Raw genomic sequence first — 142,720 nt, forward strand, 5'->3', positions numbered from 1 at the left:
GCCTTTGAACACATAAAAAGGGCACTGCTTTAGGCAAACTTTCACTGGAATCAAGCAGCCTCAGGTCGCCAGAAAATCCCTGGCTTCAGTGAATCGGGGTGGCAAAAGGAAGACGGTGGTATCTGGTCACCATACTGGACAACTCTCGAGGATACAAGTAAATCACTTAATTGGCCAAAACGCACTTCTATATCAAAACAAAGCTCAGATTTGGAATCCTTAAGGTAAAAAACCTATGAAAAGAGCCTTCGTTCATGGTCCTATGACTTTTGGTTATTTAGTTAGGACAAAATCCAATAGGGACTGGCGGCCATCTTGGATTTTGCCAATATTTCCCCAATGATTACCAGCTTTGGCGCCCTCCACAAATGAATTTAGTATGTTCTGGTCTACACCTGTGCCAAATTTGATGCTTGTAGACACATCTGCACGATATCCCTCTAAGGGCCTGGATTATCATACATATCTGCCCAAAAAACTAATCTATTATTTAATATACTTGTGAACATTTTAGACAAAATACTCAATAAACTAATAGTTCTATAATTATCTTTGATTAATCTTGAGCCTTTTTTATGTAATGGGATCATAACACATGTATCCCAATCTTTAGGTAAAACACCACTATCAAAGATACAATTGAAAATTATCTCAACATGAGGGGCGATGTTAGGTAGTGAAAATTTCAGGTATTCTGGGAGAATATTGTCCATACCAGGTGATTAAGAGTTTTTGAGAGAATTAATGCTGTCAATAATTTCATCTTTAGTGATTGGTCCATCTGAGATGTCGCAGGAGATTTCCTCGCTTTCTATTATTAGTGGGTCGGCTTCGTCGTTTAAGAAATCACTATCTTCTTCAATTGTAGACTGGTTAAATAATTGTTCAAAGTAAGGGATTCCAAATCAGATTTTATTTGCTTATTGTCTTCACGAACTTCTGTTAAAAAAATCAGTGATTCAGACACTTGACTATTTGTGTCTTTACACATCACCTCCAGTGAATAGTATTTCTTTTCGAAGTCTATCATCTGTGTTCGAACTTCTCGCACTGTTGCACGTATTTCTTTCTAAGGGGGTAAACATGTCAACACTGTCAAAAGGGGTGCACAGTGTGGCGATATGACAAAGATGTCTTCGTTTGTTAAGTGTGTTTATTCACTGGAAGTGTAGCTGTGTACAGGAGTGTGGCTGAAGCCATGTGCTTCCAGCCAGCAGCATACTCGTGAGAGTTATCTCCCCTCATGTCTTTGGTTGGGGCCCATTTAAGGATGGGGCCCACTTAGGGTTTAGCTAATACCACATCTCCCTTTGTTAAGCACAAAAGCAAGTTGAGAGTTCTCTAACATTAAAACTAGTAATAAAAGAATAACTGTTGATGCTGAACTATACATCACAAATAATAATGTCCTTTCCATTTTTTTTTGGAGTAAACATACATTTGAACCTCAGTGTCTTTTACTGAAATCAAACACAATGTAGATTTAAATCTACTGAACTGTTAACGACTAACATGAAACAATAATGTTTCTTAACTGACTACTATTCATTTTTCTACAAATCAAGTCTGTCAGGTTTAACTGAAACCCTTCCGGATCTGGTCAGAGTCACATCAGGTGGAATGTCACGCTGCACACTTGATGGTACACCAGACGAGACATTCAAGGGCTGTGACCTGGCGTCTGTGTTTGTTGGCTGCTTTCCTGGTACAGGAGTGAGGTGTCTACGATTCCTGCGCAGAATGCTATCACCTGCCTTGATGTAGAATGATCTTGGAGTTTCAGCCTCCTTGTGGATTTGACCTTCTCTGATGAATCCACTGTCATTAACAAGCACTGTATCTCCCTCCTTCACCTGGGGAAGAATGCGTGATCTGTGACGAGAGTCATAGTTCGATTTTTGACGCTGTTGGATTTTGGTAAACGACGACTTCACTTCCTGTGAAGATGGTTGATTAGCCTGAAGTTGAGATGTATGAACTGGGAGAGTTGTCCGCAAGTTGCGTCCCATCAAGAGCTGAGAAGGGCTGAATCCATTTTGTAACGGTGTACTCCTATAGGTGAGGAGTGCCATGTAAGGATCAGATGATTTCTTGAAAAACATAGGACGAGTACTGTGGACCGTTGTCCGAAATCACAATGTCCGGAATACCGTGTCTTGTGAAAATAGATTTCAGATGGTTTATCACACTTGCAGAGGTAGTACTGTCAAGTTTTGCAATCTCAATATACTTTGAGTAGTAGTCCACTACAAGTAAGTATGGTATGGAATCCAGTTCAAATAGGTCTGTCCCCACTTTACTCCATGGGCGAGATGGAATTTCTGAAGATCTCAGAGGTTCAGGTGGGTTTGGTCGGAATCGCGCACATGTATGACAACCCCTAACTACATGTTCTATCTGTGTGCTGATGCCTGGCCACCAAACTGACTCATTTGCTCGCGCCCTGCACTTAGTAATACCTTGGTGAGAAGAATGCAAAATGTCAAGAATTTCTATTCTCATGCAAGCTGGAATTACCAGTCTCACTCCCATCATGAGTAGCCCATCTACTACAGTGAGATCCCCTTGATATGGCCAGTAGTTTCGTGCACAGTCCGGCAGAGATGTGTATTTTGGCCATCCATCAGTACAGTATTTCATTATGAGTTCACATACCGGGTCTTCACGTAGTTTGAGACGTATCTCATCCAGTCGTTGATCTGTTGCAGGTAATGTAGCAAGAACAGAATCAACATAGATATTTGTGTCCCTCAGAAGACAAGACTCTTGGCTTGAGAGTGGAATATCCGTCGGCGCTCTAGAGAGTGCATCCGCTGAACAAAGCTGTTTCCCTGGTACATGTGATATAGTATAGGAATAGGCCATGAGGCGCATCTTGAATCGCTGTATGCGAGGTGGCAATTGGTCCAAGCTCTTGTTTCCCAACAGAGAAAGAAGTGGTTTGTGGTCAGTGTTTATGTGAAACTGTTTACCTAGCAGGTAGTCACGAAAACGTTCACAAGCCCAGGTAATTGCCAACGCCTCTTTTTCCACTTGTGCGTAGCGCCTTTCTGTGTCCGTCATTGATCTAGAGCAGTAGGCTACTGCTTTATATACTCCACTGCAGTCTTTCTGACAGATCACTGCCCCCAATCCAAATGAGGAAGCATCGGCTGAAACACAAGTCTCCGCATTTGGATCATAGTGTCCGAGTACTGGAGCAGATGTCAGTTGGTCCTTGATAGACTGAAACGCAGAACGCTGTGGTTCCTCCCAGACCCAAGCTCTGTCCTTGACAAGGAGTTCGCGAAGAGGTTGTGTTTTAGATGCAAGATTGGGTACAAACTTTGCCAGCTGATTAACCATACCGAGAAATGTCCTGATATCAGAGACTTTCTGTGGCTCGCTCATCCTGGTAATAGCATGAATTTTGTCTGGGTCTGCATAAATGCCAGTGCTGTCAATTATGTGTCCAAGGAACTTCACTTTATTCTTTGAAAACTGACACTTCTCCAGATTAAGTGTTATGCCTGCATCACGCAATCTGCTCAAGGCTGCCGCTACATGCTGATCATGTTCGCTTTCATCATGACCATGAATCAGGATATCGTCCATCTGGCACACAACTCCATCTAGACCTTCCAGAACCTGTTGCATTCTTTTCTGAAAATGTTCTGGTGCTGACGAGATGCCAAAAGGTAGGCGGTTAAAACAATACCGGCCAAAGGGTGTGATGAAACAGGTAAGTAGTGAGGAATCTGTGGATAATGGAATCTGGTGGAATCCAGAGTTTGCGTCTAGTTTTGTGAACACTTTAGCTCCACTCAACTGACTTAGTGTGTGATCCACAGCAGGAAGAGGGTGATATTCTCTCCTCACAGACTCGTTCAATTTAGTCAGATCAACACATGTTCTGACCTTCTCTGAAGATTTTGGGACGACCACCATACCAGCACACCAGTCGGTAGGACAGTCCACTTTAGATATGACACCACTGCTTTCCATTGATTGGAGCTCCTGTTTCACTTTCTTCATGAGAGGTAGAGGCACACGTCTGGGTGTTGAGATAGAGAAAGGCTTGGCATCCTCTTTGAGCTTGATAGTATATTCACCTTCCATCTTTCCTAGCCCAGTGAACAGTTCGGGAAACATGTCTTTCCATTTGTCCCCAACAACGCTATCAATGCGGCTGACAAGGTTGAGAGCTTGAATTGCGGGTCTACCCAGCAGAGAACGAGTAAGACCTCTGGCGACATATATGTCCTGCTCAGTCACAACATCACCGTACACAGTTTTAAGTTTTGCTCTGAATTTTCCAACAACATACAAACTAGAGTTAGCTGGACCATACAGTCTCTTGCCACTTTGCTGAAGTTTTGGAAAAGGCTTAGACACATAAAGGTCATAGGGAATGACGGTGACGTCAGCACCCGTGTCAATCTTAAAGTCACGAACTAGTAGTGAGTTAACCTCAAGATTTACAAGCCAAGGCCGTGATGGATCGGAGCTTTCACTATCAGCACTAATGGAACCAAGGAACGCATATTCCTTCTCGTTGGTACACTCATTGTTAGACCCTTGTTCGAGACGAATCTCAGATAGACCCCACCGTTGACTCCTGCATACTACATCCCAGTGTCCAACTTTACGACATTTCCGACAGGTTGACCTGGTTGCAGGACATTCTGCTCTTGGGTGTGAATCTCTACCACAGTATGAACATGTGGGTTTAGGCTTTGCATTGTTAAAAAATGGACGAGGTGAAGTCTTGGGCTTAGTTTTGCCACGAGGTTTCTTGCCTTTGCCTTTAGGAGTGACAAGTTCTTCAACTCTTGAATTTCCACTTGCTGTATTCAAAGACACATTGCCTCGAATCACAGGTTGCTGCTTGTGGATAATTTCAGATTGTCTGGCACTTGTGACAGCTTTCTGTAATGTTAATTCAGAGTCGTGCTGAAGTTTTTCTGATAATTTGAGGTCACGGATTCCAACGACAATTCTGTCTCGAATCATCTCATCATGAAGTGCACCATAATTACAGTTTTCTGCAAGAGAATAGAGATCTGTGATGAAACTATCAACTGGTTCACCATCTCTCTGTACACGCTGGTTAAATTTAGCTCTCTCAAATATGACATTTCGACGAACAGAAAAGTACTGATCAAACTTAGCTTTGACAATAGTATAGCTCGTCTGTTCCTCTTCAGAGAGAGTGAAAGTCGGCAAAATGTCATCAGCTTCTGCTCCCATCAGGTATATGAGCTGATTTACTTGGGTTTCTTGGTCTTTTGTAGCAAGCTTGGAGGTGATGCGATACCGCTCGAATCGACGGATCCATCTTGTCCATCCCTCTGTGTTAGAGAAATCAAATTGCTCAGGAGGAGTTATTTGAAAGCTTGCCATGACAAAATCCTTCTTCTGACACCATGTGGCGATATGACAAAGATGTCTTCGTTTGTTAAGTGTGTTTATTCACTGGAAGTGTAGCTGTGTACAGGAGTGTGGCTGAAGCCATGTGCTTCCAGCCAGCAGCATACTCGTGAGAGTTATCTCCCCTCATGTCTTTGGTTGGGGCCCATTTAAGGATGGGGCCCATTTAAGGATGGGGCCCACTTAGGGTTTAGCTAATACCACACACAGAACGAACATGTTGAGTTTGGGGGCACACAATAAAGTAACATTGCCATTTTCAATCTCATTACCAACTGCGTTTACACACAAAACACCAGCTGTAAAAGCAGTAAAGTCCCCATTCACGAAAATCGAAACATCAAGTCATTCATCCCTGACCAGCGCGACATGGGGTCGTATTCATCAACAACAATGCCTTTCAGTGAAGCAGGCTGTTTAAATGTCCCAATTCGTGGTCTCCATGTCGAAATACCCACAGCCATGCTGCCAGAAGATGTTCACACGGTGCTGATGACAAAATAGTCGTTGTTACCTTCTATTGTACGGTGCTAAGTTCAGTGAGAAACCATCTCATCAAAGAAGACACATAGAATGAAGAGACTGGCTCTTGTACATGGACTCTCGGCATGTAGTCGTAGTTATCACTTTATTACATTGTTGTATATACATTCTGGCTCGAACTCAATTACTTGAGCAAAACTACACATTTGTGGACACTTGAGATCAATTTGCCCAGATACGCTCGTTTCGCTTTAGTATTCTGCAATCCATTTTTAGTATTACCCGCTTGCCTGGCCCGGCCCGGCCCGACTTTTTGCAATCCCGGCAAATCACTATTCCAGGTTCATAAAAGAAAACATTGATGCAGAGCATCAAAGTTCCCCGCCATATGTGGTGCCTAACAAACGCATAATTATGATGTTACTGAAAGGCATGATGGAGCATAATTATATTAACCACAAATAACACAACGCTGTTGTGGATTTTTTAAATATTTATTTTGAGTAGGCCTATTGGGCAATACACTTGATACATTTGCATAGGGTAGGTCTATTTAAAAATAGTTTTTTGTTTAACGCCGCACTCCGCAGTATTCCAGCCATATGACGGCGGTCTGTAAATATTCCAGTCTGGACCAGATCATCCAGTGATTGACACCAAGAGCATCGAACTACGCAATTGGAATATGATGTTATGCATCGACCATATCGGCGAGCCTGACTACCCAATCCTGTTCGTCGCCTCTTACGGCAAGCATAGGTTGCTGAAGACCTATTCTTACCTGGGTCTTTATTCAAAAAGTAGATCGAAGGAAATGGAAGCAATTTCTGGCACAAATGTAAACACGTGGAAATAGTATCAAATCTTCCAACAACATTGGCAGATGCACATACTCAAATAATAGATCACATTCTTTTTACACTTAGCATTTGGTTATAATAATGTAAATGAAAATACTAAGGGCTCCATATGGCAAAAAAAAGTCATACTAGTTAAGGTCTTTTTGTCCCAACCACAGATGCACATACTCAAAATATTATCACGTAGTTGGAGAACATTTCAATACCGGGACTAATCAATAACGGAGATTCCTCGTCTCTTGTTTTACGTTTTTTGGTCATTTTTTATTTTCTTTCTTTCTTTCAAAGAATAGTAATTGTGATCATGATGAGTTGAGTTACTTGGTTTTTTTCTATGTACTGTTTTTCATCTAGTGTCAGTAACTGTTGTGGAATGTGGTTTACTTGTAACAATGACTGGTTTGAGTTCATATGATGATGATTGATTGGTTTGTCGTTTAACGCCGCGCTCAGCAATATCCCAGCTCTATGACGGCGTTCTGTAAATAATCGAGTCTGGACCAGACAATCCAGTGCCTAATATCATGAGCATCGATCCACGCAATTGGGAAGAACATGCATCAACGAAAGCCTGACCTTCCGATCCCGTTTGTCGCCTCTTACGACAAGCATAGTCGCCTGATATACTGTTAAGATGTAACATAACAATTCATCCATACTACTAAACAGAAGTAAAACCGCGTGTCCATTCGAAACAATGTGACCTATACCATTCCGCTGATGAGAGTCAAATAATGCATACGAATCGAAATCCGTAAAAATTGCAATGGAGACATCATTAAAAGTTAACAAAAGTGACGGGGATATCAATATTGCTTGTTGAAATGATTCTATGAAATTTGTTTTCCCTGCTTCAATATTTGGAGCACCTGTGACGGAGCCATAAAACTGATCTGTTATGTAGACAATATCGCTTGAGGCAGTGGCTGCTGGGAGCTGATTATGACCTAAATACCCCTTATAGCCTTCGGTGTTAACTATGTGACTGTAGAGAGCTGTGCCTTCATCCAACAGATTATCGAGGTCAGTGGGACACGGTACAGACGCAAATAGATTTGAGCCATGGGACACAAAATATATGAGTGACCAGGGGTACGGCTGTACATTGAATTCCATTAAACGGTTGAAAAATACTACAGCCTTGATGCAAATTCGCTGACACACTACTCCGATTTTGCTTTGACTTTGCTACCAAACGTTTCACATGTGGCTATGTGCGGTGCCCTGATTACAAAAAACACGGGGGACTGGGTTAAATCAAAATACGGAATATAACTATTCCAAATATTTCCAGTGAACATGAGCATCCACACAATCAAAAGTGTGGTATGTAGAATATGGAATTCAGCCATATTACATTTAAATTGAGATGTCGTCATTGTTCATGAATAAGCATATTCAGAACATAATTTTTATTATGCTGTTATTCACGATCTCCGGAGCACAGTTTTTCTTTTGTATACACCGTGAAAATCAGAAAATTAGTCCTTGAGGAAAAAAGGACTTCGGATTACACATGAATGGTTTAATAATGTCAGCTAATGACCAGAAACGGTCAGATGCATCAATTAACTACATAAAGACGATTTTGAAGTATATCTTATTGCTGGAAAAGAATAGCATCAACATTCCACTCACATGATTTGTATGTTTTGTTTCCGTAAATGCGTGGCTTGTAATTTTAAATAAACCGACATGTCGACATACATGCCACAAAATTAACGTTTCCCGTATAATCGACGGCAACCTTCAGACATATTTCAGAAATCTCTATAAATTAGAGTTCTAACTATTATAATGTAATGACACTATTTTTACCACAGATTCATTCAGAAACACATCCTTCATTTCAGAGTTTCCCTTTTAAAAACATTGGATTACAGTATGTATATAGTAATATAATTTCTGAAAAATATATACCCTAAAAACACAGTAATATTTGTACATGAATGGGACTTGTTGTCCAAACTGAATTACAAACACTCAAGATACAATTCAGCCTCCCTGATCACACCAACAATTTAAATTTAATCATATTTCGTATTTAAATTTCCATGTTTTTTTATTAACCGGATATTTTATCGCATTAAATGTTTTTCTAACGAAATTGTTGACTGTTTATCACACTATTGATCGCTACATACGTGTAAACAATGGAGTCATTGTGAATGTTTATACTGATAATAATTATCACAAATATTCCATTTGACAGCATAATAATGTTGCGTTCTTGTGTGACATAATTTCAACTTTTGGACATATCACCGGAAGTGTGTTCCTCAAAAACGCGGGAGAAAACGTACATGGTGTGTTGACATTTTATGTTGATGTTAACCATCCAAAATGTCTGTAAAACAATCAAATCTGTTCTCGTTTTTCTCGAAAACGCCAAACAAGGTTCCTTACAGCGAGACACCAAAGAAAGACGTGTTGTCACCACGTCGATCACCAAATTCGGGAAAAGTGAAAACCCCCACAACCAATGGGAACAGGAATGTCACTGACACTGACCCAGGTATTATTAAAATAACCATGTGAGAAAGAGGATGATGTATAATTTTAGGCCATATTTCAGTTTACCGGTTGCTGCTTATAGCGCTATATAATGGCTCAAAGGTGCAGGCTTAAGATCTGCGTGCCTCTTCGATCCTTCGGTTAGGTTACCCCTAACTCTATCCTTAGCTCATGGATCAGCAGTGGATCCCCTTTCCGATCATTAGGGTTAGGATAGTTAGGTACCTCTTTCCGAGAACTTATTACGCTACCGACTCACCTCAGTTGGTGGACGATTGAGTCGAACGTTTTGGGAGGCGTCTCCTTATCTGGGTAATCCCAGCGCTACACCTTTTCGAAGTCGCCTCCCTACAGTAGTGGGGAGCCCATCTACAGGACCAGGCTGTGGTCCGCCACACAACATACTAGGTACATGGACACCCTCGAGTTGGAGGCTCTCATTCTGGCAATATCACATTGGCAGGAGTGCCTACAGAATACTCAAATCGCAATTTCCACGGACAACAGCATGGTGGTTTGGTGCGCAACCAAGGGACAATGCAATCTCACTCCCTGCTTCAACAGACGTTTTGGTACTTTTATCTGTTGGATCGACAGGGGCTTCAATTTCATATTCCAGGATGCCGGGACATTCTGGCAGATGCCATATCCAAACCAGACAGGGCTATTTGGCTCGGGTATCTCAGGCCATTGCCATGGTGCATCGTAAGTTGACCAAAGTTCCGGTACTATGGCCCCCCTACACTCATAGCGAATCAGAAGGCCAAATTCCCCTGCTTCGTATTTGAATGTGGTACTTCATGGGTTATGTGGGCCTCCCTTCAAGCACCTCCACACAACATCCTTTTTCAACCTCACCAAGAAGACATTTTTTCTCTTGGTTTTGGCCATAGTGGCATGGTTTAGAGAGTTTACATGCACCCGATATTACATGTCCGTTTTGAGTGTGGTACGCACTCATCCTTCAGGCATACGAGATCGCTAACCTTAATTCGCAGAGAGCAAACAGCTTTGGAACATTGCACAGTGCTGTTTGTGTCAAAAGGTTAGCAGTAGAGGCATTAAGGAGTAATGGAGGATAAGTATACAACTGTAAAAAATATTTAGATTTTACTGTTATACATGCTTTCTGAAGCCTTATGTGTATGTTTTTTTCAAATTGTAAAGATTTTCACCTATTATTGTAATTATTTGTCTAGTATTCAGCTGCAGAGATGTATGGTTCTAATTTGCAAATGTTTTTTGTGTTGCCTAGAGTTTGAGCTTGGTGCTGTTGTATGGGCCAAGTTGGAGGGGTACCCATGGTGGCCAAGTCTTGTGTGTAATCATCCAACTCAGAAGAAACATTTCAAAGGAGGAAAACAAGTCCAGCTGCATGTGCAGTTCTTTGATGACCCTCCTTCTCGGGCCTGGATCAGGGCAAAGTAAGATGGCACTCTTTCACCCTAATCCACTTTTCTGAAATAACCTTTTTCGTGAAATACAGTGATCCCTCGATATACCGCTGTCATCGGGGTCCAAGATTCCAACCCCGCGTTCTAGGAAGAGCGTTGTACAGATATTCCTTGCTGAGGTTCACATTACGTAATGATGGTAGTGAATGGAACAGTGGCGCGGGACATGTAGATGTATGTAACACCGATCGTGGACGATGATTCAAACTGCATGCGTAAAAAAATATAAATACTATGTGTAAGTTAATCAAAGTAGTCTGTATTGTTTTACCACTGGATGTTATACATGTAGAATCTAAATAAGTCTTTTAAATATTTTAAGTTTTTCGGAAGAAAATTGGTCCGATCGCCGACCTACTCACATGATTGATTGATGACAGTACATTACAAAGCTGAACAAGCCTTGTAACAAAACTAATGTGCGACCAAGGCTGTGATTGGTTAATAAATAATGATGTGTCAAAGTTATGAAAAATCCGGACACAGCCGGCTCCCTGTATGCACTTTATGTACAATGATCATGGACATGACGTGCGTAACTAAATGGTTATTTGAGCGATTTATAAAAAACAAACACAATCTCAAACTTGTCTTTAATAGATTTACTTGCAGTGGTTGCCATGATTGAAATGGTAAAGACTAATGAACTAAGATTTATTTTATACCCTTCGTAATTACGCTATTTAAACAATGAAGTTCCAATGTTTTTTATAGGTCTCTCACGGTTACTCAAGTCCGGATTAAATACCAGAAGCCATTGTTTCGATTGTTGTTATTGCATTACACGCGTCCGGTTTGATGTTTGAAGACATCTCACATGTTGTCTTACCAATCACAACAAGCTGAGATGAGTATTAAATCAAACAATGCAGCTTATGTTTGTTGTTGCTGTGATTTGATTTTATGTGAGTTCAATACAAGATCTGTGTATGATATGTTTTTTCACAACCAGAACAGAATGGTTTCGATCACATGCAGCCGGATACAATGAACGTGTACTTCGACTTGGAATTAAATCTCATCAGTTTATTTGTAACTTTATTTGCTTTAACACGCTTTTGGGGGGAAATTCTTCATGCATTTTTGGGAGCCATGGTTTACCCCGCGGTGCATCCGGAGTAGCGGTACATCAAGGAGCGTTAAGTCGAGGGACCACTGTACTTGTAATACAAAGATACCTGAAATATTTTACTTACATATGATATTCCAATTGTACAATACATCCTCTACATATTACTGAAACACATGCAGTGGTGGTTTCTTTTCTATATGTGATTGCTAGCAATGGTTCTGTACCTGGACCTGTAAGAGTTCCACCTGTACTGGCAGGGTTGTCTGATACACCGACAGTTTTCTCACTGGACCTCTGAGCATATGTTTAAATCATGTCTAGGAATGTAAGAAATCATTTTCCCAAATATGGCAATGGTTTCTGAGACCATACATTCATAAATACAGGAAAGGTTTAGATGTGAATATGGCAATGGTCTGTTAAGATATGTCAAGGCCTACAAAGGCTCGGGTGACAAGGCGTTCCAGCGAGGGGGTCAGTTCCACTGCCACGACGCTGAGTGTTACGAGGGGGCACTGAAGGCTGATGCTGCTATGAAGATGAGTGTGGAGGAACGACTGTCCACTCTCATTGTGGACCTTCAGCCATCAGACAGTGAGGATAGCGCAGAGGAGGCAGCGGAACTCATCGACTTGGACCGTAAGTAGAACAATATCTTCAAGAGGGATGGCTAGCAGAAGGAATACGGGACAACGATGAATTTAGAGATCAGTACATTGTGGGTAAGAGGATGTTGGATTTCTATAGTAAAGTGATATATTTCAGCTGACATTTTTGATGCGGAGATGGAGGATGATGAAGCAGACAACAGCAAGGAAAATCATAATGACAGCATCAAGACTGATGACAGCAAGGTAACCTATGAGGATGTTTATATCAAGATGGATAACACATAAGATTTGTTTGTTTGTTGTTTAATGCCACGCTTAGCAAGATTCCCGATCCCGTAAGTCGCCTCTTACGACAAGCATGGGTTGCTGAAGACCAATTCTAACCATGCTAACCCAGATCTTCATAGGTTGATTACACTTGATTACCAGCATTGTCCCATTTAGTTTAAAGAAAGGACTTTGGACACATAGCTAACAATGCTATACTAAGCGGTACCGTATTCGACATAATAAGTGCCCGAAGGTGCTCTCAAAATTTGAAATAGGGGGTGCTTATAAGAAAATAATTTTGTGGTTTGGCGAAAACAGAAAACAATCGCTCTCGGTATTGTACCCCTTTAGATATATATGCTCGCACATATTAACTTACATATGTATGTATTAGCGAGAATGCAACTCCTCATTAAAGATGAGTCAAAATGATCGTTGATGCCCATCGTTCCAAAAGGGAAGTACCGGTAATCAGCAGGTAAAGTTGAAAATAAAATACGAACATCCACTTAGTATTTGTGATTTTCAAATATCACCTTACATTACTTAAACTTATTTTTTTGTGATAATGATGATATATTACTGCTTCTTTTATTGTCAGCTTTTTCATTTGTAAAATTAATTTGAATACTTTTTGTCAAAACATGTTTTTGGTGCTGGTCATGACCGGTCAACAATTTCACAATCGATATATCCAGTATGTGAATGAAAATACTACAGTCTACCTGAGATTAATTTATAAACATTTTCTGAATTAATTTCAAATATCCTTAAAGGTTCATCTAGTTTTGAATTAATCATCATTTTCAGAAGCAACATAACTTGTTACTCAGGTCATCGCTTCTACAGCGCTCTGAGGATACAGCTACACCTCTCCGGCTTTCTAATGGCGACAACCCTTCTGACTGAAAACACTACAATTGTTGGTGAGGAAGTGATAGCCACTCACAGGATCGTCATCCTAGGCTGGATCGTAACGACCGAGTGATCAAGGGATCATAGATGACCGAGGGATTGACAGATCACCTTACTTCACCATTATAGACATACTTCGCCAATCTTTACCATCGACGCCCTTTATTTCAAACTGATATTCCATAACAGGTTATGACGCTCGAGACAACATGCTCCCCCATACAGATTTAAATCTTCAGACAGATGACATCATCCCTAGGCTCGATATCATCGCAGCCGACCTTTATCAAATTCAACCTGATATTTCATATTAGTTGGCGCGTCTTTTCCGCCCTCGCCGTGGTCAACCTACACCATTCTAACAGATGATTCATCGGTACAAACCGCAAATGTTCAATGTCTGAAGATGGTTTCCAGCACATCGGTTTCGTCCCATATTCTACAAGCAACTGACTGCCTATACACAGTGTTTTTCAGTTGCGAAGCGTTACAGTTGTTGTCAATGACCTTCACATCTTCACAACTCCTTTTGTCGTCTCATCGATACTGGAATGCACAGCGCTTTTTCTGGCGTTAAGGTGATGGAATCAATCGTCTCTTCACCAGTTCTACACGTCACCAATCAACCTGGCAGGACAAGTCATCCATCACTTATTCAAGACGAGTGTGAATATCGACATTCTTTTTAATTTTTTTAGGGGGGGTATATGATCCTAATGTTAGCCCAGCCCATTCAAGGCAACGGTGTTTGCTACTACCGCTCTTCAACATACTCATGATTACCCTGCTTCATACGATCAGCCAACTGGTAAACTACATCTTCAGCATGTTTTTCTATGAGATCACATGCACGACCGTCAAGTTTTTACCATCGCTTTATAACACAATTTTTGTGTAATGTGTACTTAAACGTCGATCAGCAGGCAAACTCATCTCCACATCATCAACTCCATCTTCCCGAGGCAAGGGAGTTAACTGACTGTAAAAGACCTGTTTCCACCCTTGCTGAACTAAGCCGGAATTTCTGTGTTCGATCGTAACGCCACCAGTGGCTATTTTGAGTTATGTCCATTGTATGTCTCGCCTATTGACCAATGAGATTACACCTCTCATATCACTTGCATTTGCTTCATACAAAATGGCGGCGCCTAGTCAACACGATCTGATTGATAATCAGAATCATATTTGTAATATATAGGGTCTTACTTCGCGAAGTGAATCCAGTGACGTGAGCACCTTGATTTAAAACATGAAAACATTTGGAAAAAAACTGTTGATGCCGATTTGGCGGTACACATGCTTTGCAAATCCTGCAATCAGCCGAAATCTGCACGCAGTTTACGAACTGGATGTTGATTTCATAGCGCGATTTTGATTGGACTATTTATAGACTCGTTAGTCCATCCCAAATATAACTCCATAATACCAGCCTAGTTTGGCAAGGGTGGTAACTGGGCTTTTATAGTCAGTTCACTCACTTGCCTCGGGAAGATGTAACAACTTGGAAGTTTGACATTCTACATATGGTAATAGCCAAGTCAACTGACGACAGCTTGGATTAACACAACTGGAAGGAAACCACCCTTCTTGTCACTGGCGGTACACTACCCTTTGGAATTGCTTTCACCCATGACTGTGTACACGAGTGACTAAACCAGTTGCTGTTCGTCACACAGGATACCGTAATACAATTTTACCTGGACGAAGGGATTCAAGCCCGGATATCAACAATTACTCAGACTACATTTTTTACCCGGTAATAATTAATTCAACTACATTGGTTAATAAATTATCAGAAGTCTGACTTACAACCATTCCAGGATCTCCATTCCTTGGAATCAAGTCTAATCAGCCACACTAGCATCCTAGTACCAGAACACATTGAGGAACACCTCTTGTGATGAACAGTGGATTCGATTGTGTACACAGGAACTTGTTAACACAAGCCGGAACATCCACGTGTTCATGGAAGCCTCACTTCAAGGTCGGGGAGCTCACTTCAACATGGAAGTAATATCAGACCTATGGTCAGAAGCAGATAGCTCTACCACATCAATTATCTGGAATACGAGGCTGTAATCCGAGGCTGTAATCCGGGCAATATTCTTTGGACCCCACAGTCAAGAAACCAATGTCTGATCATCGGGACACTCATATCAACGGTGGCATACACTATACACCTTCAAGACACTATGAAATCAGAGACCCTCCTGCAGTTGACTTTTCACCATTGGTAGAAAAGCTCAACTTAGCAATAAAGGCAAGACATATAAAGGCAAGCTGCAAATGGATTAGCAGACACTTTGTCCAGACCAGCCAGTCTATCGCCAACAGAATGGAAGCTACGGCCGAAGCATTCCAACTGGCAATAAAAGAAAAGGTTGTCTACTAAAGTACTCACGGAAATGGAAAAAAAATGTTTTTCTCAATTTAAAAATCGACACAAAGTGTTACGTCGCTGTAAATACGAAATAACAAAACAACTCGAAAAGTACTAGTCTGGATTTGCTAGTTTGATCTCAGTGAACAATACAAAATGTACTTTACAGGAGGTAATTTGTCGTCACTTTCAACATTCAAAATTAAAACTAAGTCCAAATTGACATAGCAGAAACAGACTATAGGCATTATGCACCTGTTCTCACCTGTCGTCAAGGTGTCAGGTCATGGACATTCACCTTGATCTACTTACACCTGGTTATGCCCTGTTTCACAATAGTCTGTTTTATTCACATTTTTACACACTTTTACTTGTAAAAAGGCATAAAAACCTTTGATACGCTGTATTTGTGCCAAGGCCCAATTAGTACTAATTGAGTTGTTTGAATATTTACATATTTTGTATATTAACTGCATTTATTTAAGATCTGAGGTCGAAAAAACAGTTTTTTTTCATTTCCGTGAGTACTTTAGTAACCCTATTTGCATCAGATAACATTGTGCCACCAGCGACATGACAATATCTTGGGATTACATAAACGTGTATGCGTTTCCTCCACTAGCCTTGATACCACGGATACTACATAGATCCTACACACGAGCTACCAACAACTGCTGTTGGTAGGGCCTTCTGACTGACAAGAATATGGGTTCCAGAGCTCGTGAAACTGCCAGGATTCCAATACTAAGACTTCCAAACTGGTCACATCTACTGCTGCATCTTCCCTCAAAGCAGGTCCATCCAAGACCAGAATCATACGAACTTCACTTATGGAGTATATCAAGAGCAGTCTCGCTGAGGATTTTCCATTAGAGTAGCTAGACAGCCACCTTAGCACTCGCCGTTACAGTTGTTTATTTGCCTCTTTCAATAAAGGTAGATACTTGTTCACTATAAAATTTATGAACTTTGCAAAACTTATGTAATAGCTATTGGCAATTTCATCTGTGGATTATATATTATAGCTGTGGATTACATATATTGTTACATGTAAAGATTGTTGAGTTTATGAAGAACGATAAACATTCAATTGAAAACTTATCGGTAAGTAAGTAGTAACATGCATAAAATTTTTTAATAATGACAACATTATAATGTATAATAATAACTTTATTGATAATTTATTACAATAATGGCTCTAGTCGTGGCAACTTCCAAACTTTCGGGAAGTTGTAATCTATCGGACCGTCATTCAGGCGATGTTTCTACACAGATGTTTCAGACTGCGAGTAATTCAGGCGTTACCATGACCTCAGGCTCCAAAGTTTTCCGCTGTCACTGACTTTCAGACATTGATTCTCCCTGTATTCTGCTGTCACTTCTCCTGACTGACTATGAACCACTTGTGGATAAAACCTCAAACTTTTAGGTTCATGACGATCTTCCTGCTTGCGCTGGCTCCTGCAGCTCGTGTTAGAGGAACTCGTGCTTAGACGTCAGTTGAGTCCGGTTCCAGCGTCTTCAACAAGATAAGTTTTCTAGGACAACCGGATCGTTTTTTCAGCCTCCACCACTCTCATTGATTTGGAGCTGGTGTTGTGGAAGACGTCTCACTTTGCCCAGCCTGAGCCTACAAGATGTACTTGAAGGCATCTCAGACCATCTGTCGCTGTCGCAAGCATGTTTTTCATCCACTTGTCGACAGCTGCAACTTCTGATGTATCTTGAACCATCTCCACTGGCTGCGTTCTATCATCATAAGGGTCTACACCTTTGAGGGACTACCACCCAGCTGCTTCCAATCCTCATGGACCCATGAAGATCCAGGGTAGAATAGGTCTTCAGCAGTCAATATTTGCCGTAAAAGGCGACTAACGGGATCGGGTGGTCAGGCTCGCTGACTTGGTTGATGCATGTCATCGATCCCAATTGCGTGGATTGATGTTCATGATGTAAATCACTGGATTGGTCCAGACTCGATTATTTACAGACCGCCGTCATATAGCTGGAATATTGCTGGGTGCAGCGTTAAACAACAAACAAACAAAAACATCCAATCCTCATGAGACAAGGGCAGTGACTTCCACTATGGCGTTGCATAGTATTGCAGTCTCTAGGCCATCATGGAGGGATGTTATGGCGTTCTGATATGGTCTTTGCCTCCTATTCCTTTCGGAATCTCAGTCGCTGACGTCCAAGGTCACAGCAGCCACACAGCGCAGATAAAGAAGCCAAGTGAACTACAAGTCCCAAGTCTGGTTTCCTGTATATACTGCAATATTTTCATTAATTGCTAATGTTAATCGGGTTTCCCAGACAAGCTCCCAATAGGAGTATATATATGCTTGTCTGTTGGGACTTCGGTCTATGTCTATAGAAGTCACCATCTGGTGCGGCCATAAGTTTAAATGGTGTCCCGATCTTCTACCTGCTCACCTCTGTCTTTGTGCTTGTCATGTCTCAGTAGTTGATTGAAGACCGGTGTGATAAACGGGTATCGTCAATTGTTTCCTCTTCTCGTTCTTACCTTATTCAATCTCTACGTGAGTTCGATAGGTTGCTGAATCGAAAAAAGAGATGCCAAGCTGGTCTGCCTTACGTCCTATGTGCGTATATTTGAGGTCTGTCTTGTAGAACCTACGCTGGGGACAGGGTGTTTAAAACAAAACACTTCCTCCTATACAGGGTGAGGTTTAAATCGTGACCGAAAAGGTGTTGCCTGGCTCATGGTTACGCTGTCGTTCTTGGAACGGCGTCCTGTGTGAAACCTTGGAACACATGATTCCCCGATATCATGATGTATATCTCATCGTAGCACAAAGAGGGTTTAATTTTTGAAGCAACCCTTACACGAGTTATCACTAATCCCTGTAAAATCCTTTGAATTTTCCTGATTTGTTCCAGCTTCCTCATGTACGTCTCACGGCTGAGGTCCTTACAGGCTAGGGTATCTGCGCCCCACCATCCAGCCGTGGGATAAATGCATAGTGTGAGACAGGATAAGTTTAAAAATTTGTAAATTTTCTAATAAATTGTATATTTATATACTTATCCTATCTCACACGCTAAATGCCCACCCAACCATCCCCGCATCACAGTTACACCAGCCTGTACGCTCTAGATTGAGAATGAGGGTGCTGGATATGTCAGGGGATCAGGTCGCTGGGGTCGTGTCGCACAGGATTTTAGTGGTGAGTGAACCATGATCACAGTGGTGATTGGTGATGTGTGGGATGTGTTTGGGTGAGTGGTGTTTTTGAAGCGGGAAACTTTGTTCCAGGACGTTTCCACACCTAGATCGAAGAATTAGAGGAAATGGATAGTGTGAGATAGGATAAGTATATAAATATACAATTTATTAGAAAATTTACAAATATTTCTTCACGTTTTGAGATATTTTGAGTTGTTTATGTTGAAGTGTTAAAAGAGAAGAAAATATTTGATAATTGCATTGGTAAATATGAGTTAGCGCTGTTGCGGTATGTGGTAAATGGAGTGAATGGAAGTTGTAAGTATTGGGGGTCCTTGATTTCTCAGAAATTATAATGTAAACATTTTTAAATGATATTTTGAATAAAATAAATATTGGAGACTACAAATATAAGTCCAAATATACTATGTACACTAAAATAGCTTAACAAAAGGGTTCACTTTTGTATTCAATACATGTTTGTTGATATTGAATTTCTGATAACGGATCATGAATCGTATACTGTAAAACTTGAAATTAATGCGAGTGTGAATTAGATGCGAAAAATGTGAGTGCACACTTTGGATAGCGGAAATACCAAGTTGAACATGAACACAAACACGGTTTATTGAGCAGCTGTTGTAACAAGTATGTAACAATGTCATTCAATGAATAGGAATTACACAATGGGCAACCAGTGAGTTATCACTGCTGGGGTCAAAGAGTTCTACCAACTCGTGTCAAACTAGGCAGCATTGACCACTCCAATCAGTGTTATTTTATTGCCTTTGCACTTCCTTAATGCCAGTCAACAGAATAAACATATAAACTGTGTGTTGTTAGGAAATCACTGTTAATTGTTATTACATGAGTGCTTTACACAGTGCTAATAAGTGGCGCTATTTGGTGTTTGATTGGATTAAGGTAAGGATATCATTCCACTGGGGATGGGGTGGAGGGAGTCCTGTTGATTTTGAGTCACATTTTTGGCTATTAATTTCAAGATTTACAGCACACTGACAGCCTGAAATTATGAAAAGTCTGTGCCTATCATACACGAGAAATTTATTTTTGAGAATTTAATTGCCCATAATTAAGGCATTACTCCTCAATGCATATTACTGCTTGTTCTTGACAGAGAAAAGTGCTGTGTGAAGGACTTTGCTTGAGGAAGTTGCTCCAACTAGCTTAGAGGCCAAACCATCACGCAGCTCTCACGTGACCAAAGGAAGTGATGTCACTGATCATCACATTACTCTTGTCACTTGATGAGAGAAGACCTGTTTTTTCTATCTTTTAACATAAAACTGGTTCAAACCATCACGCGTTTGCTATCAGAATTAATGTTGTTTTGTCTTTGTGTTGTGCATACGGTTTGTATTTTGTACATTCTATGTTTGATAAACATGTGCATAATTTCATTAGACACTTACTGGCGTTTTCTCAAAAGAAAACATAAGGCCAGGTGTCTTGTTGCTCCAAGTAGCCATCTTGAATATTTTGCATAGCCAGCCGTTTGTGGACTGGTTTGCGTTCTATATTCTTTTGCTTGGTACCCCACGATTGGCGTATCCTCGCAAGTATTGTTTTGTTTTGTTGTATGTTGTCTTACATTTGTCGTAATATTTGTTTCATAAACCCACATAGTGGGATAAACAAATTATAGCATAAATAATCAGGCGGGGACGCATTGTGATTTTACACTGCTCCATTGCAGATATCATGCCCTCCTGCTCAAAGTGCCGGCGTAATATGTCGAGGTGGGATTCCCACCCCCTGTGCCTTAATTGTACATCTCAATGCCTCCAAGGTCACCGATGTTAAGACTATTTACTGCTTTCACGCACAGCTTTCAGACAGTACTTCTGTGTGTGTAATAAACGCCGAACACAGCAGGCTAGGAAACACCGTCGCACGATGTCAGACCTCTCCGAGGTTTCGCCTTCCAGATTGACCATTTCGGATGACCTCTTTAATGGACAAATATCCCAGACACACCCGGGTCTCGGCCTTCGCCCATGTTGAGACGGCTCTCAAGGCCCTGGCTAGAGTGTCTCGACCAGACTTTCCTAGGGCGTCCCAGGCTGGCTCCTACTCCCAGCCGTCCAAGTTGTCGACACCCCAGTAGATGGGAGACTGACTCACTTCTGGCAGAATTGGGGGATCCTGGGGGACCCATATGTCACCAATATCATCCAACACGGGTACAAGCTGACGTCGTCACCCATAGTGGACACATATCCCCCAACTCGACAGCAGCTTCTGGGCCAGAACGTCACGGCACTGCTATACAAGAAAGCCATAGAGGTTGTACACGCCCCAGCCATAACACCGGGCTTCTATTCACCTGTCTTTCTGGTCCCCAAGAAGGACTCGGACAAGCACAGGATGATACACAACCTCGCCGCCTTCAACAAATGCTATCTGGATACCTTATTTCAGGATGACCAAGCTCAGACTACTGCGATCCCGGATCCAGGCACAGGATGTGCCCATCAGCCTGGATATCGAGGATGCCAACCCACATGTCCCTATACATCCCGACGACCGGAAATTCCTCCGCTTCATCTTCATTGGAGTCCATTATCAATGGGCGGTCCTCCCATTTGGAATTTCTTCGGGCCCCATGGCTATTCACACAGCTTACCAAGCCAAAAGCCTCATACCTCCATCGCCGGGACATCCAGTTCGAGGCCTACATAGACGACTGCCTACTGGACCATCGGGACCCTGTCACTCTACTCCGCCACAGTGACTTCACCATTCGGCTCCTATACCAGCTGGGGTGGAAGATCAACCTCAGGAAGTCAGAGTTGACACCCTCCAAGCGCCTTCAGTTCATCAGGGACCTCTTCCAGACGGACCTCGACCTCATCTCTGTACCCAGAGACCGGTGGGAGCACATGCTGATACCAGCTCTCCACCTACCACACACTCTGCGCCAATGGCAAGTCCTCCTGGGCCTCCTAACCTCGGCACAGGACTTGACCTACAGAGGAAGGCTCCAACTGCACACTGTTCAGATGTTCCAGGTGCCCTTCGTAGACGCGTCCTTACAGGGATGGGGCGCACACCTGGAGTCACAGGTCGCCTCGGGGCTGTGGTCAACCGATCAGCGCTTATAGCACATCAACAACTGGAAGTGCTTATCCTGGCCTGTCTCCCTGGTGGCTGGCGAGGGATTGGTTCGTCGACCTCAGAGAGCTATCCGACGGCAACCCCCTGCCACTCCCAGATTGGCCAAATCTGCTGATCCACCCTCACAGCAGACAGCCACACCCAGGACCATGCAGGTTACGTCTTCACGTCTGGTCCATTTACAGAGAGCTTTGAACGCCATGGGCTACTCAGCCAGAGCGGCTAAGGCCATCACGATGGCACATCGCCCAACCACCAGGAGCCTTTATGACGACAAATGGCAAGCACCAAGACCCAAAATCTGCATGGCCTCAATTCCTGGCCGAGTTTATGCTCCATCTGTGACACAAGCGTAAGCTCAAGGGCAGTACCATCATGACCTACCTTGTGGCGCTCAACTCCGTTCTTGCAGTCCCGAAAGATAGACGCATGATGAAAATCCCGGAACTCCAGGCACTGCTCTGCTCCTTCAGACTGGAAGACCAAAAGGCGAAGTTCCGGCCCCCGGCCTGGGTCAGCGAGCTACACGCCCCCCACGGGTTCGCTTTGAGCAGGTAGCACACGGTGCCGTGCATCTTGGCCTGTGCTGCGACTTCATCGCAAAGAATCAGCTCCCAGGCCAGCCCGACAGATCGTTCCTCATCCCCCCCTGTCATCGATTGTGGGCGTGGAAGACAAACGAGAGCTCCGTCTATGTCAGGTTAGAGCGCTTCGCTGCTACATCCGATGATCCGAGGAACGCCGTAGCCGCCGCCGCCTCTTTGTGCCGGTATCTGTGACCTTTTGAGCGGAATTCAGCCGCAACAAGATCACCCTCAGGCTACGAGCCATCATCCGGCTACGAGTCCGCGGGACTGGACCCTCCATGCTCCAACAATCCGCATGAGATCCAGGCGGTCGCCTCCACTATGACGCTTCACAGCAACTGTTCTCTACGCGCCATCATGGAGGGATGTTTCTGGCATTCCAACACGGTCTTCGCCAGTCACTACCTGCGAGACGTCACTTTGGAGGATGCCTCATGCCTCATTTGCATACAGCTCGGTGCTCCAGTCTCAACCTAGCCAAGCGCTATTGTCAGGCTGCGCAGTACCAGGGCACAACGCATAGCTGACTCTTCCCGTCCATGTCAGGGTCAACCAGGCCGACTATAGCCGAAGACAGGCTGCTGGAAACTGAGTTTCCTATACATGGAGTGGTCACCGGATGCTGACCACACAGCCAAGGATGGGCTGAGGGAATGGGAGCTTCCCACACTTGGGGTGGTCACCGGATGCTGACCACACAGCCAAGGATGGGCTGAGGGAATGGGAGCTTCCCACACTTGGGGTGGTCACCGGATGCCGACCACACAGCCAAGGATGGGCTGAGGGAATGGGAGCTTCCCACACTTGGGGTGGTCACTGGATGCTGACCACACAGCCAAGGATGGGCTGAGGGAATGGGAGCTTCCCACACTTGGGGTGGTCACCTGATGCCGACCACACAGCCAAGGATGGGCTGAGGGAATGGGAGCTTCCCACACTTGGGGTGGTCACCCGATGCCGACCACACAGCTTAGGATTGGCTAAGTAACAGAGTCTGGAAATAACAGATGAAAGTCCACATCTGAAGGTATGCCCACCTCCGGTTCCGTCTGATAAAGATGCATTAAGGAGTAATGCAGGATAAGTAAAAAATCTGGTAAAATCCTAGATATTTTTTATATTTGTATACTTACCCTGCATTACTGTGTCTAAATGGACCCGCCCATCACAGATCTACCTCCCCACGGTACCATCCAATGTTTCGGACTACAGAGTAATGTGATGATCCGTGACGTCACTTACTTTGGTCACGTGAGAGCTGCGTGATGGGTTGGCCTCTCAGCTAGTTGAAACAACTTCTTCAAGCAAAGACCTTCACACAGCTCTTTTTCTCTGTCAAGAACAAGCAGTAATATGCATTAAGGAGTAATGCAGGATAAGTAGACAAATATAAAAAATATCTATGATTTTACTAGTATTCAGGGATGAGAATCTTCCGTGGATCCGCAAAATTCCACAATTTTTGTGACCCCAAGTTTGTTAAAATCTGATGGCTTCCCCCATAAACACACCCTCATTTTGGACCATGCTCCATTTCAAAGATGTTTCAGTTGTAAAGGAAAATATCCATTCTCATCCCTGAATATATATCTAGAGGCAGAGGTGTCCCAGTCATCTAATGCACCACAATTCACTGTGCTCTGATAGGTGATTAGCAATAGACAATAGAGCCCATCACTTGACAGTAATTAGCGCTGATAGTATAGTGTAGAAGCCAGTACATAAGTTATACTAGATGGGTAATAGGCATTCTACCATGACATTCATGAATGCTTGATTCTGATTGGTTAAAAAGAGGTTTCCTTTTTGCTACGGAAACCCCTTTCAAATATATTAAGCCTTTTCACAAAAAAACGTTCGTATGAATACATAGATAGCCTACATATCGATTCACAGAAAATGACTGCTGATCAATCACCCCCATATGAACTGTAAAACATATCTATATTTCCTCTAATACACACTGGGTCTCTAATACCAGACAGGTCTCTAATACACGCTGAGTCAAGGGCTCTCGCGAAATTAATTCCACTTTTCGGAATGTTTTAAGATCGCGGACCTGTGCACCTGTGTTATTACGCGTTGCAAGAGAGCACCGTTTTCAAAGCGTTATTGCCATCATGGTAGAATGGAGATAAACATACCGTGTTTTGAAATTTGATGTAGTCCCACTGTAGAATAGATACCTCTTTAATATAATTTGGAACCGAGCGCTTTATCGGTAGGTTTATCTCCTAAATGGACAGTGGGCAAACTCTTTAGACCTGCAACTCTCACATGAAGCTGAGACACCAGGATTCAACTTGAATGCTGTTACAAGCTGTGGGCCCAGCTCGCTCACTCAGTATATATCGGGTCATAACATGACATATAATAGGCTAAGCAACTGTCTTGTAGTCGACAAGTCGGTAGCAGAAGTTGACGGTAACAGCAGTCTATTCACCAGTAGCAGATGACGATTAGTTGGTAGAAGTCGATTAATTGGTAACAGCAGTCTTTTCACCAGTAACAGTTGACGATTAGTTGGTAGAAGTAGTCGATTAGTTGGTAGTAGCAGTCTATTCGTCAGTAGCAGATGACGATTAGTTGGTAGAAGTAGTTGATTAGTTGGAAGCAGCAGTCTATTCGCCAGTAGCAGTTGACGATTAGTTGGTAGAAGCAGTCGATTAGTTGGTAACAGCAGTCTTTTCACCAGTAACAGTTGACGATTAGTTGGAAGAAGTAGTCGATTAGTTGGTAGTAGCAGTCTATTCGTCAGTAGCAGATGACGATTAGTTGGTAGAAGTAGTCAATTAGTTGGAAGCAGCAGTCTATTCGCCAGTAGCAGTTGACGATTAGTTGGTAACAGCAGTCTATTCGTTAGTAGCAGTTGACGATTAGTTAGTAGAAGTCGATTAGTTGGAAACAGCAGTCTTTTCACCAGTAACAGTTGACGATTAGTTGGAAGAAGTAGTCGATTAGTTGGTAGTAGCAGTCTATTCGTCAGTAGCAGATGACGATTAGTTGGTAGAAGTAGTCAATTAGTTGGAAGCAGCAGTCTATTCGCCAGTAGCAGTTGACGATTAGTTGGTAGAAGAAGCCGATTATTTGGTAGTAGCAGTCTATTCGTCAGTAGCAGTTGACGATTAGTTGGTAGAAGTCGATTAGTTGCTAGTAGCATGACTGCCTTTCAGCATGGCCAGCAGACAATTATGTCCCATAATACATTGACGTGTTGCAATACTAACTAAGTGAGATGATATGGAAATAACTGAATGCTACTAACACACTAGTTTAACATAACAACAATCTCATTAAAATCAGATCTAAGTTCTTCCTGCTAAACAAAAAATCTGAGGACCTTCCATTACGGGCCACCTCAGAGCGACCTTTCGTGAACTTTGACTGACTACAGAAATGACAAATAAGAAACCAATTAGGAAGTAGCTTTCTCGAGCTTTACTGCACTTGTGGCAACCTGGCGACTACCATTTCAGACTACGCTTGAATAATATGTTGACACTGTTTTCGATTAAAATTATGAAAACTGAACACACTAACATTCCAGAATGTCTAACAGGGTTCCCCGTAGACTCCAATATCTGAGAGTCACCTTGACTTGGCCTATGAATTTTTGGGAGTCAAAAATATTTGTTTTGAGAGTCAAATGTTTTATTGTATGATTAATGAAATTTAAAGTGTTCACTGTTAATGTTACACTTAAAGTTAAGTATCTTTTAAATATAATATGTCTTTAGTTTAAGTTAACAAGTGCTAATTAATGTTCTCAGCTGATTGTACTACAGAGAAATAAACGATATATGAATGAAAAACAAAGTTTGTTGGTTTTATTTTTTCACAATCTTTAATTACTTCACAGCTCATGAAACAATTTACATTGACACTATTACAGGATGAATAAATAACTTCAGTTTCAACTGTGAGACATAATTTCATGGATGGATATTAAAATACATTTCATGTCTGATTATAATTTAATACCTCTAACTCATTTACATCTTTTATCTAGTTATCTTGTATTATCTATCAACAGTGAAGTTGAACTGAAGAATTGTGAACACTCGTAATATTTCCTGGTTGAATACAGTTTATTAGCAACAACAAACATGCCCAAAGCTTTACATTTCGTATATACCATATTTATTCGTGTATAATACACACTCGTGTATAAGACGCACCCCTAATTATGGGCAATTAAATCCTGAAAAAAATATCTCTCGTGTATAATACGCACATACTTTTCTTCAGTCTCATTTCAGGCTGTCATGATCCGTCATCGGAAATAGCATGACAAATCAAAATTGAATTACACAAGTTAATCCTGTTGTTACACTATCTGGTAATAAAAATGTGTTCTCTGTATATCTGACCTTATGTTTGTCATCTATTTTATTAATTTTATTTAAAATTTCATTCAATAATGTTTACCTAAATTTCGGCAAAAACATGTGTCCCTCCGATACTTACAACTTCCGTTTACCTGTTCCATAGGTTCCGCAGGATTCACCGCAACAATGATAATATTTTCTTCTGTTTCATTTTTTACGAGTCTACACATCTAGATAAACGTGTCATGGTTAACTTTTAGTGAGAAAATATGCCGAAACGTGAAAAACCTTGTCCATTTGCGTAGTTTTCCTTTGTTTACATCACGTGCTGACATCGAAGCCACACGGAGTGTGAGAGTTACGTTCACTTTGATGAATACATATATTTTGTCGTGTACCTCACAGTCGCACAGTTTTAGTAGCATATCTATAGAATTATGCAAAACAATATGTAAAGCCCCCGGCTGTCTGATTTTAGCGTTTTAAAAAAAACGAGAGAAAAGTCTGGTCATGTGAGAGGCTATGCAAATTAGCCCGTGGCAGTTGTGTAATGCGAAGTTATGTTACTTCTAAGACGACGATTAATTAAAAAAACTAGACGTTAATTTTAAGACGTTTGCATATATTGTCTTCAGAAAATGATTATAAATTAAGTTCAGGTGAGTAGTTGTAATATTTTCATTCCAAAGCTGTTAAACAACAACATAGATATTTTGAAATTGCGTCAGTCATGACGCAGTCATTTATTTCTGGACGTATTTTTTTACCTTAATTGAGAGTCATATACGCAAGAATTCTGAGTCGATGGAAACCCTGGTCTAATATATGATTGAGATTGTATGGCAGCGCTTCCCACGTACTGTGCAACGCCTCTTCCATTCAAATGTTGATCCCATGGAAACGAGAGATAGATGATAATTTTGACGGAATCAGTCGTACTTACCGTAATTGTCGTGCAGAATACCCCGTGTTAACGTTTTTGAGGTTGCATGATTAGAAAACACATTCCAACTGTCCATTTCATGATCTGGTAATCAACTTTTTGATTGGTCGGATGAAAGGTTGTTCTGACGTGACAAGTAATGGAATGTCCTCAGATCTTTGTTTAGCGATAGGGAGAACTGAGATCTGTCAGTTGGGGCCCCTCTTTCTAAAATTGTTAAAGATTTGTCAGTTGCATGGAACAAGATGATATGCTGTGTTTCTATTCTGCTGATTCAGTAGGAAGGCCATGAGTTGATGTGGAGATACTGCAACACTGTCTTGACACATTGCTTACTGCTTAGTAAGCAGTCAGATACACATTGTGTCTTGTTGTAGACTAGTCCAAGAAAAACGCCCAGTAAGAAGTGCCATCCTTCCCGGTCCAGGCAGAAGCACAAGAGGAGGCGGATTATGTTGTCCACCAGTGGGGATGAAGAGTCAGGTATGTCTCCGAGCTGCTGGCAGGACATATTGGAAGGCTGTAACCTACAAGGAATGGTGTCTTCAGTATCCATTACTTGTATAAGGCCACTAACATGGGAATCTGTTGTTTGTGGTGTGTGACCTGTCTGAATGTGTATCACACCTACAGGGGAAATCATTGATTGCCCTGACAGGGGAGATTGTTGATTGTCCCGACAGGGGAGATGGTTGATTGCCCCGACAGGGGAGATCATTGATTGTCCTGACAGGGGAGATCATTGATTGCCCTGACAGGGGAGATCATTGATTGCCCCGACCGGGGAGATTGTTGATTGTCCTGACAGGGGAGATAGTTGATTGTCCTGACAGGGGAGATAGTTGATTGTCCCGACAGGGGAGATGGTTGATTGCGCTATCAGGAGCTGGTGTAACTGAGATAACTGGAAATCATATAATGCTGACTGCAATGTAAACATTGAAAACACCATTCACAAACTCACTGTGTTACCTCCTAGGTCATGACTAGTCCTTTAATGCTTATATTACTTGCTACATGACTAGACCTGGAATATCTGACTGTGTTAATGGCTAGATGTCCAGACCTGGAATATCTGACTGTTAATGGCTAGATGACTAGCCCTGGAATGTCTGTCCTACTGGCTAAATGACCAGACCTGGAATATCTGACTGTGTTAATGGCTAGATGACCAGACCTGGAATATCTGACTGTGTTAATGGCTAGATGACCAGACCTGGAATATCTGACTGTGTTAATGGCTAGATGACCAGACCTAGAATATCTGACTGTGTTAATGGCTAGATGACTAGACCTGGAATTTCTGACTGTTTTGTCTGCTAGATGACTAGCCCTGGAATGCCTGACTGTGTTACCGGCTAGATGACCATATCTGGAATATTTGACTGTGTTAATGGCTAGATGACTAGACCTGGAATATCTGACTGTGTCACCGGCTAGATGACTAGCCCTGGAATGTCTGACTGTGTTACTTGCTAGAAGACTGGCCCATTTTTGACTACTTTGAAATCATTGTACTGCACATAATTGAAGTTTCTTAAGCTGTGTCCAACATGTTTAGGTGACGAGTTTAAACCGGACTCCGGCAGCAGTGATGAAGATGACAGCGGCAGTAGTGGTGAAGATGAGGACAATGTGTCCGGGCCAGAAACAGAATCTGATGCTGAGTCCCCAGTCAAGGTGAGACATTTATCATGATCTGCCCAGTCAGGTCGATGTTAATTTACATGAACAACGGAAACAGTTGTCTGTCCATTTACTCCCAAACTACAAAGCCTTTGAAACTGAAACATTGCATGGAGAATCCAGACAATGGCTTCTTTGGAATATGCTCACAGAGTTCTAGTTGAACAGTAGCCAGTGCAGTCTTTTTGAATTTGTCGTTTTTTTCCCATTGCACTGCCATTTCTGCATGTATCATAAATTAGATGTGTTATGTTAGATAACATTTAATAGTTTGGGGGGGGGGGTTGTGTGACATATTTTGATAATTTTTAAACTTATCCTTTCTCACACTATGCATTTCTTCTTATTCTTCGATCTTGGTGTGGAAACGTCCTAGAACAAAGTTTCCAGCTTCAAAAACACCACTCACCCAAACACATCCCTTACATCACCAATCACCACTGTGATCATGGTTCACACACTAAAATCCAGTGCGACATGACCCTAGCGACCTGATCACCTGACATATCCACCAGCCTCATTCTCAATTCTATCGCTATGGTGTTTGGACGTTATTCTTGAACAGAGAATTTTTGTTTGTTTGTTTTGTTTTGTGTTTTTTATTTTAAAAATATATATAAAATTTAAATACACGACATCACTACTAAAGTTTACCATTACCACTAAGAGAGAGTGGTATTAATAACGATGTCTACTGTGTACCACCGTGCCAGAATTGAATCTCAACTTACTTAGCTTATTGTTCGATAAAGGCGACTGTTCGTGGGTTCAAGGCGTTGTTTACGGTTTTCGTGCATGTTGTTTTTCCTCCACTTTGAAACCCAAATGATTGTGTTATCATCTGTGGCTGTACCTTCGTTTTCTTGCTTAACAAAATATTTCAGTCAATTGGGCTTGGTTACATCGCTGTCCGTAGAGGAGGATCACTTTCCGTCTCGTTTGACTGCTGCGATTCCCGCCTCTGTTGGGACCACGCCCCTGTGCACGTGCCCGCTCCCTGGCTTCTACAGTCGTCACACATTCATATGGCCAGTTCATCGTGTTGGACTACGGCCCTTTACTCAGCTTGGGAAGTCAAGCCGTCAAGTGAAGGCTGCCTCTTCCCCCAACTGCTTCTTTTACTGTCAGCTTTTTCATTTGTAAAGTTAATTTGAATACTTTTTGTCAAAACATGTTTTTGGTGCTGGTCATGACCGGTCAACAATTTCACAATCGATATATCCAGTATGTGAATGAAAATACTACAATCTACCTGAGATTAATTTATAAACATTTTCTGAATTAATTTCAAATATCCTAAAAGGTACATCTAGTTTTGAATTAATCATCATTTTCAGAAGCAACATAACTTGTTACTCGGGTCATCGCTTCTACAGCGCTCTGAGGATACAGCTACACCTCTCCGGCTTTCTAATGGCGACAACCCTTCTGACTGAAAACACTACAATTGTCGGCTAGGAAGTGATAGCCAACTGACGACGGATCTTTAGTCACAGGATCGTCATCCTTCACTGGATCGTAACAACTGAGGGATCGACAGATTGACAGATCGACATACTACACAAATCATCTACACATGGATAAATCGATATATACATCGATACGTCGTCACATGGTTAAATTGATACGTCGACACAAGGATAAATCGATACATCGACACATCGTCCGATCAAGAACTCCCCCGCTGGTACAACTTTACCTGCAGGAAGCCTCGCTGGCTGAGTGGGTTAGATCGCTGACTTTGTGTGCTGGCGATTAGGTCCCTTACTCTGGCAGTGTGGGTTCGAATCCTGGACGGGACTTGACCCCATAAAATACGAGCATGTACTTTACTGAGAAGATGTTATCCCAGATATAACTTGTTGTATATACGGACCAACGACGGATCGTCCTCAATCATGAGATCGTCATTCTTCCATGGAATCAAAAGACCTCTGTCTCATCAGACTTCTATACACGAATTTGGACATGGCATTCACTGCATTCCGTTCTCTAGATCAGACAATCCAGTGATTGTCATCACGAGCATCCGTCTACGTCTTGGGATATGATGACCTGCACCAACCATATCAGCGAACTTGACCAACCAGTCACAGGCATAGTGACCTCTTATGGCAAGCTTGAGATACTGACGTCTCTTCTATATGGGATCTTAATGGATCTGGTCCACGTGCCTACCAGTCATGAATCGTCTTACGATACTCTCCTATGAGAAATCACAATTACAAGGTTATGACGGAATTGAATCGTCACTCAATCAACATCATTATCATCAACGCCCTCGTTTCAGCCTGATATTCCATTACAGGTTATGACTCTTATGACAGCGCCCTCCACCTATTCAGATTTGAATTGTCAGACAGACGACATCATCCTGAGGCTCGATATCATCACAGCCGACCTTTATCATTGATGCCGTCGCTTTAAGCCTGATATTCCATTACAGATCATGCCACTCGAGACAACGCGCTCTCTCTATTCAGATTGGAATCGTCAAACAATATTTGAATTGTCCGACAGACGACAACATCCTGGGATTCGATATCCCCGCAGCCGACCTTTATCATTGACGCCCTCGAATTCAGCCTGATATTCAATAATAGTTGGCACGCCTTATCCATGGTCGACCTATACCATTCTTACAGACGAGTTTGTCGGTCTTTCATCGATACAAATGGCAGATGTTCGATGTCTGAAGATGGTCTCAAGCATCATAAGAGGCTCACCTAAATACTACATCGGTTCGTCCCATATTCTACAAGGAACTGACTGCCTATACACCGGTGTTTTTCGTTACTCGTGACACCGCTCGTTTGTTGGGAGCTTTGACCACGTTATCAAAAAGACTGCTGTATTTCATTTTTCTGCGCAAGGGTGAATTACACATCATGCCAAGATTGCTGTTTGTAAAGAAGACTACCATGCTGACTTTGGTACAGGCTGATCTCATGCGAGCCGTGCGAAGCATTTACAGTAGTTGCCAATGACTATACGTACAATCTGTCTCATCTTCACAACGCCTTTTGTCGTCGCATCGATACTGGAATGCACAGCACTTTTTCCTGTGCTTAGACGATGGAATCCATCGTCTCTTCAGCCGTTCTACACGTCACCGGTCAACCTGGCAGGACAAGTCATCCCTCACTTATTCAAGACGAGAGTTGGTGAATATCGACATTTTATTTCGGTATATGATCCTAATGTTCTCCACGTCCATTCAAGGCACGGTTTCTGCTACAACCGCTCTTCCACGTGGTTCCGATTACCCTGCTTCGTACAATCAACCAACCGGTAAACTACATCTTCAGCCTCGTTTTTCTACTAGATCACACACGGCTGTCAAGATTTTACCACCGCTTTTGAACACAAATTTCGGGCGACCATCACCTGTTGCTTGTTTTTTTGTTTTACGCCACACTCAGGAATATTCCAGCTAAATGACAGCAGTCTGGAAATAATCGAGTCTGGACTGGGCAGTCCAGTTGTTGATGTCGTGAGCACCCGATCCCGTTGGTCGCCTTTTAGGACAAACATAGTCGCCTTTTGAGACACGCATGGATTGCTGAAGACCTATTCTACCACCAGTCAACAGAAGACAGCTTGGATTAACACAACTGGAAGGAAACCACCCTTCTTGTCACTGGCGGTACACTACCCTTTGGAATTGCTTTCACCCATGACTGTGTACACGAGTGACTAAACCAGTTGCTGTTCGTCACACAGGATACCGTAATACAATTTTACCTGGACGAAGGGATTCAAGCCCGGATATCAACAATTACTCAGACTACATTTTTTTTACCCGGAAGTTATTAACTCAACTACGTTGGTTAATAAATAATCAGAAATCCGACTTACAACCATTCCAGGATCTCCATTCCTTGGAATCAAGTCTAATCAGCCACACTAGCATCCTAGTACCAGAACACATTGAGGAACACCTCTTGTGATGAACAGTGGATTCGATTGTGTACACAGGAACTTGTTTACACAAGCCGGAACATTCACGTGTTCATGGAAGCCTCACTTCAAGGTCGGGGAGCTCACTTCAACAGCTTCAACAGATAGCTCTACCACATCAATTATCTGGAATACGAGGCTGTAATCCGAGGCTGTAATCCGGGCAATATTCTTTGGACCCCACAGACAAGAAACCAATGTCTGATCATCGGGACACTCATATCTACGGTGGCATACACTATACCCCTTTAAGACACTATGAAATCAGAGACCCTCCTACAGTTGACTTTCACTTTTGGTAGACAAGCTCAACTTAGCGATAAAGGCAAGACATATACTGGGAGCGGAAAGTGGATTAGCAGACACCTTGTTCAGACCAGCCAGACTATCGCCAACAGAATGGAAGCTACGGCCGAAGCATTCCAACTGGCAATAAAAGATAAGATTGTCTACTAATAATCCTATTTGCATCAGATAACATTGTGCCACCAGCACCGGGCCCACTAGCCTGTTCAATCGATGCTCTGACAATATCATTGGAGGACCTAAACGCGTATGCGTTTCTCCTACCAGCCTTGATACCTCCACTGGCTGTGTTCTATCATCCTCAGGGTCTACACCTTTGAGGGACTACCACCCCAGCTGCTTCCAATCCTCACGAGACGAGGGCAGTGACTTCCACCTTGGCGTTTCATAGTATTGCACACTCTCAGCCATCATGGAGGGATGTTATGGTGTTCTGATATGGTCTTGCCTCCTACTCCTTTCGGAATCTCAGTCGCCCAGTGGACTACAAGTCCTAAGGCTGATTTCCTTTACCGTATATCGCTGTACATGCCTTCAAAATCAACCCAAAATCCTATACACCATGTATAAGGCGACCTGGAATGAAGCACATCACAAGGGCGCACACAAACCTTATATATGCAATAAAAATATGTTTATCTTGCTTTGTTTTTTCTACGATGATTGGTCGCGTGTGTAACTCCAGCACATGTTGCCATTTTGTACACGGTACGACACCAAATTGGTGCCCGTTAAATAAAATTCATTTATGAAGTAATAACATATACAGTCCGTTTGACTCCAAATGAGAACGATCAATTGCAAATAACTCGAAATCCAGAAAAGTGTATGAAACATCAATATTTTAAGACCGATGACGGATGAAGTTCTTTAAGAAACTATCATGTAATTTTGTATAGAAATGTGTACATGACACGTAGGGGGACAAACCATGGAAGGAACAGCGCAAGCACGGTCTGCACGTGCTACCCAGTGACTGTGTTCATTCAATGACAAGATGCCCTACTCAGCAGATGTTAAACAGTTAATGTTGAATGTGTATGATTTCTTTAGAAGTGAAGCAGAAAGAGCAAAGCCTTTTTATGCAATTAATAAATTCTTGAAACGAGCTTGAAAAGCTCTTGGTATGTCCCCTCAGAAACTTAAAAATGTTGTTAGTCGACAAGATACAAATACAGTAAACTACGGTTATAATGAACACGCTTATAAGGAAACTGACGGATATAACAAACTTACTTTTTTGGTCCCGACTATTTGCTGTAGATATGCTGTATGTATGTTTATAACGAACTACAGTTATAACGAACTAAAATTAGTAGTCCCCTTGAGTTCGTTATAACCGTACTTTACTGTAGTCAGGCCAAGGAGGTAGGGAACATGTCAAAACCACGCAAGGTTGATAAATTAGACAGTTTTCAGAGGGATCAAGTCAGACGTGCAATTGTTAAATTGCACTCAGAAAATAAGTACCTGTCCCTAAGAATTTTGAAGAAACACCTTGAAACTGACCATGATTTACGTGTTACAAAGTACAAACTATGGCAGCTGTTGCATACATTTGGTTACAAAAACAAAAAGATAACTGGAGAAAATAGGGCTGTGTTGTGTGAACGGTCTGACATTGTTCGTCTCCGAAATCATTACCTTGGTACCATCAAGCAGAAACGTGAAGAAGGATATGAGCCCGTCTTCTTAGATGAGACATGGGTAAATGCGTCACACACAGCCAGCAGTCAGTGGGTACCCAGTGGTGACTGTAAGGAGTCTGGTAGAAAGTTACCAATGGGAAAGGGTGAAAGACTCATAGTTCTCCATGCTGGTTCTGCTAGTCAGGGTTTTCTCCCAGACTGTGACCTCGTCTTTAGAACCAAGGCCAAAGACAACAGGGACTACCACACAGAAATGAACGGCAATATATTTCTGGAGTGGGTGAAAGATAAATTAGTCCCTGCTTTGCCTACCAAGTCTCTCATTGTCATGGACAAAGCACCGTATCATAGTGTGCAGGATCCAGAAAGCAAGACTCCAACCTCTAATAACCGTAAAGGAGACATGGTTACTTGGCTGCAAAGGAGGAACATTACCTTTCCTTCTCGAGCGACAAAACCACAGCTCTATGAAATCATCAAAACTATGAAACTTGACCCCGTGTATAAAGTTGACAGTTACATCAAGGGTCAGGGTCACGCTTGTCTTACGACTGCCACCTTATCACTGCGACCTGAATCCAATCGAGTTGGTATGGGGCATCGTCAAGGGTGACGTTGGACGATCGAACACAACATTCAAATTACGAGACGTTGAACAACTCGTCGTAACAGTAGAAACATGGAGGCGTTGTGTGGCCACAGTCGTTGACGAGATAGAGCCACGTTATTGGTCACGAGACGGCCATCAACAGTCCAACCTATATTAGTGGCAGTCGGTTCAGGCACCAGCAGTTCCGACGACGAGATCTATGGCATGAGTGAGTCAGATTGCGACTGAAATTATCATGAGATGGCCCCTCTAACGATCTGTCATTTCCCCTACCACAGAACGTGCAGTGCATGCGTGCTTGCGCTGTGCCTTCCACGGTTTGTCCCCCCTACGTGTCATGTACACATTTCTATACAAAATTACATGATAGTTTCATAATGAACTTCATCCCTTCTGGAGTCAAATGGACTGTAAGAGACAATGGTGAGTAATTTAATCGCCAATTAACTATGTTGTAGCTAACTAGGCTTATGTTTGCTTCACATTCAGCGTGTCTATTCCACAATCACTTATACACACTGTCTCCAACAGTTGTTAATACAACTGTAAAAACAGCGGGAATTGATTTCAGCTTCACCGGTTATCACATGTTAGGTCACATGTGCAATATGCAAATGCTTACCAGTACTTCCGGCTCTCTACTCACGGATGTTCATTGTTTTACCGTGTCAGTTGGTTTGACAATCTGCATCAAGGCGAGGGTCATTTTAACTTTATTTGCAGAAATTATTAAACTTTATTCAAGGAAAAGAGATACAAATCATGTTTATGTATGGAAATAGTTATTGGAACAGTTATTTAGGACGAAATGCGAAGTTTTATCGTCAAATGCTGGGCTGGCTATCGGACGCCGGTTGACATCGCCAGTGAAAAAAAAGTGAGATTTTTTATTCCGTGTATAAGACGACCCCCCTTCTTAACCCCCTCATTTTAGGTACGAAAAACTCGCCTTATACACAGCGATATACGGTATATACTGCAATATTAATTGCTTATCTTAATTGGGTTTCCCAGGCAAGCTCCCAATAGGAGTATATATATGCTTGTCTGTTGGGACTTCGGTCTATGTCTATAGAAGTCACCATCTGGTGCGGCCATAAGTTTAAATGGTGTCCCGATCTTCTACCTGCTCACCTCTGTCTTTGTGCTTGTCATGTCTCAGTAGTTGATTGAAGACCGGTGTGATAAACGGTTATCGTCAATTGTTTCCTCTTCTCGTTCTTACCTCATTCAATCTCTACGTGAGTTCGATAGGTTGCTGAATCGAAAAAAGAGATGCCAAGCTGGTCTGCCTTACGTCCTTGGGAGCGTATATTTGAGGTCTGTCTTGTAGAACCTACGCTGGGGACAGGGTGTTTAAAACGAAACACTTCCTCCTATACAGGGTGAGGTTTAAATCGTGACCGAAAAGGTGTTGCCTGGCTCATGGTTACGCTGTCGTTCTTGGAACGGCGTCCTGTGTGAAACCTTGGAACACATGATTCCCCGATATCATGATGTATATCTCATCGTAGCACAAAGAGGGTTTAATTTTTGAAGCAACCCTTACACGAGTTATCACTAATCCCTGTAAAATCCTTTGAATTTTCCTGATTTGTTCCAGCTTCCTCATGTACGTCTCACGGCTGAGGTCCTTACAGGCTAGGGTATCTGCGCCCCACCATCCAGCCGTGGGATCAATGCATAGTGTGAGATAGGATAAGTTTAAAAATTTGTAAATTTTCTAATAAATTGTATATTTATACACTTATCCTATCTCACACGCTATATGCCCACCCAACCATCCCCGCATCACAGTTACACCAGCCTGTACGCTCTAGATTGAGAATGAGGGTGCTGGATATGTCGGGTGATCAGGTCGCTGGGTTTATGAAGCTGACATTGTGGTCTGATCCTTCTGATTATGTATTGACAGCTTTCTTTTGGTTCCATATGCACTGGATCTACTATCTCTCCCAGGATCAGCATGCTGAAAAGCAAGTGTTATGATTTATTATGAATTTCTAGATTTGGCAGAACTTTTGCCTTCAAACTCTGTGACTTGGTGACTTCCAAGCCAATCATGCTGAAAATGGAGGCATGAACATTAGTGCATTTTTTCTTTACCTTTTTGCATTATTACCTTCATGACCAAATATTCATCCTTGTTTTTGTATTTCATACCACCTGTTGATGGCCAGGTGAATCTGATGGACACAGTTGATGTGATGCTGTTTCAGGATAGAAAGAGGAAGCGACCAAGCTCCACTCCTAAACCCAAGTCCTCCAGTCAGCCTAGTATAGCTGACAGGTTTGCAGGCTCCATGTTGTCGGCAGAGAGACGGCACAGCTTCAAGCCTGCAGTGTCCGATAAAACCAAGTCCAAACTTGCCTCTTTCAATGCACCAGAGCAAGTAGGTTGCTGTTATCATACCATCCATTAAGATAAAGCTGAAATTCGGTTTGCTTATAAATACACATGGCCTTACGCTTATGTCATCCTTCATACATCTGCTACAGGCAAAAGCTTTTTACATTTTTAATTTCTATGACATGTCTTGATGGATTCAGTGGAAGTCTGGTGTGAATGTTTTTTGCAATAACGAGGTTGAAGGTTCAAAATTGGAATTTCAATATGGCTGTCAGGTCACATTTGATTTACAAAGAAGAAAAAACCTTAGACCTAAAGGGCCCAAGGCACCTTGTGTATTTCCCAGTTCGCTCAACATGCTCAAGACATCTTGATTGGAAAACAAATGTTGCTTTGTGTAACAATATTGGAAATGCAACAAATTATGATTCATCCATCGTCAACATCTGCTCCTCAGTATCCCCTTGAAGCCAGTGAAGCTGAACTTCACATATGTTCCTGTCAATGATGACACCGAAATTTAAATTCAGGATGTTCAAATCAAATTATCAGATGCCATGGCAGCCCTACTTTAATATTACATATGGCCTGTAATCAGAATTTCATGAAATGTTATACATGTGTAGTTAGTAGTGAGGCACAACATATGTTCTGTGTTTTGAGATATTTTGACCTTGATTTGACCTTTTCACTTTGACCATGCTCCTAGATTCTTTCAAAATTCTTTTCCCTGCACTGAAAACATCTCCTCAGAAACCACTGAACCAATGAAGCTGCAACTTCACATTCTTGTTTCCACCATTGATTTTGTGCAAGAGGTTTGAATCTTATTTTCAACATAGCTCCTGCAGCAGCTGTAGTTACAACATGTTTATGGTCACTGCTCAACCATTTCGCTTCAAAAAGGTGTTTGGAACTGTAAACATCTCTGAAGTTGCCAGTCTGAGGAAGCTGGACTTTGGCATGCATGTGTTGTCCTTCTTGTGATGACATCATATTATGTTCCAATCTTTGTGATAGAATTATAAACATTGTATTGCATTATATTAACTATTCTCCTTGGATACCCGTCAAGATCCAGGGCTTCAGCAACCCATGCTTGTCAGAGGTTTGATGCATGCCATGGCATCCCATGGTAGATCGATGGGCATGATGTAAATCACTGGATTGTCCAGTTCAGATGCTAGTATTTACAGACCACCGTCATGTAGCTGGAATATTGCTAAGTGCGGAACCCGTGAAGATTCCGGGGTAGAATAGGTCTTCAGCAACCCATACTTGCTGTAAATGGCGACTATGCTTGTTGTAAAAGGCGACTAACGGGATCGGGTGGTCAGACTCGCTGACTTGGTTGATACATTTCATCGATTGTGTGGATCGATGCTCGTGCTGTCAATCACTGGATTGTCTGGTCCAGACTCGAATATTTTACAGACCGCTGTCATATAGCTGGAATATTGCTGAGTGTGGCATTAAACAAGAAACAAACAAACAAACAAACAAAGCTAAGTGGGGCGCTAAATGAGAAACAAACACTAATCCAAGTCAGTTGAAGCCAACTTCACCTTGTTTTCAGGTAGTGACAGACACCCCTGACATTCAGGGAGATTTCCCTCATGTGAAGCTGGACTTCCTACAACCAGACAAGATTAGGTGAGAGACTGGAATGTCTGTCTGTAAGACAAAAGTAGGTCGATTGTCTGATCATGTTTCTCAGTGTAATCAAGGTACGCTATATTATTGTGGTAGTTAATTTATAATGGATCGTAATGATGCTCGCTTCCTGACCTATGATATCTCATGTGCAAAATGTTTTTTGTTCTTGGTTCAACTTTAATGACACATCATTTAGGATTGATTGATGCTGATATTCTTTAGCAAGTTTGGTAAACAAAGTACCTGTCATAGCAACTCAAGGATGGACAGCTCTATATTACTGCGGTATTGCTTTTTTATGGTGTGATACATGTGGAATATGTGCTTTACAGGTGAAGGGGTAATTCCACTTTAAAAACATTTCAGAACTATTATATAAAAGCTAACGTGTTTACTTGCAAGTAGTCGTGACATACTGCAATGAGTCCCGTATTCAATCAAGTGTGAAATGTAGGATTTGCATAAGTAAACTGTGGGCAGGGGATGTGGATTTTGAGATGACTGTCATAGGAAGTCCGACTATAACAGCAAGAGAGTAAGATTGTTTGTATTGTTAGTCAAGGTTTGTTCATTCACAGAGATATAAAGGGGAGAAAACAGAATGCTGATGACTACGACCCAAGGACAATAATGGTACCAGACACGTTCATGAAGAAACAAACTCCTGTAAGTGTCAGACAAATTCCTTTTAGTCCTTATTTGAGCATGGTTAATTTGGTAGCTGATTGTGCTGACTGCCCTCATGTTCCTTGGTTGATCTCCTTCTGTGTGTTGCAGGCCATGCGACAGTGGTGGGAGTTGAAAGCGCATCATTATGACACCATTTTGTTTTTCAAGGTAGGTTGATATCATTCCACACAGGATCCTAGTTCAATATTCTCTTTCCTTGTTTGTGTACCTTCCACATGGCATCCTAGGTCAATATCTTCTCAGAATCCTAGGTCAATATGTTCTCAGAGACCTAGGTCAATATCCTCTCTCCTTGTTTGAGTACCTTCGGCACGGAATCCTAGGTCAATATCCCCACATGGAATCCTGGGTCAATATCCTCTCTCAGAATCCTAGGTCAATATCCCCACATGGAATCCTGGGTCAATATCCTCTCTCAGAATCCTAGGTCAATATCCCCACATGGAATCCTGGGTCAATATCCTCTCTCAGAATCCTAGGTCAATATCCCCACATGGAATCCTGGGTCAATATCCTCTCTCGGAATCCTAGGTCAATATCCCCACATGGAATCCTGGGTCAATATCCTGACTCGGAATCCTAGGTCAATATCCCCACTTGGAATCCTGGGTCTATATCCTCTCTCAGAATCCTAGGTCAATATCCCCACTTGGAATCCTGGGTCAGTGTCCTCTTTCCTTGTTTGGGTACCTTCCATGTTCTTTTGACAATTTGGAGCTTTGACATGAAAGAAGTCACTATGTGATGTTGTAAGGGCATGGTTAACAACATAGTGTTCTATTCCAGATGGGTAAATTCTATGAGCTGTTCCACATGGATGCAGTGATTGGTGTTTCTGAGCTAGGACTTATTTACATGAAGGTAACAGTTCATCCCAAATACTTCTTCGATTATTGTACATTTTTTTTCTGCTTAGTTGTAATAATATTGGTTGATCTTCGCCTGATAGAATGTGTACTGTAATCTGTGAGTGGAGTACAAACATGTTGAAAAGTGCTCTAGTTGCAATTTGACCATTGCATCACCAATGAAATGCAGTACTAAATGTGTAAAACACAGCAAAATGACTTTCAGTGTAATACAAGCAAGACCTTGTCATGGACCTGTCATGTTTCCCGAAAATAAAAATAAGTATGTGACTATCAATGTCACAATACACATCTTTTTTCACCCATGTGTAGATGACAGCACTCCTCTCTTTCACACGTGTGTAGATGACAGCACTCCTCTCTTTCACCCATGTGTAGATGACAGCACTCCTCTCTTTCACCCATGTGTAGATGACAGCACTCCCCCCTTTCACCCATGTGTAGATGACAGCACTCCTCTCTTTCACCCATGTGTAGATGACAGCACTCCTCTCTTTCACGCATGTGTAGATGACAGCACTCCTCTCTTTCACCCATGTGTAGATGACAGCACTCCTCTCTTTCACCCATGTGTAGATGACAGCACTCCTCTCTTTCACCCATGTGTAGATGACAGCACTCCTCTCTTTCACCCATGTGTAGATGACAGCACTCCTCTCTTTCACGCATGTGTAGATGACAGCACTCCTCTCTTTCACCCATGTGTAGATGACAGCACTCCTCTCTTTCACCCATGTGTAGATGACAGCACTCCTCTCTTTCACCCATGTGTAGATGACAGCACTCCTCTCTTTCACCCATGTGTAGATGACAGCACTCCTCTCTTTCACGCATGTGTAGATGACAGCACTCCCCCCTTTCACCCATGTGTAGATGACAGCACTCCTCTCTTTCACCCATGTGTAGATGACAGCACTCCCCCCTTTCACCCATGTGTAGATGACAGCACTCCTCTCTTTCACCCATGTGTAGATGACAGCACTCCTCTCTTTCACCCATGTGTAGATGACAGCACTCCTCTCTTTCACCCATGTGTAGATGACAGCACTCCTCTCTTTCACCCATGTGTAGATGACAGCACTCCTCTCTTTCACACGTGTGTAGATGACAGCACTCCTCTCTTTCACCCATGTGTAGATGACAGCACTCCCCCCTTTCACCCATGTGTAGATGACAGCACTCCTTCCTTTCACCCATGTGTAGATGACAGCACTCCTCTCTTTCACCCATGTGTAGATGACAGCACTCCTTCCTTTCACCCATGTGTAGATGACAGCACTCCTTCCTTTCACACGTGTGTAGATGACAGCACTCCTCTCTTTCACGCATGTGTAGATGACAGCACTCCTCTCTTTCACCCATGTGTAGATGACAGCACTCCTCTCTTTCACCCATGTGTAGATGACAGCACTCCTCTCTTTCACCCATGTGTAGATGACAGCACTCCTTCCTTTCACCCATGTGTAGATGACAGCACTCCTTCCTTTCATGCATGTGTAGGTGACAGCACTCCTCTCTTTCACACGTGTGTAGATGACAGCACTCCCCCCTTTCACCCATGTGTAGATGACAGCACTCCTCTCTTTCACGCATGTGTAGATGACAGCACTCCTTCCTTTCATGCATGTGTAGATGACAGCACTCCTCTCTTTCACGCATGTGTAGATGACAGCACTCCTCTCTTTCACCCATGTGTAGATGACAGCACTCCTCTCTTTCACCCATGTGTAGATGACAGCACTCCTCTCTTTCACACGTGTGTAGATGACAGCACTCCTCTCTTTCACGCATGTGTAGATGACAGCACTCCTCTCTTTCACACGTGTGTAGATGACAGCACTCCTCTCTTTCACACGTGTGTAGATGACAGCACTCCTCTCTTTCACCCATGTGTAGATGACAGCACTCCTTCCTTTCACCCATGTGTAGATGACAGCACTCCTTCCTTTCACGCATGTGTAGATGACAGCACTCCTCTCTTTCACCCATGTGTAGATGACAGCACTCCTCTCTTTCACGCATGTGTCGATGACAGCACTCCTCTCTTTCACACGTGTGTAGATGACAGCACTCCTCTCTTTCACGCATGTGTAGATGACAGCACTCCTCTCTTTCACCCATGTGTAGATGACAGCACTCCTTCCTTTCACCCATGTGTAGATGACAGCACTCCTCTCTTTCACGCATGTGTAGATGACAGCACTCCTCTCTTTCACCCATGTGTAGATGACAGCACTCCTTCCTTTCACCCATGTGTAGATGACAGCACTCCTTCCTTTCACCCATGTGTAGATGACAGCACTCCTCTCTTTCACCCATGTGTAGATGACAGCACTCCTCTCTTTCACCCATGTGTAGATGACAGCACTCCTTCCTTTCACCCATGTGTAGATGACAGCACTCCTCTCTTTCACCCATGTGTAGATGACAGCACTCCTTTTGACAGTATTCGCCCCTGTAACTCATGTTTGACAGTATTCATCTCTGTAACCCATGTTTGACAGTATTTGTCCCTGTACCCCATGTTTGACAGTATCATCCCTGTAACCCATGTTTGACAGTATTCATCTCTGTAACCCATGTTTGACAGTATTTGTCCCTGTACCCCATGTTTGACAGTATCATCCCTGTAACCCATGTTTGACAGTATTCTTCCCTGTAACCCATGTTTGATAGTATTCGTATCTGTAACCCATGTTTGACAGTATTCATCTCTGTAACCCATGTTTGACAGTATTCGTCCCTGTAACCCATGTTTGACAGTATTCATCTCTGTAACCCATGTTTGACAGTATTCGTCCTTGTAACCTATGTTTGAAAGTAATCGTCCCTGTAACCCATGTTTGACAGTATTCATCCCTGTAACCCATGTTTGACAGTATTCGTATCTGTAACACATGTTTGACAGTATTCGTCCCTGTACCCCATGTTTGACAGTATTGATCCCTGTAACCCATGTTTGACAGTATTCGTCCCTGTAACCCATGTTTGACAGTATTCGTCCCTGTAACCCATGTTTGACAGTATTCGTCCCTGTAACCCATGTTTGACAGTATTCGTATCTGTAACCCATGTTTGACAGTATTCATCCCTGTAACCCATGTTTGACAGTATTCGTATCTGTACCCCATATTTGACAGTATTCATCCCTGTAACCCATGTTTGACAGTATTCATCCCTGTAACCCATGTTTAATAGTATTCATCCCTGTAACCAATGTTTGACAGTATACATCCCTGTAACCCATGTTTGACAGTATTCATCCCTGTCACCCATGTTTGACAGTATTGATCCCTGTAACCCATGTTTGACAGTATTCATCCCTGTAACCCATGTTTGACAGTATTCATCTCTGTTACCCATGTTTGACAGAATTCCTCTCTGTAACCCATGTTTGACAGTATTCGTATATGTACCCCATGTTTGACAGTATTCGTATCTGTAACCCATGTTTGACAGTATTCGTATCTGTACCCCATGTTTGACAGTATTTGTCCCATATTTATCTGTCTTCAGGGAGAACATGCCCATTCAGGATTCCCAGAGATTGCATACACAAGGTATGCAGACTCCCTGATACAGAAGGGCTACAAGGTGGCCAGGGTGGAACAGACGGAGACCCCAGACATGATGTCTGAGAGATGTAAACACAGTAAGATGTGCTCTCCACATTTGGGAAGATGAAACAAATGCTTCATAAATTGCTGCAACCAGCATTGTAGGAAACTCCTCCTTTCTGCATTAACCCTTGCATGGCTTCACATTTAGTTCATCAGAAAACAAAGCAGTGTTGAGTTAACTCAGATAGCCTCGAGTAGGGCTGCACGGTATTACCGCTATACCGGTAAACCTTATTATGAAATTAAAACTATTACATATCGTGATACATTTGTGATGAACGTGTATATTGACAATGATTTTGTTTTTTTAAATTGAACTCCTTAGCTCTTTCAACAGCGTAGGCCAGTATAACCGGCCAAGAAGCATCAAGTCCCCAGACACCGTAGAATGGTAGACTGGGCATGCTGTAGTCACGTCAAAACAGTATATTATTTTATAAACCTACCTGTCAATCATTCATTTGTTTAATCTATCACATTTCACAATGTCTGAAATACGTATTCCATTTTAATTTATCATTTTTTTATCGATAGATTAAGAAATTATTCACTTTTCCCGCAATGTTATTGAAAATAAAATTCTCTGACACACAATTCGATAACGGATCCTCAAAGTGCAAAATATAGACGTTTCAGGCAAATCTTTAAATATAGTATAGAACTACAAAGTAATAGATAAAACAAAACAAAAATATCTCTAAAAGTTGTCAAACTTACACCTAAGTTATTATTGACTCGGACACAATGTTTAATGCCAAAATATATGCATGATAAATCTTTGTCACAACTCGTAACCTAGCACGATACATCCACGAAGCTCCATATTTTTAATATAGATTGCGATTTCCTTATAGATTGCGATTTCCTGCTTAAACTGTTCAGAGTTGCATGATTTAACAAAAATCTTTCGTCAAAATCTTAAATTCTTTATACATGAGGATGGTAGCTGTAATTTGATTGGCTGCCTTAGGTCATGTTCTCAAATTTGACCAATCACGAACCCTGAAGCAGATTTCATTAGAAACCAATTTTTATCCAATGAAATTGCTTGTTTTCCCCCGCCCAACAAAGTTGACAGGGGATATAGAAACGGGCTCCGTCCGTACGTTCCTCTGTCATGTGTCGTTTCCAGAGCATAACTCATAAACCGTTCAATATCTTTTCATGAAACTTTGCAGGTCTGTCATGTACATGCTGAACTGGTACCTTTAGCTATTTAGCAATTTTAGCAATTTTTATTTTTTACGTTTCCTTGGCAACAAGATGGACTTAGGTTCTGTGAGGGTAGGGTTTGTTTACGGAGGGTGACTCATAAACTGTTCAATATTTTTTCATCAAACTTTGCAGGTCTGTCAGGTACATGCTGAACTGGTGCCTTTTGCTATTTAGAAATTTTTATTTTTTTCCATAGCAACAAGATGGACTTAGGTTCCAAACTCTCCTTTTTTATCCCCCCCCCCGGCATATAATGCGGGGGGATATAGCGGTCAGCCAGTCTGTCTCTCCGACCGTCCGTCCGTCTGTCTGTCAGCCCGGCCGTCCGGCCGTCCATATACATTTCCTTTTCCGGGGCAGAATTCCAAAACCATCCAGTGTATTTGATCAAAACTTGGCAAATCTATGTCACATACTGAAGTCGTGCCTTTTGATATTTTGGGATTTTTCTAATTTTTATTTTTTAAAATATTTATGGAATGAAGTTGGACTTAGACTCCATTGGGGAACGGGTTCGTTTCCGGGGCAGAATTCGAAAACCATTCAGTGGGTAAACAATATATGCTTCTTAAAGAACATTCAACTCTTGACTCATTACATACAGAATTGCACATTTACTAGTGGTTACTTTACGCAATACAAAATTTACGTCAGTACCTTCTTCCAGTGCACTTAGAACCAGAAAGTGACTAGGTTGGATTATGTCACCTACAGTTTTAAAAAATACTTTCAAACAGAATTCTAATGGTTCTAGCTCTGTAAGTAAAAGTTTTGAGTAATTCCGGTTGTGAAATTCTCTCTTGTGTTTTCGGAAAATAGGTGCGGAATATATTAGGACAATAAAGTATTATGGCTGTAGCTTACTCTGTAAGTGAGCTATTAGTACGTCATGTCTGGATTATGTCAGTTCCGCTATCAAGGTAAAAGTGGCATGCCCTAATGGTCCTGTAACTGTAGCTCAGTTAATAGAGCAGGAAACGAGACCAGAAAGTGATGATCATTTTGCCCCAGGAAGAGGTATAGTCATATTATATATCAAATGAAAGCTTGAAACATATGGATTACAAAAATGCATGTCGTAATAAACACGATGTGGACAGTTTTTTATATCAGGCATTTGAATTTGACTGAAAGATCAATCCTTGGGTTCAAAATGATGGGTTACACAACCGTATATTCGACAAGTAACTAAATTATGACACATTGTTCAATACTCTAATAAGGCTATTCAAGATGTTTTTTGCATGACTTGCTTCAACAGTACGTTGACCAGTTCGACACGACTGAAGGAGTGATGACGAAGGGTACAAAACACAGGCTTGTCAACCAGTGTGTCGATTTGCAGTGGAAACGCTATACGAGTTGATAAGGAGTACATGATCCTTTTCTTGAAACAAACGAGGGAATTTAATCATATTTACACAATTCATTTTATTTTGACGAAGAATTCAAATACAACAAATGAGTTGACAGATCCTGTGCATACACAAATAACATCCGGTATCTTCGGATAACTCTTGTACAGTTTCAAAGAGTATAAGAAATATCATAAATTTCTTGCAATCAATTGCTGAAATATATCTGCTTGTATCCAAATAGAAAGGAATTGAAAATTTATAATGAAAATATGTTTGTCACTAAAGTAAATTTTCTCTTTGACCTTGAAACGTACTTGAAGATCATTAAACTCGACAATCGTTGGTGGATTGCGCCAAGAAACATTGATACGAAATATATATGTACAATAATCTCCTGAAAACAACCTCCTCTGAAAGATTAAGAGGATTAAAGTAATTTGGGCTAACATCAAGCACTGTAATAGCATACTCTCTTAAAATTCCAATGAAATGACTGGTGACTTACCAAAAAGTCAAATTATATTTTGCTCCGATTTTTTTAACCTAGTTCTAATTGCCTACCCTTATCACTTTTTTCTGAAATTGAGTTAAAACTTCTAAATTTGAGACTGCAATATATGTCTTCAGAGGGTATTTCATACACTATGTAACAACTGTTTTACCCCATTTCAAATTTGATTTCATGCTGAATCGCTCTTTTCAACTACTGCTAACACGCATATATGCAATGTTTGTGGCATGCTGTCATCTAAATAGAAGATACTACCATCTGCGTAGAAAATGCTATCATCTACGTAGAAGATACTTTCAACTACGTATATGATAGTATCTTCTACGTAGATGAAAGTATGCCATCTAGATACTATCGTCCACTTACATACTTTCATCTACGTACATGATACTGTCATCTAGAGTATGTACAACTGCAGTCATATATGTGATACCAATGACATAGAGCTCACATTTACTGTCATTACATACACACCTACATGCGCGCACACGCACACACACACACACGCACACACACACACACACACACACACATACATACATACATGCATAAACACACAAAAATACACACATACATACCTATGTGTTTGTATGTATGTGTGTGTGTGTGTGTGTGTGTGTGTGTGTGTGTGTGTGTGTGTGTGTGTGTGTGTGTGCTGATGAGGGCATAGTATCGGAGATAAATATAATTTGGTTTCTTAGTTAGTCACTGTTCTTTTCATTGGAATGTTAAGAAGGTATGGTATAATTTCAATATTTTATTACAGTGCTTGATGTTAGCTGGAATTATTTTAATCCTCTTAAACCCCCAGAGAAGATTATCCTCTGAGGTAATTTTTGTCCGTATATACGTCACAAATTAGTGATAACTTATGAAAAATGTAATTATCTGTTTCGAAAATTATGTACCGCATTATACGAGAGGTATCAAATTTGGTATCCAGGTTGCTTGGCGCAATCCAGCAAGGATTGCCGAGTTTAATGATCTTAGAATACTCTTCGTATAAGGTCAAAGAGAATATTTAAGTTAGTGACAAAACCCTTTTCATCATAGATTTTCCATCCTTTCAACTTGATCAAAACAGATATATTTCAGCAATAATTGATTGCAACAAATTTATTATACATTCTGATGCTCTTTGAAACTCAACAAGACATGCCCGAAGATACAGGATATTATTTGTTTATGCTTTGAATTATGATTTCGTGCCGTTATCATGATGGATTCTGGTTTTGTTGTTGGGGCAAGGAGTTATTAGACTCTCAACCTGTTTTGTAATAATTATTACACTTTGAAACAATTTCAATGTTAGGTCAATTTTTCATCGAAAGTAGATATGATGACGACCAATCTTAACGTAAATACCGTTTGTGTTCCTAATTGAACTTATAAGCAAGTTATGGGTGCCAATTGAACACTTTCAGCATCATTCACCAAGTTTATTACACTTTGCAACTTTAGTACAAAACGGGTTGCTATGTGCATTTCTACTTTGTAATAAGACTCTCAAGACGTTTTGTAATAATTATTACACTTTGCAACTTTATTACAAAACGGGTTGTAACAGTGCAGCGTATCTATTATGCTACGAGATCCTAATTCATGGTGCATTTGAATGGCTAGACACAAATGAAAAGGTTTTTTTGTGTTTGTTGAGGCATAAACTAAACACTCTGCAAGAGCAACTGCCTTTCGATGTATGTCATCTGACGGCGTGTATAAAGCTGCATTCAACTCGAAAGCTTTTCTGTCTATCAACCATAGTACAAACTGCAACAAACTGTCATGAACAACCTGTTTGGACGCCTCTTGAGAAACTCCACTGGAGGCTGGATAAGAATCCTTCTTTTTGACTTACATCATGTTGTGTCTCAAAATCGTGACTGCATTTCTAAGAGTTAACATTTTGTTTTCCTCATTGAAAGCCTCCCCATTTACATCATCATCATCATCACCATCAAACCTTGCCAAGTGTAGCTCCCCCTTGAGTATGTGCGCTGCGTGGATTACATCAGCCAGAGTTATGGAATTGCTGAGTAACATGTTTGGTGACCCCTTGCCAGCAATCCTCTGCACTGATATTCTGTCGCCGAAAAAGGAACAGAGTCTCGTTTTAAGTTTGTCAGTTTTGTAGTTGCTGTTGTTTGAGGACTGATTTGTTATGGGTTCATTTTATCTTGCTGTGATTTTTGCCATTGATAGAGCTTTTCCTTCTGTGAAAGGATCCATTTCTCCTCCACTAGTTTTGCAAATGCCTCATCATACACAGATTCCTCAGAAATCATGTCATCATTGTCATTGTCATTCATATGTTGTACTTGATTGGCTGCTCTCAGAAATCATTTCATACAAGTGTCATGATATAAACCTTCTTTGGCAATTAAATCTTCATCTTTTATCCTTCCAATTACATCCATGTCCCCCACTGCTATTGCTGCTGCATTTAGGTCACCAGCTCGTTTAAAAGACTGAATAGTGTGTATTTTGTTGTTAACACGATGCTTTTTGAAGCCACAGATTAAACAAGTCGACCACTTTATTGATTTGACAGAAATAGTGGACTGCGTGTTTGTACTTACAGTCACCTTAGAAACAGTTTTGGGGAGTATTGCCTGTGTTGCATATTTGACATTTTGCTTACTGGTGTAGGATTGAAACAAGATCTATGGTATGATAATGTCAGTGAATCATCATGCTTGACGTTTATGATGTGACGCAATACTTCATCTTGACGACTGTGTGCAGCTGAGACTACACTTTATGAACCATGGATTGTTCCTAATGTGATGTCCCCGTCCTGTCGCCCACAAATCAGACACTGTTCGTGTACATCATTAAAAGACAACTTGAGTTTTTTCGTACTGGTGCCAGCATTAGAGGGCTGGGATCGCTTGAATTGCAAGGTTCCATAATTAATCTGTAAATAAATCATAAGTCTGTGCTTGTGTTTTTCTTACAGAAAATATTCAACTTGCTTTCTTTGTGCTTTCTGTTATTAGAACGTGTAAACCGACAGAGGCCTTTGTAATCATTAATAGCGAGGAGGAAAGCAGTATTAACCTTTGGCAGCGAGGCACGGTGTACTCCGTGTCTAGGCCTAATTCATACACCTAGCACTTTTGTTTTTGGTCTCATTAAATCAGAAAAAAATATATATTACAGAACGTTTGTCGTCATTACGATCATTTAGCCAAAATATTCAATTTATCCTACTATTTAATACAGATACACATGGCAAGTGGCACGCTGCTATCAATGAAATGTATGGGTCGGCGTTTCCCGAAGCATATTCACTGTATATTTTAATAAATCTTTATAATTTGAATTTATATTCGCTACAATACCAACGTTAACTGTGTGATATGTCTTGCATGAGCAGTATTTACCTCATTATTTATTTCCTGGGGCCATTGTGCGTTTGTGTTTACATTTAGTGTCAACAAGGGAGATCACTCCCAGCTGAGGATGTATGGACCATTACTTTTATATATACAGACAAGTCGGCATTTTCCGATGCATATTTTGTTCCAAATTTCTAGATAAACGTCCATGTGAAATTCATTACGACAAATTTATTTTGATTCTACATACATTAAACTTTACCAAAATGCATACAAAAGGTATACCTCTTTCAGGGGCATAATAATATATGTTTCGATGGGAAATCCGGGAATGTTTGCTCGGCTATAAGGGAAAAGCCACTTCTGCCTATAAAAGCTTCTACTTCTGGCTATAAAAGCTTCTACTTCTGGCTATAAGTATATCATTTCCTTTTTCAAAAAATTATGAAACTCAAACCAAAAAAATATTATGCCTTAGCAGTCATCAATAAAAGGAAGGTGTACTCCAAACAGAGGATGAAGAAGAATAAAACGCAGAAAATCAACCAATGTTCCCATGGGGTTTATAGAACAGGTCAATGTTAATCACACATACAAGTGGAAACCACCATCTACTGTGAGATTCAAGCATCAGTATGAGTCAGGATAAGATAAAATATGTATTTTTAAGAGTAAAAATATCATTTATACTTATCCTGACACAAACACGAGCAAGCACCCTCCCAGCCTTTCCATCTTTTTCACTGATGTTTTTGGGACAATTAAGTAGGAAAATAGAGAGAGTGATGAGTTACTTGGTTTGATAAACTGACTGGTGGGGGCTTCACCAGTAGATATAAAGCTAAATGTAGCAATAGTGGTAGTGACTAGTTTCGCACGACTTGTGCTCATCAGACTAATTTGCTAGGGGCGTGTGCGTCCTTATATACCTGAATAAACAAGAAGTCGTTTGTTCCATGATGTGTAAGCCTGTCATTGGTTGTTTATATGACGGCTAAGTGGTGTGTTGTAGTGACATGTCGTTATTAGGTCGCCGGTGATGTGGCGTAAAGTGTAGTCGCCGGTATTTAGCGATTACGCGTGAGCTCCCGTGACTTATAGTGGTCGCCGGTGGTAGCTTCGAAACTGTGGAGGGTGTACATGGACCGGTGGATCGCCGGTTTGGGTATGCCCATGGTACAAAAAAAGAAGTTATTTTTGGTCGCCGGTGTTATTGCCAGGTGAGTGAAGGTGGCCTGAGTTGGTCGCGGTGGCGGTCAAAAAGTGGTCGCCGGTTTGAGAGGAGATGACCGGAGGTTCGCCGGTTTTCTCTAGACGCCTATTTGGTTGTGGGGGTCGTTACTAGAACATGATTTATTTCTAGGTTTATAGTTATATTTAAAGCAAAGCTCTCAGAAGGCAAGGGTACAGGATTGTGTCCTTAGTGAACATAATAAATGTAGAATGTACAAAATTGTATGTTAAGATGTAACATACTATGGAAAAAAACGAAACAATGGAATAAAAGGTGAAAATAAACACGTGTTGTGTTTAGTTTATTATTTTACAATGAAGAGGAGGAAGTTGTAAATAAAAAGTCCCAAAATGGAGGAGGAAGGACAACGTTGGGGCACACTAGGTGAGTTTTCAAACTGATTGTTGAGTGAGCTGGTCACTGGTGTAAAGAATGTCCTTATGGCAGCTCCGGGTTAGAGTTCCATAGATCTTCTAGAGTGGTATCAGGTGGGGCGACTGTATTACCGGCTTGGTTTTTTTAGATGTTCCCGATTTTGTTGAGGGAACACTTTCCACGGCTCAGTGTCGAGGTCGCCGCTTGCAATAACAAAATGGTCCCATTTGGTGAACGGTGGCACCGGTATCCATGGGAATGGAAATTGATAGGTGGTGGTGGGGAGACTTTCACTCACATTTTTGTTGTTGTGGCAGGGCTGCCCTTCGGATTTCTCGGTTAAGTAATCGCCCGTACTGTAGTTAGGCTCCAGGTAGGGGCCGTGTACTCGCTTGACATGCGCTTTGGCATCGTCGGGCCTTTTGAAGTTTTTAGTGCAGATTATGCACACGATACGTGTTGAAGAGTGGGTGGCGCTAAAGTGGCGACGCAAACTATCCCTATTACTTGGTTTGGTCAAGTGGTTCTGGAGCATGTGCATGGACTGAGAGTGTTTATGGATTGAGAGTGTTTCCTCTGTTCTCTCTGTTCTTTGGGAACACAGCACAGAATGTTTCCACTACCTATTCGGAAAAGAGTGACAAGCATAAGTATGAGTCAGGATAAGTATAAATGATTGTTTTACTCTACAAAATACATATTTTTTATTTATCCTGCATTACTCAGTGCATTCACTGCTTACCTTATGACAACACAAAGACAGCGTAAGGCAATGATGGTCTTGGGTGAAGAAGTTTCGTATTCTGTTCCCACTTTTATACGGACTATCGCTTCTGTCATGTGACCTTAATGACAAGACACCTTCTTCACATCACTGCCTGTCGAGGTACAGCAAGGACGTGTCTCAGCGGAGCTCTTCAAACTGAATAATTTTAGACCAGCTTTGGCTATAATTCTAAATTTTATCTGCATTGGGTGATGTATTCTTTTCATTTTACTTTCACCATTTTGTGTAGTTTTATGTATGTTATTTAGGAGTAAAAAGACTTTGTCTTTTTTCCCGCCACATGCTTTGAATTTGTGTTTCAATTGTTCGCCTGCAAACGTAGTCAAATTGTTTACAATTCTCAGCTATGTATTTATAACATATTCATGTGTTTTTAAATGCTAGTAGCTTTGGCGTTACGTTGAGTGTGCCTGTTTCAATAATTATATACACTTTCAACTGCATACACTCACCTATGCCATCTCTATATTCCTTCAAAATATTATTTACACCCAAATGTCCATAAGTTTAACATTCTTTTATCTACAACCAACAAAAAGCTGATTATTAATATTGCTAAATATCTGTATCACAGTAAAGAAGAAAGAACACAAATTTTATCATTGTGACTGTTGCCATAAAGATGCCATATATGTTGTACAAAGGGCCTGTGGCCTGTACTGTACTGAATAAAGATTTTGAACTGAATAAAATATTTGCCAATAGAATACTGTTTAATTCTATGGCAATCTTCCAACTCCGTTTCATCAACAATTCTTTATTTTGTGTAACTTATGCTTGGGTGTTGTACTAATTGTCGTGGAAAAACATCTTCAAAAGATCTTCATCCACGTTGTTTGGTATGCACGCAGATTTGCTCTCCAGACTCTTAATGTAATTTTTGTGTAACTCTCCAGCGAGTTTTGCAATCTATAGACAGGTTACTCACAAACATACTTTGCAGCAATCCTGTCGATTGGCGAGGAAGTGGTAAGCAATGGACATGCTTCTGACATTACTACGCAGCCGTTATTTTCTGTGGGTGATGTGGCTCCAGTCATAGAGCCTGCAGATGTGCATCCTCCGCCAAAATCAACTCAACAGGAGGCTAATGTGAGTATCATACCTGCTCCTAATTATTGTGCGCAGGCGCAAGCTGAACACTAATTGGATGCTAAACTTTATGCAGTCCATGTGGCAGCAGTCTGTGCCTACACCTACGCCTATGTACCAGACGCCTGCGTCAGCTACAACTACCGCACAAGGGTAAGTGCCTACACCAGCGCCTAACGTACACCATAACCTATTGTGCATTCGGGTACAGTGCATACATCGCTGGGCAGTGCGTACATGGACGTCTGCACTTGACTCCTTATCACCAGGTGGGTCATCTAAGCTCTCCATTAGAGGAAGTGCTGTGCACTAGAGCATAAGCTGATCGCCGTCTAAGCGAGTGTGTCAATATCATTTGGACTCTTCAAATGGCGAGGATGGCGATTCTTCTGTAGAATGGAATATGCATCTCGGCTTAGCGCAAGTAGCTGATTTAGTAGCAGACCATCTCATGTCAGTGGCATTCTCCCCTGGTATTGGAGGAATACTTCTCCAAGCTCTCACTTCCTCCGTCATTTCAAGACATCCAAATTTAGGAAGGGTGATTTTTCCTGTCCATGCTTTTGCGGTAGCAGACCAAGCTCATAGTTTGGATGAGGACATACAAAGAATGACAGGCTCGTCAAGGCCAACCTCCCTTAAGGTTCAGGATACCAGATTGGCGTTCATAGAAACATCCAGCCGTCCCAATTGTTGATTCCCCCATAGGCGGGAGACTGAATCTGTTTTGGAAGAACTGGACCATCCTCGAAGACGATTATGTTCTCAACGTACTACGTCATGGTTACTATCTAGATGTAGAGGTAATTCCTCTGTTGACCACAGCTCCCCCTCCCCCTCAAAATATACAAGAAAGGAACATCTGCTGTTAAAGGCCAACATAGACATACTGTTGGTAAGAGAGCTGTTGAAATTGTACACACCCCAGAGTTGTCACTGTTTATATTGCACCCAAGGTACCCAAGATAAAAATGATCCACAATCTCTCCGTGTTCAACGAACGTTACCTGAAGCGTCCACCTTACTTCCACCTCACCACCACCTCACCACATTGAACCAACATCCAGCCGTTTGATTCCTTGATCAGTCTCGACCTGCAGGATGCCTACCTGCATATACCTATCCATCCCTCCGACCACAGGTTCCTCAGATTCCTGTTCAATAGAGTTCCCCTGAAATGGTGTCCCCTGACGTGATAATGCTGGATTATTGCTAAAAGCAGTGTAAAACCATTCTCACTCACTGTAAGAAGGTTGAACGACCCTACAGTAATGGCGTTTTTCTGAATGTTTCCGCCTCACGGGTTATCAACAAATGTGTTGTTGTTATGGGGTGTGAATTATTGAGGTTTTTGGACTTTCTAAAGGTATAACCGCCTCCAAACTGTCTGATACAGATATGGACACTTTTATACGGACAATCGCAGCTGTCATGTAACCTTGATGACAAGTAACCTTATCAAGGCCTTCACTCAAGACCATCGCCGTATGCTGTGTTTTGGTTGTCATTAGGTAAGCAGTGAATAAATTCAGGAGCAATGCAGGATAAGTATATAAATGTAAAAAATATTAAGTATATAAATAGTTAAGTATTTTACTGGAACATTTGTGCAACCTTTAACTTGAAAACTACTGGATTCTTTTCAAATTTATGAAACAGTTTCCAAACATAGAGCAGAGATGCAGTGCAAAGTTTGATATTGATATGTGTATTTTTTTTAAACAAAATATGTTTTTCATTTCGTAAATTTTTTTTGTCAAGTTTGACATTGAGCGGCTGAGGAGCAACAGCTTTAAATATGTGCTTTTGAATGAATTATTTTTTAATTGTTTTTACTATGTCTTGAGATGTTTTAGTCTACAATTTCTGAGTGCTCCTTTCAACATAATCTACACACCAGTACACCTCTAATTTGGAAAAATATGGACAACTGGTTTCTGAGTTACCAGATAAACTTAGGCGTATTGGATTATCAAGTTTGACATACATGGTGGTCCAGTTGCATGGTGTATCATTTGGCTATTCAGAAAAAAAATGTATTCTTCATGACTTTAGCTCTGTTAGCATGTGACTTACGGATTGGGCAAAACACTTCTTACTGCAGTGGAACTTTGTACCAGAAAGTCCCATGGTACTAGCTCATCCTCACTGCAGTGGAACTTGGTACCAGAAAGTCCCATGGTACTAGCTCATCTGCACTGCAGTGGAACTTTGTACCAGAAAGTCCCATGGTACTAGCTCATTTGCACTGCAGTGGAACCTTGTACCAGAAAGTCCCATGGTACTAGCTCATTTGCACTGCAGTGGAACTTTGTACCAGAAAGTCCCATGGTACTAGCTCATTTGCACTGCAGTGGAACTTTGTACCAGAAAGTCCCATGGTACTAGCTCATTTGCACTGCAGTGGAACTTGGTACCAGAAAGCCCCATGGTACTAGCTCATTTGCACTGCAGTGGAACTTTGTACCAGAAAGTCCCATGGTACTAGCTCATTTGCACTGCAGTGGAACCTTGTACCAGAAAGTCCCATGGTACTAGCTCATCTGCACTGCAGTGGAACTTTGTACCAGAAAGTCCCATGGTACTAGCTCATTTGCACTGCAGTGGAACTTTGTACCAGAAAGCCCCATGGTACTAGCTCATTTGCACTGCAGTGGAACTTTGTACCAGAAAGTCCCATGGTACTAGCTCATTTGCACTGCAGAGGAACATTGTACCAGAAAGTCCCATGGTACTAGCTCATTTGCACTGCAGTGGAACCTTGTACCAGAAAGTCCCATGGTACTAGCTCATTTGCACTGCAGTGGAACTTTGTACCAGAAAGTCCCATGGTACTAGCTCATCTGCACTGCAGTGGAACCTTGTACCAGAAAGTCCCATGGTACTAGCTCATTTGCACTGCAGAGGAACATTGTACCAGAAAGTCCCATGGTACTAGCTCATTTGCACTGCAGTGGAACTTTGTACTAGAAAGTCCCATGGTACTAGCTCATTTGCACTGCAGTGGAACTTTGTACCAGAAAGTCCCATGGTACTAGCTCATCTGCACTGCAGTGGAACCTTGTACCAGAAAGTCCCATGGTACTAGCTCATTTGCACTGCAGTGGAACATTGTACCAGAAAGTCCCATGGTACTAGCTCATTTGCACTGCAGTGGAACATTGTACCAGAAAGTCCCATGGTACTAGCTCATTTGCACTGCAGTGGAACATTGTACCAGAAAGTCCCATGGTACTAGCTCATCTGCACTGCAGTGGAACATTGTACCAGAAAGTCCCATGGTACTAGCTCATTTGCACTGCAGTGAACCTTTGTACCAGAAAGTCCCATGGTACTAGCTCATCTGCACTGCAGTGGAACTTTGTACCAGAAAGTCCCATGGTACTAGCTCATTTGCACTGCAGTGAACCTTTGTACCAGAAAGTCCCATGGTACTAGCTCATTTGCACTGCAGTGGAACTTTGTACCAGAAAGTCCCATGGACTGTAACTCGACTAGTTCAACAAGGGTTAACGCCCTTCCCTCGGGAAGATGATAGTAGTGCTGCTATCGCTTGTGCTAGACATTTTTTTGTGTGTTTCAGGTGTCATTTGTTAAAGTCTTTCTACCATTAATTTCAAATCCAGGTTCAAACTACAGAAGAATGACCCTGAAGCATCTGTGCTGGATGAGCCTTATTTTGTAGCCCAGTTTCAGTAGACTTTTGAATTTTGCTTCTGCCTTCGGCACGAGATATATCTTGACAATCCTGCTGCTTCTGTTACTTAAGTGAGATAATGCCCTACATTGAGATTCCTTTCCCTTGTCCCTTAGTGTCGCGGACTGCAACCAAGTTTGATAAGGTTGTAAAGAGAGAGGTGTGTCAGGTGACGTCCAGGGGCACCAAGACGTATCGTCATGTGGAGGGAGACTGCAGCGATGTTGACAGCAACTACCTACTGGCCATATCTGAGAAGGTGAGCATGCTTCAATAGATTAAAGTGAGGTATTCTGCAACCAGCTCAAGAGAATCATATTGTCAACTCATGACAAATGTGTTTTCAAGTGTCATTGTGCTGATGGTGGCTTGTGTGTTGCAGGAGGCCGGATCTGATGGAGGCAGTATGTACGGTGTTTGTTTCATAGACACGTCTGTTGGAATATTCCATGTAAGTTGTGATCATGGCTGCCTGGAGACAGTTACCATCTTATATTTATTACCCACAAGGTGAAGATAATGGTGATGAGATGCCTAATCTGTAGGCCACATGACTGTCGAACAATCTTATTCATTTTATCAAGGAAACTTAACCATTTTGATTGCACAGCCGTGACTACGTCAATGCGAGTGAGTTGAAGAAATTCTTAAAAAAAAACCTTGAGCATTTGTGCTGTCATGTTTTCACACACAACAGCAGAAAAATGTTAAAGTGTATTCTTAAAAATGTAAACAATGCCCATATTTGGGCATATATCAATATTCATGCGCAACCATATTTGCAACCGGTTTCAGTTTGGTCTGTTAGTGAATGAAAGTTGTTTTGTATCTCCACTTCGAGACATAATTTACATAGGTAATAAATAAAATACCACACTCATGCTCATTCTCATTTTCACGAAACTCTTGAACTTCTTATGGTATCTAACGAGAATGAGTGTAGTATTCTCTATATATGACAATAGTTTCTGGTTGTTGGTGTGACGCTAAATGTACAACTGTTGTGAAGTGGCTGCATGAAGTGAACTATTGGCCTGTTACCAAAGCCTAGTAAAGCCTGTAAGCATGTCTTGCTCTGCCATTGACACACTTTGTGAGCAATGTTCGAGGTCTGGAAATAATTAATGATGTCGACTGTGTTTGGAGTGTTTATTTGTGTGTTGACTGTTTGTTGTGCGTTGAATGTTTATTATGTGTTGGCTAATTTCAATTAGCACTGATGGGTAAAGAATGGACATAGCAAAGGACAAATGGAAGCCAGCTAGGTGATTAGCTCCAACAAAGATCAAAGCAATAAGTCCCAGGCACAGGGCAGATACGTTCCCTGGTCGCGGTTCCTGGCTGGCCTGTGTCTCCTGATGTCAACAACTTCTTGTAGGTTTCTTTGTCACCAGTTGTTGTTGGTAGACAGGACTTTGGTGGCTTCCCACATGATGGTATGGTCTAGGTTCTTGAGGATGTGTTCGGAAATAGCGGATTTCAGGTCGAGTTTGTTAACAGAGGTCCACCTGTTGAAGGAGTAAGCATGTACTCCAAAACGTTGTGTTTCTCATAATAAAGAAGTTGACAGCCATATATTCTCTTTCTTATGTGTATCACTTCTAAATGCCTTTCAAAAACCTGATATGTTTATTGTGTGTTGACCAGGGGTCCGGAAAATTTAAAATCCCAATCGGACATTTACATTTATGCCACGCCCCCTTCAAACAGCGTGTTTTAGTACGACTTTTTACACACAAATTACAAGTTGTTACGTATTCATAATATGATGAATTATGAATTGTTTCAATTTAAATTGTTTAATTCACCGGACAATTAATAACAAATAATATCATTTTAGATATATATGGAAAACATTCGTTTGTTTCTGTTATAATAACGATCTGTCAACGTTGTGAACGGTCTAATTAATATTCATGAGTCTGCTAGAGTGTACGCGTTGTAACTGTCCTAACTGTTGATCATGTCCGGTCAAAATTTAAGAATGTCCAGACAATACTTTTTAAAATGTCCGGACAGAAAAAATTAAATGTCCGGTAAGCAATATTTTAGACCGGACATTTGAGATTCCCAATCGGACATGTCCGGCGCATATGACGGTTTCCGGACCCCTGGTGGTGACTGTCTATTGTGTGTTGGTGGTTAGGACTTTGTTCATTGTGTGTTGATTGTCTATTGTGTGTTGGTGGTTGTTTATTGTGTGTTGACTGTCTATTGTGTGTTGACTGTCTATTGTGTGTTGGTGGTTAGGACTTTGTTCATTGTGTGTTGATTGTCTATTGTGTGTTGGTGGTTGTTTATTGTGTGTTGACTGTCTATTGTGTGTTGACTGTCTATTGTGTGTTGGTGGTTAGGACTTTGTCTATTGTGTGTTGGTGGTTGTTTATTGTGTGTTGACTGTCTATTGTGTGTTGACTGTCTATTGTGTGTTGGTGGTTAGGACTTTGTTCATTGTGTGTTGATTGTCTATTGTGTGTTGGTGGTTGTTTATTGTGTGTTGACTGTTTATTGTGTGTTGACTGTCTATTGTGTGTTGCTGGTTAGGACTTTGTTCATTGTGTGTTGATTGTCTATTGTGTGTTGGTGGTTGTTTATTGTGTGTTGACTGTTGACTGTTTATTGTGTGTTGGTGGTTAGGACTTTGTTTATTGTGTGTTGATTGTCTATTGTGTGTTGGTGGTTAGGACTTTGTGTGTTGACTGTCTATTGTGTGTTGAGGGTTAGGATTTTGTTTATTGTGTGTTGACTGTTTATTGTAAGATGAGTGTTTATTGTAAGTTGAGTGTTAATTGTAAGTTGAGTGTATATCGTGTGTTGACTGTTTGGTTTTTGTTTATTATGTGTTGACTGTTTGGACTTTGTTTATTGTGTGTTGACTGTTTATTGTGTGTTGACTGTATTTATCATGTGTTGACTGTTTGGACTTTGCTAATTGCATAGTAACTTTGTTTATTCAGAGCTCCAGATAAGCTGCATATCTGTGTGAAGTATGCTTAAAAAATGCAGAAATATGCAGTAAAATAAAATCCAAGCGTATCAAATAAGCAACGAAATTACAGATATGCTACAAAATAGAAATTATAAACGGGCATTCCGTCAACCTTGCCAAACTCCACAATGACAGTTACATCATGATTATTTGCCATCACACTTTCTTGTGGAAGTATCATGGTATTTTTGAGTCCTATAAAGCTCTCAAACCCACACGACACAAGGTTTGCAGGGACTAGATGAATAGTGTTTTTAAATATTTAACTTAAATACCCACATGTGTAAAAACTAGTGGGTAACAGAAATTTGTATACCCAGATAGAATTACTGATACCCAATGATTTTAAAATGCATCAGTAAAATACCCACAACACCAAAAGCTTATCTGGAGCTTAGTTATTGCATGTTTACTGTTTGGACTGTTTATTGTGTCTTAGCTGTGTTTATTGTTAGTTGACTGTTTGGACTGTTTATTGTGTATTGGCTGTGTTTATTGTGTGTTGACTGTTTGGACTGTTTATTGTGTGTTGACTGGACTGTTTATTGTGTGTTGACTGTTTGGACTGTTTATTGTGTGTTGACTGTGTTTATTGTGTGTTGACTGTTTGGACAGTTTATTGTGTGTTGACTGGACCGTTTATTGTGTGTTGACTGTTTTTTTTTTGTTTTTTTTTATATTTTTATTGTGTGCTTATTGTGTGTTGGCTGTTTATTGTGTGCTTATTGTGTGTTAACTGTGTTTATTTTGTGTTGACTATGTGTCTGTTTATTGTGAGTTTATATAGTGAGTTGTCTGTGTGTACTGCGTGTCCTGTGGGTGTTCATATTACTTGTTGTTGCAGCTAGGCCAGTTCCCAGATGACCGGCACTGTTCCCGCCTCCGCACAGTCATGGCCCACCATACTCCCTCCCTGGTGAGTGAAACCTACTGTGTCTACTGCCACTTCCCAAGGGAAATGAGGGGGTAATGCCTTCACAGGAAATCAAACATGCCAGCATAATTATGTGGGGACATAACCCTTATTCATGTACCTTTTCAACAGTTGAATTTTCTTTCAGGTGTTATATGAGAGAGGGAAGATGTCAGACAAGACAATGCAGTTGATCAACACCAATCTGTCAAGTGCCCTGAAGGAATCATTAGCATCAGGGACCGAGTTCTGGGACAGCTCCAAGACTCTGAAGACACTAGCAGAGGAAGATTACTTCAAAATGGATGGAGAATTGCTTGAATGGCCTGGAGACTTGAAAGGAATGATGTCTGAAAGTAAGCAAAGGCACATTGTGACATTGGCAGCATAACCCCTTTGCCACTAGTTATATGTGCAAATCAAAAATACTGAATGTTGTAGATGTTCATGTTTGATGTAAAATACTCAGGTTTATCTCTATAAAAGATCCTGACTACTGATTAATGTAAGTAGTCCTCTGTTCCTTCAGTCTTTCACATTGTAGAATATACATGTATCATGTTCAGGTGACTCTCTTGGACTGACTGCAGCTGATGAGTTCGATCTGGCAGTGCATTCCCTGGGTGCCGTAACATGGTAGGCTTTAAAGTTATTTCTTTCTGTTTGACGTAGTGTGGCTGTCATGTACAGGGAGTAATGTGATGTAGTGTGGCTGTCATGTACAGGGAGTAATGTGATGTAGTGTGGCTGTCATGTACAGGGAGTAATGTGATGTAGTGTGGCTGTCATGTACAGGGAGTAATGTGATGTAGTGTGGCTGTCATGTACAGGGAGTAACGTGATATAGTGTGGCTGTCATGTACAGGGAGTAATGTGATGTAGTGTGGCTGTCATGTACAGGGAGTAATGTGATGTAGTGTGGCTGTCACATACAGGGAGTAATGTGATGTAGTGTGGCTGTCATGTACAGGGAGTAATGTGATGTAGTGTGGCTGTCATGTACAGGGAGTAATGTGATGTAGTGTGGCTGTCATGTACAGGGAGTAATGTGGTGTAGTGTGGCTGTCATGTACAGGGAGTCATATGGTGTAGTGTGGCTGTCATGTACAGGGAGTAATGTGGTGTAGTGTGGCTGTCATGTACTGGGAGTCATATGGTGTAGTGTGGCTGTCATGTACAGGGAGTAATGTGGTGTAGTGTGGCTGTCATGTACAGGGAGTAATGTGGTGTAGTGTGGCTGTCATGTACAGGGAGTAATGTGATGTAGTGTGGCTGTCATGTACAGGGAGTAATGTAATGTAGTGTGGCTGTCATGTACAGGGAGTAGTGTGGCTGTCATGTACAGGGAGTAATGTGATGTAGTGTGGCTGTCATGTACAGGGAGTAATGTGATGTAGTGTGGCTGTCATGTACAGGGAGTAATGTGATGTAGTGTGGCTGTCATGTACAGGGAGTAATGTGGTGTAGTGTGGCTGTCATGTACAGGGAGTAATGTGGTGTAGTGTGTCTGTCATGTACAGGGAGTAACGTGATGTAGTGTGGCTGTCATGTACAGGGAGTAATGTGGTGTAGTGTGGCTGTCATGTACTGGGAGTAATGTGATGTAGTGTGGCTGTCATGTACAGGGAGTCATATGATGTAGTGTGGCTGTCATGTACAGGGAGTAATGTGATGTAGTGTGGCTGTCATGTACAGGGAGTAATGTGGTGTAGTGTGGCTGTCACATACAGGGAGTAATGTGATGTAGTGTGGCTGTCATGTACAGGGAGTAATGTGATGTAGTGTGGCTGTCATGTACAGGGAGTAATGTGGTGTAGTGTGGCTGTCATGTACAGGGAGTAATGTGATGTAGTGTGGCTGTCATGTACAGGGAGTAATGTGATGTAGTGTGGCTGTCATGTACAGGGAGTCATATGATGTAGTGTGGCTGTCATGTACAGGGAGTAATGTGATGTAGTGTGGCTGTCATGTACTGGGAGTAATGTGGTTTAGTGTGGCTGTCATGTACAGGGAGTAATGTGATGTAGTGTGGCTGTCATGTACAGGGAGTAATGTGATGTAGTGTGGCTGTCATGTACAGGGAGTAATGTGGTTTAGTGTGGCTGTCATGTACTGGGAGTAATGTGATGTAGTGTGGCTGTCATGTACAGGGAGTAATGTGATGTAGTGTGGCTGTCATGTACAGGGAGTAATGTGATGTAGTGTGGCTGTCATGTACAGGGAGTAATGTGATGTAGTGTGGCTGTCATGTACAGGGAGTAATGTGATGTAGTGTGGCTGTCATGTACAGGGAGTAATGTGGTTTAGTGTGGCTGTCATGTACTGGGAGTAATGTGATGTAGTGTGGCTGTCATGTACAGGGAGTAATGTGATGTAGTGTGGCTGTCATGTACAGGGAGTAATGTGATGTAGTGTGGCTGTCATGTACAGGGAGTAATGTGATATCGTGTGTGCAGGTACCTCCAGTACTCTCTGTTGGACCAGGAGCTGCTGAGTATGAGAAAGTTTGTACAGTACCGGCCAGTAGACTCTGCTCCCACTGTAAAGAAGACTGCTGCACAGTTCTCACAGAAACACATGGTAACGAAATACCTTAATGTCTACTTTTATGTGGAGAAAATCTGTTCTGTTGAAGTGTAATGGGGAATATTCTTTTATAAAAATGATTGAGGCTGTTGGCATAAGCTGGTTGTGTGAAAGTGAGAGGCTTGTGATGGTGGAGTGCTGCTGATTCTGCTGCAGGTGCTGGATGGGGTGACCCTGTTGAACCTGGACCTGGTGGAGAACTGCATGACCGGGACCACAGAGGGCACTCTGCTGGAGAGACTGGACCAGTGCTGCACTCCGTTTGGTAAGAGGGACGTTATAGTGCTTTGATCCCTCTAGTGCCTGCACATTATGTAAATACCACTAGAGCTGGCCGTTTGGTGGCTGCAGATACATTAGTGCACTGTTGTGTGTGCTGGATACATTAGTGCACTGTTGTGTGTCCTTGATACATTAGTGCACTGTTGTGTGTGCTAGATACATTAGTGCACTGTTGTGTGGACTTGATACATTAGTTGACCGTTGTGTGTCCTAGATACATTAGTGCACCGTTGTGTGGACTGGATACATTAGTGCACTTTTGTGCGTGCTGGATACATTAGTGCACTGTTGTGTGTGCTAGATACATTAGTTCACCGTTTTGTGGACTAGATACATTAGTGCACTGTTGTGTGTGCTAGATACATCAGTGCACTGTTGTGTGTGCTGGATACATTAGTGCACTGTTGTGTGTGCTGGATACATTAGTGCACTGTTGTGTGTGCTGGATACATTAGTGCACTGTTGTGTGGACTGGATACATTAGTGCACTGTTGTGTGTGCTAGATACATTAGTGCACTGTTGTGTGTGCTGGATACATTAGTGCACTGTTGTGTGTGCTGGATACATTAGTGCACTGTTGTGTGGACTTGATAGATTAGTGCACTGTTGTGTGTGCTAGATACATTAGTGCACTGTTGTGTGTGCTAGATACATTAGTGCACTGTTGTGTGGACTGGATACATTAGTGCACTGTTGTGTGTGCTAGATACATTAGTGCACTGTTGTGTGGACTTGATAGATTAGTTGACTGTTGTGTGTGCTAGATACATTAGTGCAATGTTGTGTGGACCTGATACAGTAGTGCACTGTTGTGTGTGCTAGATACATTAGTGCACTGTTGTGTGTGCTAGATACATTAGTTCACCGTTGTGTGGACTAGATACATTAGTGCACTGTTGTGTGTGCTAGATACATCAGTGCACTGTTGTGTGTGCTGGATACATTAGTGCACTGTTGTGTGTGCTAGATACATTAGTGCACTGTTGTGTGTGCTGGATACATTAGTGCACTGTTGTGTGGACTGGATACATTAGTGCACTGTTGTGTGGACTAGATACATTAGTGCACTGTTGTGTGCGCTGGATACATTAGTGCACTGTTGTGTGTGCTAGATACATTAGTGCACTGTTGTGTGGACTTGATAGATTAGTTGACTGTTGTGTGTGCTAGATACATTAGTGCAATGTTGTGTGGACCTGATACATTAGTGCACTGTTGTGTGTGCTAGATACATTAGTGCACTGTTGTGTGGACTTGATAGATTAGTTGACTGTTGTGTGGACTGGATGGATTAGTTGACTGTTGTGTGGACTTGATAGATTAGTTGACTGTTGTGTGTGCTAGATGCATTAGTGCACTGTTGTGTGGACTGGATAGATTAGTTGACTGTTGTGTGGACTTGATAGATTAGTTGACTGTTGTGTGGACTGGATAGATTAGTTGACTGTTGTGTGGACTTGATAGATTAGTGCACTGTTGTGTGTGCTAGATACATTAGTTGACTGTTGTGGCCCGACATTTAGCAAACCGTTGTGTAGGCGAAATATGTAGTGGTTTTGCTTGGTGAGAAAGCTTCAGGTAAACATTTTGATGCCATAATTGGATGATATGATTATGCTATTTACTTCCCTGTGATATTGATAGAACATTTATAAACATAAAAAGCTGATGTGAAGTGTTTCTTATGTCTATCTGTACAGGCAAGAGATTGTTTCGCCAGTGGTTGTGTGCGCCTCTGTGTAGCCCGGCAGCCATCAATGATCGCCTAGATGCTGTGGAAGACCTGATGGCCTCACAGGACCTGCTTGTGGACATGGTGGAGGTCATGAAGAAACTACCTGACCTGGAGAGACTCCTCAGCAGGTACGTACCGGTAAGGTGGGAATGCCAGAACACACTGAAGGAACACTGTTTAAGATTGCATCACAGCTTGTGCAGCTATTTGTTTGTTTGTTGTTTAACGCTGCACTCAGCAAGATTCCAGCTATATGACGGCGGTCTGTAAAATAATCGAGTCTGGACCAGACAATCCAGTGAATGACATCATGAGCATCGATCCACGCAATTGGGATCGATGACATGTATCAACCAAGTCAGCGAGCCTAACCACCCGATCCCGTTAGTTGCCTTTTACGACAAGCATAGTCGCCTTTTACAGCAAGTATGGGTTGCTGAACATCTATTCTACCCCGGAATCTGCACGGGCCCCTTGTGTAGCTAGTGCTCATTAGCTTGCTTTACCAAATATTGCTCTGATTGATAGATTATTCATTCATACTGCTAAAGCATCGCCCCTATTTACAGAATCCACACATTAGGATCAGCTTGCAGAAGCAGGAACCACCCGGACAGCCGAGCCATCCTGTATGAAGAAGTCACCTACAGGTAGGTATGCTGACACACAATTACTCCCAAGCATAACACCATTCTGACACACAATAACTCCCAAGCATAATGCCATTCTGACACACAAATACTCCCAAGCATAACACCATTCTGATTCACAGTTACTTCCAAGCATAACACCATTCTGACAAACAGAAACTCCCAAGCATAACACCATTCTGACACACAATAACTCCTAAGCATAACACCATTCTGACACACAATAACTCCCAAGCATAACACCATTCTGACACAAAAACTCCCAAGCATAACGCCATTCTGACACACAATAACTCCTAAGCATAACGTCATTCTGACACAGAATAACTCCCAAGCATAACACCATTCTGACACACAATAACTCCTAAGCATAACGCCATTCTGACACACAATAACTCCTAAGCATAACGCCATTCTGACACACAATAACTCCCAAGCATAACACCATTCTGACACAAAAACTCCCAAGCATAACGCCATTCTGACACACAATAACTCCTAAGCATACCACCATTCTGACACACAAATACTCCCAAGCATAACTACATTCTGATTCACAATAACTCCCAAGCATAACACCATTCCAAGGCCGTAGTTAATTTTTTTTTTACGGGGGGGGGGGGGGGGGCAAATAAGATTATTCATTTCTTATTCAAGTTAACTTTCCCAAGGAAGAATGTTTTCTCCAAAAAATCCAGGGGGTGCAACTGCCCTCCCTGCCCCCCCCCGGCTGGCTACGGCACTGCATTCTGACACACAAATACTCCCAAGCATAACGCCATTCTCACACACAATAACTCCTAAGCATAACACCATTCTGACTCACAAATACTCCCAAGCATAACACCATTCTGACACACAAATACTCCCAAGCATAACGCCATTCTGACACACAATAACTCCTAAGCATAACACCATTCTGACACACAAATACTCCCAAGCATAACACCATTCTGACACAAAAACTCCCAAGCATAACGCCATTCTGACACACAATAACTCCTAAGCATAACACCATTCTGACACACAAATACTCCCAAGCATAACTACATTCTGATTCACAATAACTCCCAAGCATAACACAATTCCAAGGCCGTAGTTAACTTTTTTTTTACAGGGGGGGCAAATAAGATTATTAATTTCTTATTCAAGTTAACTTTCCCAAGGAAGAATGTTTTCTCCAAAAAATCCAGGGGGTGCAACTGCCCTCCCTGCCCCCCCGGCTGGCTACGGCACTGCATTCTGACACACAAATACTCCCAAGCATAACGCCATTCTGACTCACAAATACTCCCAAGCATAACACCATTCTGACACACAAATACTCCCAAGCATAACGCCATTCTGACACACAATAACTCCTAAGCATACCACCATTCTGACACACAAATACTCCCAAGCATAACACCATTCTGACACAAAAACTCCCAAGCATAACGCCATTCTGACACACAATAACTCCTAAGCATAACACCATTCTGACACACAAATACTCCCAAGCATAACACCATTCTGACACAAAAACTCCCAAGCATAACGCCATTCTGACACACAATAACTCCTAAGCATAACGTCATTCTGACACACAAATACTCCCAAGCATAACTACATTCTGATTCACAATAACTCCCAAGCATAACACCATTCCAAGGCCGTAGTTAACTTTTTTTTTTACGGGGGGGGGGGGGGGGGGCAAATAAGATTATTCATTTCTTATTCAAGTTAACTTTCCCAAGGAAGAATGTTTTCTCCAAAAAATCCAGGGGGTGCAACTGCCCTCCCTGCCCCCCCCCCCCCCCCCCCCCCCCCCCCCCCCGGCTGGCTACGGCACTGCATTCTGACACACAAATACTCCCAAGCATAACGCCATTCTGACTCACAAATACTCCCAAGCATAACACCATTCTGACACACAAATACTCCCAAGCATAACGCCATTCTGACACACAATAACTCCTAAGCATACCACCATTCTGACACACAAATACTCCCAAGCATAACACCATTCTGACACAAAAACTCCCAAGCATAACGCCATTCTGACACACAATAACTCCTAAGCATAACACCATTCTGACACACAAATACTCCCAAGCATAACACCATTCTGACACAAAAACTCCCAAGCATAACGCCATTCTGACACACAATAACTCCTAAGCATAACGTCATTCTGACACACAAATACTCCCAAGCATAACTACATTCTGATTCACAATAACTCCCAAGCATAACACCATTCCAAGGCCGTAGTTAACTTTTTTTTACAGGGGGGGGGGCAAATAAGATTATTCATTTCTTATTCAAGTTAACTTTCCCAAGGAAGAATGTTTTCTCCAAAAAATCCAGGGGTGCAACTGCCCTCCCTGCCCCCCCCCGGCTGGCTACGGCTACTGCATTCTGACACACAAATACTCCCAAGCATAACGCCATTCTGACATCCCAAGCATACCACCATTCTGACACACAAATACTCCCAAGCATAACGCCATTCTGACACAAAAACTCCCAAGCATAACGCCATTCTGACACACAATAACTCCTAAGCATAACACCATTCTGACACACAAATACTCCCAAGCATAACACCATTCTGACACAAAAACTCCCAAGCATAACGCCATTCTGACACACAATAACTCCTAAGCATAACGTCATTCTGACACACAAATACTCCCAAGCATAACTACATTCTGATTCACAATAACTCCCAAGCATAACACCATTCCAAGGCCGTAGTTAACTTTTTTTTACAGGGGGGGGGGCAAATAAGATTATTCATTTCTTATTCAAGTTAACTTTCCCAAGGAAGAATGTTTTCTCCAAAAAATCCAGGGGGTGCAACTGCCCTCCCTGCCCCCCCCCCCCCCCCCCCCCCCCCCCCGGCTGGCTACGGCACTGCATTCTGACACACAAATACTCCCAAGCATAACGCCATTCTGACTCACAAATACTCCCAAGCATAACACCATTCTGACACACAAATACTCCCAAGCATAACGCCATTCTGACACACAATAACTCCTAAGCATACCACCATTCTGACACACAAATACTCCCAAGCATAACACCATTCTGACACAAAAACTCCCAAGCATAACGCCATTCTGACACACAATAACTCCTAAGCATAACACCATTCTGACACACAAATACTCCCAAGCATAACACCATTCTGACACAAAAACTCCCAAGCATAACGCCATTCTGACACACAATAACTCCTAAGCATAACGTCATTCTGACACACAAATACTCCCAAGCATAACTACATTCTGATTCACAATAACTCCCAAGCATAACACCATTCCAAGGCCGTAGTTAACTTTTTTTTTACAGGGGGGGGGGGGGGGGGGCAAATAAGATTATTCATTTCTTATTCAAGTTAACTTTCCCAAGGAAGAATGTTTTCTCCAAAAAATCCAGGGGGTGCAACTGCCCTCCCTGCCCCCCCCCCCCCCCCCCCCCCCCCCCGGCTGGCTACGGCACTGCATTCTGACACACAAATACTCCCAAGCATAACGCCATTCTGACTCACAAATACTCCCAAGCATAACACCATTCTGACACACAAATACTCCCAAGCATAACGCCATTCTGACACACAATAACTCCTAAGCATACCACCATTCTGACACACAAATACTCCCAAGCATAACACCATTCTGACACAAAAACTCCCAAGCATAACGCCATTCTGACACACAATAACTCCTAAGCATAACACCATTCTGACACACAAATACTCCCAAGCATAACACCATTCTGACACAAAAACTCCCAAGCATAACGCCATTCTGACACACAATAACTCCTAAGCATAACGTCATTCTGACACACAAATACTCCCAAGCATAACTACATTCTGATTCACAATAACTCCCAAGCATAACACCATTCCAAGGCCGTAGTTAACTTTTTTTTACAGGGGGGGGGGCAAATAAGATTATTCATTTCTTATTCAAGTTAACTTTCCCAAGGAAGAATGTTTTCTCCAAAAAATCAAGGGGTGCAACTGCCCTCCCTGCCCCCCCCGGCTGGCTACGGCTACTGCATTCTGACACACAAATACTCCCAAGCATAACGCCATTCTGACACACAATAACTCCCAAGCATACCACCATTCTGACACACAAATACTCCCAAGCATAACGCCATTCTGACACAAAAACTCCCAAGCATAACGCCATTCTGACACACAATAACTCCTAAGCATAACACCATTCTGACACACAAATACTCCCAAGCATAACACCATTCTGACACAAAAACTCCCAAGCATAACGCCATTCTGACACACAATAACTCCTAAGCATAACGTCATTCTGACACACAAATACTCCCAAGCATAACTACATTCTGATTCACAATAACTCCCAAGCATAACACCATTCCAAGGCCGTAGTTAACTTTTTTTTACAGGGGGGGGGGGCAAATAAGATTATTCATTTCTTATTCAAGTTAACTTTCCCAAGGAAGAATGTTTTCTCCAAAAAATCCAGGGGGTGCAACTGCCCTCCCTGCCCCCCCCCCCCCCCCCCCCCCCCCCCCGGCTGGCTACGGCACTGCATTCTGACACACAAATACTCCCAAGCATAACGCCATTCTGACACACAATAACTCCTAAGCATACCACCATTCTGACACACAAATACTCCCAAGCATAACACCATTCTGACACAAAAACTCCCAAGCATAACGCCATTCTGACACACAATAACTCCTAAGCATAACACCATTCTGACACACAAATACTCCCAAGCATAACACCATTCTGACACAAAAACTCCCAAGCATAACGCCATTCTGACACACAATAACTCCTAAGCATAACGTCATTCTGACACACAAATACTCCCAAGCATAACTACATTCTGATTCACAATAACTCCCAAGCATAACACCATTCCAAGGCCGTAGTTAACTTTTTTTTACAGGGGGGGGGGGGGGCAAATAAGATTATTCATTTCTTATTCAAGTTAACTTTCCCAAGGAAGAATGTTTTCTCCAAAAAATCCAGGGGTGCAACTGCCCTCCCTGCCCCCCCCCGGCTGGCTACGGCACTGCATTCTGACACACAAATACTCCCAAGCATAGCGCCATTCTTTTAAATGACTGCTTTACACAGTGAGTGAACATTGATTTTCAGCAAAAGAAAGATAGAAGATTTTCTTGCAACACTTGGGGGATTTCAATCTGCGTTTCAAATGGCACAGAAACTGCAGACTCACACTTCTAATTTTAAGTAAGTGTCTATGCATCTTGTTCGGTTGGAGGTTGTTACACTTGTGTGTGTGTGGATGGCTATGGTGTAGTGTCCATGTAAGTTGTTCTGGAGGTTGTTACACTTGTGTGTGTGTGGATGGCTATGGTGTAGTATCCATGCAAGTTGTTCTGGAGGTTGTTACACTTGTGTGTGTGTGGATGGCTATGGTGTAGTGTCCATGCAAGTTGTTCTGGAGGTTGTTACACTTGTGTGTGTGTGTGGATGGCTATGGTGTAGTATCCATGCAAGTTGTTCTGGAGGTTGTTACACTTGTGTGTGTGTGGATGGCTATGGTGTAGTATCCATGCAAGTTGTTCTGGAGGTTGTTACACTTGTGTGTGTGTGGATGGCTATGGTGTAGTGTCCATGCAAGTTGTTCTGGAGGTTGTTACACTTGTGTGTGTGTGGATGGCTATGGTGTAGTATCCATGCAAGTTGTTCTGGAGGTTGTTACACTTGTGTGTGTGTGGATGGCTATGGTGTAGTGTCCATGCAAGTTGTTCTGGAGGTTGTTACACTTGTGTGTGTGTGTGGATGGCTATGGTGTAGTATCCATGCAAGTTGTTCTGGAGGTTGTTACACTTGTGTGTGTGTGGATGGCTATGGTGTAGTGTCCATGCAAGTTGTTCTGGAGGTTGTTACACTTGTGTGTGTGTGTGGATGGCTATGGTGTAGTATCCATGCAAGTTGTTCTGGAGGTTGTTACACTTGTGTGTGTGTGGATGGCTATGGTGTAGTATCCATGCAAGTTGTTCTGGAGGTTGTTACACTTGTGTGTGTGTGGATGGCTATGGTGTAGTGTCCATGCAAGTTGTTCTGGAGGTTGTTACACTTGTGTGTGTGTGGATGGCTATGGTGTAGTGTCCATGCAAGTTGTTCTGGAGGTTGTTACACTTGTGTGTGTGTGTGGATGGCTATGGTGTAGTATCCATGCAAGTTGTTCTGGAGGTTGTTACACTTGTGTGTGTGTGGATGGCTATGGTGTAGTATCCATGCAAGTTGTTCTGGAGGTTGTTACACTTGTGTGTGTGTGGATGGCTATGGTGTAGTATCCATGCAAGTTGTTCTGGAGGTTGTTACACTTGTGTGTGTGTGGATGGCTATGGTGTAGTATCCATGCAAGTTGTTCTGGAGGTTGTTACACTTGTGTGTGTGTGTGTGGATGGCTATGGTGTAGTATCCATGCAAGTTGTTCTGGAGGTTGTTACACTTGTGTGTGTGTGTGTGGATGGCTATGGTGTAGTATCCATGCAAGTTGTTCTGGAGGTTGTTACACTTGTGTGTGTGTGGATGGCTATGGTGTAGTATCCATGCAAGTTGTTCTGGAGGTTGTTACACTTGTGTGTGTGTGGATGGCTATGGTGTAGTGTCCATGCAAGTTGTTCTGGAGGTTGTTACACTTGTGTGTGTGTGTGGATGGCTATGGTGTAGTGTCTATGAAACTTGTTCGGTTGGAGGTTGTTACACTTGTGTGTGTGTGTGTGGATGGCTATGGTGTAGTATCCATGCAAGTTGTTCTGGAGGTTGTTACATTTGTGTGTGTGTGTGGATGGCTATGGTGTAGTGTCCATGCAAGTTGTTCTGGAGGTTGTTACACTTGTGTGTGGATGGCTATGGTGTAGTGTCTATGAAACTTGTTCGGTTGGAGGTTGTTACACTTGTGTGTGTGTGTGGATGGCTATGGTGTAGTGTCCATGCAAGTTGTTCTGGAGGTTGTTACACTTGTGTGTGTGTGTGGATGGCTATGGTGTAGTGTCTATGAAACTTGTTCGGTTGGAGGTTGTTACACTTGTGTGTGTGTGTGGATGGCTATGGTGTAGTGTCCATGCAAGTTGTTCTGGAGGTTGTTACACTTGTGTGTGTGTGTGGATGGCTATGGTGTAGTATCCATGCAAGTTGTTCTGGAGGTTGTTACACTTGTGTGTGTGTGGATGGCTATGGTGTAGTATCCATGCAAGTTGTTCTGGAGGTTGTTACACTTGTGTGTGTGTGGATGGCTATGGTGTAGTGTCCATGCAAGTTGTTCTGGAGGTTGTTACACTTGTGTGTGGATGGCTATGGTGTAGTGTCTATGAAACTTGTTCGGTTGGAGGTTGTTACACTTGTGTGTGTGTGGATGGCTATGGTGTAGTGTCCATGCAAGTTGTTCTGGAGGTTGTTACACTTGTGTGTGTGTGTGTGAATGGCTATGGTGTAGTATCCATCCAAGTTGTTCTGGAGGTTGTTACATCCTGAGATGTACTCTGTACAGGTCCACACTACTGAAGAAGACTATCTCCATTTGCTGCTCCAAGGCAGATCAGGGACACTTCCCTGACATCAGCGAAGACTTGGCATTCTTTGATGTAAGTCTTTAAGCACAAATTCTGGGACATAGGGGTGCCGGGAGGCGGGTTAGGATGTACAGAACTGTTAGAGCAGGGGAGAGTTATGGCTGGAGGCAGGGAAGGATGTACAGAACTGTTAGAGCAGGGGGAGAGTTATGATCCGGAGGCAGGGAAGGATGTACAGAGCTGTTAGAGCAGGCGAGAGTTATGGCCGGCAGGCAAGGAAGGATGTACAGAACTGTTAAAGCATGGGTGAGTTATGGCCGGGAGAGTTATGGCCGGGAGGCAGGGAAGGATGTACAGAACTGTTAGGGCAGGGGAGAGTTATGGCAGGGAAGGATGTACAGAACAGTCAGAGCAGGGGAGAGTTATGGCAGGGAGGCAGGGAAGGATGTACAGAACTGTTAGGGCAGGGGAGAGTTATGGCAGGGAAGGATGTACAGAACAGTCAGAGCAGGAGAGAGTTATGGCTGGGAGGCAGGGAAGGATGTACAGAGCTGTTAGAGCAGGGGAGAGTTATGGCCGGGAGGCAGGGAAGGATGTACAGAACTGTTAGAGCAGGGGAGAGTTATGGCCGGGAGGCAGGGAAGGATGTACAGAACTGTCAGTGCAGGGGAGAGTTATGGCAGGGAAGGATGTACACAACTGTTAGAGCATGGGAGAGTTATGGCCGGGAGGCAGGGAAGGATGTACAGAACAGTCAGAGCAGGGGAGAGTTATGGCAGGGAAGGATGTACAGAACTGTTAGAGCAGGGGAGAGTTATGGCAGGGAAGATGTACAGAACTGTCAGAGCAGGGGAGAGTTATGGCCGATAGGCCGGGAAGGATGTACAGAACAGTTAGGGCAGGGGAGAGTTATGGCAGGGAGGCAGGGAAGGATGTACAGAACTGTTAAAGCATGGGAGAGTTATGGCCGGGAGGCAGGGAAGGATGTACAGAACTGTTAAAACATGGGAGAGTTATGGCCGGAGGCAGGGAAGGATGTACAGAACAGTTAGGGCAGGGGAGAGTTATGGCAGGGAGGCAGGGAAGGACGTACAGAACTGTTAGAGCATGGGAGAGTTATGGCCGGGAGGCAGGAAAGGATGTACAGAACTGTTAGAGCAGGGGAGAGTTATGGCAGGGAGGCAGGGAAGGATGTACAGAACTGTTAGAGCAGGGGAGAGTTATGGCAGGGAAGGATGTACAGAACTGTTAGAGCAGGGGAGAGTTATGGCCGGGAGGCAGGGAAGGATGTACAGAACTGTTAGAGCAGGGGAGAGTTATGGCCGGGAAGGATGTACAGAACTGTTAGAGCAGGGGAGAGTTATGGCCGGAGGCAGGGAAGGATGTACAGAACTGTTAGAGCAGGGGAGAGTTATGGCCGGGAAGGATGTACAGAACTGTTAGAGCAGGGGAGAGTTATGGCCGGAGGCAGGGAAGGATGTACAGAACTGTTAAAACATGGGAGAGTTATGGCCGGAGGCAGGGAAGGATGTACAGAACAGTTAGGGCAGGGGAGAGTTATGGCAGGGAGGCAGGGAAGGACGTACAGAACTGTTAGAGCATGGGAGAGTTATGGCCGGGAAGGATGTACAGAACTGTTAAAACATGGGAGAGTTATGGCCGGAGGCAGGGAAGGATGTACAGAACAGTTAGGGCAGGGGAGAGTTATGGCAGGGAGGCAGGGAAGGACGTACAGAACTGTTAGAGCATGGGAGAGTTATGGCCGGGAGGCAGGAAAGGATGTACAGAACTGTTAGAGCAGGGGAGAGTTATGGCAGGGAGGCAGGGAAGGATGTACAGAACTGTTAGAGCAGGGGAGAGTTATGGCAGGGAAGGATGTACAGAACTGTTAGAGCAGGGGAGAGTTATGGCCGGGAGGCAGGGAAGGATGTACAGAACTGTTAGAGCAGGGGAGAGTTATGGCCGGGAAGGATGTACAGAACTGTTAGAGCAGGGGAGAGTTATGGCCGGAGGCAGGGAAGGATGTACAGAACTGTTAGAGCAGGGGAGAGTTATGGCCGGGAAGGATGTACAGAACTGTTAGAGCAGGGGAGAGTTATGGCCGGAGGCAGGGAAGGATGTACAGAACTGTTAGAGCAGGGGAGAGTTATGGCAGGGAAGGATGTACAGAACTATTAGAGCAGGGGAGAGTTATGGCCGGGAAGGATGTACAGAACTGTTAGAGCAGGGGAGAGTTATGGCCGGGAAGGATGTACAGAACTGTTAGAGCAGGGGAGAGTTATGGCCGGAGGCAGGGAAGGATGTACAGAACTGTTAGAGCAGGGGAGAGTTATGGCAGGGAAGGATGTACAGAACTATTAGAGCAGGGGAGAGTTATGGCTGGGAGGCAGGGAAGGATATACAGAACAGTTAGAGCAGGGGAGAGTTATGGCAGGGAAGGATGTACAGAACAGTTAGAGCAGGGGAGAGTTATGGCAGGGAAGGATGTACAGAACAGTTAGAGCAGGGGAGAGTTATGGCAGGGAAGGATGTACAGAACTGTTAGAGCAGGGGAGAGTTATGGCCGGAGGCAGGGAAGGATGTACAGAACTGTTAGAGCAGGGGAGAGTTATGGCCGGAGGCAGGGAAGGATGTACAGAACAGTTAGAGCAGGGGAGAGTTATGGCCGGGAAGGATGTACAGAACAGTTAGAGCAGGGGAGAGTTATGGCAGGGAAGGATGTACAGAACAGTTAGAGCAGGGGAGAGTTATGGCAGGGAAGGATGTACAGAACTGTTAGAGCAGGGGAGAGTTATGGCCGGAGGCAGGGAAGGATGTACAGAACAGTTAGAGCAGGGGAGAGTTATGGCCCAAGTATGTTTCACAAATACTGGTGTGAGCATGACTTTTTCTTAAATAATAAAAACAAACAGGGATTTGGACCAGTTCCTTTTCTAGGATACTGGCTGATTGCCATCCATAATGTCGGAAAGTTGTTTGGTAAAGTCATATTAAAAGATATGAATGTTAGAGCATGGGAGAGTTATGGCTGGGAGGCAGCAAAAATCACTGTGAAGTAAATGTGAAGGTCATTCTCAACATTATCATAACCAAAACTTAAACGATATGTCAACAACCAATATCCTTAATAAACACTAGCTCTTGCTCAATTATCAAATTTTGACAATCTCCTCATCATGGTAAAGAATTACATTTTGGGTTAAATACATTTTAATCTTCATCACAGTTATAGATGAAATCTATTAAGAATTATATAATTCATTCTGTATCTTAATTGATCAGGCACTCTGGATAATGCCTGATTAGGGTGTGATAAAGAGATACTGCCTTGGCTTTTACAAATTCTTTGAAATAAGTATGCGTTATTATGATGGTAATCACTTTCAACACTATCTTTTTTAAAAATAAATTATTTAAAAAGAAATAATATTATATCCTATAGAAAGAGCCAACAAGCTAAGTTTTATACCAGGTGGATGTTGTACCATCAAACATTTAGTGTTTGTTAGTTAATGCAATTAAATCATATTAATCTGACTTTTATACGGCATCAATTAAATAACTGGTTGGAATAAATATTAATTACTTGATTAGATTATAATTTATATCATTACTTGACCATGTTACTCTGAGTTCATAAAAATTCTTGCTATTATTTCCAGTAAATTAATTAAAATGCCTTGACATTTATAATCATGTTTTAGTCTGTCTTACAAATGGGTATCTCTCATACCCTCACTTCTAGTCGCATGTTTAAAAGGAAGCCAGAAGCTGAAATGTAAACATTAAACTTGTTTCCGTCCGGTTGCGCACGCTTCTCCCTATGACAAGTCACAAATCTCTCAGCGCGCCTCTGAGCTGGTCGCTCGAGAAAGACTTTCACGGTAGAATGCTAGTTTGTATTCTACTAGTACTTATCGCTTGTCTACAGTTGTTGTTCTAATTAAGTAATAATAATATGTCTTACCTGTAGACTCCTGAAATGTAATCCTTGGTAATCCATTGTTTGTGTTCAACACGTTTCACTGTTTGACTTGATTATACACGTGGCAACATGTCCGGCATTTGTGCCTCGTGTCAAAGAAAACTGTCTAAAGTAGATCCTCACAAGTATTGTCCTTCCTGCATCTTAAGGACGGGTTTTCAACGTGTTCGTGGGACAAACATCGTAAAGAATGTGATCACTTCTCTTCTATAAACTTAAACTTGTATCTTCGTGCGTTGGCGAAGCGGGCTACTGACCAGCACTATAAGCAGAGAAGGTCGTCCTTGGACAGTTGATGAAGACCCGCCTCAGTCAACTTCTGTTTTCGACAAGACGTGACCGTTCGCCTGCTGATGATACTACCCCCACGACTGATCTTCGTCAATCGGTTGATGGAGAGCGTCACTCAGACTACGGTCCCCAGTCGGTCCGTCTCGCGTTCTACCAACGACGATAGGGAAGTTGTGTGGGACGACAGTGAACTCGGGCGAGACGACAGGTCCAGTGCTTCGTTGGGAGTACGATTCGAACGATAACTACGATGGAGATCGTAGTACTTCTACAGTTAGAGATCGTAGCACTCGTCCCCACGAGGATGTGCAACGTTCTCGCAGGGAGTTTCTAGGAGATCAGCGTCGTAGAGATAATGACAGAACGACACCCTCGTCTCACTTTCATATTGACCCGGCTTTGATAGCCCAGAGGCAGTACAGCCACAACGGCGTCGACCAAGAAGGATTCGACTACGTCGGGGGTCCATGGACAGTCAACCAATACACCAGCTCCTTCATCTACGCCTACACAATCGACGTCGACGATGGATTGTGACGACAGCCTCTCAGACGTCCTCGCCCAGTCCCGATATATATCGGGCCAGATTACTACGGCATGGTTACATCGACTGCACTGAACTACCTGATCATCATGGCAGGACACTCTTACGGGCCCAATGGTCATCGCAACAGTTGTTCGACGGTCGTACTAACGATATTCAGGACAAGCACTCCAGAGAAGCCGAGCGTGACATCATTTTGGCTTCATACATCCTGTCCAGACGGCCACCGGTTTCGAACGCCCCACGACGCCGTTACAGAAATGAGAATGTGCAACGGCCCTTTCGCAGGGACATGCTTCAACAGCAAGAGAGATTCGGAAAGGAGAGGTCGCCAGGTCTCCTTTTCCAAGTATCCCAGAGGGGGAAAGAGCCAGCAGGGGAAGAAGTGAGGACCCTTCCCCCGCCGTCACCGTCGTTGCAGTGACACTACCTTTAGACGAGCTACCGGTAGGGGGGGGGGACTTCATCACTTTGCCCACAGGTGGACTTTCCTGAACGAGGAAGGTGGCATGGGTGGCCCAGTCGTCTAATGCGCCGCGATTGGCCTGAAACCTGTGATTGTGGGTTCGAATCCCAGTTCGCCCAGATTATGTTTCTAGGTTTATCAACACCATACCCAGGCACGTGGGTTTCACCAAAGTGGTTAACGTCTGAGACCTGCATCACTTCGGGCTTTAAGACATTTTGACAACAGGCTACACCCCACGCCTGAGATCGACGCCACTACTGACGTCATCCCCTACGTTCCACACTCCACCAACGGATCGGCTGACAGAGGCAATCCCAGACGCCCTGTCGAGACCATCGAGGCCGTCTCCCACGGAGTGAATGATCCAGTCTTTCATCTGCTGACAGATCGACTCTGGTTGCCCCAAGTAGATCTCTTTGCAACCCGGTACAACAACCGCCTCCCTCGATTCGTGTCGCCGGTTCCAGACCCACGGGCATGGCATCGCTCAAGCGATATCGTGCGAGGGTCTAGACGCTTATGCGTATCCGCCAACAGTGCTGTTACCATCGATACTGGAGAAAGTTCGTCAAACGGCTAACCTACGTCTGCTTTTGATCGCGCCTTATTGGCCAGCCAGAACGTGGTTCCCGGAACTTCTTCAGATCATCGATCAGCCACCGTTCCCCTTGCCAGATTGAGACGACCTCCTTCTTCATCCTCACACCGACGACTTGCATCCGGGGATAAAGAACTTCCAGCTTCACGCCTGGGTTTGCTTAAGACCTCGTTAATAAAGAAAGGATATTCGGCTAAAGCGGCAGTGCTTGTCTCGTTGGTACATGGAGTTCAGACTTGTAAGCTGTATGAAACAAGTGGACCTCTTTCTCCATTTTCGCCAGGTCTCCCCGGTGGTAGCAAACCCACCTCAGCTGGCGGAGTTCCTCGTCTATCTCCGGTCATCTCGGCGTCTGAAAGGGTCGACGTTCTCGACTTATCTGGCAGCTTTGGCTTCAGTGGTGCCATCTCCTACGGGCGACAAGCTCACTAAAGTACCAGAGTTGCAGAAGATTCTACGTGCCTTCATGGTTGAAGATCAGTCACGTAAATTCAGATCGCCGGCCTGGGACCTCGATGTCGTTCTGCGCAACCTGTCTAGTCAGATTTACTAGCCTCTAGATCAGGTCGCGTTCGACTTATTGTCTCAGAAAACGTCTTTCCTTCTATCGCTGGCTACAGCAGCGAGAGTATCGGAAATACATGTCATTGACGTCGGTCAGATTACGTTCTATCAGCATAACCATGGCAACGTCCATCATGGTCTCAGATGGGATTTCTTTTTTTTTTAACGAAAAATCAAATTCCTTGCCAAGATTCGAGAATATTCCTCATTCCTTCCTTGTCTGCCATTATGGGCCCTCATGATCACACTGATCTCACCCTGTGCCCAGTTCGTGCGCTTCGTTTTTACCTGCAGCGATCTGAACAGCGACAACAACATTTTTGACGGCTGTTCATACCGCTCACAACCAATGCAAAGAAAGATTTTACATGTAATACTCTCTCCTTTTGGTTGAGAGTGGTAATTCTCAGAGCTTATGAGGCGCAAGGACTCCCACCTCCTCTCATCCGCACGAAGTTCGAGCCATAGCATCAACATTAGCACTCCACAGTAATTGTTCGCTGTAAGCTATTATGGAGGGCTGCTTTTGGAGATCTACTTCAGTGTTTGCTTCGCATTATCTCAGAGATATCTCCACAGAAGATGTTGAAGGACTCAAACAGTTTGGTCCACTCGTGGTGGCACAACAGATCTCTGAGAAAAGACAGTGAATTTGTGCTTTATTCACTTTGGACTTTTTGCTCGACACTTCCTGCCAGATAACAGGTTACAATAAAAGCTGTTGGTGAATGTACTCATTCTTATGTTTTTGTTGTTGCGTGCAGTACTTAGGCTTTTTTATTATTGTTATTCAGTGTATGCATCGTTTTCCAATACTTTATAGTACTGCTCATATTTTTTAGTTACCTTGTATACTGCGAGTTGCTCGGTAACTAAATTATGCGCCAACCAAACTTCGATCGCAGTTCAACTGTCGCATCGATAATTAGTTGTGTGTCGAAGAGCATTAACCATGCTGTGCGTTCGTGATAAACAACTTGTCTCGTCAGTGCATCTGGTCGAATGTTCTATTGTCACTACAGAGGGGGGAGGAACTTGGTACATTCGACGTGAAAGAGGTCACTTCCTGATTACTTTCCTGACCCTCCTTCCAGTGTTCTGTCGAATTCTACCAATATGTACGACTGAAAACAGACTTAAACATGGGTTTTTCAGATTAAAAACGATGTTTAATTGGTCTGTTTTCAGTCGTACGTTCCCACCAGTCCAGTCCTGCTTGATGGCTTATTCTTCGAGATTTGTGACATGTCATAGGGAGGTGCGTGCGCAACCGGACGGAAACAAGTTTAATGTTTACATTCCAGCTTCTGGCTTCCTTATAAACGTGCGACTAAAAGTGAGGGTATGAGAGATACCCATTTGTACGACTGAAAACAGACCAATAAAACATCATTTTTATTCTGAAAAACCCATTTTTAACAGTTATGTTGCTTCACTAAAATGTGTATCAGTAAACTTCCACTACCAGTGAAAAACTTATGTTGCAAACAATTCTAAACCAATAATTGTCTTATATTAACTAAGATGGGTTTTTATTTCAATCTGTCAAAATTTTCCTCTTTAACCTTTAAGGGATGATTACATTTTACAAGAATAGGATCAGGTAATTCATTACTGCATTCTTCATAGAAATGCTGAAATACAATGATTATACTTATATGTTTAAAGAGTTATTACTGCTAGAGTAATTTAACATATTAGGCCAGGCTTTTTTTTATTTTTAGGATTACAGATTTTTTTTTCAGCGCAAAATCCAGGGTTGGAGGAGGGAAAAAAAAGAAGCCAGATGCTTTTTTTGTGTGGGGAGATTACAGAATTTTACAACCAAAGATGTTGGACAGGAGGGGGAAAAATAAAAAAAGACTGATGACTTCATGAATTTTTTGTGTCTATTTTGCAGCACAGTCTCTCCTCAGCACAAACTTCACAAACTGAATGTCCAAATGATCATAGAGCCAACAGCATAATATTGCTACAAGTTCTGCTGCATTATTAGAGTGATTCGCTTAAAAAACTATTAAGAGTGTAACAAAAATAAAATAAACATTAACATTAAACTCAATCTGTTTTTCCTGATATCACAAAACTAATAAGTGATTAATGTGTCTAAGCCACTGTCGTGAAGAAAGTTCAAAGTAGCACCATTGAGATCTTCAATGTCTTCATAAATGCACAAAACAAACAAAATACTGAAAATAACAATATCTATCACTGTTCATGTTAATTCTAACACTGCAAATGACATATAAAAAAGTAAATATCGCATAGTAATTGGCCACTGTTTTGTCAGAAGAACTTGAAAGTTTGGGGGTCTTCAACCGTTGCACTTGCAGACAGTTTATCAGTGGTTTTCGTTTTGACATGAATATATCTGCAATTCCCAAACTCCAACAACGTACGAAAAGTTGTTGAACTAAGTTCAATCGACATGTCATCTTTCGAAGTTTCTTGAGTAATGAAATTGTCATGAGCAGGGGTGTCCAAGTCTGTTCTAAAGCCATGTTCGAATCCTCCAAGGGTTTGCTTGTACCAACTCCATCCAAAAAGTCACCTGACATCGCTGCTACGAATTGGCGTGTTCCAGTGGTGTCCCAAATATTAATCAAATATTATCACCAAGCGGTGTTACTTTTAGCATGCAACCAAGAACAAAAGATGAGGTACATATGTCCGACTAACTTCATGTAAACTTTCAATAGTTTCTGTGGAGAACCTCACAAGATATGATGTTTATATAAAGAAAAATTTCGGTGAAAGAAATCATCAAAATCAAAATCCAATGGGGCCGTCACTAAAAAAGATATCCAAAAACGGCTAACAGAGTTTGATGTGTTATGTATGGAGACAATTCTCAGAAAGTTTGGAAACATTTCATGGAGTGGACTCGGAGTTGTTTGCATTTGAAGATGGGTGCCCAAAAGACACTGTGAAAACCTTGAATCCAATATGGCCGCAACTAAAAAGATATCCAAAATTGGCTATAAATGTTCGATGTGTTTTGTATGGAGACAATTATCAGAAAGTTTGAAAGCATTTCATGCAGTGGACTCAAAGTTGTTTGCATTTGAAGACAGGTACCCATTAGACAGTGTAAAAACCTTGAATCCAATATGGCTGCCAAACCACGTGACCAATGACCAAAGTCAAAGAACAAAAAATGTCAAGCAACCAAAGCAGCAGACATGTGTAAAGTTTGAAAGTAATCGGATAAGCGGTTGCGGAGCTATAGGGCGAAATACATCTTCAAACAATTCTGTTCTTTTAGTTATCTGCCCTTGGCCTTTGGGCCTACAGCCTTTGGTTTTTGGCGGGCACTAGTACCCAACGGTCTACATACACACACAAAATTTGAACAAAATCGAGCCAGTGGTTATTTTTGCTAGGTCTGGTACAAAAATCAGCGGAATAATAAATAATAATAATAATAAATTGAACGATTACAATAGGGCTCTACAGCCTTTCGGCTTGGAGCCCTAATAAATGACTACGCGGCTATCGGCGGGGAAAAAAATGGAAATCTGATTAATTTTTTTTCACGTTTTCTCAAATATTAGAGTTGGCAGGTCCATAATCTGAAAAATATAAAACGCCTGGACTTATGCTCGAGCAATTTGCAATATTAGTAGATAGGCTTGTTGTGATTTTGCAACTAAATCATATCTAAAAATCTGTAACAAAATAAATCATATCTAAGAGAGAGGAAAACAATTTCCTCCAGATTGTACTTCAGTATGAATAATAGAAGATTTTGTGCACTGACCGAAATCAGGTCACTGTCATTTTTGTTTACAGTGTGTCACGGCCGTGTGACATTTCAGCAATATGACCTGTTGCCAAAATACATAATTCAAAAATGATTTTGTAGTTACAAGCATTAGCCTTGTTTCTAGCGTGCGTAAAATCATAATTTGCTACGTGTTGTCCTTTACCCGTATTGAATATGCATGTGTGCAAAAGTGAGGATGTTCGTCCAAATTCTCACCTTCGAGCAGACGTGGGTACTGTGGAAGATGGTGGCAACATTTAACTGATGGTGAGTGAGGCCTACCGCACATCTTGATCAGCCTCAAACATTTTTCTCCCGACCCTGTGGGTTTGGGTAAAGGTAAACATCTAATCCGAACAATACGTAATGGATATCGCGAGTGGAAATAGGACAAACCGTAGCCACGTCGCTTCTCGGGTGTCGTTTGACTAAGTCTGACAAATCTGCAAAGTGTGTCCGGTCTTCTGATTGACTCAAACTGACGCATACTCCAATTTTGATTGACAGACTGGATCGGTCTATTGTATGAGCAGGGGAGAGTTATGGCCGTAGGCAGGGAAGGATGTACATGCTTGAAGCAGAATTGTAAGAGCCGGGGAGAGATTGCTTGGTGTTTTCACATCTTACAATCTGGGAGTGCTGCAATGAGAATGGCAGTAATAATTGAAGGCAATAATGTCTCCCCCTGTTTTTTTAGACAGGTATCTTGTTAATATTGCAAATTACATTGAAACATTCAGGTTGTATGTGTCATTTGAAGGATTTATTCACTGCAGACAATTATGGTCGTTGTAGCCACTCATTAGACACTGACAGACATGTGTAAAGTTTTGATGTAATACATATTACTTTTGACAGGCTGCTTTTGATCACACTAAAGCTCGTAAGGATGGAACTATATTACCAAGCAAAGGTAAGAAAACTCCTTGTTATGTTTTTCAATAACCAGTCTCCAAGTGAAAGTTATCATCATCAGGGCAGAATTGTAAGATCCTGTTTCCTGGAAACATGTTCAAGTAGGACATTGTTGACAATGTCTGGAAATTTGTGTAAAAACTAATAAAACATATCCAGTCTGATATAGGAGCCTCTGATAAGAAGTTAAATCCATGAAGTATATTTAAGATCATTTCATTGCTAATAGTGTGTGCTGATGAGATCATGTGATGTTTGTCATGACAGATGAGGCAGTTGTACCTTTGGTGTTTTTCAGGGGTCAATCTGGACTATGACCAGGCCTCCCAGGACATCAAAGCCATCGAGAAGAGACTGGTTCAGTATCTGGACAAACAGCGAGATCGGCTTAGTTGTATGGTCAGTGTTTCCTAGAGATGTACTTGTGGTCAAAAAGATATAATTTGGTCACGATGCCACCTCATCTTGTTAACAGGGATTGGTAGGGAAGATGTCAAGCTTATGTCGCAAGGTTATTCTGATCTCATTGAAATCAGATATTTCACTCCTGATTTGATACCCCAAACCTATCTGGGAGGTCTTGTCAGGTGAATCTTGGGTGAACTTGGATCAAGCATTGAAAATAAGGAGGCAGTCTTTGAGGGAGAGATAGCTGCTTTCTAAAACTATTTGACTATATTTCTTCATATCCTCAATTCAGAAATTTCAAAATATATATATACTGAACCACAAAAGAAATGGTTCCCCAAGTAACAATGCATGAAAAGTAGTTATTTAAATATCTGAGTAATTTTGTCAAAGTTTCTAAAATTTAACATTACCTTGTCCGGAAAAATGAAATTTGAAGATAAAAAACAAAGCAGATGACAATAAAACCGATCGCCCATACGCATCACGGCAATGGCCATGGTAACCCAATGCACGTGAATTTAGTGCAAATTGAAATGCACAGGCATTCCCCCCCATTTCTTGCCCTATAAAAATCCACCCAGATCGGATAACATTTATTCGTTATTGAATTGCTACCACATGCCAAGATTGACAAGAAATCAGCAACACCAAGCCCTTGGACGATTGCAAGCTGAACAAACTGCCCAGCAAGTCCATGTAAGGACCATATACAGGCTCCAGCAATGGTACCAGACCACCACCACCACAGATGACCGATCACGTAGTGGAAGACCAAGGGTCACCACCCGACGTCTGGATCATCAGATTGTGTGACAGCATCTTCAAGATCGCTTTGTTACTGCTGCGGAAAATTCCTTGACAGACCATGGGGACACACCAGCGACACATTAGTGCAGACACCGTATATCGACGATTGACGAGCAGACACCTCCTCTGTCACAGGCCACACTGAGGACCCATGCTGACACCACATCATTGCCAGGACTGTCTTCAGTGGGCAACACAGCACCAGCATTGGCGCCACCAGCTCTGTAGAAGGGTCCTCCTCAGACGAGAGCCATTTCTGTATCTCAACAGCAGATGGCAGAGAAAGAGTCTGGCGACACCAGGGGAATATTATTCGGATGCTTGTGTTTTTTGAGAAAGACTCGTGTGGTGGTCTGAGCAGCATGGTGGGAGGTGGAATTGGCCTTGCAAAGAGGGTCAGCCCTGTGGTCTTCCAGAACATCGGTCCAGGGAGAGACAATAGTGTCGCAGCAGCTTGGTACATTGATCAAGTCTTCAGACCACACGCCATAACTAATTTGGCATGTCGCCGCAACCATGAGTTTCAGCATGATAACGCCCGTGCCTGAACTGCGGGAGCAGCAAGAGACTTCCTCCATCAGAGTGGCATCAGAAGCATACAGTGGCCTGCCCTGTCTCAATTTAAATATCATTGAGCACCTGTGGGACGAGATTCAAAGATGGCTGAATGACGTCCGACCAAGACCGACAACTGCAGCTGAACTATGGCCTTCATCAACCGCCTCATCCATTCCATGTATCGACGATGCACAGCAGTCATCAATGCACATGGCTGACACAGGAGATCCTGACTTGTGATGCCATTTTCTCAGAGACTTTCACTTTAAGAATATTTGACCCTTTAATTTCAACCTTGATGATCAGTTTCGCCAAGTTTCATCCATTTAATATGTTTCAAAGTATGTTTAAGGTGTTTGGACAAATAAGGTTTCTCATATATCTATCCATGGTGACGTTTCATTTGCAGTTCAGTATATATCTGAAGGTGCAAAGTTGGATGAGTATTTCATTATATATCCTGCCAACTAACATTTTGTGTTACATTCCAGGCAATGGTGTACTGGGGCACCGCCAAGAACCGCTACCAAATGGAGATACCAGAGGTTGCATGGAAACGGGTACCTAATGAGTATGAGGTGATGTCATCTAAGAAAGGTTGGAAGCGGTACCGGACACCAGACATTGAGGACATGTTGGCAGACTTGACAGAAGCTGAAGATAGAAAGGACACAGCACTGAAGGACACGATGAGAAGAGTATTCTCCAGCTTTGATGAAAGGTAAGGTAGAAGTATGGGACTCTTGAAATATTCACCTCAAATTTTCGTCTCAAAGACTTTACTAAAACCCTAATTTTTCTTAACCTGCATTTCTTCTTAATGCATTGACTGTTCACCTTACGACAACATGGATAGCGCTCAGTGATTGTCTTGGGTGAAGAAAAAGATGTCTCCGTTTTCAAATCCTCCTTTTTGCAAGGACCATCGCCGCTATCATGTGACCTTGATGGCAAATCATTAAGCATTTTATTGCCTGCTGCGCAACAGCTAGGACATGTCTCAGCTCGACTCCTCAACTTTGGATTTTTTTAGGCTTTTAGCTTCGGCTAATACTCTAAATTATATCTGCAATGAGTGATGAATTTTTTTCATATTACTCTCACCATTTTGTGTATTAATATGTAGGTGATTTTGTGTAAAAAGACTTTGTCTTTTTTTCCCACCAAGTGGCTTGTTTCCGGCATTTTGAAATTGTGTTACATTTGTTTACATGCTAGGTACTTATAACATGCTTATGTTTATTGTCCCCCGCCGCACGAAAGCGCGAAGCGGGGATATAGTATTCACGACCGTCCGTACGTCCCACCTGTTTGTTGCCGCGATATCTCAAGAACTAAACACTGGATTGTCTTCATATTTGGAACTATGGTGTATATACAGACTCCGCAGACACCAGTCGGTTTTGGTCACCTTGACCTCATTTTCAAGGTCACAGCAGGCAAATCTGCTTTTGGAGTTGGAAAACGGTGTTGCCGCGATATCTCAAGAATTAATCGCTGGATTGTCTTCATATTTGAAACTATGGTGTATATACTGACACATGTCGGTTTTGGTGACCTTGACCTCATTTTCAAGGTCACAGCAGGCAAATCTGCTTTTGGAGTTGGAAAACGGTGTTGCCGCGGTATCTCAAGAACTAAATACTGGATTGTCTTCATATTTGGAACTATGGTGTATATACAGACTCCGCAGACACCAGTCGGTTTTGGTGACCTTGACCCCATTTTCAAGGTCACAGCAGGCAAATCTGCTTGTGGAGTTGGAAAACAGTGTTGCCGCGATATCTCAAGAATTAATCTCAGGATTGTCTTCATATTTGGTACTATGGTGTATATACAGGCAGGGGACATTTCGTCACTTTGTGACAAATACTTGTTTAGATACTTGTAGCTTTGGTGTTACAGAGTTTTTGCGTGCTTCGTTTCATTGTATACACTTTCAACTTGTAAACATTTTGCTGATATTTGTTAAAATTATTTGGCAATTCTTTAAATGTGTATTAATCAACAACTCCCTATTTGTGCAACATGCTTGCGAGGTGCAGAAATTGTCGTAAAAAATCTTCCAAAAGATCCTCATCAACCTTGTTTGGATTGCATGAATGTTTGTACTCCAAACTGTAAATGTTATTTTTGTTCACCTCTCTCTCTCCATGGAGTTTTGCAATTTATAGATAGGTCACTCACAAACTATTTTGCAGCTGTCCAGTCCTATTGAGAGGTAGATGCCTTAGTTGCAGGACACGATCAACTTACAATCCTATATCTTTACTAAGCAACCTTTGTCTTCGGTTGGAACTATGACTTCTGTAGTAGTGACTGCAGACATTCACTCTCCTCCAGTTTCAACGATATCGGATGTTACTGTGAGTATCATACATTCTTCTAATTTTCAGGCATCTAGGGCTTCTATTGTGACGGCCACTGCAACGCTGGTGTGCGCCCCTTACGACACTTATGATGGGGTAGCGCAGACACAAGCCACCATCCAGTCGACACTAATGTGCGTCACTTCACAAGGGCTTGCGCCAAGAACAGTGTCTTCCTACCCACCAGGCAATTTTATCAGACTCAGTGCTTCCAGTATACCCCATTACGTCAGCGACACATGATCAGCTTAGCGCTGCTCCGCCTACCTATCTGTCAGCGCAACATACATACACTCAGCCATCGGCACTGGACCAGAACAGCAATTGGATGCAGATTTTTATGCAATCCATGTGGCAGAAATTTATAGCACAATTATATCTAGCACCTGTGCCTATGTACCAGATGCACGCGTCTGCTAGAACACTTACTCATGCATTAGCGTCTACACTGGCGTCTGTCGTTTACCAAATGCCAGATGCGCGTTCTTTTACAACACATATGCCTTTGGTTAGAGCCAATACAACAGGGTATCATCGCTTGAGTCCTTATCACGAGGTGTTTCTTCAAAGCCTTCTGATAGAGGAAGGGTTACCCCTAGTAGAAATTGTTCTCCTTTGAGGAGAGCGTGTCACCATCATTCCGATTCTTCGGTCTTATCAAATGGTGAAGATGGAGATTCCTCAGTTGAATGGAATACTCAATACAGCTTAGAGCAAATGCCCGAGTGGGTAGCAGGCTGTCTTATATCAGTTTCACCTTCTCCTGGTAACGGGGTGGGATAAGAAAGATACCATATGGTCACATCCCATTTCAATTCCGGTTGATATCGATGTTAAAAAATATGGTTAGGGCACTGGACGAGGATTTCTCAAGACTCACACTTGCGCCATCATTCAAACCGCCAAAATTCAGGAAAGATGATTTGCCTATTCATGCTTTTACTGTAGTAGATCAGGCACAAATTTTTTATTAGGATTTACAAAGGATGACGTGTTCGTAAAGACCTAACCATTTAGATTCCAACAGCGTCAGATTGACTGCATTTGGAACCACCTAAGGGCCACACTAGCAGAGATTACTGTTACATGCAGGCTTGGGTATTTAGCTCTTACCAACTGGGAGGCTCCTATGTCATCCTTGGTCAACTAGCTTCTTGTTCAACAGCAAATCGTGGGCATGCATGCTGAAGTATCTAATTACTTGCATTGGAGCACTTATCTCAGCGTTTCTTCCAGCGGGCAGGCAGGTCAGGTAATTACAAATCCAGATGCTCTTCTCTTGAAGGTCAAGACCAGGATTATTTTTGAGGAAAAGGGTGTGGCAGAGGTAAACCTCGGCTGTTATCAGTCACACCGTGGTAAATTCCACTGAAGTGTTGGACAGTCACAACTGGGAAATCCCGACCCTAGTCCTCCCAATTGTCGACACCCCCGTAGGTGGGAGACTTAACCTTATCTGGCAGAACTGGGCCATACTTAAGGACAGCTTCATGCTCCACATACTACACTAAGGCTACCGACTGAACAGGTGGTCTACCATTGACCACAGCTCCTCCACCTTGGCAGTACCCAAGGAACCAACATCTGCTACTAAAATCCAACATGGACATATTGGTGAGGAAAAGAGCTGTAGAGATTTTACACACCCCAGAGTTAACAAAGGGTTTGTTTTTTTCTCTTGTACCAAAGAAGGACTCAGACCAGATACAAATGATTCTCAATCTCCCCATGTTCAATGAATGTTAACTTGAGCATCCACCTTATCCCCCTCACAACATTGAGACTGCTCAGAGCCAGCATCAATGATCATGGAAAGGGTTTTGTCACTTATTTTTACTTGTAGCTGTTCACCTTAATGAAACACATGATCCTATGATCAAGATTATGTCAGATTATGTCTTGACATGCAGGATGCATACCTGCATAATTACATTAAGTAATACGTTACCACTGTTATACCGAGGCTGTTGTCTCCCACAACTGCTGCTATAGCGAAATCTACCACAGAGACCTCAATTTCCTCATGCAGCACGTGCGTAGCCACCTAGCTGCCATGTGACACCCTTCACTCTTGTCTCCTTCGTCTGCTAAGCAAGACGTGTTTTCTCCTGCTGCAGCGTTCCTTGAAGATTTGGTGATATATATTATAGTTTATTCTCTAATAAACTGTGCTATTATGGGGCGTTGCGGTAGCTACGCTTGGTTATAATTTTCCCGCCAAACGGAAAATTTTTCCCGCCCTTTTTTCTATATACTTGCGGGGTTCGCGTATGCACGTTGTGTTTTACGTTTCCCCTGTTCTTGTATGTTTTGGGGGTTAACATAACTTATTTCTTTAATAAAAGTTATATGTGTATGTTATATGTTCACATTGCTCGTTTATTTTCTTGTGAAAATGCTCGTTTGTGAATCATTGTGGTGCGTGCGTTGTAACCATGTTTTGTTCTTTGTTTATAGCAAACAATCAATGTCTGACATGGATATGTCCCCAGTATCCACCCCCTCTACCCCTGCTCCTCGGAGTTGTGGGGTGTGCAGAAAGTTTTTGTCGTCCCGGGATCCCCAAGATCGTTGCCAGTGGTGCAGGGTTCCTTGCGGGGACACCCGGTGCACCCTGTGCGAAGGTCTGGGGCCTGCGGAGTTAAAGCGGTACCGGCTGTACGTACAGTCCGTCTCCACCCCTGTGGTGGCCGTTTGTCCGGTCGGGGTCCCCGTGCGGGTACCACCTCCTCGGCTGCGGCGGATCCCCTTGCGGCCCTCGGGCTGTCTGGGGATTCCGTCGCCGCATTGTTGTCGAAACTTGTGGACTCCAAGCTGGCAGCCTTATCGCAAGATAGGCCGCTGGCTGTTCCGTCCCCGGCCTCTTCGGTGGCCGAGGGTTCGGACGCGGGGTCCACCGGTACGGCGGCAGCTGCCGTGGTTACCGGTCCTTTCCCCCGAACCGTTGCTTCCGCTATCGGTTAAGGACCGCGTGGCCATGGTGTATGACCTCTTCGAGGACATGCCAAAGCCCCTGCCGATACCGCGGGGAATCCACGGTTCCGTGGGTTCCTCCGAGGTATACGACGAGACGTCCGACAAGGCTTTCCCGGCATCAACCTTGCTGCGCGGGATTAAGCCTTCTTTGGAGAAGGCCTTCACGGCTGCCTCCGGTCGGGGTCTCCCGTTACCTCCCCCGTCGTGGAGAAAAGGGTCTTTCCCAGTACATGACCTTGCCTTTCCCGAGGCTGGTCCTTCTGCGGAAGCCCATGTGGAGCGTTTGGGGGTCCGTGCCCCACCGGTTGCCACGGTACCACAAGGTACCTTGCAACAGCTGGACACCCTCGCTCGACACTCCATGCTGGCAATGTCTCACGGAGACACATACCTGGCTGCAGCGGCCAGTCTGGTCGAAGTTTCTCCTACGGATCGAGACCAGCGCATTTACAACTGCTTGCTCGGTTTGAATGCTTCCCTGGAGTACGTTGCCGGGGCTTTGGCCTTTGTTTCCGGCACGTGCCATTTTCTTCGGCGCCAGTCGTATCTGGCTGCTTCAGGGTTGGACGCTGCCAATCAGGAGGTGCTCCTTTCGCAGCCTTGGTCTGCTCGGACCCTGTTTAATAACAAGATCCCTGGGGTTCTGAAGGAACAACAGGCCGCTGTGTCTGCCGAGGCCTCTCGGCACACACTGGATCTTGTGGGGTCCTTGCATAGGCGCCTGGGTGCCGCTCCGAAGCGGAGCGCGCCCCAGGATGCTGCGTCCGGCAGGCCTAAGGGGTCGGGTCGTTCTTCCTCCGGGAAGAAGCCCCGCTCTGAGGGCTCCGGTAAGGGTTCTCAGCAGCCCTTTCGCGGGAAGAAGGGGAACTGGGGGAAGCCCAAGTCGTCTAAGGACGGCAAGGGCCCCTCCAGGTGACTCTCATTGGAGGGGTTCGTATGCCGACTGCGCCAACTTCGGTTGGCCCGTAGACGAACCCGAGTCACTTGGCCCTGGACAGTTGCGCCTGCTGCAGCCCGTCCGGCCCCCCTCTCTTTCCCCAGTGGGAGCCAGACTCCAGACTTATTGAGAACAAGTGTTCGACGACCCGTGGGTGGTCAAGACGATTCGGTACGGCTATCGGCTCGATCTCAAAGCGAATCCGCCGCTCACCGTTGCCCAGTCGGCAGGTTTCTATTCGGAAACCGATCTTCCCTTCCTCGCCGATGCCATCGGCAGGTTGGTGGAGAAGAGGGCAGTTCGGGAGTTAGCTCTACCAGAAATAACAGAGGGGTTTTACTCCAGGATATTTCTCGTTCCCAAGAAGGACAGTGCCGAACTCAGAATGATTCACAACTTGAAATCGTTCAACGAGTTCTACCTGCGCAAGCTGCCCAAGTTCAGAATGTTGAGCTTGACGGACCTGAAAGCACTGATCATGCCGGCCGACTGGCTAGCTTCGATCGACCTGAAGGATGCTTATCTGCATGTTCCGATTCACTCGGATCATCACAAGTATCTCAGGTTTGTCTTTCAAGGCAGGCACTACGAGTGGGTTGTACTCCCATTCGGTCTTTCATCCGCTCCCTGGCTGTTCACCCGGTTAACCACCCCCATAGTGGGGTTCCTCCACCGGAGGGGTGTCCGGTACTTCGCGTACCTGGACGACTCGCTAGTAGCAAATCGAATGACGGACACCCTGTCACGCCATCTCGTTTTCGCACGTCGGCTCTTGGAGCAATTGGGGTGGATTGTCAATCTCCCCAAGAGCGAGTTAACCCCTTCTCAGAACTTGCAGTTCATCGGAGGTCGGTTCAACACGGTGTCCCATCGCCTATTTGTCCCCCCAGACCGGTGGCACAAAATTCAGGCGATGATTGCCAAAGTCTTAGCGGTGCAACAGACTGTTCACTTTTGGGAGCAGCTGTTAGGGTTACTTGTATCAGCCCAGGACTGCACCGAACGGGGTCGTCTCCAACTCCGCCCGCTGCAACGGTTTTTAATCCAGTTGTTAGCAACGGAGGTGAACAGTGCGACCGTCGCCCTCCCGGATCGGCTCCGACCGCATCTGGAGTGGTGGACGCTCCCTTACAATGTCTTATCAGGAGTCTCTATGCGGCCCTACCGGGCCACGTTGAACCTGTATACAGACGCCTCTCTAGTGGGCTGGGGCGCCCATCTAGAGGGGGAGGTGAGCTCGGGGCTGTGGTGCGTCTTCACATCAATTGTCTCGAGTTCAAGGCTGTGATCAACGCAGTCAATCACTGGAAGCATCGTCTCGTCGACGCCCGGCTCATGCTGGCGACCGACAACACGACGGTAGTGTCCTATGTGAACAAACTTTGGGGAACCCACAGTCACTCGCTACTCGATCTCACGTTCGAGTTTTACGCTCTGGTGGACAGTGTCCCGTGCCAGATACGCGCCCGTCACATCCCAGGTGTGCGGAACGTACTGGCCGATGCTCTATCGAGGCCTCAGGATCCGAGCCCCACAGAGTGGATGCTGAACCCAGTAGTGTTTCAGTGGCTGTGCGAACGTTTGGGTCGTCCGATGGTCGACCTGTTCGCAACACGGTTCAACAATCAACTCCCGTTGTTTGTATCACCAGTCCCGGACCCGAGGGCCATCGATCACGATGCTCTCGCGTTAGACTGGACGGGCTTGGACGCTTATGCTTACCGCCGACAGCGTTGATACCACACATTCTAAGCCGGCTTCAAGGAGTTCGCTGTCGAATGTTACTGATCGTGTCCATGTGGCCGAACAGATCGTGGTACCCCGACTTGCTGACCCAGGTCACGCAGTCGCCACTCCCACTGCCTGTGAGACCGGATCTCTTGATCCACCCTCACACCCGTCAGCTTCATCCAAACGCAGGGCAGTTCAATCTGCACGCGTGGATGTTGTCACCGAGCGTCTGAGGAGTAAAGTTTTTTCTCGCCGGGCGTCTCGGGCATACGTTAGTATGCATCGTGATTCTGCCCAGAAGGTGTATAATGCACGTTGGGTTATTTTCACGAAGTGGTGTTGTAAACATCACATTCATTCGCCAGATAAGGTATCTGTGCAGGATATTGCTCGTTTCATGTCTCACCTCCGAGAGACCCGGAAATTCTCCGGGGGTTCCATTGCCAACTATGTCTCATCCGTTGCTACGGTACGGGACGTTGCTATGGGTACCAGTCTCTCCAAAGAGCCGGTGATACGGGGTATTATCAAGGGTTTCAAACAGCACGATCTTAAGAAGGGCCGTATCATATCGTGTAACCCTAATCGCACGGTTGACATAACTCGCAACTCGATTGCGTTGTGGCTTCGTTCTGTCATCAATCTGGCGTACCGGTCTCGGGGGTTACCGGTAGCGGGGTCAAACCCGCACGAGATCAGGGCGCTAGCGGCAACATTTGCCCTACACTCGAATATCTCTGTTCACAGAATATTACGAGGTTGTTACTGGCGTTCTGACTCGGTTTTTGCCAATCATTACCTCAGAAAGGTTTCTGATTAAGACGTGGAGGGGGTGCACCGTCTTGGGCCGCTGATCGCGGCACAAGCGGTCATCTAGGGGGTGTGTCCAGCGCAATTCCAAACTCCGCAGTCGTCAGTCCTTGCACGGTTGTCAATCTGGGTCGTCTCCAATGTTCCCACGCCGTGGGTACAGGAGTGGGGGTCCTGCAAACCAGCGCACTCACACCACAGGTGAGGCGGTTTTTTGTGTGTTTTGTCCTTATTTGTATTTTGACAATTATGCATTTAATTGTCTGTCGTGTATTCCAACCTTGCGATACATGCTTACGAATACTGGAATTAGGTCACGCGCCTAATGCATACTTTAAGTAGGCTTGCTCTGGGATATACGGTCTGAAGGAAATTAATTTCCCTCTTTTCGACTGTTTAACCTGATCTAAGATTTAGCTCACGCGGATACAGTGTTCTCATCCGCTGCGGCGATGAAATACCTATCCAGTGGGGCCGTTTGGAGTCACCAATCGTTTTGGCAATGACGATTGAGCCTTACGGTATGCGCTTGACAGTGCTTTGGTATTCCTATAGGCTAACGCCTAGCTAGGTGCATGCGCATCGAGTGCTTCCGCCTTGGTGTTTACTTCCGCTGGTCGGAAGGAACGCTAGCAGTCAGGATTCGGGTTGTAGGTGCTCCCCACCGCCTACTGTGGTAGTCAGCCTCGGTATAACAGTGGTAACGTATTACTTAATGTAATTTGTAGAATTTTCCTATTCGGAATATTCTATAAGTAATACGTTACCACTGGGCTGCTGCCCGCCCGTCCGTCCCCCGAGCACTTGCTCTCGCAGGAGACAAGAGTGAAGGGTGTCACATGGCAGCTAGGTGGCTACGCACGTGCTGCATGAGGTAATTGAGATCTCTGTGGTAGATTTCGCTATAGCAGCAGTTGTGGGAGACAACAGCCTCGGTATAACAGTGGTAACGTTTTACTTATAGAATATTCCGAATAGGAAAATTCTACAATACCTATCCATCCTTCTGACTGCAGGTTCCTCAGGTTCCAGTTCAATAATGAAGCCAAAACTGCATTTCTACACCTAAGGAAATAAGTGCAAAGGGCTGTTTGGCTCGGGCAGCTAAGGCTATTGCATTAGCACATTGTCTCTCTAATGTTATGCAATGATAAGTTGGGGTCATTTAAAACCTTTTGCAAGGCAAGACCCTACGACAGAGCCACCACAATTCTTAACCTACCTACCCCCCCCCCCCCCCCATGAGGCATCCTTATTTTATGACCTCACCATGAAAACAATTTTTCTCTGCGGCATGGTTGAGTGAATTATAGGCAATCGACATCGTTTGAGTCCGTTCTGAGCATGGTACGCACGTAGTGGTACATCTCGGGTTTTTATAGCAAAAGATCAACTACCAGGCCAACCGGATCGTTCCTTCACTATTCCACAAATTTCAACGATTGTAGGAGTTGAGGATGAGGGTGAATTCCTTTTGTGCCCAGTGCGTGCACTGCGAGGTTTCATCCGCCACTCCAAAACTAGGCGTGGCTCGAGGAAACGGTTATTCATACCTGTATCCCTTATCTATATACTTGTATCTCTATGGTTACACACAGCCATCCTTCAGGCTTACAAGATCGCTAACCTGATACAGATACATTAATGAAAAATGCAGGATAAGTAAAACATTTTGTAAAATCAAAATATTTTTATACATATCCAGCATTACTTCGTTTAAGGGCCCACTTGTCACAGACTTGCCTATTTCAAATGTTATTTTTGTTCACCTCTCTCTCCTTTGAGTTTCTCCATTTATACACAGGTCACACATATTTTTACAGCAGTCCTGTCGTGTTGCGAGGATGATGGCTCAGTCTCTGGTTATTACCTGATAACCTTAGCCATGGGGTGGAGTGTCCTCCACTGCCAACATTCTCACTCTCCACCATGTTTTACGTTTCAAATTTTCTGTTGTTCTTGGTCCCAATTGTGACAGTCCCAGCAATGCCGGCGCTTGCATCTAACGACTCCTCTATCTGATTAGCGCAGTCACAAACCACGATCCAGTTGTTATCTTCTGGCGTCTCATTACAAGGCCCATATGCTGGATGCCAAATCTGTTGTGTGCCAGAACAGCCCTGTAAATGAGCACCTCTGCAGGAAGGCGATAATGCGCATGCAGACTCCAGCGGTCTGTTGAAGATCGTGACTCTGTCACATTCATATGCAGTGACAGGTGTCTAGACATGTTGCAGCATTACGTTCCAGTAAGCATGCCAACCAACCTGGTACAATAAACCTGCACCACTCCCTTTAGGTAAGTTGACCATATTCCCGTGTTTACAGACAAGAGTTCTTGACCCGTGATATTTCAATCACCCTGTGCAATAATCTCAAATCCCGCAATATGCCGTAGGCAAGGTACGAGGTCCACTTCACACACAGTTCATAGTGAACAGCCAAGTGGTGTATCTGAGTTTGGTGTAGGACCCAGATACAGGTCTCGACAGCCACTATATTTCTAAGGCATGAAAGGGAAAATCGTCTTTCCAACACTTAGGCGTCTTAGATACTTGTGCAAGTAACAATTTGGGTAATTTTTGTATCTAACGCCTACCCATATTCCTGAGCGCAGTATCCAGTGGTATTGCCGAAGGGTGGGATCGAATAGTGTCCCTATCGAACCCAGTACCAGGTGATGGGCCTACTGCTCGCCAGTCGGTTTACCATTCAATCCAGCATATGGGCCTTGTAATGAGATGCCAGAAGGTGACAACTGGATCGTGGCTTGTGACTGCGCTAATCAGATAGAGGAGTCGTTAGATGCAAGCGCCGGCATTGCTGGGACTGTCCAAGAACAACAGAAAATTTGAAACGTAAAACATGGTGGAGAGTGAGAATGTTGGCAGTGGACAACACTCCACCAAAGCAAAGGTTTTCAGGTAATAACCAGAGACTGAGCCAGTCATGTTTGTGAGAGAGGGAAAGCAATTTTCAAGTACAGAATTAAAGAAAGACATTATATGATAAAGAGGTTATTACGTTTGCGTGTTTGGGGATGGTAAATATCCTGTATTAGGAATAAACACTATGTATTTAGCTCGCCAAGGCTCGCTAAATACAATCCCAGTTTTCCCTTTTCCCTACTGTCTACGACACGCCAGGTGACAGGAGTTTTCAAAGCTTTTTATCAGCTTCAGCTCGGTAACAAAGTATGTAAAGATTTTAGGTTACGCTATCATCCATTCTTACAAGTTGTGTACATTGCTTTTTCCTCAATTCTTATGTTCCGTCTGTAAGTAAGATTGAACCAGCCCTACTGCACCAGCGTTTTAATGCTTTTTCCGCCTTACGTTTATTTGACAAGTTTTTGTCTTTTCAAGGGTTTTATTTATTGAGGTTTTTCTGACATCTGAAGGTGTACCCTCCTCCATACTGTCTGATACTTATCTTGCATTATTGCAAGAGGGCCCACCTGTCACAGACCTGCCTCCCCAGTACAGCTTCAGAAGACCTTGTTTGATAACAAGCAGGAACATGATTTGATGTGACATCACATCTGGTCACACGACGGTGGCGCTGGTCCTACAAAAAGCAGACTTGAGATGGAAGCAGCTTTTTCTTTTTTTTCACCCAGAGGCACTGTCTCTTTTGTTGTAATGTAAGCAGTGAATGCATTAAGGAGTAATTCAGGATAAGTATACAAATGTAAAAAATATTTAGATTTTACTAATAATATTCAGCGTGCAGTAACATATCGTGGAGTCCCATGTTTTGACTCTGTGTTTATTATCGCCGCTATGAAATTGGGTGGGGTATATAGGAATGGAGTTTGTCTGTCTGTCCGTCCATCCGTCTTTCCTTCCTTCTTTCCTTCCGTCTGTCCATCCGTCCGCTTCTCAAAGCTGACAAGTTTTATCAAAACTATTTAAGTTATTACTGGTCATGATGAGTTCAAAAATTGGTGTCTTAAATTCATTTTTTACAGTCATGGCACTTGCTCCATGCTCTTCAACCTCGTGCATAGAGTCTGCGATGGGTACAACCTATCTCAGAAACTACTGACATTACATGAACGACAGTTTGCATGCTTATCTCCGAGAAACTTGTCAAGACTGAGTTCAAACATTGGTGCTATATTATTTTTTTTACCACAGTTACTTCCCTTGCTACATGTTAGATTTGATTTACACAGTTATGGCCCTTGATCCATGTTATTTTACTCAGTTCAGAGTGTCTGCAATGGGGACAAGTTTTCTCAGAAGCAACTGAAGTTAGCTTATCTAAGAGAATTGGTGCCATAACTTGTTTTCCAGAGAAGGGGCCTTTTGTGTGTAGATTCCGGGTTAGAATAGGTCTTCAGCAACCCATGCTTGCCATAAAAGGCGACTATGCTTGTCGTAAAAGGCAACTAACAGGATCGGGTGGTCAGGCTCGCTGATTTGGTTCATGCATGTCATCGATCCGAATTGAGTGGATCGATGCTCATGATATTAATCACTGGATTGTCTGGTCCAGACTCAATTATTTACAGACCGCCGTCATATAGCTGGAATATTGCTGAGTGTGGCGTAAAACAACAAACCAAACCAAACCAAAACATCTTATCATTTTTTCTGTTGACATAAAGCAACCTTAGTGCCGGTCTCTTCTGAGGGCTTTATGGGACCTTTTTTATCATTTATATTACTACTGGTCTACATGAACAAACAAAATTCTAATGTGCCCAATACTGGGTGATAGTGACAATAGTGTTTTCTTGTGAATTATTATCATATTAAACATATAAGTTTATGTTTGCAGACACAAGAAATGGCGTGATGTTTTGGACTGCCTCTCGGTGTTAGATGTGATTATCTCCCTTGCCGAGTACTCTCGGTGTGGAGATGGCGTCACTTGTCGCCCAGAGCTTGTGGACTTGGGACAGAATGTTGAGGTAGGTCAGGATAAATGAAATGTGATGAGGACAATACAATGTCAACATGATCTATGATCAAACGTAATGAAAGTGACTGCTGCCGTGGTCTAGTGGTAGAGCGTCTGCCCGGTCGTATCATAGAAAAAAGTTGCAACTTGTGGTTACCCTGCCTTGGGCTTGACATTAAAGGGCTAAAACAAGGAATAGTTGGATCATATTCAGTATTTGTGTTAAAGTGTGGCATGGTATTTCAGTGGGCAAGCACTATAAAATTGGCATTAGTCCAGACTAGTACAAGCAGACACGCACGTGTCGTGACATTAAACCCCATTTCACCTCATCTCACAGTGATGTGCATTTTCTGTTGCGGGAAAGGGGACCAAGTCGTCGGAGACGCGACTGCATTTGGCTGTCAATCACCAGCTGCCACGTCCTACTGTTCAAACATATGAAATCTATGTTTATTACATTATTTAAATAATGCACTTACAATTATATTAATTTTGTTGTAAATTAAGTAAATGTAAGCTTACACATTCATAACATCCAGATTATTGACCAAGGAAGTGAAAATTTGACTATTTGCAGCAATTAATAAAATACACTTACCCATTTCTTTTTTATTTTCATTGTTTACGTAATCGGTAAATTATTTTAAAAAGAATGAAAAATAATGTGTGTTGTCACCCATTTCTCAATAACAGCGTCTGTCTGCTAAGTAACATGAAGAAATACCCCCATTTTCAAAGCTTTGAATGAACACGTACATCGAAGACTGCCATGTGACATGCCATTAGAAAGCTTATTTTCATCTACATGACGGTAACCTCGCCCTGAGAATTTTCGTTGCTGTAATATACAAATATATTGGATAACAATAGGTTTCTAATGACGTTTTCTTGCCAAAATCTGCTACAAGGTTTGTGATTGGTCAAATTTGAGCATGTGACCTAAGGCAGCCAATGAAATTACAGCAATGGTACTGTCCTTGTGTATGATGAATATCAGATTTTGACGAAAGATTGTTGTTAAATCGTGTTATTCTGCTTGTTCGTTTTAAGCAGGAAATCATGATCTCTATAAAAAATATGGAACTTCATGGATGTATCGTGCTAGGTTATGAGCTGTGACAAAGATCTTTTCATGCATATATTTTGGCATAAACATTGTGTCCGAGCCGACAATTCGATGCGACGAAAGCCAAGATGTCATTTGACTTACATTACACGCGATTGCACAAAAAGATGAAAATAATAACTTAATTGTAAGTTTGACAACTGTTAGACATATGTTTGTTGGTTTGCTTGAAACATATTTATTTTGCTCTTTGACATGTCCAATGTGGACCATTTGTCAAACTTCAAGTCCAAGAATTTCATCTTCAATGACTTTGCTACAAATAAAGAATATTTTTTAATTTAGCGATAGATAAGGATAAATTGAAATGGAATATGTATTTCATACATTGTGGAATGCTAGAGATTTGATAAATGAGTGATATGACCTGTAGGTTCTTAAAATTATATAACTATTTTGACGTGACTACAGCTTGGCTGGTCTACTGGCCTGCGGTGTCTGAGGACTCGAGGCTTCTTGGCCGGTGTACCGGCCTACAGTGTTTAAAGAGTTAAGTTAAAATATTTCTCAAATTTCTCAAATTTCGCTCGCAGATGCAACCAAATCACTCGCAACTGAATACAATCAAATGTTTACAAAAAATTTTGACTCACTCCCCCACCCCCCCTGAGTTTTCCTCTATTTTCTTGTGAAAACCTGCTCACATCCCAGAAGTATACAAATGTACAAATATTTAGATTTTACTTAACTTCTTCTGCAGCCATTCCTGGAATTGCGTGATGCTCGTCACCCCTGTATCGCTCGGACATTCACTGGCGGAGACTTCATACCTAATGATACGGTCATAGGTGTGGATGATGTAAGTCTTTACATGATCTATGTTCTGTATGTGATTGTAGGTGATAGATAACCGTGTCTGTCGAGCTTCATAAACGCATGGCATCAAGGAAAAAGACAAATGTGGATGTATGTTGATAAGGAAGTAAGTGTCAGTGACGTTAATGGTGTTTTCATTTTGTGCAGGAGACAGATGAGGGTGGTGTGTACTCCAACAGTCGTATTGTGTTGGTGACAGGGCCCAACATGGGTGGCAAATCTACACTCATGAGACAAGTGGGGCTGATAACTATCATGGCTCAACTGGTGAGATAGCTAGTCTCCTAAAAGAACACACTCATTGCCATTGTTGCATGCATGGTCACCCTGAAACAAATCTGTAACAGCTCAACATCTGCATGGAACTTTGTACATCCTTTTAACACGTGGTATATGTGTCCTTTTGACTTTGACTGTTGTTACTTGATCAAATCATCCATGAAAAGCATGATTACATAAAGCAGATGTTATTCTAAGGGCTCAGAAGGTAAATGCAGTTGACCATTGTCAGTCCCTTGAAATGTAATGTCAGTGTGAATTGGTTTGATCTGTAATGTCAGTGTGATTTCGTTAAGATGTTTTGTATCGGTCAGGATGAAAGGGATAAGTTAATTATCAACAGTTTCAACAGTTCACCCTCTTTTGTTCCAGGGCTGTTATGTCCCAGCCGAGAAGTGTAGGCTGACACCCGTAGACCGAGTCTTCACCCGTCTTGGTGCCAGCGATAGAATAATGGCGGGTAGGTAGTTTAAGTCTTCACCCTTCTTCGTGCCAGTGATAGAATAATGGCAGGTAGGTAGTCCAAGTCTTCACCCGTCTTGGTGCCAGTGATAGAATAATGGCAGGTAGGTAGTCCAAGTCTTCACCCTTCTTGGTGCCAGTGATAGGATAATGGCAAGTAGGTAGTCCAAGTCTTCACCTGTCTTGGTGCCAGTGATAGAATAATGGCAGGTAGGTAGGCCAGTCTTCACCCTTCTTGGTGCCAGTGATAGGATAATGGCAGGTAGGTAGTCCAAGTCTTCACCCTTCTTGGTGCCAGTGATAGAATAATGGCAGGTAGGTAGGCCAGTCTTCACCCTTCTTGGTGCCAGTGATAGGATAATGGCAGGTAGGTAGTCCAAGTCTTCACCCGTCTTGGTGCCAGTGATAGAATAATGGCAGGTAGGTAGGCCAGTCTTCATCCGTCTTGGTGCCAGTGATAGAATAATGGCAGGTAGGTAGGCCAAGTCTTCACCCTTCTTGGTGCCAGTGATAGAATAATGGCAGGTAGGTAGTCAAGTCTTCACCCTTCTTGGTGCCAGTGATAGAATAATGGCAGGTAGGTAGTCCAAGTCTTCACCTGTCTGGTGCCAGTGATAGGATAATGGCAGGTAGGTAGTCAAGTCTTCACCCGTCTTGGTGCCAGCGATAGAATAATGGCAGGTAGGTAGTCCAAGTCTTCACCTGTCTGGTGCCAGTGATAGAATAATGGCAGGTAGGTAGGCCAGTCTTCACCCTTCTTGGTGCCAGCGATAGAATAATGGCAGGTAGGTAGTCAAGTCTTCACCTGTCTTGGTGCCAGTGATAGAATAATGGCAGGTAGGTAGTCCAAGTCTTCACCTGTCTTGGTGCCAGCGATAGAATAATGGCAGGAAGGTAGTCAAAGTCTTCACCCTTCTTGGTGCCAGTGATAGAATAATGGCAGGTAGGTAGTCAAGTCTTCACCCTTCTTGGTGCCAGTGATAGAATAATGGCAGGTAGGTAGTCAAGTCTTCACCTGTCTTGGTGCCAGCGATAGAATAATGGCAGGTAGGTAGTCAAAGTCTTCACCCTTCTTGGTGCCAGTGATAGAATAATGGCAGGTAGGTAGTCAAGTCTTCACCTGTCTTGGTGCCAGTGATAGAATAATGGCAGGTAGGTAGGCCAGTCTTCACCTTTCTTGGTGCCAGCAATAGAATAATGGCAGGTAGGTAGTCAAGTCTTCACCTGTCTTGGTGCCAGTGATAGAATAATGGCAGGTAGGTAGTCCAAGTCTTCACCCGTCTTGGTGCCAGTGATAGAATAATGGCAGGTAGGTAGTCCAAGTCTTCATGCTTCTTGGTGCCAGCGATAGAATAATTGAACATAGAGCTTTACAATCGTCACTTGTAGGAGATTGAATGAGGAGATTGGAATTTTACTACTCTGGTATCGTCTCATTCCAAATGTCCAAATAGGACGAGATCTAAAAAACCTAGTGCTAAAACAAATTTGTCCATGAGTAAGCTTAAGTCCATGCATGCAAGGGAGCAATCCTTGACGGTTTCCCGGGGCAGCAAGAGGTTGTTTAAGACATTAAACATCTGAAAGTCTGTATGGTTTCCGAATCTGCCGCGATTCTGTATGACATGCATAAATGCTCAGCTTGCTCAATATCAAAACTTTCAGTCATTTATTTACCTCAAAAAGAAATTATAGCGAGTTAAAAAAGTTTCGGCCAAACTTCATGGCACACAACTCCCAGAAACAGCCATTGTTGACTTTTGGCACTTCACGTTGAGCGGCATGCAGTCCGATATTTTCTTCATAATTTCATCATTTTTCCTATTCGATCATAAATTTTTGTTTGCTGACGAAAGGAAAACACTCATATTCCTTAATTTCTAAAAATTAGCAACTTTCGGTGTAACCAATTGTAAACAAAAACAATCTGAATCGTATCATCATCGATTGGATGGAACTTGTGCGATCATGGCAACGGCGGTAAACAAGCAACTCCACAAATTAGGATTAGTGAATATTTATAAGTCATTAATTGTTTCCTACAAATTTTATAACATGACCTGTCAGATTAACCCGAATATTCGTATTTCTGCAACTGACATGACCTCGAAAATTAAGTTATTTTTCTGTTTAACGTTTAGATAATAAATTTACAGAAATGGTTCATAATTTACCATCGCGCTGATATTTGCCAATAAAAAAACCCGAAATTTTACTCAATTAAAATTAAGATATCGGAGATATGATTATTGAAATCATTTGGCACAAATCTTAACCTTAACCTTAACCTTGGTATGATTGAACCTTGGTATGATTGAAAATACCGGGATATTTTTATATAGTACTGTGTAGGTTTCTATCAGGAATAAATGTGCAAAATATTTCTTCAATTGGCCCTTGTTTAATGAGGCACCGACTGTTTGAAATCACCCACCCTCTTTAGAGGGCCTTATGCTAAAATTAATCCAGCAGGCAGGTGTAAGAAGTGTGAAAATAATTCAGCAGGCTAAAGGTTAAAGTGCAAAACCGATTCCAGTATCACTCCATGGAGCTGATTGGCAAAACAAGTTTTTGCTTTTACAATAAATACACTTTGGTAGCGCACGAAAATCCTATTCCGTAATCTACAACACCAAGTCATTAAAAGTATTTTTAAATACTTAAATCCTAGGAGAAATCAAAGACGTACATGTTTGTGCGTCCATGCAGAAATCAAGAGAAAATTTTTAACTATTTCTAGTGGCCAAACAGCAAATTGTATTTAGATTTTTAAGACGTTTACTTCCAGAGTTGTACATAAAACTTGAAAGCTGTGACTTAATCATTCAAATGTAATTCATATCATCGTGAATGTCAACAGTGTTTTCAACTTCCGGTGACATTTCTGGCTGCTGCACATGGCAAACATGCCGCCTTCTGCGGAAAATAAATGACTTGGTGCTAATTAAACAAAAAGGCGAACCTGGAGCAATAATCGTCTTATACTAAACTGTCAATAATTAAATGAAAAGTCCATATTGATGAGATTTAATTTGATACTGTCAGAGACACACCACAGATGGAAATAAGACAGCAAAATTGACGAAAACACTGGAATGTATTTTTTGCCAACAAAAGGTCGCTATTTCATTTCATCATTTTGACTATATTATATTAAGTTACGATCTAACCCACAGGAACTCGTTATTGGTCACTAAATAAAAATATATACCCCCTATTTGTAAGTAGGGGGGGGTATATAGTTTTATTTACTACCCAATAACGAGTTCCTGTGATCAAAAACACACATTGTCGAAATTTGATAACTGCAGATTGTTGTCTCCTGCATGCCAATGAAATGAACATGCCTCCTAAAACGATCTATGATTTTCCTCACAAATGATTCCTTATATAGTCGACAATGAACAGAAATACAGAAATATTAGTGTAATTTCTTCTAAAGTAGACTATCGATATTGTCATAGACAAGGATATATCCATATAATCTTGTAACATTATTCAAGTCACAAGTACTGAAAATCAAATACAGTTTCCACTGTGTAAAGACAAAATATCACTGAAAATTTGCAAAATCTCATCTCATCCGCCAGCAGTTGAATGGTAAGTGACACACTCTGTGGAATGGGTTCGCCAGCAGATTCATGGTAAGTGACACACTCTGTGGAATGGGTTCGCCTGTTGATAGTGACAAACCCTGTGGAATGGGTTCGCCTGTTGATAGTGACACACTCTGTGGAATGGGTTCGCCTGTTGATAGTGACACTCTGTTGAATGGGTTCGCCTGTTGATAGTGACACAACCTGTTGAATGGGTTCGCCTGTTGATAGTGACACACTCGGTGGAATGGGTTGCCTGTTGATAGTGACACACTTTGTGGAATGGGTTCGCCTGTTAATAGTGACACACTCTGTGGAACGGGTTCGCCAGCAGATGCATGGTAAGTGATACACTCTGTGGAATGGGTTCGCCTGTTGATAGTGACACACTCTGTGGAATGGGTTCGCCTGTTGATAGTGACACACTCTGTGGAATGGGTTTGCCTGTTGATAGTGACACACTCTGTTGAATGGGTTCTCCTGTTGATAGTGACAAACCCTGTGGAATGGGTTCGCCTGTTGATAGTGACACACTCTGTGGAATGAGTTTGCCTGTTGATGGTGACACTCTGTTGAATGGGTTCGCCTGTTGATAGTGACACAACCTGTTGAATGGGTTCGCCTGTTGATAGTGACACACCCTGTGGAATGGGTTCGCCTGTTGAAAGTGACACACTTTGTGGAATGGGTTCGCCTGTTAATAGTGACACTCTCTGTGGAACGGGTTTGCCAGCAGATGCATGGTAAGTGATACACTCTGTGGAATGGGTTCGCCTGTTGATAGTGACACACTCTGTGGAATGAGTTCGCCTGTTGAAAGTGACACACTCTGTGGAATGGGTTTGCCTGTTGATAGTGACACACTCTGTTGAATGGGTTCTCCTGTAGATAGTGACACACCCTGTGGAATGTGTTCGCTTGTTGATAGTGACACACTGTTGAATGGGTTTGCCTGTTGATAGTGACACACCCTGTTGAATGGGTTCGCCTGTAGATAGTGACACACTCTGTTGAATGGGTTCGCCTGTTGATAGTGACACACCCTGTGGAATGGGTTCGCCTGTTAATAGTGACACACTCTGTGGAAAGGGTTCGCCAGCAGATGCATGGTAAGTGATACACTCTGTGGAATGGGTTCACCTGTTGATAGTGACACACTCTGTGGAATGGGTTCGCCTGTTGAAAGTGACACACTCTGTGGAATGGGTTTGCCTGTTGATAGTGACACACTCTGTTGAATGGGTTCTCCTATAGATAGTGACACACCCTGTGGAATGGGTTCGCCTGTTGATAGTGACACACTGTTGAATGGGTTTGCCTGTTGATAGTGACACACCCTGTTGAATGGGTTCGCCTGTAGATAGTGACACACTGTTGAATGGGCTCGCTTGTTGATAGTGACACACTCTGTGGAATGGGTTCGCTTGTTGATAGTGACACGCTCTGTTGAATGGGTTTGCCAGCAGATGCATGGTAAGTGACACACTCAATAAATAATGGTTAAAATGTATGTGACATATGTCTACTAGATGTACTCTAGGTCTGTGGCCTTTAATTGATTGAATACAGATTGACTGATTGAATACAGATTGACTGGTTGAATACAGAATGACTGATTGAATACAGATTGATTGGTTGAAGTCGCAATGGATTGTATACTGTAAATCTTGAAATTAACGTGAGCATGAATTAAATGCGAAAAATGTGAGTGGTCTTTGTTCGCATTAATGAAACTTCGTATTCATGTCTCCAAAGTGACTATCAACAATTAGAATGTCTCACTGCACACTTTGGATAGCGGAAATACCAACTTGAATATATACACAAACACTGTTTATTGAGCAGCAGTTGCAACAAGTCCATGACAATGTCATTTAAAGAATAGGAGATACACAATGGGCATGCAGTGAGTTATCACTGCTGGGGTCTTGAGTTCTACCAACTCGTGTCAAGCTTGGCATCACTGACCACTCCAATCAATGAACTGTTGTTGGTTCAATTATTTTATTGCCTTTGAATTTCCTTAATGCCAGTCAACAGAATTAACATATAAACTGTGTGTTCTTGTTAGGAAATCTCTGTTTGTTGTTATCTCAGGCAATAATATCGTGTGGGCGGGCGGCCCTTTTTTTGGTGGCAGGGGAGGGGAGGCTTGTGTACACACTAGTAAGAATCCAAATCTGTATATCGTTGTGTATAAGGCGTGTTTTTCATAACTAGAATTAAGAGGGCTTTGGGTCGTCTTATACACAGGGTTGAGTATTTTATGGTTTAATTGATATAATCTGTTCCATTTCCCTGAATTTGCTGAAGGGCTATGATGTAATTTTTTTTCTGCGGAAGACAAACACATTTTATTGCAAATTTAGAGATTTTGTATGCACTAGTGATGTGCTTTATTCAGATTCGCTTTATAGCCGGGGTATATAAATTAGCATTGATTACCTGCTTATTTTACGAGACAAATAACCTCTGCGTATGAAACATTGTCCCTCATACAGAACACAAATACCATCATCATGTCTAGTGATGTTGTATCGCAAATTTAATTTTCATTGACCAAATTTGCAAACAGCAAGCACACAAACTCCTACTGCCGCCATGACCATAACACACGAGATGCGCAGTAAAGCAGTGAGCATGAGAAGGGTAGTAACTGCATGTTATATTAGATCGCATTGTTTTTAAGTATTGTAGCATTTCACAGTTGAGGTCGTGTGTTCCAGACGCGGAACATTTAAGGATATTTATTTTTATAATTTTTTTTAAAATGGATATAAAAACAAAACGTGCAGCGAACTTTATGATGATGCGGCGGTGCCTGAGAACCAAGATTATATTTTTTAGCCTTACAGACGGCTTTACTCAGTGCTAAAAAGTGGCGCTATTTGGTGTTTGATTGGATTAAGGTAAGGATATGTATCATTCCACTGGGGATGGGGTGGAGGCCGGGAGTCGCACTGATATTGAGTCACAATATTGGCTAGTGATCAGCAGTCCTATTAATTTGGAGACACATTAATTTCAAGCTTTACAGTATATTGCAGTGTTCAAGCCACTGTAATAGCGCACGCACGCACCCACCAATCAACTGTGTGAATATCAAAGATGCATATGTGTTAATAAACAACAAATATTAACTTTTTAACTTCATCTGTACTATAACTTTCTGTTTTGATTTAGGTGAGAGCACATTCTTTGTTGAACTGAGTGAGACATCAGCCATCTTACAACATGCCAGCAAGCACTCTCTTGTCCTCATGGATGAGCTAGGTGAGCAGCACATTTAATGCAAGTTAATTATGTGGTGAAAGTGAATTGAGATGTATGATATAGATATTCTGTTTCGGGTGCTTTAATGACAGAGGAACACATATTATTGGTTGGATGTGGAATGACCTTCACCTTTGACCTTCATGTTCCACTTTGCCTGCCCAGTGCAATAGCCACCCATGAAGATCCGGGTTAGAATGGGTCTTCAGCAACCCATCCTTGTCATAAGTGGCATCTATGCTTGTTGTAAGAGGCGACTAATGGGATCAGGTGGTCAGGCTCGCAGACTTGGTTGATGCATATCTCGTATCTGTATTGCGTCGATCAATGCTCATGATATCAATCACTGGATTGTCTTGTCCGCCAATTTACAGACCGCCATAATATAACTGGAATATTGCTGAGTGTGGCGTTAAACAACAAATAATTTTTTAATTTGAAGTTTACACGATAAACAGCTTTTCCATTGGACGAGAGGTCGGTCATATGACAGTGAAAATTGACGTTCATACGTTTTTTCGCGCGACTGCGTTCTTGAAATGACGTAAACCCTGATGGACTACTTCCACATTCCTGGGGAAACCCCTGGGAATTCCTTAGAATGAATACATACAGAAGCGTCATTTCTGAACATTTAGATCCTTGAACTCAGCATTTCAGTAAACATTAAGAAACATCAGAGAATTTGACTGCATGATTGTTCACGAATATCCTTGCTACGACCCCTCCTAATGAACAAATTGAAGAAATGCACTTCCAAACTATCGTAGCATCAACTCGATCCGTGATGAGGCTGACAGTGACAGCCTACAACAATCTATGAATTTACCTTAGTGTCTATTTGACCCATCTTTTATCACCTTTCAGTGATCGGCCAGTTGATCAATGATGACTAAAACAGGTCATTAACAACTCTATCGTTTATCATGTCTGTCATTTTGACATCTTTTACTTGATGTGAATGTATTATGATGTGCTGTCATTGTGACTGACTCACTGAGGTAGTTCTTAAGAGACCTTTCTCTTCTAATGATCATATTATTTGAGCACATTTCTTTACAGATACTACAAAAGGTGTCCCTGTTGAGCATACATAAACTCATGTCACCTTTTGTTTTGAGGAACTATTTTATTCCAAGATACAGCTGGTTGTTGTATGGCTGTCAGTATGAACATGAAGTCACACATACTAAATATAATTGTGTATAGACCAAGGTCTATGTCCTTTGAGGTAAAAATAGTGACACAAAAAACTATAAGAATTGACTTTCACTTTGTGTGAGTTCATTAGAGTATGAATGCTAATTCTGAAATAAACAAACAGTCTGATGGCAGTCAAGATGAATGTGTAATTTTGACCCCAATGTCCAGTTAAGGATATACTATTGTTTGATTTACTGAACATGTTGTGAGGGTGTCTGTTGCATAGAGACCACTTTTATTGATATTGCTTTTCCTTGTTTGCCCTTTCTGATCTCTTATGATATCCAAAAACTTCATGTGAGCTCCACAGCCTTGTGGCAATGTGTCTGTAACTATGTATTTGTCTTTACACAGGTCGAGGCACAGCAACATACGATGGCACTGCCATTGCCTGCTCTGTCGTGCAGGAGTTGTCCAAGGGTGTCAATTGTCGTACACTCTTCTCAACTCATTACCACTCACTGGTGGAGGAGTTCAGTCATGATGCTAATGTCAGGCTGGGACACATGGTATGTAGAGATGCTAATTTCAGTCCAGGACACATCATATGTAGAGATGCTAATATCAGGCTGGGACACATCATATGTAGAGATGCTAATGTCAGGCTGGGACACATGGTATGTAGAGATGCTAATGTCAGGCTGGGACACTTGGTATGTAGAGATGCTAATGTCAGGCTGGGACACATGGTATGTAGAGATGCTAATGTCAGGCTGGGACACATGGTATGTAGAGATGCTAATGTAGGGCTGGGACACATGGTATGTAGAGATGCTAATGTCGGGCTGGGACACATGGGATGTAGAGAAGCTAATGTCAGGCTGGGACACATGGTATGTAGAGATGCTAATGTCAGGCCGGGTCACATGGTATGTAGAGATGCTAATGTCAGGCTGGGACACATGGGATGTAGAGATGCTAATGTCAGGCTGGGACACATGGTATGTAGAGATGCTAATGTCAGGCTGGGACACATGGTATGTAGAGATAATGACCCAAATGATGTCACAGGAGATTGAACCAATAGTGTCGTCATAGATGTTCTCAGAAGCGGAAGGTCATCAAACCGGAGAGAAACACATAAAAAATGAGGTCATATTCCACCAAAAACAGGTAACAATTATGAGATCATAAAACGGGAAGGAAGCCACAAGTACCAAGCCTTTGCAGGTTTGCCAAGGGTGAAATCAGGAAGTCTGGCATTGATTCATACCCCGTTGTGCCTGTTTTTCCCTTACTTCAATGCTGCCAATTATCCGGGAGTACTTGATAACAGATCCCACCTGTCCCTCTGGTAAATACTGGCTATGATGTAATAGAGGTAGGATATTCATAGGAATTATCAAACAATAGTTATCATTGTGTATAATTCTAAGAATACTACCTCTATTACATCAGGAAATAGTCCCTCTCACCTCCCCAATATATCTTACATCTAGTCAATGAAGGTTATTGGAAAGAAGTGATGTTTTCCCGCCCTGCGCACACGCAGATGCAGTTTGACAAGGGATAGGGTTTACCTCAAGACTGTGGGATATTTGGCAGTGAAGAGGACGTCTGTCGAAAAATCGAAAGATTTTATAGTGTGATTATTGCCAAAATGGGAATTTGTGGCTATGATGTAATAGAGGTAGTATTCTTAGAATTATACACAATGATAACTATTGTTTGATTTTGGGAGGGACACAGGGTGAGAAGGTATTCCCCAGTTTTTGTTTTTGATGCTTTTAGTTTTGTCAGGGGGAGATTTCCTAGGGTGAGTTAATTGCTTTAATCTTGAACTATCTCCATCTTGATGCCAGTGTGATTTTGTTGACTTCAGGCATGTATGGTGGAGAATGAGAACGAGGAGGATCCATCTCAGGAAACTATCACCTTCTTGTACAAGTTTATCAAGGGCGCGTGCCCCAAAAGTTATGGCTTCAACGCTGCTCGTCTCGCTGACATTCCAGAGGAGGTAAAGACCATCATCATTTCTCCACCACATGATCATACCTGGGGGGAATTAATATGGAAAGCAAACGTCTATTTTTAGAAAATGTTTTCCATGCTTGCTGTTGAGGGACAGAGGGATGGACAAAGTCTCACCAGCAGCTCTTGCTTCAGTGGAACATAAGGCATTTCTTATTTTAGTAGTTGGTTATCAGATTTTTATTATCCCCAACCACGAAGTGGAAGGGGGATACAGGAATGGGTGCCGTCCGTCTGTCCTTCCATCCTTCCGTCTGACCGTCACATTTCGCTTTCTGTAGCAGATCTTGAAAACCGTACACTATTTCTTCACCAAATTTGGCACATAGATAGGTCTAGTGGTGAACTAGTGCCTTTTGATTGTTTTGGTTTTTAAAAAATATTTTTTTTCGAGTTTCCATGGCAACAACTTTGATTTTGACTGAAAATGGCGGTAGTCCTCGTTTCCGGAGCAGATCTTGGAAACCGTACTATATTTCTTCACCAAACTTCGAACGTAATGTCATCTCACAGTATTGAATACATTTCCTTTCTTGTTGGTAAGTTCTGCATTGCTTGAGTGTATGTTCCTCCAAAAGTGTTTTGGACACGGTTGTTGCATTCACTGACTAACTTCATACAGAAACACAACTCATTACAAATACAACAGTGTAACTGATCTTAAACCTACTCAACTGTAAAAACACTGCCTCCTATCTTGTATATATTCTTGTCAACCATACTCTGTATTTCACTTGCTTGATAACGGTGTTAGAACCTACACCAAAACACCGAAACACAAGAAGTTGTTCGCCCATGTCTCATCCTTACTCATTACAAATACACATAGCCACATACTGTCTCGGTACCCTTAGATTCCCTTGAAAACATTCTGGGCACTGTAAATATCTCCTCTGAAACAAATGGACAAACAAAGGTGAGATTTGACCATAGTTTGTTCAAATCATTGCGATATTATCAGTAGGCATTTGGGATCAAAAGTTGAAGCATTTTCGTGGAAACCACAAGGCTTAGAAAGCTGCATCTTGTCTGTAAATGATTATAGTTGTAGTAGATTCACGTTTGTTCAAGGCATTGTTCATGATCAACAGTCAAGTTCATTGTAGATGGTGTTGTGGAAATAATTGTCTTTTCTTCTTTTCTCAGTTTCTGTTTCACCCAATGTGCATTGATGTTTGTGACAAGGTTGAAGAATAAACAAAGTTCTGGCTCTGAATGTTGCCAGTGACACATCCTGATAAAGGATGCTGATGAAAAGGATTAGGACACTGTTTCTGTTTTGACCTGTATTATTTTGTGTGAGACTGTTGAAAAAAATAGTCATTAGTGGAACTACAGAGCTTGTAATCCCACCACCTTGTCTGTTACAGGTGATCAAGGCAGCAGTTGGGAAGGCAAAAGAGTTTGAAGAAAGTTTTAACAGATTGAAAGTTCTAAAGTATGTACAATGATGTGTGTAGTCAGGCCCGAGTGGTTCTAGTCGTGAAGTGTGTACAATAATGTGTGTAGTCAGGCCCGAGTGGTTCTAGTCGTGAAGTATGTACAATAATGTGTGTAGTCAGGCCCGAGTGGTTCTAGTTGTGAAGTGTGTACAATGATGTGTGATGTCAGGCCCGAGTGGTTCTAGTTGTTAAGTGTGTACAATAATGTGTGTAGTCAGGCCCGAGTGGTTCTAGTTGTGAAGTATGTACAATAATGTGTGAAGTCAGGCCTGAGTGGTTCTTGTTGTGAAGTATGTACAATGATGTGTGTAGTCAGGCCCGAGTGGTTCTAGTTGTGAAGTATGTACAATAATGTGTGTAGTCAGGCCTGAGTGGTTCTAGTCGTGAAGTATGTACAATGATGTGTGTAGTCAGGCCCGAGTGGTTCTAGTTGTGAAGTGTGTACAATGATGTGTGATGTCAGGCCCGAGTGGTTCTAGTTGTGAAGTGTGTACAATAATGTGTGTAGTCAGGCCCGAGTGGTTCTAGTTGTGAAGTATGTACAATAATGTGTGTAGTCAGGCCCGAGTGGTTCTAGTTGTGAAGTATGTACAATAATGTGTGTAGTCAGGCCCGAGTGGTTCTAGTTGTGAAGTATGTACAATGATATGTGTAGTCAGGCCCGAGTGGTTCTAGTTGTGAAGTATGTACAATAATGTGTGAAGTCAGGCCCGAGTGGTTCTAGTTGTGAAGTGTGTACAATAATGTGTATAGTCGGGCCCGAGTGGTTCTAGTTGTGAAGTGTGTACAATAATGTGTATAGTCAGGCCCGAGTGGTTCTAGTTGTGAAGTGTGTACAATAATGTGTATAGTCGGGCCCGAGTGGTTCTAGTTGTGAAGTATGTACAATGATATGTGTAGTCAGGCCCGAGTGGTTCTAGTTGTGAAGTGTGTACAATGATGTGTGATGTCAGGCCCGAGTGGTTCTAGTTGTGATGTGTGTACAATAATGTGTATAGTCAGGCCCGAGTGGTTCTAGTTGTGAAGTGTGTACAATAATGTGTATAGTCGGGCCCGAGTGGTTCTAGTTGTGAAGTGTGTACAATGATGTGTGTAGTTTCTATGAAATAAGTAAAAGATATACCATTGTAAAAAAAAACCATAAGTCTTTTGTAGTGCTTTTTGCTAGGTCTTAACACACATGATCTGACATGTGTTTAATTATTTCAGGTCCTTGTGGTGGGACTGCACTGCAGAATGTGTGCGTGCCATGCAGCAGTTTCATTGAGTGATACTGCTGTGGAAGTGCAGAGTGACCTGTTGGTAGAAGTGGACTGATCCATGGTGCAGAGTGGGCTGTTGGTAGAAGTGGACTGATTCATTGTGCAGAGTGACCTGTTGGTAGAAGTGGACTGATTCATTGTGCAGAGTGGGCTGTTGGTAGACATGGAATGATCCATGGTGCAGAGTGGGCTGTTGGTAGACATGGAATGATCCATGGTGCAGAGTGGGCTGTTGGTAGAAGTGGACTGATCCATGGTGCAGAATGGGCTGTTGGTAGAAGTGGACTGATCCATTGTGCAGAGTGACCTGTTGGTAGACATAGACTGATCCATGGTGCAGAGAGACCTGTTGGTAGAAGTGGACTGATCCATTGTGCAGAGTGACCTGTTGGTAGACATGGACTGATCCATGGTGCTTATGACCGAGTCTTATCCAGCTGAAGCCAATGTGACAGCACATCCTTGTCGGACTCATCTGTAGAGGCAATCTGTGAAATCCTGTCCAGTCACGACTGAAGTTGGATACTTTTAACAACACATTTGGGTCATGAATTGTTGATAGTAGTGAATCAAATTAGGTGACTGTTTCTTGCTTTCAGACTAACATATGTTCATGTCAGTATTCTGTTTCCCCACCAGCAACTGTATGTAAGCAATGTGAAAGATTGTACATGCATTTGTTTGTTGTACATTTAGCCAAAACAAAGACATTTTGCATTAGTTCCATATATGTTCAAGATAACAGACTTGAAGAAATTATTGGATACAGGCAGTGTCCTCATCAGACTTACACTCACAGCTCACAGAATGGACAAATACTTAAAGAATATGCTATGGACTAGTAGCTCTCTTTTAATGTTTGCAATTATAAGAGCAAAGTTCCCATTATGTGTCTGTGTTTGGGGTGTACAGGATTTAACTGAATGGAATTGTACAGCACATCACAACAGTGCTGAAGGTGGAGTAATTTCCAGAGAACCGTGTATATATGTCCATGCTGCGTTGCCATGTGTCTGTGTGACAGCTGTTGGGGACTGTCCTCACATGTCTATCAGAGTGCCACTAAATAAGGTTGTCCTGATGATTGAAAATTCATGCTTTTCTGTGGGAATGCCACCATTACATGATGGCAGATATATGTGATCTTCTTGCTTTAGTCATGATAACCCCAATGTCTAGAAAACAAGTACCACAGCTAAATGTGTGGTCAACATTTTTTATGTGTTTACACATATATAATATTTTGTGCATAGATAATGAGAGCTAAGGCCTTAGTAAGGGATGAATATGAAACAAGCAATTACATATCAACAATGCTTCTTCACAAGCAAAAAAATCCAAAAGGGCATTTTTAACAATTCTCTTTTTCTTAAATGTAACATTTAGTTTTCAATTTTGTAACAGTACAATCTTGTCATGAAGACATTTATGCTGAGTTTATAGCCTTTGTCATACAAACAAAGGTTCAGGTGTCTCAACATTGTAGTTCTTGAGAATAAATATTTGAAAAATATAAAATAAATTCTATGATATAAACATAGAAACATACAAGGCCATGTTTACGTTCATCAGTTGAAGGAGAGGATGTTTTCACAGCACTGACCAAATGCATGAGAAACGCTTCATATGGCTTCACCGTTTGTGGCAAAGGTGTACAACAACAGCAATTCCAGGCATCTTACCAGACAGTGTCAGAGGTGTTGGATGGAGACAACATTGTCAACTACGACACTGGTGTCAAGCATGCAGAGTATGGCTTGGCCAGTGATGGAGAACGGTTTAATTTCACGGTGAGCCAAGATATATGCTGCATCAAGCTGGTGTATACTGACAATGTCATGAACATTTTCCAGCTTACTGCTTGCAAGAGGTCAATGGATTTGGAATTGATAGCGAAATGATGTGGGTGCAATGTCCCAGCTGGAATATTGCGTTAAACAACAAACAAACAAACGAACAGATCTTGCAACAGCTAGCACATGCACTACAGGCTAAGTGAGCTAACATTCTCCAACATGTGATCCGTAATTAGGAGGTGCCACCAGCTAGCACATGCACTACAGGCTGAGTGGGCTAACATTCTCCAACGTGTGATCCGTAATCAGGAGGTGTTAACAGCTGTCACATGCACTACAGGCTGAGTGGGCTAACATTCTCCAACGTGTGATCCGTAATCAGGAGGTGTTAACAGCTGTCACATGCACTACAGGCTGAGTGGGCTAACATTCTCCAACGTGTGATCCGTAATCAGGAGGTGTTAACAGCTGTCACATGCACTACAGGCTGAGTGGGCTAACATTCTCCGTGTGATCCGTAATCAGGAGGTGTTAACAGCTAGTACATGCACTACAGGCTGAGTGGGCTAACATTCTCCAACGTGTGATCCGTAATCAGGAGGTGCCACTAGCTAGCACATGCACTACAGGCTGAGTGGGCTAACATTCTCCAACGTGTGATCCGTAATCAGGAGGTGTTAACAGCTGTCACATGCACTACAGGCTGAGTGGGCTAACATTCTCCAACGTGTGATCCGTAATCAGGAGGTGTTAACAGCTGTCACATGCACTACAGGCTGAGTGGGCTAACATTCTCCGTGTGATCCGTAATCAGGAGGTGTTAACAGCTAGTACATGCACTACAGGCTGAGTGGGCTAACATTCTCCAACGTGTGATCCGTAATCAGGAGGTGTTAACAGCTGTCACATGCACTACAGGCTGAGTGGGCTAACATTCTCCGTGTGATCCATAATCAGGAGGTGTTAACAGCTAGTACATGCACTACAGGCTGAGTGGGCCAACATTCTCCAACGTGTGATCCGTAATCAGGAGGTGTTAACAGCTGTCACATGCACTACAGGCTGAGTGGGCTAACATTCTCCAACGTGTGATCCATAATCAGGAGGTGTTAACAGCTAGTACATGCACTACAGGCTGAGTGGACTAACATTCTCCAACGTGTGATCCGTAATCAGGAGGTGTTAACAGCTGTCACATGCACTACAGGCTGAGTGGGCTAACATTCTCCAACGTGTGATCCGTAATCAGGAGGTGTTAACAGCTGTCACATGCACTACAGGCTGAGTGGGCTAACATTCTCCGTGTGATCCGTAATCAGGAGGTGTTAACAGCTAGTACATGCACTACAGGCTGAGTGGGCTAACATTCTCCAACGTGTGATCCGTAATCAGGAGGTGTTAACAGCTAGTACATGCACTACAGGCTGAGTGGGCTAACATTCTCCAACGTGTGATCCGTAATCAGGAGGTGTTAACAGCTAGTACATGCACTACAGGCTGAGTGGACTAACATTCTCCAACGTGTGATCCGTAATCAGGAGGTGTTAACAGCTGTCACATGCACTACAGGCTGAGTGGGCTAACATTCTCCGTGTGATCCGTAATCAGGAGGTGTTAACAGCTAGTACATGCACTACAGGCTGAGTGGGCTAACATTCTCCAACGTGTGATCCGTAATCAGGAGGTGCCACTAGCTAGCACATGCACTACAGGCTGAGTGGGCTAACATTCTCCAACGTGTGATCCGTAATCAGGAGGTGTTAACAGCTGTCACATGCACTACAGGCTGAGTGGGCTAACATTCTCCGTGTGATCCATAATCAGGAGGTGTTAACAGCTAGTACATGCACTACAGGCTGAGTGGGCTAACATTCTCCAACGTGTGATCCGTAATCAGGAGGTGTTAACAGCTGTCACATGCACTGCAGGCTGAGTGGGCTAACATTCTCCGTGTGATCCGTAATCAGGAGGTGCCACCAGCTAGCACATGCACTACAGGCTGAGTGGGCTAACATTCTCCAACGTGTGATCCGTAATCAGGAGGTGCCACCAGCTAGCACATGCACTACAGGCTGAGTGGGCTAACATTCTCCAACGTGTGATCCATAATCAGGAGGTGCCACCAGCTAGCACATGCACTACAGGCTGAGTGGGCTAACATTCTCCAACGTGTGATCCATAATCAGGAGGTGTTAACAGCTAGTACATGCACTACAGGCTGAGTGGGCTAACATTCTCCAACGTGTGATCCGTAATCAGGAGGTGCCACTAGCTAGCACATGCACTACAGGCTGAGTGGGCTAACATTCTCCAACGTGTGATCCGTAATCAGGAGGTGTTAACAGCTGTCACATGCACTACAGGCTGAGTGGGCTAACATTCTCCGTGTGATCCGTAATCAGGAGGTGTTAACAGCTAGTACATGCACTACAGGCTGAGTGGGCTAACATTCTCCAACGTGTGATCCGTAATCAGGAGGTGTTAACAGCTGTCACATGCACTACAGGCTGAGTGGGCTAACATTCTCCGTGTGATCCATAATCAGGAGGTGTTAACAGCTAGTACATGCACTACAGGCTGAGTGGGCCAACATTCTCCAACGTGTGATCCGTAATCAGGAGGTGTTAACAGCTGTCACATGCACTACAGGCTGAGTGGGCTAACATTCTCCAACGTGTGATCCATAATCAGGAGGTGTTAACAGCTAGTACATGCACTACAGGCTGAGTGGACTAACATTCTCCAACGTGTGATCCGTAATCAGGAGGTGTTAACAGCTGTCACATGCACTACAGGCTGAGTGGGCTAACATTCTCCAACGTGTGATCCGTAATCAGGAGGTGTTAACAGCTGTCACATGCACTACAGGCTGAGTGGGCTAACATTCTCCGTGTGATCCGTAATCAGGAGGTGTTAACAGCTAGTACATGCACTACAGGCTGAGTGGGCTAACATTCTCCAACGTGTGATCCGTAATCAGGAGGTGTTAACAGCTAGTACATGCACTACAGGCTGAGTGGGCTAACATTCTCCAACGTGTGATCCGTAATCAGGAGGTGTTAACAGCTAGTACATGCACTACAGGCTGAGTGGACTAACATTCTCCAACGTGTGATCCGTAATCAGGAGGTGTTAACAGCTGTCACATGCACTACAGGCTGAGTGGGCTAACATTCTCCGTGTGATCCGTAATCAGGAGGTGTTAACAGCTAGTACATGCACTACAGGCTGAGTGGGCTAACATTCTCCAACGTGTGATCCGTAATCAGGAGGTGCCACTAGCTAGCACATGCACTACAGGCTGAGTGGGCTAACATTCTCCAACGTGTGATCCGTAATCAGGAGGTGTTAACAGCTGTCACATGCACTACAGGCTGAGTGGGCTAACATTCTCCGTGTGATCCATAATCAGGAGGTGTTAACAGCTAGTACATGCACTACAGGCTGAGTGGGCTAACATTCTCCAACGTGTGATCCGTAATCAGGAGGTGTTAACAGCTGTCACATGCACTGCAGGCTGAGTGGGCTAACATTCTCCGTGTGATCCGTAATCAGGAGGTGCCACCAGCTAGCACATGCACTACAGGCTGAGTGGGCTAACATTCTCCAACGTGTGATCCGTAATCAGGAGGTGCCACCAGCTAGCACATGCACTACAGGCTGAGTGGGCTAACATTCTCCAACGTGTGATCCGTAATCAGGAGGTGCCACCAGCTAGCACATGCACTACAGGCTGAGTGGGCTAACATTCTCCAACGTGTGATCCATAATCAGGAGGTGTTAACAGCTAGTACATGCACTACAGGCTGAGTGGGCTAACATTCTCCAACGTGTGATCCGTAATCAGGAGGTGCCACTAGCTAGCACATGCACTACAGGCTGAGTGGGCTAACATTCTCCAACGTGTGATCCATAATCAGGAGGTGTTAACAGCTAGTACATGCACTACAGGCTGAGTGGGCCAACATTCTCCAACGTGTGATCCATAATCAGGAGGTGTTAACAGCTAGTACATGCACTACAGGCTGAGTGGGCCAACATTCTCCAACGTGTGATCCATAATCAGGAGGTGTTAACAGCTAGTACATGCACTACAGGCTGAGTGGGCTAACATTCTCCAACGTGTGATCCGTAATCAGGAGGTGTTAACAGCTGTCACATGCACTACAGGCTGAGTGGGCTAACATTCTCCAACGTGTGATCCATAATCAGGAGGTGTTAACAGCTGTCACATGCACTACAGGCTGAGTGGGCTAACATTCTCCAACGTGTGATCCATAATCAGGAGGTGTTAACAGCTAGTACATGCACTACAGGCTGAGTGGGCTAACATTCTCCAACGTGTGATCCGTAATCAGGAGGTGTTAACAGCTGTCACATGCACTACAGGCTGGGTGGGCTAACATTCTCCAACGTGTGATCCGTAATCAGGAGGTGTTAACAGCTAGTACATGCACTACAGGCTGAGTGGGCTAACATTCTCCAACGTGTGATCCATAATCGGGAGGTGTTAACAGCTGTCACATGCACTACAGGCTGAGTGGGCTAACATTCTCCAACGTGTGATCCGTAATCAGGAGGTGCCACCAGCTAGCACATGCACTACAGGCTGAGTGGGCTAACATTCTCCAACGTGTGATCCGTAATCAGGAGGTGTTAACAGCTGTCACATGCACTACAGGCTGAGTGGGCTAACATTCTCCAACGTGTGATCCGTAATCAGGAGGTGCCACTAGCTAGCACATGCACTACAGGCTGAGTGGGCTAACATTCTCCAACGTGTGATCCATAATCAGGAGGTGTTAACAGCTAGTACATGCACTACAGGCTGAGTGGGCTAACATTCTCCAACGTGTGATCCATAATCAGGAGGTGCCACTAGCTAGCACATGCACTACAGGCTGAGTGGGCTAACATTCTCCAACGTGTGATCCGTAATCAGGAGGTGTTAACAGCTGTCACATGCACTACAGGCTGAGTGGGCTAACATTCTCCAACGTGTGATCCGTAATCAGGAGGTGTTAACAGCTGTCACATGCACTACAGGCTGAGTGGGCTAACATTCTCCGTGTGATCCGTAATCAGGAGGTGTTAACAGCTAGTACATGCACTACAGGCTGAGTGGGCTAACATTCTCCAACGTGTGATCCGTAATCAGGAGGTGTTAACAGCTAGTACATGCACTACAGGCTGAGTGGGCTAACATTCTCCAACGTGTGATCCGTAATCAGGAGGTGTTAACAGCTAGTACATGCACTACAGGCTGAGTGGACTAACATTCTCCAACGTGTGATCCGTAATCAGGAGGTGTTAACAGCTGTCACATGCACTACAGGCTGAGTGGGCTAACATTCTCCAACGTGTGATCCGTAATCAGGAGGTGTTAACAGCTGTCACATGCACTACAGGCTGAGTGGGCTAACATTCTCCGTGTGATCCGTAATCAGGAGGTGTTAACAGCTAGTACATGCACTACAGGCTGAGTGGGCTAACATTCTCCAACGTGTGATCCGTAATCAGGAGGTGCCACTAGCTAGCACATGCACTACAGGCTGAGTGGGCTAACATTCTCCAACGTGTGATCCGTAATCAGGAGGTGTTAACAGCTGTCACATGCACTACAGGCTGAGTGGGCTAACATTCTCCGTGTGATCCATAATCAGGAGGTGTTAACAGCTAGTACATGCACTACAGGCTGAGTGGGCTAACATTCTCCAACGTGTGATCCGTAATCAGGAGGTGTTAACAGCTGTCACATGCACTGCAGGCTGAGTGGGCTAACATTCTCCGTGTGATCCGTAATCAGGAGGTGCCACCAGCTAGCACATGCACTACAGGCTGAGTGGGCTAACATTCTCCAACGTGTGATCCGTAATCAGGAGGTGCCACCAGCTAGCACATGCACTACAGGCTGAGTGGGCTAACATTCTCCAACGTGTGATCCGTAATCAGGAGGTGCCACCAGCTAGCACATGCACTACAGGCTGAGTGGGCTAACATTCTCCAACGTGTGATCCATAATCAGGAGGTGTTAACAGCTAGTACATGCACTACAGGCTGAGTGGGCTAACATTCTCCAACGTGTGATCCGTAATCAGGAGGTGCCACTAGCTAGCACATGCACTACAGGCTGAGTGGGCTAACATTCTCCAACGTGTGATCCATAATCAGGAGGTGTTAACAGCTAGTACATGCACTACAGGCTGAGTGGGCCAACATTCTCCAACGTGTGATCCATAATCAGGAGGTGTTAACAGCTAGTACATGCACTACAGGCTGAGTGGGCTAACATTCTCCAACGTGTGATCCGTAATCAGGAGGTGTTAACAGCTGTCACATGCACTACAGGCTGAGTGGGCTAACATTCTCCAACGTGTGATCCGTAATCAGGAGGTGTTAACAGCTAGTACATGCACTACAGGCTGAGTGGGCTAACATTCTCCAACGTGTGATCCATAATCAGGAGGTGTTAACAGCTAGTACATGCACTACAGGCTGAGTGGGCTAACATTCTCCAACGTGTGATCCGTAATCAGGAGGTGTTAACAGCTGTCACATGCACTACAGGCTGAGTGGGCTAACATTCTCCAACGTGTGATCCGTAATCAGGAGGTGTTAACAGCTAGTACATGCACTACAGGCTGAGTGGGCTAACATTCTCCAACGTGTGATCCATAATCAGGAGGTGTTAACAGCTGTCACATGCACTGCAGGCTGAGTGGGCTAACATTCTCCAACGTGTGATCCATAATCAGGAGGTGCCACCAGCTAGCACATGCACTACAGGCTGAGTGGGCTAACATTCTCCAACGTGTGATCCATAATCAGGAGGGTCAGTGCTCATAATATCAATCACTGGTTGTCTGGTCCAGACTTGATTATTTACAGACCGTTGTCCTATAGCTGGAATATTGCTGAGTGTGGCGTAAAACAACAAACCAACGAACATGTGATCCGTAATCAGGAGGCACCAACAGCTAGCACATGCACTGCAGGCTGAGTGGGTTAACATTCTCCAACGTGTGATCCATAATCAGGAGGTGTTAACAGCTGTCACATGCGCTACGGGCTGAGTGAGCCAACATTCTCCAACCAGTGAACCGTAATCAGGAGGTGTTAACAGCTGTCACATGCACTACAGGCTGAGTGGGCTAACATTCTCCGTGTGATCCGTAATCAGGAGGTGTTAACAGCTAGTACATGCACTACAGGCTGAGTGAGCTAACATTCTCCAACGTGTGATCCGTAATCAGGAGGTGTTAACAGCTGTCACATGCACTACAGGCTGAGTGGGCTAACATTCTCCAACGTGTGATCCGTAATCAGGAGGTGTTAACAGCTGTCACATGCACTACAGGCTGAGTGGGCTAACATTCTCCGTGTGATCCATAATCAGGAGGTGTTAACAGCTAGTACATGCACTACAGGCTGAGTGGACTAACATTCTCCAACGTGTGATCCGTAATCAGGAGGTGTTAACAGCTGTCACATGCACTACAGGCTGAGTGGGCTAACATTCTCCAACGTGTGATCCGTAATCAGGAGGTGTTAACAGCTGTCACATGCACTACAGGCTGAGTGGGCTAACATTCTCCGTGTGATCCGTAATCAGGAGGTGTTAACAGCTAGTACATGCACTACAGGCTGAGTGGGCTAACATTCTCCAACGTGTGATCCGTAATCAGGAGGTGCCACTAGCTAGCACATGCACTACAGGCTGAGTGGGCTAACATTCTCCAACGTGTGATCCGTAATCAGGAGGTGTTAACAGCTGTCACATGCACTACAGGCTGAGTGGGCTAACATTCTCCGTGTGATCCATAATCAGGAGGTGTTAACAGCTAGTACATGCACTACAGGCTGAGTGGGCTAACATTCTCCAACGTGTGATCCGTAATCAGGACGTGCCACTAGCTAGCACATGCACTACAGGCTGAGTGGGCTAACATTCTCCAACGTGTGATCCGTAATCAGGAGGTGTTAACAGCTGTCACATGCACTACAGGCTGAGTGGGCTAACATTCTCCGTGTGATCCATAATCAGGAGGTGTTAACAGCTAGTACATGCACTACAGGCTGAGTGGGCTAACATTCTCCAACGTGTGATCCGTAATCAGGAGGTGTTAACAGCTGTCACATGCACTGCAGGCTGAGTGGGCTAACATTCTCCGTGTGATCCGTAATCAGGAGGTGTTAACAGCTAGCACATGCACTACAGGCTGAGTGGGCTAACATTCTCCAACGTGTGATCCGTAATCAGGAGGCACCAACAGCTAGCACATGCACTACAGGCTGAGTGGGCTAACATTCTCCAACGTGTGATCCGTAATCAGGAGGTGCCACCAGCTAGCACATGCACTACAGGCTGAGTGGGCTAACATTCTCCAACGTGTGATCCGTAATCAGGAGGTGCCACCAGCTAGCACATGCACTACAGGCTGAGTGGGCTAACATTCTCCAACGTGTGATCCATAATCAGGTGTTAACAGCTAGTACATGCACTACAGGCTGAGTGGGCTAACATTCTCCAACGTGTGATCCGTAATCAGGAGGTGCCACTAGCTAGCACATGCACTACAGGCTGAGTGGGCTAACATTCTCCAACGTGTGATCCATAATCAGGAGGTGTTAACAGCTAGTACATGCACTACAGGCTGAGTGGGCCAACATTCTCCAACGTGTGATCCATAATCAGGAGGTGTTAACAGCTAGTACATGCACTACAGGCTGAGTGGGCCAACATTCTCCAACATGTGATCCATAATCAGGAGGTGTTAACAGCTAGTACATGCACTACAGGCTGAGTGGGCTAACATTCTCCAACGTGTGATCCGTAATCAGGAGGTGTTAACAGCTGTCACATGCACTACAGGCTGAGTGGGCTAACATTCTCCAACGTGTGATCCGTAATCAGGAGGTGTTAACAGCTAGTACATGCACTACAGGCTGAGTGGGCTAACATTCTCCAACGTGTGATCCATAATCAGGAGGTGTTAACAGCTAGTACATGCACTACAGGCTGAGTGGGCTAACATTCTCCAACGTGTGATCCGTAATCAGGAGGTGTTAACAGCTGTCACATGCACTACAGGCTGAGTGGGCTAACATTCTCCAACGTGTGATCCGTAATCAGGAGGTGTTAACAGCTAGTACATGCACTACAGGCTGAGTGGGCTAACATTCTCCAACGTGTGATCCATAATCAGGAGGTGTTAACAGCTGTCACATGCACTGCAGGCTGAGTGGGCTAACATTCTCCAACGTGTGATCCATAATCAGGAGGTGCCACCAGATAGCACATGCACTACAGGCTGAGTGGGCTAACATTCTCCAACGTGTGATCCATAATCAGGAGGGTCAGTGCTCATAATATCAATCACTGGTTGTCTGGTCCAGACTTGATTATTTACAGACCGTTGTCCTATAGCTGGAATATTGCTGAGTGTGGCGTAAAACAACAAACCAACGAACATGTGATCCGTAATCAGGAGGCACCAACAGCTAGCACATGCACTGCAGGCTGAGTGGGTTAACATTCTCCAATGTGTGATCCATAATCAGGAGGTGTTAACAGCTGTCACATGCGCTACGGGCTGAGTGAGCCAACATTCTCCAACCAGTGAACCGTAATCAGGAGGTGTTAACAGCTGTCACATGCACTACAGGCTGAGTGGGCTAACATTCTCCAACGTGTGATCCGTAATCAGGAGGTGTTAACAGCTGTCACATGCGCTACGGGCTGATTGAGCCAACATTCTCCAACCAGTGAACCGTAATCAGGAGGTGTTAACAGCTGTCACATGCACTACAGGCTGAGTGGGCTAACATTCTCCGTGTGATCCGTAATCAGGAGGTGTTAACAGCTGTCACATGCGCTACGGGCTGAGTGAGCCAACATTCTCCAACCAGTGAACCGTAATCAGGAGGTGTTAACAGCTAGCACATGCGCTACGGGCTGAGTGAGCCAACATTCTCCAACCAGTGAACCGTAATCAGGAGGTGTTAACAGCTGTCACATGCGCTACGGGCTGAGTGGGCTAACATAATCCAACATGAGAATAGGTCTTCAGCAACCCATGCTTGCCTGAAAAGGCATTTATTCTTGTCATAAGAGGCGACGAACAGGACCGGGTGGTCAGACTTGCTGACTTAGTCGAAGCATGTCGTAGATCCCAATTGCGTGGGTCAGTGCTCATAATATCAATCACTGGTTGTCTGGTCCAGACTTGATTATTTACAGACCGTTGTCCTATAGCTGGAATATTGCTGAGTGTGGCGTAAAACAACAAACCAACGAACATGTGATCCGTAATCAGGAGGCACCAACAGCTAGCACATGCACTGCAGGCTGAGTGGGCTAACATTCTCCAACGTGTAATCCGTAATCAGGAGGTGCCACCAGCTAGCACATGCACTGCAGGCTGAGTGGGCTAACATTCTCCAACGTGTGATCCATAATCAGGAGGCACCAACAGCTAGCACATGCACTACAGGCTGAGTGGGCTAACATTCTCCAACGTGTGATCCATAATCAGGAGGCACCAACAGCTAGAAACATGCACTACAGGCTGAGTGGGCTAACATTCTCCAACGTGTGATCCATAATCAGGAGGCACCAACAGCTAGCACATGCACTACAGGCTGAGTGGGCTAACATTCTCCAACGTGTGATCCATAATCAGGAGGCACCAACAGCTAGCACATGCACTACAGGCTGAGTGGGCTAACATTCTCCAACGTGTGATCCGTAATCAGGAGGCACCAACAGCTAGCACATGCACTACAGGCTGAGTGGGCTAACATTCTCCAACGTGTGATCCGTAATCAGGAGGTGCCACCAGCTTACGTGAAGATGCTCATGATGTCAATCACTGGATTGTCTGGTCCAGACTTGATTATTTTCAGTCCACCATCATATAGCTGGAATATTGTTGGCGGTGATAAACAACAACCCCAACAACCAACACCAGCTAGCACATGCACTACAGGCTGAGTGGGCTAACATTCTCCAACGTGTGATCCATAATCAGGAGGTGTAAACAGCTAGCACATGCACTACAGGAGCCCTATATAAGGTTGAACACAGATTTGAGAAAGATAGCTACCAGCGATTTCGAAAAGAATCTATATGAGCTCATGAATCACTCTGTGTTTGGTAAAACTATGGAGAATCTAAGGAAGCGTGTTGATGTTAAATTAGTCAGATCTAATGAGGAAGAAAGACTCAGGAAACTAATAGCCAGTCCTGCTTTTAACAGAAACAAGATATTCGATAACGACTTAGCCGCGTTGCATATGCAAAAGAGTAATATAAAATTCAACAGACCGATGTACGTCGGTATGAGTATTCTCGACTTGTCAAAACACTTAATGTATGACTTTTATTACAACGAACTTAAGAAGCAATAAGGCGATAGATGCGAGGTGTTATATACCGACACAGATTCTTTGTTGATGGAAATACAAACCGAGGATGTGTATAAAGATATGGCAGAAAAAATAGATATGTACGACACGAGCGATTACCCAAAAGATAATCCACTGCACAACGTAGTAAATAAAAAGGTATTAGGTAAGATGAAGGATGAATGTGCTGGGACTCCTATAGCAGAATATGTCAGATTAAGACCTAAGATGTATTCTATAAAAAAGTCTGATAATGGAGAGATAAGAAAAGCTAAGGGTGTTAAAAAGTATGTGGTAAAAAAGCATATCAAACACGAACAGTATAAAGAATCATTATTCAACGGTAGAATGTTCAAACACGAGATGAACTCTTTAAGAAGTTACGATCATAGGATATATGGATTAAGAATGAACAAGACATCATTATCCCCCTTAGATACAAAGAGATGGATTGATAAGGATGGTGTAACCACCTATGCTTATGGTTATGGTGGTATTACCGTACCGTCTGGAACTATGAACAACTCTTCTCGTACAAATGCCCTACCCGGTCCATCTTGAAGATAATAAAGAATAGGCTCTCCTTCTTTCGTAACCAATCAACTAATGTTATACGTCGTAAGGGACCATATGGGATGGGTTGCGCGACGTAGGCCTCACTCGAGTTCACCGGGCTGGTATAAATATCTTACTCTTACTCTATCCGGAAGTTTTCGTTCTTTGCCTCTCCTCGGTGCTGAAGATTCGAAAGTCACGGATTTCATTTTAATCGCATCGGATGGTTTCTTCCCGATTAACCTCGTCACTTCATTATTCAGTGCTGATACTACGGCTGATAATCGTGTCACCCATTCGGTTGATCTCAATCGCTCGGATTTCATTTCGATCCCATGCTGATAGCCAAACAAACGTTCCGCTAATGTCCGGTTAAATCTTTCGACGATAGCTTGACTACGGTGGGCCTCTCTTCCACTGCGCCTGATTTCGACATCGTGCTTCGTTAACAGTTTAGTAACCGATCCCATAAACTCGCGACCGGGATCTACTTGAAATAGCTTAGGGCATTTTAGTGGTCCGCGTTTATATATGCGACTCAGTGCATTAGCTACTTCTGTTGAATCTTTCGAGTTTAATGGCTCAGCCTCTTTGTATCGACTAGCCACATCCACTACTGTTAAAGCGTATTTATACGTTTTGCATTTTACCTTATCGTGGGGAAGAAACAAGAGGTCAGCCTGATAAACTTCATTCGTTTATCAATATCAAATATCAAACTTCTTCCTCGGTATATAACGCGGTGCCGGTAAGTATATTTGCCACATCGCTTGTTTCTTTAACCAATCCTTGGCCACATCTTTAGATACCTTAGCCGCGGTGGCTAATTTTTTTATTGCTCCTATACCTTTCCAATTTCCTCGTGGGCTATAGTAAATTTTATTCATTATTAATTAAAATTGATGTTTCGTTTAATACATCTCATGACTATCGTTGAATTGCATAGTCATTTTGGCATAAAAAATGCCACCTGTAGTAGCGGTATAGGTATATAAATCCAACTCCAGTGGAGTTGCGGGAGAACCCCCATTACCTATACTACTGGAACTTTCCCGCTGCATCGGGACCTCTGTAAATCACGGGCGGGTTTATCATACCTTACAACTATCTATCCAAACCCACAAGGAATATGTTCTTGTGTTTTATATGTAAAACTATCTTGATTATCTTGATTGCTACGGTTGGTATTTTCTGTAGGTTTGATAAGCGCTTCGAAGTCAGCGTAAATTACGTACGGCACTGGCATTTGATTACAATAATGTTCATATTAAATATATTTTCCCCCTCTTTAGGCATATCAATCCTGATAGCAGTCTGTCCAACACCTCTGCAGTCTTCTTTATGCGCTTCTAATAGATCTTGTCTGCTGTACCCATGCAGGCATCTTTTGTAGAAATATTTCTTTCCTGCATGTTTTGTTCGATCGTATAATAGCCTGTTTAAACTCTTTATCCATTTTTAATGATATTTACCATCTTTTTCGATCAAAAATGAATTGATTCTGGGAATATGTTCCGGAGCAGAGCTTATCCTGTGTACAACAATTCCTTTAGAAGAATGTCCGAAAACATTTATAGCTAAATTATTTTGCTTTTCCACCTTATCAATTTGTGAGATTAGGTATGGTTCGTCTATACCATAGAGGTTTAGTCCATCGTTTTGGGGATAGCTCGGAGGTCTATCCGGATGTTTGTCTACGGGGAACAATGCAGATCTTATCATCATTCTTAAACAGTCATTGGATTTATTTTTTACATTAATTATGGCTTTTTTCTTTTTATAATATGGGGGTAAATCTATATAAGATCCACCTTTTAAAGGCATATAATTTGCTATATCTAAATATAAACTATCGATTTTATCCACACCCCAACCCGAACCTCTATTAGTCCAGCGTTCTAAAGTTTCCTGTATCCTCTGCGAATTGATGTATCTAATGATGTGCTTATAGTATTGGATTCGGTTATAACTTCTTGATTGCTCCGGAAATATGGTTCGGTATATTCAGTGCTATCGTCTGCGCTACTTTTACTCAATGACATTTTAATCGTCAGCTGGTATTTTATACTATGTAAATCATCTAATTCCTCGTTAATTTTGCTCGATATGATAGGCTTAACATCATTAACATCCATGTTGGAATTAATATCCATCTTCCAACCTCTTAGATATTTACCAACGCTGACGGATGTGGGTACAAATTTAAATTCTTGTTGATTTTTATCAACATCATCTTGTTGTTTTTTATCAAATTATTATCTAGTAAAGTGATCATTCGAGAATAACCTCTCAGCCCACTGTTTTTTGCTTGAGCTTTCAGTTCTCTAACAGTCTCGGGTTTGTTGTATTCCAAACCGAGTAAATCGATCAATTCAGCTTTTCTCATTAGAGAATATCCATGTAGACCACGTTGTTTTGCCATAGCTTTCAGCTCTCTGACAACATTAGTCGTTGTGATATATAAATACATGTGAACTAATGTCTAATTGGTTTGAATTCTAACCAATCTATTTATCTCATTTCGGTAAGCCTTTTTCCTCTCATAAATAATTTGAAACCGTTTCTTGTCAGCACCGTGACTCTTACATAAACAGTAACTACCTTTAACACCAATCCCACATACAGAACACGAATAATTAATGTGCCCTTTTCTAATTGCAATGGAATGGATTCCACAAAAATCCGACATACAGCTCTTTCCACAAATTTGTGATTGCCCCAAGCATATGAATTTACATCTTGATGTGCCTCTCGCCAATGTGATAAATATACACATCTAGTATCATTTGTCTAAATGCATGTCATCAGCTTCCACTGGTGAGTCATAGCTGTCAGTGCTATTTATAGATTAGCAGCCAGGGTGACATGCCTGATAAGACTCGCCCGCCCGCCCTAACTAGGTCATGGTTTAGGCATAGTTATTGGGTAGCTATAAATAGCGATGACTGATAACCCAAACATTATGAATGCTATCTCACGTTTTTTTTGTTCCTCTGACGGTGTATAAAACTGACTTATTGTTGGTCTCTGTATTTGGTCAAGTTTTTTTCCATAAACGAGGAAGTATTCATGCATGGCAGATTCAACATCCTTAAACGTTTGAATTGAATGTCCCTGCTTACGTAGTTCTTCATTAATAAAATCAAATCTTAATATCCTCTGTCTAGTCCATTGTGACTGGGCTGTTTCGAGTTGTTCTAATGCTTTATTATGTCATTTATGCTCCTCTTCAACTTCTTTAGCATTTGATTCCCTCAGAGTAGAAAATAAAAAATTACTCCCCGAAAAAGCTAGAGCATTAACAACAGCTCCACCAACCATCATCGCAATTGATGCCATGTTTATATGAATATAATATATTCAAATGTTTAATTACTTCGTTATGTCTTCTGGGATAAGCCCTTGTTTGATGAGCATATCTTTTGTTGCCATAGCCAATCCAATATCAAGAATGACCATACCGATATCATAACCATTAAAATCTAGCTTGGGTGGTTTGGCTTTAGTAATCATTTTAGCTGTAAGGGCATAGCCAATGGCCAAGCCGCTGACCACCGCTGACCACCGCTGAATGATACGTTGCGTTTACCAACATTTTACCGTCTGTAACTGGAGTAGTCATGCTTCTTATAGCATTATATGGGGGCTAACCTCTAATTGAACTTCTTGTTGTGTAATCGGGGGTGACGTTTTCTCTTCCCTGGTCTTATATAACAACCATGCCACCGCTATAGCAACAACTCCTACTAGTGCCCAAGTTTTAATAGGACGACTATGTTCAATATTTGAATTATGCATTAGTTTCGCTTTCCTCGCCCTTCCTACCGGTAGGCTGGGATTTGGGGGGGGGTTCTTCGTCACTCTGGCTTGTGATATTGCTGGTATTTCCTCATTCACAATCCGTTGTGCATCCTCATTCACTTGTTCCACAATCTGTGGTGGTGTCACTTGAGTCTCAATTATTATTAAGTGGGCACGTATGTTTAAATTGACAATACCAAGCCGTTATTAAAGCTGTGGTGAGTGGAGCTAAGAACATTCCGTATCTATGATAAAACTCACAGCTCACTGCGCTTATAGCATGTTCGATGAATGGGTCTTTCTCGAGATATTCCCATAAATACATGCGATGTTCTGCTGGGATAGGGAGAAACGTACTAGCTACGACTGTGTATAGTTGTAACATAGCAGACACTATTGTTTTAGTCATGGTAGCTCCCAGTCTAGACTCGTAACGTGCGTACATTTTTTATCCCCCCGCCATATAATGCGGGGGCATATAGCGATCAGCCAGTCTGTCTGTCCGTCCGTCTGTCCGTCCGTAATCATTTCCTTTTCTGGGGCAGAATTCGAAAACCATTCAGTGTATTTGATCGAAACTTGGCAAAGCTATCAGGCACATACTGAAGTGGTGCCTTTTGATATTTTGGGATTTTTCTTATTTTTATTTTTTTTAATTTTTATGGAATGAAGTTGGACATAGACTCAATTGGGGATGGGTTTCGTTTCCGGGGCAGAATTCGAAAACCATTCAGTGTATTTGATCGAAACTTGTCAAATCTATCAGGCACATACTGAAGTGGGTTTCGTTTCTGGGGCAGAATTCGAAAACCATTCAGTGTATTTGATCGAAACCTAGCAAAGCTATCAGGCACATACTGAAGTGGTGCCTTTTGATATTTTGGGATTTTTCTAATTTTTTTTTTTTTTTCAATTTATATGGAATGAAGTTGGACATAGGCTCAATTGGGGATGTGGTTCGTTTCCGGGGCAGAATTCGAAAACCATTCAGTGTATTTGATCGAAACTTGGCAAAGCTATCAGGCACATACTGAAGTGGTGCCTTTTGATATTTTGGGATTTTTCTAATTTTTATTTTTTAAAATTTTTATGGAATGAAGTTGGACATTACAGACAGCTGCCGGGGGGATATGTCATCTTTCTGATGACTCTTGTTTAATTTCTTCGTCGGTCATGTTATCAAATATGATTTTCCCCCAAATATTCGGAATATTTTCCACTGGCTGCCAAAGCGGCGAGTCTTTCTCTATGTTTATCTGAAGATTTATCTACATTGGGATCTGGTTCTTTGAGCATTTGTTCGATGAGTTTGTCACATTCCATAATGTAATACCTAAGGAGATATTTAAGTCTAACATAGTATGATATGGCATATCCAATACAGCCCGTAATAATAAACTGTTGCGGAAGAATGAGGATTTCAAGCCACATAATGTTATGATAACCGCTAATGTTCAATTTACTTGTGCTATCTTTTTGCTATATTTGCTATATTTGCTATATTTTTGCTATAATTTTGCTATAATTTGCTAAGCAATTGCATAAGCAGCTGGTTGATAGGTTTTTAATACGAGTTTACAATGCTTCATTGAAGCTAACAGTTTTCTGACTTTATCTCATTCGGACTTGGTATAAATAACATCATTTTCGCGTAGACATTCCTTGAATGAATCTCGGTATTTGCAATGAAACAGGGCTACCCATTTGCTCTGCTCACTCAGATCTTTCAGGACAGAGTTGTATTTTTGAGTAAGTACCCAAACGCTATGCTGAGTATGTCGACCGGAGAATGCTACATATGGAAGCATATCTTTCTTTTTGGTTAGCGTTTTACTCCCGCTGCAATCGTCTATTACGAAAAGGGTTGATTCTCCTTTGTATTTTTCGTGAAATACTCGTAAACAGTCTTGTAAACGATCGCCCGGATCAAATTTGTACTCCCCATCATCATTCATTACCCAATCTCTCGATAGGTATGTTTATTAACGCTTATAGTCGGACACAGAATAATAATATGGTCGAAAACGTCCAGATAATGACTTTCTAAAATATATAGAATAAAAGCTGTTTTTCCACAACATTTGCCCGCAGATGATAGCGCAGTGCGGTTCTTTAGGTAAAAGATTATGAATAGATTGCTTGCATGAATCGTCCATTCTGTATATTAAGTTGCGCATCCATAATCACGTACAAATATATGTTTAATTTACCAGCTGATTCCTGGAGCTTCGTTTTCTGTATAGTGACACCCTCGCTGGCATTTTCTATTCTCCTCCCACTTCCGTGTAGTTGGTCATTGTCCGTGGTTCGCATGTCGAGCCATAGTGCATACTTCGTGGTGAGGTATTCACCCATCAATACACCCCCGAGAGACAGATCTTTCACGACGGCGTTAACTTCTGGACTTCGTTTTATAGAATGGAGTTTTTTAATCTCATCCTATTGTTGATACGCTAGCATTCCTTGACTATATAGTTGATTAGGAATGCCCTCGATAGTCAATTCTACTTTTGTAATCTTTGGATTGTAGAACTTCTCGAAATTTCTTTTAAATGCATCGGAGGGGTCCTCGAACAACATTAAAATACCCTTCAACGATCTCGTGGGTACGTTAAGATTGATATTCCACGTCGTTTTTTTTTTGTTCCTTGTGATCTTTCGATGTCGAAGCACGCGATCATACAAAATAGCTAAACTTCCGGTATAATGGTTACGAATTTGTCTGGCTAATTCAGGATCTGTTATCATATCATACTCCAGTGAGATATTGTCAGTGGAATAGCTAGTACTTCAGAAGCTCTGATTACTCTACCGTAGTCATTAAAAGTGAGTTTGTATTCTAACCTATCGCCTAGGGATGCTTGATAAAAGGGCATGAATCTAGTAATTCAAAGTCTAGCGGAATATAGAATGGGTTACCTAATGCGCTGGCAACAGCAAGATCTTTTACGATGGTATTATCACCATTTTCAGCACCCACACGCAGTTTCAATGTGTTCCAATTACAAATACCTTGGTACTGTAAGTTTTCCCGCTCTTTATCTGTTCTCCAGAGATCCATGTAACAATAGTATACATCGCTATCATTGATACTCAAAACATTACCACTAATTTTAATCGCGATTTTTTTAATGATAGCACGACCTATGTTCTGAACAGGCTCTCTGCTAGCTTCGGCAGAAGTCAAACTAATCGTAAATGCTAGTCGGACAGTTCCCGGAACTAACACATCGTGTGCACCGAGATTAGGAAAGCGAACCAGAAGCGTTTGATTCTGATCAATTGTACTCGGGTTATTAGTTATAGTTACAGACTGGCAAATTGCTTTGACCCCTTTTGGATCTCGAAGTCTACGTTGTGGGTTTAACTTGCGTCCGTATTGCGAAGACATTGTTATATTGTAATTATGTAACCTTATGTTTAATATAAAAATGGATGATATTAATCAAGATGATTTTGATAACCCTAGTACAATCGAAGAGGGTACTGATGAAACCACATTTACGAATCTTAACGATGAACTTTTACAATCAACGGTTAATGATTATTACGATACCTTTAAAGATGTTAGCCCAATTGGTCGTGACTATTCAAAGTTTATGATAGATATTAAAGGAATATTGCGAATACGCGATGAACTTGATATTGACCTTCTGCATTATCGTACCGTAAGCCCCTAGCTTTGTCTACGATAGCCGCTAAACATGGCATCAACTTTTTTTGTAATGAATTAGGTTTTGTAGACTACTCACGACGAGAAAAACTTTCCGCGAAGACTACTACGGTTCTTCGGACTGTGCGTGATGAATTCGGTAACATACGATCATCTCTCCGCTCATTACTCGAGAGAGCAAAGCTTGGAAGAAGCCGACCCCTTTTCAGTAAATCATCGCTGACTTCTTTAACAGAGGAGTGTGCACCAGTGTACGGAATACCTAGACTATGGTTAACTCCACTCAGACGCCAATCTTTACTCGTAGAAACATTAAATTCCTGACAAATATGTTCGAATGCCCACCTGTTGTACGGATTATTTGATGCATTCCATGCTCGATCCTGCGGTAATGGAGCATTAATTTCTTTAAGTATACGTCTAATCTGATAATACACGTGAAATGATAAAACAGACTTATTTAGTTCAAATCCTGGGGCATAAAGAGATACACCACATCCCGTTGTGGCACACCATATGGCAAAGTTTAACTGGTTCTGCCAAATTTGCATCGGATTGTGGAACCAATCGTGCACCATTTTATCGCTAGTTGCCGTGACCCTGTATTTTTCAAAGATATCAGAGAATTTAACAAAAAAATTAGCCCCAGAGGCACTTACTAAAATCAACTGATTAGTAATATAAGTTGATTTCATATTTAAGTTATGATATAGTATCCTTGTATATTTAATATGTATGTTACACTCCCAGGAATAACAAATGGTCAGTCTATTGAACTGCTTCATACTATCGATAACTCGGATGGACAACTAGAAGTCGCTATCTGTGATGTAACATATTACCCGCGGTGGACCAATATAAATGCTGTGAAAAGAAATAATAAGATGTTTATAATAGGTGAAAACAATGTTATTGACAAATACATTATTAAACCTGATGGGTATTACAGTGTATGCTCACTCAATGATGAAATTTTAAGCCTAATGGAATTAGTCTCACACAAAATGAGTCGAATGGGATGCTGATTTTAAACGCTGAAGAAAAGGAAATATTTCTTGAAAAGAACTAAGCAATTACACATGGATTTAGAGGAGAAATAACATTAGTCGAGACAACGTTTGGGGGATATGAATTACCCTATTTAGTTCCCTATAAAGAGTTGTGCATCCATCTTGATCAAATAAGCACGACGGATAATATTCAACTAGAAAGTCCTTCAACTCAGAGCTGTTCTAGTCAAAGATGAAAAATACAATAGCGGTAGAACGGAATCTTTCTCATCATTGCAATATAAAAAATTAAAGCGTGGTATTATTTCAGACCTCAAAATTTCTGTATTAGATGTAAAACATCAACCTGTACATATAGGATACTTGAGTGTAACACTCCATATTATAAATAATGGTTGATTCATTAGGCCCTGGAACGCTCAGACTATGTAATACAATTGCGCTTTCCGATCTCGGAGACACAGGATGATTCGGTAAACCCGGTACCGATAGTAAGTTATACGTTTTACACTTACAAGATAATGTATACAAGCAGAAAGAAGTTACATTCACAGGTAATCTAGGAGATTTAAGCAATGTCGACGTTAGTAGACTCAATAAAAACACTTCGTATAATCTTACTCTCAACGATGATAATAAATGGACTATGGTCGAAGCAAACATCGAGTGGCTATTGAATATCGTCATTACCCCCTCCGTATGTGATGACAGGTAAGGCACATAATTTAACTAAGATAATAAATAGTGGTATCGTACTCGCGGCTTATATCCCATCTAAACGAAAAAGTTTGTTAGTCACCCCCCTGCCAGAAAACCCAGGTCATATGTTATATAGTCGTCCGGCATAAAAAAATGTTAGTTTAAATTTGGTTACTGAATTCAATGATATTAAACAGAACTTGAGTGCAATAACTAATCTTTCTACGCTTATTATTGAAGTCTTGTTCGGAGATGCACCAGAAGATGCCTTCGAAATATTACCAGGTCTATCGATTAAATGGCTAAAGAAACACCAACGTCAACGTTGCAGTATTATTCATATTGGAGCATCAGCCGTTGCAACCCTTGAGATGGTCCAAATTATTAAAAGTGACAGCATTGCTCTTACTAAGATATTCATGCCGTATAATATACATTTGATAAGGTTGATGTATACTCTCAAAACATTTAAGCAAGACCAATTAAAGACTATTATATGATATGATAATAATATGGATTTATATCCAGCGCTCGATGAAGTTGATGAATTTCGATTACACCAAATAAGCGACATAAAACATCAAATAGAGAAGGAGAGGGAGTTGAGACTTGGATTGTATAAAAAGTATCGCAGAGCCGTGAATGTTCTCGACGGAGTTGTCACCGTGCTTCTAACAGCTGGCATGGGACTCGGTGTAGCCGATGTTCGTTTACTATCAACTATAATCGCCGCACCTATCATACTTGGTATGCAAATAGCCGCCGGAGTCTCAGGACTGGCAGGAATAGCGATAAAATTCATTTCTCGTTATTTGCAAAGGAAAGCATCAAAACATGATAATATTCGGATACTCGCCAAAGTTGAAAAGCTTTGAGGATCATATTTCAACAGCAATGGCTGATTGTAAGATATCCGAGGAGTAGTTTTGTTTAGTGTTGTCAGAACTCACCAAATACAACGCAATGAAGCAGGAGATTCAATCAAAGACCAGTGGTATTAGTAGCGAAAACGAGGAAAAAAAGTTCATAGAACAGGAGAGACAACAATTATTCCGTGCCAAAACCAACATTTAGAAGAATGCTTACATAAGTATATAATAATGGAATTTATGCTCAGGGACAAAATTATCAAATGGAGAGAATTACCACAGGGTATATATTATATCAGTGATATCAAACCAACCAAATACGGTCATCAATTGTTTCTTTCCAATTACCAAGAAGAGTATAGTCTGGTCTCCTAGTAAAATGAACGAAGAACTTGGTAAAAATGTTGAATATCACTTCGTTAAAAATAATGGTATACGTATGAATAAAAATAATAGAGAATATTTTCATTACAATTTAGTTTAATCTCATGACGATCATTAAATCGTTTCATCATTTACACATAAAAAATCCCCCCTGTAGTGGTGGTATAGGTATATTAATCTGGCGCCAGTGGAAGTGGTCCAGAATCACCATTACCTATACAACTACACAGAACATGGAGTTCTCATGGCCATTTACATTATCCCCCCAGTTAGAAAAAACAGGGGTATTTCACGATACCATGGCGTCCGTCATCTGTCGTCAGTACATCAACAATTTTTTCAAACGTCTTCTTTTTCTGAACCACAAATAAGAAATTAACAAAATTTGACTGCAAGCATCCCTTGGCGGTGGAGATTCAAAATTGTACAAATGGCGGGGCTGACTCCCAAAGGGGCTGAGGGGCAGGGCTAAATAGGGGTAATTTGGCTATATTGCTTGAAACGACTTCTTTTCTTGAACTAAGAGATTGCTTACAACTAAACATGGTTGATATCTTTCTCCACTGGTGAGGATTCAAAATTGTACAAATGGAGTGGCTG

At 42.8% G+C, this 142,720-nt stretch overlaps 2 protein-coding genes across 4 annotated transcripts; one reads left to right on the top strand and one right to left on the bottom strand.

Moving 5' to 3' along the window:
* Positions 1-1,553: 1,553 nt before the first annotated feature.
* On the bottom strand, positions 1,554-5,382 carry LOC139455886 (uncharacterized). The gene is made up of 2 exons (XM_071237434.1): positions 2,656-5,382; positions 1,554-1,853 (listed from the first exon to the last, which is right to left on the bottom strand). The coding sequence occupies exons 1-2, from the start codon at positions 5,380-5,382 to the stop codon at positions 1,554-1,556; spliced, it is 3,027 nt and encodes a 1,008-aa protein (XP_071093535.1).
* A 3,650-nt stretch (positions 5,383-9,032) lies between these two features.
* On the top strand, positions 9,033-119,414 carry LOC139478270 (DNA mismatch repair protein Msh6-like). 3 transcript variants are annotated; one of them, XM_071260687.1, is made up of 35 exons: positions 9,033-9,267; positions 10,522-10,690; positions 12,217-12,431; positions 12,558-12,646; positions 28,532-28,637; positions 29,716-29,834; positions 38,585-38,758; positions 40,292-40,368; positions 40,950-41,037; positions 41,149-41,208; positions 41,848-41,922; positions 45,447-45,582; positions 59,277-59,419; positions 59,543-59,611; positions 62,994-63,065; positions 63,211-63,418; positions 63,629-63,698; positions 65,519-65,642; positions 65,805-65,913; positions 67,632-67,794; positions 68,236-68,316; positions 73,466-73,561; positions 75,834-75,927; positions 86,931-86,985; positions 87,286-87,386; positions 89,255-89,484; positions 102,372-102,504; positions 104,324-104,422; positions 104,587-104,706; positions 105,091-105,178; positions 111,960-112,049; positions 113,607-113,761; positions 115,075-115,209; positions 116,594-116,661; positions 117,875-119,414. In XM_071260687.1, exons 1-35 carry the CDS (start codon positions 9,096-9,098, stop codon positions 117,930-117,932), a joined length of 4,041 nt encoding a protein of 1,346 aa, XP_071116788.1. In that variant the 5' UTR covers positions 9,033-9,095; the 3' UTR covers positions 117,933-119,414. The 3 variants fall into 3 exon arrangements, with proteins under 3 accessions (XP_071116788.1, XP_071116795.1, XP_071116801.1); XM_071260694.1 differs by having other exon boundaries at positions 45,447-45,573; XM_071260700.1 differs by lacking the exons at positions 113,607-113,761; positions 116,594-116,661; positions 117,875-119,414 and having other exon boundaries at positions 115,075-115,171.
* Positions 119,415-142,720: the final 23,306 nt, after the last annotated feature.

Source organism: Haliotis cracherodii, unplaced genomic scaffold (assembly GCF_022045235.1).
Source record: "Haliotis cracherodii isolate W230 unplaced genomic scaffold, xgHalCrac1.p SCAF_1, whole genome shotgun sequence".
In the NCBI taxonomy this organism is placed as follows: Eukaryota; Metazoa; Mollusca; class Gastropoda; order Lepetellida; family Haliotidae; genus Haliotis; species Haliotis cracherodii.

Excerpts from the sequence above, each read along its gene's own strand:
- LOC139478270 (XM_071260687.1), top strand. The coding sequence starts at position 9,096 with ATGTCTGTAAAACAATCAAATCTGTTCTCGTTTTTCTCGAAAACGCCA. Across the intron at positions 12,432-12,557 it reads GGAACTCATCGACTTGGACC|CTGACATTTTTGATGCGGAG; the intron begins GTAAGTAGAACA and ends GATATATTTCAG. Across the intron at positions 67,795-68,235 it reads CTGGAGAGACTCCTCAGCAG|AATCCACACATTAGGATCAG; the intron begins GTACGTACCGGT and ends CCCTATTTACAG.
- LOC139455886 (XM_071237434.1), bottom strand. The coding sequence starts at position 5,382 with ATGGCAAGCTTTCAAATAACTCCTCCTGAGCAATTTGATTTCTCTAAC. Across the intron at positions 1,854-2,655 it reads TCAAACTACGTGAAGACCCG|GTGAAGGAGGGAGATACAGT; the intron begins GTATGTGAACTC and ends ATTCTTCCCCAG.